The sequence below is a fragment of the Antechinus flavipes genome, chromosome 3, assembly GCF_016432865.1.
Source record: "Antechinus flavipes isolate AdamAnt ecotype Samford, QLD, Australia chromosome 3, AdamAnt_v2, whole genome shotgun sequence".
Taxonomy (NCBI): domain Eukaryota; kingdom Metazoa; phylum Chordata; class Mammalia; order Dasyuromorphia; family Dasyuridae; genus Antechinus; species Antechinus flavipes.
The window spans coordinates 23,457,134-23,601,312 of NC_067400.1; the positions used below are offsets into that span (position 1 = coordinate 23,457,134).

The 144,179-nt window shown below is 33.3% G+C and overlaps 1 protein-coding gene across 1 annotated transcript; it reads right to left on the reverse strand.

The window, feature by feature from the left end:
- Nucleotides 1-18,228: 18,228 nt before the first annotated feature.
- On the reverse strand, nt 18,229-108,857 carry BCHE (butyrylcholinesterase). Its single transcript, XM_051983123.1, has 4 exons — nt 108,753-108,857; nt 100,247-101,771; nt 33,018-33,184; nt 18,229-22,002 (listed from the first exon to the last, which is right to left on the reverse strand). Exons 2-4 carry the CDS (start codon nt 101,761-101,763, stop codon nt 21,878-21,880), a joined length of 1,809 nt encoding a protein of 602 aa, XP_051839083.1. The 5' UTR covers nt 101,764-101,771; nt 108,753-108,857; the 3' UTR covers nt 18,229-21,877.
- Between the last annotated feature and the right edge of the window lie 35,322 nt (nt 108,858-144,179).

Consider the following 144,179-nt stretch of genomic DNA (forward strand, 5'->3'; position numbering starts at 1 on the left):
TGCCAAATTAGCTCCTTGTCTTTCAAATCAAATGTATACTGATTTTAACAGTGCCTGAAATTACCATTTCATTAACATACAGGCTTCCTGTGTAGTTTTATTTATCATTCCTTTTAGTAACAAAAGTCAGGCCCTCTCTAAGACTTCATAAACAATCTAGGAGAGAGTTCTAATCAATGAAAAAGTCACAATAAGTGACAAGAATTCTCTCAAGATAGCTGAGCTGGTCTTCCCACAAAATAAAAGCTGTCCAGTCTACTTGGAACTTCTCATCCTGATCAAAACTCATAAGGACTTCTCAATTCCTAGCATAGCAAATAAGAAATCAGGGTCATTTCTGTGCAATGGTGATGTATGAAATGTGCAACTTAATGGGGGATGGCCTCCCCATTATTTCACAGTCTTGCAAAATTCTTTGGAAAACTCTACAGACATCTATCCCTTCCATTACTTTTACCTGAATGGGAAGACAAGTAAATCTCATGTTAACTTTGCAGTAGACTCATGGATAGTGCATTTCTCCTTTCAACCTATTTTATGTGAGTCAACTGACATGTGGCCAGTACCAACATTACAGATGGATTGTTGTGGCAAACATACAACTGCACCATTAGACAATACAGGTGCTTGGGTTGTCATTTGCTTGCCAACCAGCAGTGTACTGGATGTTGGAAAAGCCCCTGTCATTACAAAGGGAGGCAGAGGGAGCGTGTGCCTACTCACTCAGCTGGCATTAATCTGACTCCATAATTAGTCTCAAGCTTGGACCAAATCCACTGCCATAATTTCTTTCTGAGACTGAATTGCTTTCAGATTCCTGACCAGTCCCTTCAAATTAGGGGGAAAGATTTTGAGCTGGGATTATCAGGGGGCTTTGATATGGAAATGATATATTTGCTTTCTTCTAAGAGGATGCTACCAAATAAAGATTGCAGCCAAGATGATGAACATTCCCCTTCTCAAAAAAAAAAAAAAAAAAAAAAAAAAAGGAAAATGAGACCTGATATAAGCTGAAGCAAACTCAAGTAAGTGCTTTAGGTTCATTATTTCTGTAATTGTAGTGGATTTTTTTTATTGTGTTTTCTGTTCTTCCAGATTGAAGATGGGATGACTGAGACTTATTTAAAACAACACTAACACTTTATTGATTCTTTTTATATCATTTACATTTCTCAGTTTAATCCCCACCCATTGACTATGGTAAAAAACCATTTTAAATCCTGACTTTTCTACTTAGTACCTTTATAATCTTGATCAAGTCATTTGACATCTGTTCTTCAGCTTCCTCGGCTGTAAAATGAGGGTATTTGAACTTAATAAGCTCCACCATCCCTTCCATGCTCAAATTAATTACCCTGTGGATTTTATCTAAAATGACTTATTTTTATTTTTTTCATTTATTCAAAATGAAATTTATATTTCATTTATTCATTAGCTGCATGTTGTTTCCTCCCAGCATAAAATATCATACTCCTGAATGACAGAGTCTGTTTTATTTCTAGTTTTGCATCCCCTGTACCTAGAATAATGTCTACATTGGGGGAGAGGAACTGCTCTTATGAGTTCAAAAGGGTAACATCAGTGAGATACCTCCCTTTGCCAATGCATAACAGAACCTACTCTGTACCTCATAATCTTCAAGAGTTTCCAGAGGACACTAAGAAGTGATAACTTTCATTATAATTTTCCAAATAACTTCCCAAATCTGTGTTTTCTTTGACTTGAGATCTGTTCTACAACCACTTCATCCCACTACCTTTCGCCTAGATATAGTTATCACTAAACTATATATATATATATGTATGTATATATATATTTTTTCTGAATGGTTAAATGAATAAACAAATCTTCACTCAAATTAAGCAAAACTGGTGGATACATCAAAAAAATATTGAGGGTATATCTAGTAGTCTGCAATGGTTGTTCTGTACTTCTCCACTAAGAAAGAAGTGGTTTTCACTATCAGTTTTCTGGAACTAACACGGTCCCAATTTGAATCATAGGCATTTTAAAAAATATTACATTATATATAATTGCAATAACTCTTGTATTTGTGGTTTTCCTGGTTCTGCTTTCACTCTATATCTGCAGGTTTTCCAAATTTTCTTGGAATTTGTCATATTGATGATAATTTATAGTACATTATAAACTTTTTCAGCCATTCCATACTAGTGTGTAACAAGTGTACTTCCAATATCTTACTATTGTTGAAGTTGATTGTTATTTGAATAGAATAACAGAGGAAGAAGGTTTTTATATTTTGCTTTTTTGCTTGATTATTTACCTCTCATTCTACCTCATTCGTTTCATAAGATAAAGAAAGTTAATCCTTTGGTTTGAAACTTGTGATCACTGTTTTTAGAACTGGAATTACCTTGAAAATGTTTCATCCTTGACTCTCTCAAGGTAAATTTCATGCCCTTAAAATGTTTAGAGGCATAATGACACTACTCTAGAGTGATTTTGAACATTTGCTGGGTAGTTTTGGGAGGGTAACTTACATTTTTAGGCCTTCTGCTAAGAGGGATGAAATGTGTCTTGGCCATGTAAGACTTTGTCCAATCTGTTTTGTGGAAATCTTCAGATTTTACAGAGAGATGTGCTAACACTAGGACTTTGCTATCTTCCTCTATACTCCTCCTTGGTACCCCAAAAAGGAATAAGGAGTAGCTTAGAAAATATGTACATCTACAACCTTTCTTGGTACATGGTTTTTGCACACAATAGTCATTTAAGAAAAGCTTGTTGTTTGGTTGAGTGTGTAGCTAGGACTCCTGAAAATAATGAATTATATAAATTATATCCTGAAAATTGTGAATTATATGAATTCATACACACATATATTTATTTAGTTAGTTATTTATAAAGAGAGAGATATGGACACAAAGTATATCTATCTTTCTATCTGAGAGTATACATTCACACAATGATTAACCATGATGCCAAATTATTGAGGATAAATAATGCTATCCATTTCCCATACACATTCACTGTGCTGCTATCTTCACTCCTTATACAACTGTGACCATCCTGGGTTGAGCAAAGTTGTCAACGAATTGACCAATTTGTTGTCTCTCAGCTCTCAACTGAATCTCTGTCCCCATCTCTCCCGAATCAAAATAGAACACTCAATATAGATTCTAGCTATCAATGTGCACTTCATTGCTTACTTTCCCCAGGGCATTTTGTAAAACTCAGGAACCAATGTAGTCTCAAACAACCTTCTTCTAGCATGAATAGTAAATGATAGCAGCCTCCTTCCAATTTTCTATAATGACTAAAACTATTAATAGTAGCAGTAGTAGTAGTCAATAGTAGTAATAGCAATAGCAGCAGCAGCCACAAGAGTCAATAGTAAATAAAATTGGATGAAGTACTTATTATTTTTCTTCTGTTTACTACTGAGGTTGTACCAAGGAAGCTGTCTGTGATAGATCCAATGTTTTCCTGATGTAATTCAGTCCCAGCTTCCTCGATGCTTTTTTTGTCTAGAGACTACATGTGATTGATATCTCTCAGACTTGATGTATACCTAAGACTATAAGATTGACCATCCTCTTATGATTTAGTGACTAAACTGTGACGATCATGTTAGCACCCTGGATACCTTAGAATCAGCTGGAGTCAAAATAAGCAAAAGTCCTCTGTCTTAATTCTTGGTCTTTAGAGGTAGGATTGAATTGGATGGAAGCAGAATCTCCACAACCTTCCTTCTTCCTCGACTACCACCAAAGTGACCCTGGCTAGTCTTACTCCACCCCCTAGTCCCTCCTACAATTCTCTGAATATACCAATTATCGAGCCAGCACAGGATAATGGGAAGGGCCATTTTCCAAGTATATGCTTATAAAGTAGTGTCCAATCAGTAATTAGCCTTAAGTTCTGGATTGTCCGGACCTCAGAGCATAAACTCAAGTGTTTCAGCCCCTCTACACCAAACACTTTTCAAGATGGAGATGAGAGGTGAGAATTCTAGAGGAGATAATTGCTCCTGATTGTATCACTGTTGGATATTCTTGCTATGTTAAGACAAAGTCAAATGCTTTTGTTAAATGTTCAGTTATTTCCAGTGCCTCATTTCACCTCAACATTAAATCCAAAGTAAAAGAGTGGTAGTGTTATTATACTTTCAATGAGCATTCAGAGGATGAGCCCATATCTTACTATTTTTATCCAATTTGCAAAGTGAGTAATTGCATCTACTTGTGCTATTGTCTGTAAAACTTTAAATAGGCAGAAGTGTTCCACCTACAATTTCATTGGTATAACAAGTTGTCACATGGTGGGGGGACCCAAACTACCAATGAATTACAGAGTCTCTCTATAATTTATTGTCTGTGAGAGCATTAATTTGCATGTCTCTACCATCATCCATATTGTAACCCAACCAAGCCTTCCCATTCAGTGCAACTTTCATCCATAGCTCCCCATAAAATCATTGCAAATAGGCAGGTCAATACGACAAAGACTTTTTAAAAATTCTTACCATGTTTTCTGGATACCAATGATACCAATGTCCATATTCATATAATGCTTATTCTTGCCACTGATAACTCCTAATTTCTATTCATATAGTACTCTGATTATAACTTTCCATCTCTTCTTTTCCATGATTTCTACCCTGAAATCTATCACAGCCTGCCCATAATCATTTCTTCTTTACCTGATGGCTGATTCTTAACTTTGTGTTTTCAAAGAGTATAGAGTTCCAGGAAAACTACACAACATCTTTGGAAGAACATTGGTGTGAAAAAAGGATCTTAGTTTCTGAGAGAACTATGTAACTTTATGTGTTAATTTTTTAATTTGTGACAGTATGATTTTCTGAAGATAATATGAAAACTTTTATTATGAAAATGCCTTGAATGAAGAATAAGATGAAAATACTTTTAGAAGCTCAAACCCTTTATTTTACAGATAAGTAAATCAAAGCCCACAGACCTCTAGTAGTTTTCCAGGTAAGAATTTAGAGTAATTGGATTTGAATTCACCTCTTTTGATTGTAAAGACAATAATATGTTATAGACTTCTAAATTATGATATGGTAGAAATATTATTATCTACCATATCATAATTTAGAAGTCTATAATACTCAATGTAAGTGTTGTAACATTCACCATCTATTCTTTTTTTGTCACTTTTTATTTTTAAAAATACAGGCAATGATAGTTTTCAACATTCATTCTTGCAAAACCTTGTGTTCCACAATTTTCTGCCTCCTTTTCCCCTCCCCTAGATCACCAATAATTAAATATCAGTTAAACATGTGCAAGTCTTCTGAACATATTTCCACATTTATCATGCTGCACAAAAAAAATATAAGATCAAAAAGGAAAAAAAAATAAAAGAGAAAGAAACAAGCAAACAACAATAAAAAGGTGAAAATGCCATGTTGTGATCCATATTCAATTCCCACAGTCTTCTTTCTGGGTGCAAATAGCTCTTTTCATCACATCTATTGGAATTGGCCAGAGTCCCCTAAATGCTGAAAAGAGCCAAGTCCATCATAGTTAATCATTGCATAATTTTGTGGCTGTGTACAATGTTCTCTTGATTCTACTCACTTCTTTAGCATCACTTTGTGTAAGTCTCTCCAGCCCTTTCTGATATCATCCTGCTGATCATTTCTTATAGGACAATAATATTTCCTTACACTCATGTACTATATAACTTATTCAGCCATTCTCTAACTGATGGGCATCAACTCAGTTTCTACTTCCTTTTAACTACAAAAAGGATTGTTACCAACATTTTTTTTTTTTACACATGTGGGTCCCTTTCCCTTTTTTATGATCTCTTGGGTTTATGAATCCAGTAGAGATACTGCTAGATCAAAGTGTATGCACAGTTTGATAGCCCTTTGGGCATAGTTCCAAATTGTTCTCCAGAATTCACTATCTATTCTTAAAGCTTGATGTTTCCTATTGTCTTCCTTACTTTTGTATCTAGAGTCTCCAAACAAAAGCTTATTTTTTGTTATATTTTTGTTTTATTTTTTTGCCCCCCTCTCTTCCCCAGTCCAAATGTCCTGGGCCTAAGCCATAGAAATTTAGTTCTGGAAAGGATCTTCTCAGGGACCAAATAATTAGTCAGAAATAATATGTAACCTAACTGACTCCTCCTCCATAGCAAACAATGAAGGTAGGATTCCATGACAAGCCCAGTCTAATTTCATTTATTTTATGTTACTTGCTCAAGGACATAAGGGATCTCGAAGCTAGTTATGTAACATTTTCTAAATTCTCTAAGGTCCTCTTTCATTTCACTAGGTTAGTAATATCATAAAAAGTTCTTGAGATCATCAAGTACTCTCCAGGGTATTCTCACTTCTTATTAAATGACTCAGTCAAAGACAGTAATTGTACATTTCTTAAATCACATACTATGCATTTTTATGAGGACATTGAATTTAAATTCCTCCCAAAAGAATAGATATCAATGAAATACTATCAACAGCATATATGAGAAGAGAAGGGGAAAAAACCAACAACTGTTGGTCTTTTAAAAATTTATCCTATTTCTCAAAGCTCATTTAGTTTTGATAGTGATGATATTAATTGATCATAACAATCTAAGATGGCATATTAAATTATAAATCTTGGTGAATAAATCGAAATGCTTGGTGAATGTTATCAAGTCTTGATTGCTTATATCATTTTATGTGTGTACTCATGCACATGTGTGTAAACAAGTTTGTAATCTCTTCCAAATTGTGCTGATAATCTCTTCCAAATTGTGCTGATGCTTTGGATTGATACCATTCACCAATATGGAAATAATTTGTCTGATGGAGTTAAATATACATCTTCGCCCAAATTTTCTTTTTTATATGCATTATTTGGGGTGTAGGATTCCTCAGGGAAGACTATTACCCTTGGTGTTAGGATTGCGATGCACTCTTAGGGTTGCTTTTCACTTTTAGTATTCACCAAGTTCATCCAACTCTCATCCGTAGCTTCAAAAAGCTGTACCATGAATATGGCTACACCATGGAACAACATCCAGGATAAACAAGCTTAAGAGCAACTAAGGCGGCATGTTTCAAATCCATTGGTGAGTTAAGAGGGTTTCCAAAATTTTGAAGACTTCCCCAGGGTCGAATGGATTGATGAGAACATTATATTCCAAAAGCAATGAAAGCAACTAAAGAAGATGCTGTGGAGAGCTTAGAGCTTGGTTAGACAATGAAGATACCAATGTCATCCCGTGAGTCCCAAACCATGGCCAGTCATCTTGAGACTGGACTCTGATGTCTTTGGAAGAAAGAATGACAGTTTCTGCAACTCTGCCTCATTTGAATACAATTTATGGGCCTATGGAGCAATATATGAACTATAATCTATCTCTATCTATCTATCTATCTATCTATCTAACTATACATGTGGGTCTGAAATCAAAGGACCTGCCTTCAGATTCCAGCTATGTCCTTGGGAAAATAATCTAATTTATGTGGATGTTTATTTGCTCATCTTTAAAATAAAAGTTGAGTGGATAAGAAGCATTCAAACCATTTTAGATCTATGATCCTATGATTTAGTGGTTGGTTCCTGCAAATACCATGGGATTCTAATGGTTGTACCCAGCTGTTTGGATACTAGGCACACTGAAAAGAAGGACATAGGAAAAGACAATCATGAAATTTTAAACCATAATTCCATGTGTTCAGGAAGTTTTTCTAAGACTTTCATTGGTCATTATTTATAATCTCCTGTACTCTATACTACCAAAGTGAACAGATTTCAAAGATCTCAGTACTATTTATGCCATTATATTCTCTACCAAGAATCATTCAACTATTAATTTTCATTTGCCCATTATGGAATAAATTCCCTTTTGTGGATCAACAACAGGAAAATTGTGTTAATAGGTAAAGGAGAATAAAGGTTAAGAAGTAATCATTAGCACCAAGTAACTGGATGCTTTTCCTTAGTACTTCATAGTTGAGCCTCCTCCCAGTAGGTACATGAGATTTTTCCATAGGGGAGTGGGGTGTTAAAGAGTGAGATGGATCTGAAACTGAAGGAGATGAGTAGTGGGAAAAAGTCCTAAACTTGGAATCATAAAAACTCAAATGCCAATCTATTGTTGAACCATTATTCATGTATGAATGTGGGTGAGTGATGTAAACTTTATCAGCCTCGATTTCTTCACCTGCAAAATGGGGATTGAAATGAGATACTCCATGCATCATTTTAGAAATCTTATCATTTTATAATAATGTGAACTAATAATAATTAATAATGAAACATTATATTTATTTTATTCCATTCATTTGACCATTAATAAAAACACAAGGTTAATAATTTGGGAATAATTTTGTCTGTCTTGCACAAGTGAAAAGAGAAGTTCAAAGATCTTAATCTATTTCCACTATCATAGATACTATTCTTATTTTTTATACTAATAATATTCAAGGTAATCTTTGAATCTAGGATCCCCTGACTATGAGAATGATATACATGTCGTAAACTATATTTATTATCAAGGGGATTTAGTAGGTAGCCAGAACCAAGATATAGAACTTCTCTCTAAGTATGAGTCAGTATGGAAGGCAACCAAAAGTAATGAAACAATATTATTAGGAACTTTGCCTTTTTTTTCCTGTACAATTTATATTTTCACTCTTTTCCTTATCTCTCCTACCTGTTGAATTCTATATCTCACATCTAATGCAATATATTCAAACAAGCCTTTATTGAGGTCTTACTAAATGCAGATGACTACACTAAGTGTTATGTCTGTAAAAATAGCAAGAAGATTAATTAGTCCCAGTCATAAAGAAAGTATCACCCACAGTCAGAGGAAGGGGCAATACAAAAGATATAAATAGTCTGTTTTGAGAACAAAAATGATACAACTAGAAACATGGTGGTTGGGCCAGGGAGGAAGCTTGCAGAAAGAGATGACAAAGGAACTGATAACAGCAAATAGGTTATAGTGAAAGTGAAATAGAAGGCCTGAAACATCTCTAGTTGCCTCTTTTCCCTTGGCTTGCCAAGTCTGGACTTTAAGTATTCCCTAGGGCCTGTTTCTAATATAATACCTTCAAGTGTTTTAAGAGCTTGGGGTATTATCTTTCCAAGGGTTATTTGCATTTTAATAGGACATTATGAGAATTTTCAAGTATTAAAAAAAGGAAAGTTAAAAGAGGATGAGACATAGCAAAAAAAAAAATAGTTTGGAACTTGGCAGTTGGCTGGTCACCTTTCCAATTTTACCATGGAATTGGATATTAGAGAGGCATAGTGACATGATGGAAAACTATTTGATGACAAGTTATAAGTTTATTGATGTAGCTTGGCCTTCACATTCAAATAATCTGCTGTCAATATCTACCTGTATGCCATGCTAGCTGCTACAAAATTTAAGCCAGTCACTTAGACTCTCAAGGCCCAGTTCTCAAATTTTCAGTTACAAATGAATTACAAATTTTCATCACTGGAAGGCATTTCCACACTAGGAGTTCATTTGAATCATAAAATTTCTAGTGCAGAAGCACTCATTCTCCTAAAAAAAAAAAAAAAAAAAGGGCACATTTATTTTTCAAATACATTTCTATTATTAATTTTTATATCACCAACATTATCCAACGAAACCCTCCTCTCATTCTCCAGTGAGATGTTTCTTAGAATAATGAATTTTAAAAAGAGGCAGGGAACATAAAAGCAATTAGCAAAGTTAACTAAAACTAAAATTTAAAACTTCATATGTACCATTTTACATTCATCTCTTCTTGTCTCCACAGAAATTTGGGTATTTTCTAAAAAGTTTTTGATAGTAAACTTGGTCATTTCCAAAATTATGTTTTGTTGTTTTGTTCTTTCCATTTATATTGATGTAATCATTTTGTATATTAGTCATTGTGTATGTTATGTTCCTTTGTAGGTGATAACATATTTATATCAATTCACCTGTCTTTCCATGTTTCTCTATATTCATTTATAGTCATCATTTCTTTACAAAACAAAAATATTCTTTTACATTCACATATTGCAGTTTGTTAATCCATTCCTTAATTAATGAACATTTACATTGTTTCCAATACATTGTTACTAAAAAAAATGAGGTGATATGAATATATTGATATATATGGGGATTTTATTTTTCTTACTAAGCTCTCAGGATTATATACCTAGTCAAGAGCTGTACCAAGTCAAAGAATATGGATTCTGTATACTTTCAAAATGATTTTTATAATGTTTGGAATAACTCATAGTTCCAAGAACAATGAATTAGTCTGCCCTTCTTTCTAACTTCCAATATTGACTATTCTCATCTTTCATTATCTTCAGTAAATTTTCTTAAAGTAATGTGAAACCTTGGGGTTATTTTGATTTGAATTTATCTTGTTTTCAGTGATTTGGGGGCATTTTTCATATAGTTGTTAATAATGTGAAATTCTTTTATGAAATATTTATTTATATTTATATATTTATTTACATTTCTATCTTTTGTTAGGGGTGAAATTTAGTCACTGTTTTTGATAAATCATCTATATATTTTTTTAGTATCAGATATTTATTGAGAGATTTAATAGAAATATTTCCTTGACCCTTTTAAAACACTGTCCAGTGACTTTTAAAGCTAAATCATATGCTATCACACAGTTGTCTACCTGCCCCCATCTCCTTCTTCTGAAGTTTATTTTTTTTTAAGATCTTAAACTATAAGCAAGAAGAACTAGTGGTCTATTAGGACACTAACTTTTCCTTTGCAAATGGCTTCAAAGAGTGAACTCCAAGGGATGTTATTAACAATTTAGTATTTCCAGTTCATGTGAAAATGTTAATTCTACTTACCAAAGAGAATATTATAGACTTGCTTGGTTTAAAATGCAAATATCACAGCCTCTAATTCATTTGAGTTTTGCATGCACCTATTACTTTACAGAAAAAAGTTAAATTCAGGTTTTGGTAAGTTCTGCATTTTCTTAAGTTATTTAAATTGAATGCATGTAATTTTCTTACTCTGACTTACTCCACTTCTGCCGACTAGCAAACTGAGGAAAGGGGACAAAAGGAGCCAAAATAACAGAAAAAAAACAAAAAACAAACAAACAAACAAACAAAAAAAAACAGAAGATACAAAGATGCAGCTAAGTAATAATGATTTTCAAAGCCATGTGATTATTTTCCTCTGAGGACATATTATTTTAATAATAATTATTGTGCAAAATAATACTTATTATAAATTATTATAATGATATTATCAGTTTTTTTCCTATTCCAAACTAGAGGGAGGATTGTCACATGTTCCACTCACCCATTGAGAGAATGGATCAAAGGCCTGATATCTTTCTTTGCTCTCTTCCCCTTCACTGGAGGTAAGCTTAGGAAGGGATGAAGGCTTTGTAATTAATGTTTATATTGGATTGAATACACTCATTATGCTTAGAAATTAGGGGTTGGGAATTTGGGGAAGCCCACACCAGTTGGACTAACTCATATGTGGAATATGGACATTTATATTGGAACCTTCTTAAGAAGAAAATTAAAAACTTTTTGGTTGTTTTCTATTGTTTGGCACAGGCTAGGCTCTGGAAGATGAAATTTTAGTTTAGAAGCTTCTCTTTGTTGTTGGACTACAAAAATAAAGCTGAAAGATGATTCTCAGATTTTTTTAGATTCCTTTTTCATTGGTTTCCTATTCAGTGTACATAATTCCATAGAGAAAAGTGTAGCCTTGGAGGAGGAGAAGTCTGTATCTGAACAATATTTACCAACAGGAGCTGTTAGTGGATAAATTAAGACAGTATATTGAAAGCTGCATGATCTTTCCTATGTGACCTGAGAGGACAGATCTTGAGAAAGCATTTCCTTAATCTATGTGGTAGTAGTAGACTAGCACTGATAAATTTTCCCAGAAGCACATGGCAAAAAAGACATGTGCATATTCCCTTATCCCAAGATTGGAGATCTTGGATAACATTCCTGAATCTTAATCTTTAGTTTAAAGCATTTAAGTTGAAATTATAGGCCCTTATTTGAATACAAGTTCTGCTAGTTATTTACTATGTGACTCTTTATGAATCATTTAAAATCTCTGAGTATGTTTCTTTCTCTTTCAAATGAGAGGGTTATAGTAGACTAGACCTTGCTTCCAGCTCTAATGCTAGAATCGTGTGACTATATGATACTCTGTGTGGGACATGGGTAAGGAAGGATATCTGTCTCCTGAGTAGAATCTGATCTTTTAAACAAAGAAAGGTCATTTTCTGGCTCATGCTTTGGGGGTTGTCTCTTTTGTCCAATTTGAATATTACAGGTTTTAGAGTTTAAGCATTAGAACTTGCAAATAGTTGAGAGGAATCCTTGTAAGTCTTATAGAAAGAAGCTCTAGAAAGAACATTATTGTTGAGAGTGTAAAGAGTAGGTTTGTTTTTGGAAAACCAGAGTTTTGCAACTTGCCACTCCTCCCCTCAAATATCAACCAGGTGACTGGGAAGTTCAAGGAAGACTAGCATCTTTGGTGTGAGGCTTTTGCCAAGGCTTTTGCAGAGCTGCTCATCTGAACAATTGTTCCAATGGGCATGAAGGTGGCTGAAGTACTATGGAGAACATAGAGTTCGGTTAGACATCAAAAACTCCAAAGTTTTTGCACAGAATCACTGCGTCACAGGCTATTGTCTGGATACTTTTTTTCAATGAACTTTGAGTCTGGAAGAGAGAGTGAAGCTGATGACAATGGGCAGCCTCAGTCAAATCCTATTCACACAGGAGTGATATAATTGGTACTCTGAAATGAAGGATTAATAACAATTAGAGTGACTTATTTGAATAACATTGATTTGCATTAAAGAGAGCTGCCTATTTATTAATCTTTATAATGTGGTTGTCTCGCTGATGGAGTCCATGAGCTATAAGAAGTGTCTCAAGGGATTGCTGAGAGCCACCTTGAGAAAGGGGTTAGAGAGTTGGTAACACAACCAGGAATATCTGAACAGAAGTCAAACCTCACACATTATTTATTTTACCACCCTGGGCATTTTATTTAACTACTCAGTTTTCTGAACAATAAATAGCAGAGAAGATTCAGACCTGCATTAGTAAAGGAAATTGCCTCAAATGAGTTTTCTATACAAAGGAAATAACAAGTGTGTTACCCATTTCTCTGTATTCTTCATAGGATTTTATGGGCTCTTGTGAATCCCTTCAACTTGCAAATGAAGTTTATTCTATCCAATGTGCATATTACTTTGAGTATCTGTTCAGGAGCCAGTGCCATCTTTTGCATGTCTTTCAAAATGTAGTCACAAGTTAACTAAAGTCTCCATTATACAATATGCTCTCCTATTTCATCTATGACCTCTTTTAAAGGATATCCAAAATACTAGAGCACAATGTTTTAAAGCAATGCATCATGTAAACAGTGTTACCATGAAAAATTAAAATTTTGTTTCTGCAAAGGGAAAATACCACTGAGCCTATTTTCCAAAGATTAAGAAAAAGTGAGGGATCAAAAATGCAACATCTGAGTTAAAGGCAGTCATTAAAATTAGCTTGTGCCTAGAGCCTAAAATATATTAGGAAGGATTTCTCTCTTGCACACAAATAACTATTCAAAAATCCCTTTAGCTTTAGTTCTCTTTCCCTTGACAGTCTAATGAAGGGGGTATCATTTTTTTCTGAGAGAACACTCCTCCAGGCAGATGTTTGTATTCCCTTGAAATGATGCTCAGGAGATTGGTAGGAAAATGTTAGGAAACCAGAGTTGGCCAGAAGTATTTCAGTGGATACCTTAAAATATTTGTAGGCCAAGGACTTTGTCTATAAGTCCCTGGCTGTCATATAGTTAGTTTAAAATTCTCTGTGTCTTATCCCTTATCTTTCTGTCTCTGTCTCTGTATCTCTCTATCTTTGTCTCCTTTTTATCTATCTCTCCCCCTTCTTTATGTCTATCAGTCTGTTTCTGTTTCTCTCTTTTCCTTTCTTTGCCCCTGTTTCTATTTTCATTTCTCTCTCTCTCGGTCTCCCTGTCTATCTCTGTCTCTGTCTCTCTTCCTCTCCCTCTACCAATATGGGTCTCCAAAATAAATACTGTTTTTGTCACATCATGTCCATATGATTTCATAATATGTAAGCCTTTCAACATAACTTTTCAAGTTTTCAAAAAGTTTTCTTTCATTTCTGTGGATTCGTGATTTAGACATAAATGGTGATACCATAAGCATATTAGAAGAACAAAGGATAAGCTACTTCTCAGATCTGTGAAGAAAGAAAGAACTTGTGGCCAAAGAAGAACTAGAGTTCATTATGAAATGAAAAAAAAAAGATAATTTTGATCATATTAAGTTTAAAAGTGTTTTATAAACAAAACCAATGCAGACAAGATTAGAAGGGAAGCCATAAATTGGGGAAATTATTTTACAATTAAGGGTTCTGATAAAGGCCTCATTTCTAAAATATATGGAGAACTGACTCAAAAAAATATAAGAATACAAGGCATTTTCTAATTGATAAATGATCAAAAAATGAAGGTCTTTCAGATGAAGAAATTAAAACTAGTCATTTGAAAAAATCCTCTGAATCACTATTGATCAGAGAAATGCAAATTAAGACAAATCTGAGGTATTACTATACACCTCTCAGATTGGCTAAAATGACAGGAAAAGATAAGGATGAATGTTGGAGGGGATGTGAGAAAACCAGAAAATAATGGAGTTGTAAACTCATCCAACTATTCTGGAGAAGACTATGGAACTATGTCCAAAGGGCTTTCAAAGTGTGCACACTTTTGATCCAGCAATGTCTCTGCTGAACCTGTAACCCAAAGAGATCATAAAAAAGGGAAAAGTTCCTACATGCCAAAAATGTTTGTAGCAGTTGCGTGTGTGTGTGTGTGTGTGTGTGTGTGTGTGTGTGTGTGTGTGTTAGTGGCAAGGAACTGGAAACTGAGTGGATGCCCATGACTTGGAGAATGGCTGAATAAGTTATGGTATATGAATGTTATGAAATATTATTGTTCTATAAGAAATGATCAGCAGAATGATTTCAGAAAGACCTGGTAAGACTTACATGAACTGATGCTAAGTGAAGTGAGTAGAACTAAGAGAACAGTGTACACAGCAATAACAAGATTATATGATGATTGATTCTGATAGACATGGCTCTTTTCAACAGCAAATTGATTCAGGCTAGTTCCAGTGGTCTTGTGATGGAGAAAGCCATCTGCACCTAAAGGGGGGTGGTGTGTGTATGTGAGTGTAGATCATAACATAGGATTTTTACTTTTTTATTGTTTGCTTGAATTTTGTTTTTATTTCTCATTTCCCCTTTTTGTTCTGATATAAAAGAACTGCACATATTTGAAATATATTGGATTACTTGCCTTGTAGGGGAGAGGGTAGGAAGACGGGAGGGAGAAAAAGAATTGGAACACAAGGTTTTGCAAGGGTGAAGACTGAAAACTATCTGTACGTTTGTTTTTGGGAGGAAAAAAAAAAGCTTTATTAAAAAGATAAATAAAATGACCTTAGCATGAAAAAAAAATAATTTCCGAATCAGTCAAAAGAAAACAAACAACAAAAATCAAGTAAAAGAGAACCAAAGACTGACTTCAGGAAAACAAACAAACAAACAAACAAACAACAAAAACAACTAAGGTAATAGAGATTGACTGAAGCAGAAACACTAGTACACTAGTGCTAAGTCTTTTAAAATGAATGAATCCTCAGTTCTTACATAGTTACTGTTATAATCATTAAGTCATTAATCTGAACAAGAGCTAGTGGAGCTGGCAGGAATGATTACTTTCCCTTTTTGAGTAATGAGATAATCAACCATTGTGCAATTAGTATTCATGCTAAAAGTTAGAATCCCCCGTCAGAATTGTTTGCAAATTTTAACTAAGTAATTTACTTCTCTACTTCTAATTGTGAATGAGACTTGAGGGGGTTATTTCTTTGTTTACTATTTTATGCTTTGGTATTGACCTGTAAATTCTTAGTAGCAAGGATCATCTTAGTAAAAGTAAAATAAAAATAAATCCCTGAACTAAAGCAAATAAGCAAGTCCTGTGTAATTTATAGGTTTTAAGATTCTCCTAGAAGCCCAGAGGGATCAATTGACAATCTCGGTGAAAAACAGGCAGCAAATGTCAGAATCAGAAGTTAAATCCAGATCTTTGAAACTCAAAACCACCTCAATGCCTTAATCTGCCCTACAGATTTCCAGAGAAGCCATCTACATGCTTCTCTGAATTTAGCAGGCAATGACATTAAATAGCAACTCCTTTAAAGTTACTTCAATAATAAGACATTTATGATTCTCTATCCTTTGTTGTTTGTGCACTCTACTTATTAAAATTGTCTTAAGATAAGTGTCATGGATTGAGAACATTGATTTAGAGCTTTTAGGAATCCTCCATTCTACGTCTAGATAAGGAAAGGGGAACTGAAAGATTAGGTGATTGCTCTTGGTCATAGAGATAATGACAGAGGAAACATTCAATTCCATTTTTTTCCTCATAAATATCTTAAATTCAACATGTCCAAAACTGAATTCAGTATTTTCCCTTCAAACTGTTTGCTCTTCCCAACATTTTATTGCTATTGAGGGAACCATCATCAATAAAGTGACATCTCTAAAGTGTGTCTCCTTCACTCTTCTGATCCTGGTGCAAACATCATCAGTTTATGCCTAAATTTTTGCAAAAGTTTTCTGGTTTGTTTGTCACATGGTTTTACTCTTTCCTCTTCCGTATAATTGAAAACCTGTATTTGGCATTAAACACTCTTCATAACCTTCCTCTCACTTTTCTAGTCTATTTTTATACCTTATATGTTTTCACTTAATCACATATTCTGTGATCCAGTGATACTAGCTGCTTTGTTACCAACTCAAAACATTCCATTTTTCCAATCCATACATTTTCATTTACCATCCTTTATTCACAGAAAGCTCTCCCTTTCCTTCTCTGCCTCCTGCCTTCCTCCCTTCAATTCCTAGCTAAAATTCTCCCTTTTAAAGGAAGCCTTTATTGTTGTCTCTTCATTCTTCCATTTATTATTTCCATCTTCATTCTGTCTCTAACTTGATAGTATTTAGTTATTTGCATATATTTCCCCCATTAGACTGCTTTTTACACACACCTTTAATTATTTCATAAATTCTTTGTATTTACTTTTTGTGTATACATGTTCCTTTTGTATCCCATAGTAGTTGTTATGGGCCAGAACTCTGAAACAAGGATTCTTAGAAGGTGTTAAGTCAGTGCAATTGAGAAAGACAATGCTTTTCTAGTTCACCATGGTGATTAATAGTTCTCTAATTCTGTACATGTCCTTAGGACTTAATATAGTTCCACAAGATTAATACCCATGATAATGGCGTATGGAAGAGATTCATTCCATCTTCAGTCAGGCTCTTGGTGGCTCTCCTGGGGGACCAGGCTCAGAGATAGAGCCAGAGAAGACAAGAGGTCTGGAGGCTAAAGCACAAACCTGGGAACTCAGAGACAGATTCATTCATTCCATCTTCATCAGCATCTTGGTGGCTGGCCTGGCCTCCTGTACTTCTCCATTGAAACCAAGACTCTGGAAGGCCTCTAAAAAAGCTGGCCCAGGCCCCAAGCAAGGGAATTGTGAAGATTTGGTGATTGTGAAGGAGATAATAAAGGATTTGGACTTTAATATCTGGCTATTCTTGTGGTGATTCTAACTGAAGGGAAGGCTGCTCCAAGACCTCCATAAAACCAACAAAGAACACTACAAGTAGTATCAAATCTTTTTAGGGCAAATCCTTGTTTTGTATTAATCTTTGTATGTTAATGACTAGCAGGCCATGTGATACATATCAGTAGCCTAATATATTTTTCATCAAAGTGTATTTATTGAATTGTCATATGGAGAAACCACAAAGTTTCATAGGATCACAGCTTTAAATCTGGAAGATTCCTAAAATGACATCTTCAAAGCTGACTTAATTGAAACCACAGCAATGTCTTGGTCAAGGTGACATGGCCATTTAGCTTTGAAGAGGGATTGTGAATTCAGTTTCTCTTACTCTAGTATGGCTGTGTCTACCATTCATTAAATTGAGATTGTTTTATCTACCCAATTTCCATAGACCTTTTGAATCCTGAATATATTTATCTATATATGAATTAATCTTCTAGAAATTATTTGTATTTTATTGATATTTGGGAAAATCCTTGTCCTTGAGTTTGATTCTACCACTTAAATAGCTGTAGCATTCTCAGTTTCTAGTCCATTAGACAACAAAAGCAGAGTTTCTTAATATGCATTGTAAGAACAAAGTTTATTCACTACCACCAGTGCCATTCAAAAATTCCTTGTTGAAGAGAATTAGCACCATGGGAGATATAAACTCAATCTCTTTAATTATGATTTCAATGGCATGTAAAGGAAAAAAGACAAGGATGAGAAAAGAATAATAATTATAATGATGACCTTTATATACTGCTTTAAATTTTTCAAAAAGGTTTTATATACATCATTGTATTTAAAACACACAATACTAATTCTGTGGAGTTGGTAAATGTTTTATAGATAAAGAAAGAGTTTTGGTAACTTGCCTATGATCAACAACATATTAGATAGTGGTTTTAGATCAAAACCTCTGACTTTATAGTAAGTTCAGCAAAGATAGTATAAAATAGGGAAGATTCTTGGGTGCTCTCTACTCTCTCCATCCCAATCACTCTGGAATAGTCAGGAGGAATTTTCTTATAGGGAATCTCAAATTGCTTAGGGAATCTCAGATATGATGCAAAGAGGACCTTGACATCTTCTTGCCTATTTATTTGAACCATTAATGAAGGCTTATAATAATATGGTCTCCCTGAATCATATGGTCTCTTCCTCACAGGCGCATCATAGATGTTCTCTCCAAAATAACATCAATATGAAGATAGATAATACATAACTGGAAGAAAGTTGGGAAGTAACTGCAACTTTCTGATTATCCAACCTATAATGATAAAAAGAAGCTGGAAAATGTTCATGATCTTCCTTCTTTTGAACTTTTAGGCATTTTAATCTTAACCAGTGGACAGTGGGTTTAATCCCTTTTAGGTTGTCTTACTCATTGGTAACTGAATGGTGGGATTTAGGTCAGATTTTAGAAATTGTAATTTATGAATCATGGCTAAGTGTGATTATTAGACAAATGATTAGACTTTCAAGAAAAGAAGAGATTCTTGTTGAAAAAATAATAGTTGCAAGTGTTACCTTTTCTATTAATTACTTTTTTGAACCTGCAATGTTGTCTTTGATTTCCTCTATATGTATATAAATTAGCTAGACTTGGTGATTCCTAAGATCTCTTTAAGTTTTTAATATTCTATGATCTTGTTGAGAAAACTGCATGAATTTGTATGTTTGTGTGTCTCCATATGTGCACACATATACCTATGTACACACATATTTACATATGTATGTATATATTTGTTTATATGCATGTGTACATCTTTAATATATAAATATATTTTTAAATATAAAGTAATCCTCTTCATGTAAGGCTGACTAGAGTTGAAAATTTTCCTTTTCTCAATGCAAATGACCAATTTTTAAGAAAATCATTTTTAAAAATTTCCTACAACTTGGAGGGTACACTACTTTCATAGGTCATAGAGTTTATGTCATACATGGTACTTGAACCCCAGTCCTGATTCTGAAATCTATTAATTCCACCATAGTGCCTTTTCCCTTGAACAGTTAATATTTGTGTTCTTTGTTCAATTTCTTAATGAGAAAAATAAGAAACAGAAAATTTTCTTTTTAATATATAACAGGTGCTCTCTAGTTCTAAAATTCTGAGTGATTTTAAAATGCAGTCATATAGATGTAGTCACTAGAGTTTCTATATATAGTTTTTAAACTATTTCAATCTTGTTTGAAAAGCTTGTTCTTTTTGAGAATAAGGAAGGAAATGTGTATTGCTAAAAATTATTGCTAATCAAAATGATTTTTTTAAAGAAAATGCTTTCAATGGGAACAAGATATAGGCACAATTGCCTATAGATAATGCATATTTGTAGGGATATAACTTTCTTTTCATGAGGTTTTGTCCTGCTTTATCAGTAATAACCTGTATCTTCTTAAATTCTCAACTTAATTATTATCTATGAGAGAAGTAAATTGATTCTACTTTGACTTATTTTATGCAGAAATCATCATTTCTTGACTGAAATCTTAATATTTCCTATTGTAAAAGGATTTTTACTTTAGTATTTCAAATAATTCCATAGCTTCTTTCTCTCTGACAGCTAAATATTACTCTGTTATTTGCATTAGTTTACAAATTTCTTCCACATTGTGTATGTGTTTATATGTATATGTTCATATGTATAGCATGTATGTAGAGGGATAATATTAATGCAGAATTGTACATATGTTTATATATGTGTGCATATATATGTTGTGTATGTGGGTACAACTTGTATGGGGAGGGAGGGTACTAATGGAAAAGTTATACATCTGTGTATTTATGTATTTTCATGCGTGCACGCACGCGTGTGTGTGTTTGGGTGAATCCAATCAATCTGCAAAAACACATTAAGTGTTTCTTAGAAGTAGACACTGCTAAGCTCTGGGAATAAACACATAAAAGTGAAACAGTTCCTATTTGCAAAGAAATTTCATTCTAGTAATTGGAAAACCCACACATTGTACTGCATTCCACCAGATATTCAAAGATCTGGAGGATGACCTCTGGCATATTGGAGAGGGAGTTCAGTTATAGAAAAAAAAAAGGCAAGAATCAAGAATTACAAAGGTTCAGAAGGTGTGTGTGGTTTGTTGATGTCATTGTTTTAACAATCCACATTGATGAGATTGCAAATCCATCAAAATATGAAGTAAATATAGAAAGCTCAAATTTTAATAACTTATTAAAAGCAATAAGCATTATTGTTGATATGGGGATTGTGTGTTCCATTCTCTTAAAGACAGTAGAAATTTTGGGAGGAAGGTTTTTTTTTTTGATTGGTTAACATTAAATAAATGACCATATAAATTAATCAGGTCAAGGCATAAGGCTATTATAAAAAGAATGGTACATTTGGATCACAGCTTTGCTACTTTAAAATTCCTGAGAACTTGGATAAATATGCTCATCTTTCTGGATTTCTGTTTCACCCAACTGGTTTTCAGTTCAGCATCTATAAAATGAAGCATTATCCTAAATGATCTTTAAGGTCCCCTACATCTTTTATCCCTTCAAAAACAGATACTTGAAAGATAAGACATAACATTTATAGAGCTAATAAAAAGTTGGTCATGATTGTATATGCCTAGAGTCTTTGCTGTTGGGGAAGCAGAGGTTATTAGATGGAGTTCTGTGGTTTAAATATGATTGAAAATCCACTGTAAATCTATCATCAATATAATGAGCCCATGAGTTTTAGGGAGGGAAACTGGCTGCCTAAGGAGGAATAAAGTTACGCAGATCAAAAGGAGACCTAGTAACTGTTTCTGTTTCACTCAGTAGTAGGACCAAAACTTAGAGAACTACTTCTGCAACCTAGGCAAGAAACAGACAAAAATAAAATAAAATAATTAAAATAAAATTGGTGCTTTTTAGCATGATGGAGAATTTGTCAAAAGAATACAAAGATGTTTAAAAAAAAAAGCTTAAAAGGCTTCTGGGTAAAGAAATTTTATCCACCTAAAGGTTGAAATTTGCCTGTAAATTCATAGTGAAGCTTTAATGTTTATGTTTTAGTTTGGCTTGTCTAATGGTTTGTTTCCTGAAACGAAAGGCAAAATACAAAGGAAAAATGGGAAGAATCAATACAGTCCTCTTAGCATTTGGGTTTAGCTATAGAAAAGTTTCCATTTGAGGCTCACAAGTGAGCTACCAGCCCATTTGCCTTGATCCACAGGAAAAGGAACATTCCAAAAGGCCAGGCCAATTAATTAGAGACCTGCACACCTCTCTCTCTTCCTTGTGTAATCATTAAATTGATTTCTCCAGTCCATCATATAACTGTTCCAGCGACGGAATCCTGCTTTCCATTCATGCTCAACTTCATCAATATTTCCTGTAAAACATGAAATGGGTTGGATTAATGTACATTTGAATTGATAGCTACATTAATTGAAAAATAATTTTGATTACAAATGCTTTTTTCTTGAAGTACAAAGCATGGCAGGTTTTTGTTTTGTTTATTTAGGGTGATTTTTTCTCCTTCCTTTTAAGTTGTCAGTAATTCAACTTTTAAGATCTACATTTTTGCCTTGGAGCTTTTTTCAAAGAAAAAAATAATCTTCAATAAGACAAGTTTTACCTTTTAAAAATTTAAAGGAAATATAAAAGGTTTATATTTATGTTTTAAAAATTGAAGTGTTTAAAAATCAGTTGTTTGTTAAAAAAAATATTATTCCCTCTCCGAATCCCCACTTTTCCATTATATTTAGATGCTTTAAGAGAAAAATACATAAATATAACAATTTTATTGTGGGATGTATATAATTACATTCCTATATGACCAATGGACAGATAAAGTTAAAAAGAAAGCAATATTTTCAAGGATACCCACTTTTCTTATTGGGAGTGCATATTTATATGCCCAAATCCTGAAATTTAATTAAAATAATAATATTTAAGCATTTTAAAACCTCCACAGAGATTTCCAGTTAATTGGCGCGCGCACACACACACACACACACACACACACACATACACACACAGATACATATCAAATTGTCTTTTATATTCCTTCAGTTCCTTCATCAAACATTTAATATCATCTATCTCGATGACATTCTACGTTCAATTCTTTTCTGCTTCAAAAGATTTTAAATTCATAAAACAAAGCTGTGGCTCTGTTTAATGTACCAATGAAGTAACATTTATTTAACACCTATAATGTATGGTATTCATGGTTTTATACACATAAGTGATTTTATATATTAAACCTCATTATTAGAAATCTGGAACAATTTATATTTATTGAAGACAATTTCTGGAACTCTGTGAATGTATATATGCATTCATGTATATGTATGTATACACATATACCACAAACTTACACATAAGTATGTATATATAGATATGAGACAATCTCTGCTTTTATACAGGAGGTCTTTTCTTCCCACATCTATTTTTTTTTTTTTTGCTGTGTCCATCCATCATTCTATTTGTGTACATATATATCTGTCTATCTATCTCTCTGTCTCTCTATGACAAAAATCCTTTTTGAAACTGGTGAAGCTTATTTACCACTTCTCATAAATGACAAAATAAAATTTGAAGTAATGTAAAGGATATGAATTATATTGTAATATAGTTACCCTAATATTACAATTTACAGACAAGTGAAGAACTCTTGCTTTAGTCTAATCCTTCCTTTTAAAGATTAGGAAATTCATATTAGTGAAGTTCATTGGTTTGGCCAAATGGGATAGAAAGTATTGAAGTCCAAGGCCTCAGATTTAGCTTCTAGTTTGTTATTTTTTTCTTCTAGGAGGCACTGTAATATTTAATTTCTTTCCTTCAGACAAAGAAATATAGATAGATAGATAGATAGATAGTTCTTACCAAAGATTAGTTAGAGCATCATGTTGATTCTTAAGACAAATTTCAATTCAAAAATCATTTTTAACTCCTATTAAACAGCACAGGTCCTTTATTTTATGCTAGTAATATACAGTGTAGGGAACTCAGAAGCAACAACAAACTCTCAAAAAAACCAAAAACACAAAACACCTTATATAGGAAATAGCTCAAAGGAAAACTAAGGTTTCTGAGCTATATGAATGCATGAAGAGGTGAGTTTATGGAAAATTATTAGGGCAGGAAATGCAATATCACATATAGAAAATGTCAGATGGGCCAGTTATGCTACTGTGGAGTATATTAGGAAAAGTAAGATGGAATCGATCTAGGAAGCTAGGCTTCAGAGAGATAATGAATGTTGATAAACACCAAGAAGTCTGGGATTTAATTCTACAGTGAACCACGGAGCTTCAGAAAGAAGAGAATGACATTGTTTATCCTATGCCTTAAGAATATGAATTAGGCACATATTTTCAGGGGAGATTGAAGAGATGAAACTTAGATGAAGGGAAACCAATTAATAGGCAAGCATAATGGTCCAGATAAGAGATGCTGTGTTTCTTAAACTCCCCACTAAAATCCTATCTCATAGAATTCTTTGCCAAGTCCCCCTTATTTTTCCTTCTTTCTTTAAAAATAAGTTCTATTTATCTGGTATATAGGTCATTTTTACATCTTTTCTTTTTGTTTTGTCCCATGTGATGACAGCATCTTGAGAATAGGGACTATAACTTTTATCTTTTTTGTGTGTATACACACACACACACACACACACACACACATGCACATAACTTGTAATGTGTATATGTACATATTTATAACTCAGTATATATATATATATATATATATGCATATGACTTGTAATATATATGTATATTCACTTGCAAATATATATATTCCTGCAAAATGAATAAACATCTGGCTTACTATTTCACTCTATCTCAGTTATGAATCTCAAGTTTCAAATGTCCTTTAAGTAAAGCTTGTAATTAAATATGTATATACACTTGCAATTCATGTTTGTATTGTAGATCTATGCACACATACATGCATGTTTATGGACATCTGTTCTTTTTGTTTCTGTTTGTCCTTCATTTACAGAAAGGACCATGACATCAGGGAGGTGCTTTAAATGAGGGAGGGCTGTGCAAGATCACTCGCCTCACTTTCTCCTCCTGAGTTGTTTGGATTCAGTGGCCAGATATACATCACGAAGACTGGGCATGGCTCTGGAGGTAGTGGGAGATCTTGACCTTTTAAGTTAAGGTTTTTAGTAGGTCTCAGTTTACTTAAGTATATAGGAGGTAGTGTGGTATATTAGTACCATTAGGACTTAGGATTTAAGTCCTATCTCAGACGCATCTTGATTGTGTGTTCTTGGGTGAGTTATGTAAACTTGGTAATGTATTCAACTTTCTGAGTCTGCAAGTTAATAGGATGATTCTAGACTCTATTGATAGAAGAACTTTTCTTTTCTAGGAATACCAATGGAATCAGAGGTCTAGTACTCATTTATCTATGTATATATGTATCTATGTATGTAGCTATCTGTACTCAAGATGCTCAAGATGTGGATACTAAGGTTTCATTTTTTAAACATTTAGCTAGAAATCTCTACATAAGAGAGAAAGACAGAGACACAGAGGCACAGAGACCTACACAAAGAAAAAGAACAATATACTTAAGCAGGAAACCAAAGTATTAACATTTCAAATAAATACTAGATCATCAAGCACCTACTTAAAATGTGATTGGGAATGAATGAATGAATGCATGGATTAAAATACTTTTTAAAAATCCTCAGGGTATAAGCATTGGAGATATAAATTCCACAATATCCAAAATGAGGCACTTATTATCTTCAAGTAGATTACATTCTAATGGAGGGAAATGACACATTAATAAGAGTAAAGATGGGAATGTTGGTCTGAGGAGTAACACTGATGGTGAAAAATTAAATTATTGTTTAAAGAGGATAAATATTATAAATAAAGATAATTCTGACTTACATTCCTGGTATATTCTTCATAAAGTAATTGATGGTCAGTTATATATAGATGTATCTCTATGACTAGAGCATTTATCTCTCTGAATCTATATCCTAAGCCCTACTCATCCCTTCCAATGAAAGTAAATTCCTTTTGGACCAATATTGTTTTTAGAGGATAGGGAAAAATAATATGATTAACAGTTATTCCATAGTAACTTCTATGTGCCAGGCAATGTCCTGAATTATTTTCCAAAATTATCTGATTTTATCCTTACAATAATTTTTGGAGATAGGCTTTTGTCATCCCATTTTAACAGTTGAAGAAATTGAGATAATGAATTGCTGAAGACTATACAGCTAGTGTTTGAGGTAACATTTGAACTCAGGTTTCCTGACTCCAGACCAACAGCTTGATTCGCTGTACCACCTAGCTGCCTCTAAGTTTGTCTTTGTATCTCAAGCCCTGAGCACGATGCTTTGCTTATGATAAATTCTTAATAATTGCTGATTTGATTATATAGAATGAAATGAAAATGCTTGTGAAAATTTTGGACAATTCTGAATGTTTTCAAAGACCTCCCCCATCAAATTATGGGAAAAGAATAGAATTACTAAATAGAGAAATCTTCCTATTGCATTTGCATGGTCCTGAGATGAGTAGTGGAGAATTTTCTTCAAATAATATTCTTTGGAAAATCTTTTCCATGAATCAGAAATGTCAGAGAGATTATTAGTTTAACTATAATCCAATTATACTTAAATTAGAGTATATTGTTTTGAAGCTGGTATAGTTTAAATGATAAATCACTTTTATATTTAATAAGTATTTATTTTTGCTGAATTTAAAACAAGTATTCAATGTTATTTGAACTGCATAGAAATATTGAAGGGTTGTTATATGACAAACTTTCAAAAGAAGAAATTAGTCTGTACTTTATTAGATAGTTTATTCTTTTAAAGTGGTCAGAAAAATGCATATATTCCTCCAAAATGAATAAACATCTGGCTTACTGTTCCACTTTGACTATCTCACTTGTGAATCTCAAGTTTCAAATGTCCTTTAAGTAAAGCCCGAAATTAAAGCCTTGAAGAGAATAAAATCATTTGCCTCTTTGTCAATGAGAGACAATTTGAGGATCTGGACCATGACTAGTATTATTTAGAGAGAAGGCACCTGGTTATGAATTCCTTTCCTTGACTTGATTATAGTTTAACAATCACAGTTGCTAATGCAATGATGCCTGATTAGCAGTTCAGGCAAGTGTTACATTTCCTCCTGGATGGCTCATATTCAGATGTTTATGAGCTCTAGTGCTTTGAAAGTAGTCATGCCCAAATGTTTTATAAACCCGAGTTCTTCCTTTATCTATAAACCTCCATCAAGAAGCCATTGATCTGTATAATGAATTATGAAGCACTGAAATGCCAGCCAATAAAGAAAGCAAAGGAAGAAAACATACAAGAGGACAATCAGAACTTTCTAAGTTGCAATAAATGAATAGAGACAGAAGGGACTAAGTATTTAAGACTGAATTTATACACTTATATATACATATATATAATGTTATGTTATATTATATCAAAAACAGATACAAGGTATTGTGGAATAGTGAATAAAGAACCAGAAAGACCCAGATTCTAGTCCTACTTCTGAAAGTATAGATGCAAATATGTAATGTATGGTACATGCAAATATACATGGCACCATGCATGTAATCCATATATGCACGACACATGTATGTATCCCATAGATGTATGTCGCTGTGCCATGCCACACATGTATAACACATGCATTTTACAAGTATGTCATGTGTATGTATCTATCAATCAATTCATCTCTCTATCTCTACTATGTTAACCTGAATAAGTTACTTAAATTTTAGGTATTATAAAGCAAAATTCTTAGTTCATATATTGTAGAAAGAGTGACAATCTGCTTTGGAAGAGGAAATTTTGTTTTGTTTTTATTTTTGTCTGATAACACAGAGAAGTACCTCTTAAAATATAGAAGAGGTGTCAAGAAAGTTCAGAAATGTCCTTAATGCTCACAAACTAGATTAAAAAATGAAAATGGGAAATATCTAACAAAATTTAAATAATAAAATCCAATACAACATATAGTTTTCTGAGCTGTTGTGGGGTGGATAGATCATTATCTCAGTTTAGTAGATCTGTTTGTATTTGTGTTTGACAGCATTAATCTATACATAGGGAAAAAGGTATTTAATCTTTTCTTTAGAAGCAGTTTTGAGCAAAGGGTAGAAAAAGTATTTGGTCTTTGCAGACTTTAGGTGGATGGCACAAAAAGAAAGAAAGGAAGGAAGGAAGGAAGGAAGAAAGGAAGAAAGGAAGAAAGGAAGAAAGGAAGAAAGGAAGAAAATCTAAGCTTTACTTGTTTCATAATTTTATCTTGGTCTTTCTGAGATCATTGCAATGGGTTCCCCTTGGATCTTTTCTATTTTTGAGAAGATTTGAGGATAAGGATGGGAAAGAGATAACTGAAATATTTAGAAATGGTTGATTTAATGTCCTTATTTAACTGTTAATGTTAAAAATGTTAACCCACTGGGGATATTTCCCCCATATAGGTATTAGAAGAGATTATGATTTAATCCAATTTACTTAGAAATGTGAATCTCTAGAAGTATTTTTTTTTCCTTTCAAAGACCTCAATAACATACTTGAATAAAATAAAGGAGTACTACTCCAGGCTATTAATTAAACCCTTTGGGGCAAGAGATATCACATGAGTACTGCATATGGGTAACTTATTTTGCATTGGCAAGAATGCAATCAGAGCACAACCTGTGCTGGTCACTGGAACAATTTTGTCAGCATACAGAGTAGGAGGGATTGAAATCATCAAATGAGAGAAGTTTAAAACAATATTGGAAAGATTCACCTTTTTTGAGCTTTCCTCAACCTCCATGATCTGGTCCTATTTACTTATCTTGGTTGCAGTCCTGCCAAGGTCCTCATTTTCTAAGTAAATTAGTTTCAGCACCTAACTCATATGAGTGTAGTAAAGATTCAATGAGATGAGATGAGATGAGATAATATTTGTAAAACACTTTATTCCATACCACTCCTTCCTTTATTATATGTAAAGACATCTGGAGAAATTAAAATTCCAGTTATTTCTCTGATCTTTCTCTTCTGGCCTCTAATAAATATTAAGGTATCAGCTGCTGTGTGCCTTTGGGTTTTCACCATTCCATTGTCTATTATGCACAAAATCTCCATAGAAAAAGCTCCCTAAATATCACTGCTAATTTCTGAATTGGCAAATCCAAGTGTCTTTTCTCAGGCTTCACCTTCACAGCTCTAATAATTCTCTGTTTTTATCTTTAATCTAAATCTCTGCTCACCTCCTCCTTTTCCCTATCTATTTCTTTTGATCTTTACGATATTAGGTTCAAAACTCGTATTCTTGGATGAAGTACTTGACTAGAGACATAGAGCTCCAATCATGGAGACATGGGTTGAAATTTTATCTTCTAAAGTTACTTAGCGGCAAGATTCTAGGAAAGTCACAAAACCATCCTTAACTTCAATTTCTTTATGTGTATGATGCTGATATTTTCTGTGGGATCATGACACTGTGGCACCTGACTCATAGGAGTATAATAAAAATAAGACTAAATTGAAATAACATCTACAAAGCATTTTCCTAGCCATAAAGTTCTATATAAAATACTAGATATATTTGATGATGCTTGCCCACTACCAGGATAGATATCTATTTCTCTATGGAAGAAGATAATAGACATGTAATGAGTACTGCATATCCACTAGCCAGTTGTTCAAATATAAAAGCAAAGGGCAGAAATCAGTTATGAACTGTAGGAAGGAGAGGAAAATAATACATGAGACTACTGGGAGTTTTTCTAAAGGATTCAGATTTATATGTTTGGAATCAGTTTCTCATATTGTGAATCAAGTTCTGTTACTGGAACTTAACCAGTAATCAGGAGTTTGGCAATAAGGACTTGGTAGATCATGATTTTTTAAAATGATTCTGCCAATAAATATGATTGCATCATATAACAAAAAATAATAGAACAATAAATGTGTTAATTTTATTTATTGGGGGATATTTCAACTACTTACAAAAATTATAAACACTTACAGCAGGCAATTTCCACATAATAGTGATTTAATTAATTTTATTTCATTAACATCTCCTTTGAAAATAACACTTCAAAAATTTTGAATGGGTTTGTGAAAATATATATGGAAGTTGATTTAAGAGAAGTTTAAATAACATGAATTTACCTAGTTAAAGCAAATTCTGTCATCCCTTGAAAGTTGCATACATACTATCAAATTTTAAATTGCAGAAATATCTAAGCTGAATGAACAAATCACTTCCTGACTCTAAAGTTTCTTAAACATTGAAAGGAGATTCTATTTCCGAATAGATTGGATAGTTGAGAAAGTTGAGATACATATTACCTTTTAACATTTGGCTTGTAGATCATCTTTCCTTCCTTTGACAGATGTGAATCTCAAAGTATCAGTGTCTATTTACAGCTGACTTAATTATCCAACAGTAGATTTATTTGTTTTTTAGGCTATTGCTGGTGAATGCAAGCTTCTGACTTGCTATTTTACTATGATCAGTCAAACCAGCAACATCTGATTTGAGATGGGGATATTTAGGGCAAACAGATGTCAAATTAGTATTGGTCATTGTATTTATTGCAATCCTTTTCTGGTCCTACTGAATGATCATAGATAAAGATATGGAAAAGACCTGAAATGTCATAGAGTTCAACCCCCTCACCCTATAGGCTCTTAAGAGAACTAAAATTAACTGACCAAGATCAAACATAATAGATATTGAATTCAAGACCCTCTGATTTTCAAGCCCACACTTCTAATCAAACCATCATTAATATAATTAATATGTAAGAGCAATTGATGTCAGGTAGCACAGGACTAGACAGAGTGTTTAAGAGTGAAGTAAGGGATAAGTGCAGAGATAGCAGAAGTCTTGAAGTCATCAGAAAACTTTGAAATTATCTATTTTAGATCAATCATTTTCCTAAAATCTCTCATTTCCTTCCAACTAGAAGTAATAAAAATTTAGAGTTGAAAGGAAAAAAAGTCCATCAAATTCACAAAAACCTTTTACAAAATTCCTAACTGGTCATAGAAGCTCAGGATCACAGGGTTGAAAGGCAGCTCAGAGGCTAAACTGACCTGAAAAAAAACTCTGTGTTTTACATGTAACACATATGCATACAAATATGTTATTAAAATGTTATATTCTTGAAGAAGAGACAGTAACCTACTTATTTATCTATTGTAAATCTGTTGCTTACTCTTCACTATTTGTAACATTTACAGATAAAGGTTAAGATGAAAAATATGGTTCAAATATCTGTATCTCAGATTCTTTTCATAAATTCTGAAGGCATGGCACACATTTGTACTTTTACTTTTTAACCTTTACTACTTTTGTCAAAACTAAGGGATAGAGCTCTTGATAGACTAATATTCTTCTAAATTAGTTGAATTACATTATTTTCCATTTTCTAGTCATACAAAATGAATTGAGAATAATCAGTTTTCATTACATAAAGAAAGGCATGCCTTTACTAAGCATTCATAAAAGATCATTATATATTTAAGAAATGGGAATTTCCTTACTTTATAATTAATTACCTGCTATTATTTGCATTTATTATTTTTGTATTTATTCTGTTTAAACACATACATGTACTGCTCCTTTAGGTTTTCTGCTCCTACTGGATTATAAACTCCTCAGGATTAAAGATTTTTGTTTATTTATTGTATTTGTATTCCCAATCATTAGTACAATGTCTGGAACACTGTAGGTATTTGATAAACTATTTTTTTTATTGATTGATATATGTCTATCTCTATATCTGTCTGGATCTATCATCTATCCATCACTATCTCTCACGTATCTATCTTGTATCTTTGTAATATAAGGGTTGATTCAGTACAAGTGGTTGGTTAGTGATGCAATAAATGTCTGTACATCTCTTGGCAGGTTCAGTGCCTTTCCTCATTGTCATTCACGCCCAGAGGACACACCAGGCAGGCCTGTTCTGCCAAGAGATGCGGCAGCCCGTCTATTGATATCTATTATGTCACAGAACATTTGGTAACATTCAGTACACTTGTATATCAGAGACATTGCCCCACCAGATGGAGTATACAAATATAATTTTCATGAGTAATGCATGATGATTAAAAAGCATATTAAGCAATAGCATGTTATTCTGAAATGTCCACATTTTGCCTGAAACTGACCCAAATTTATTTTTTTTTAATAACCTGCCACATTTGTGAAATCATCCACATAGGCCATGACAATAGATCGTGAGATAAAAAGGATGATGAAGCCAAAGGTTGAAATTGAGGGAGAACATTATTGCAGGAAGAAAACAGATTTCAGAAATATTTTTTATTTCGTGGGAATATTGATGAGAGAAGGTACAAACAGCTGGGTGATTTTAAATCAGATGGTAATATTGATAGAAAACTTAAAATTGTCAAAGAGCAATAAAGCAAAATTTTATTAATTTGATAAAGAGAATAGGGAACTTTTTTTTTTATTAATCATGGACGTGTGCCTTAAAATAACAACAATAAAATCTAACCATCCAACCAACAAAAATGTTATTGTATTAAGCACCATGGCATTGATTTAGTTAATTAAACACCAGATAATTCATATGATAGAATAGAAGTCCTCTACTAATATCTACCTCTAAACTCTCCTTATATCATGAGGTGCTACTCTGCTTCCAAAAACTTTGCCAATAAAGATTAGATATCAATATATCCATGGAATAGGCATGCCATAAAAGAGTCAACCATATAAAATTGGAATTAAATTGAGATTCCATGAGTCTTATCCTCTCATTTTTTTACAAGTATGGTTAACTGATTTGTTCAAGGGTACTTGAGAAGATCCTACAAACTTAAAAGTTTTGAGAACAGGCCTGGTACTATAAAGGATATTTTTTTGCTTTAGAACTAGACTAGGAAGTTGTAGAAAATTCAAAACCAGCTTAGCAGCAATGTGATACATTTCTTTGGACATAGAAACTTTTAAAGACTCATGGAAGGATCAGTACTAGTAGAAGGAAAGCCAACATTAGGAAAGAGATATATATTTGAAGTATTTCTATATATGTTGAAATATTTTATGTATCTATAACAGAAGCTAAATCTGCTTATTCATTTTTATCTTGGGATCAGGGTTTCAGGAAGGGTATATATCAATTCTCAGTAGATTTTTATGGAAGCTGGGTTTGTAAATTGCTGGAAGAACAACGTACTGTGCAATAGGAGAGTCATTAAAATCAACTTTGAAAATATAGTTATGAAATATATAGTAGAATTGAATACTACATAACCCATTGGTTGTTTTAGCAATATATTTCATGAATTGAAAGTAAAATAGTCTGTTAGTAGCAAGAACTTGAATTTAATCTTACAGTTATTAATGACTAAGCATGATTTCTCACCTGACATTTCCAAAACTTTGGGGAAAAATGTTTTCCAGAATCGGCATTGCTGGGCACGCAATTTTGCGTGTATTTTTGGTGATTCAGTGTTCAAGGTAATATATTTTTGTTCTGTGGCATCAAAGATTGGCCATCTACTTCCATTGTTCTGAGTCCCATTTGGATTTCTAAATAATAAAAGAAAGACAGTTGTTTTTAATAAAAGCATACTCTTAACAAAAGAACAAAAGTATTTCTATATTATATTAGAAAAAAAGTTTGAAGGGGGAAATATATTTCTTTAATTCTTTTGTCTACGTTACTCAAAAATAATTTCACAGATGACTTTATTCAATGAAAGTGGTGGATTATCTATGGCACATTAGTAATGCATTCTTAGCTGTCATTAAAGTTGATACAAAATGTCAAATAAAACATCAAGAAGTGTGTAAATATTTGTTTTATTTCTTTTCATCTGCATTTCAGTCATATGCTCTATTTATTACCTATCATCTATCTAACCTCATTTATTCATATAAAATGTTTGATTATCCCTCTCTATCCAATCTTTTATCTCTCCCCCTCCTTTTCCTCTCCATGCAACCTTTTATGTCTCCTCCTCCTCTTCCTCTTCCATCTTTCTTCTTCTTGTACCTCTATATGTGTATTTCACTTAATCAAAACTATTCAGCATCACCTCTCTACCCACACATTATTATCCATTAGCGCAATATTAATTTACCTTGACAATTTGACTTGGACCTTACTTTATAGCTTCATTTCTACTACTTTACAACATTCATTCTGTGTGGCCATTGACTATTCCATGAAGCTTTTCTGTCCTTTTGCTGCTTTTTCTTGCTTCTAGGCCCTTATACAAGATATTTTCCATGCTAAAAAATGAGTTTCTGATTTATTTCAACATTCATCCTTGATTCTTGAAATCCTTCCCTTCTGAAAGGCTCAGATCAACTACTACCTATTCATAAATCTTTTCTTAATTATTTCTCTTACTTCCACCACCTAGTTTCCTACTAAACACTTCATAACATAAATATACATATATTTGAAAATATGAAAATACTTTTAAAAATCAAACCAATAGATGATAGATTTTCTGAGAGGTAAGGGGATTTATTCAGGATCAGATAGTGCGTATCAGAGGTGAGACTTAAATCCAGATCTTTCTGATTTTATGGGGTCAGCACTTAATCTCCTTATAATCTGCTCCCCTTATAATCTGCTCACTGTAGGTCACAGTAAAGTTTAGGTAACCATAGATATGTCATGTGTGTTCTTCACATTATGCATAGAAAATGTGTTTATTTTATTTTATTATTATTTTTTTAATTAGAGCTTTTTATTTACAAAATATGCATGGGTAATTTTTCAGCATTGACCCTTGTAAAACCTGTTCCAACTTTTCCCCTTCTTCCCCCCCACCCTCTCCCTCAGATGGCAGGTAGACCAATACATGTTAAAAATGTTAAAGTATATGTTAAATACAATATATGTATACATATTCATAGTTATTTTGCTGCACAAGAAGAATCGGACTTTGAAATAAAGTGAAATTAACCTGAGAAGGAAATAAAAAATGCAAGTGAATAAAAACAGAGGGATTGGAAATGCTATGTAGTGGTTCACACTCATTTCCCAGAGTTCTTTCACTGGGTGTAGTTGGTTCTATTCATCAATGAATGAAGGAACTGATTTGGTTCATCTCATTGTTGAAGAAAGCATGTCCATCAGAATTGATCATCATATAGTACTGTTATTGAAGTATATAATGATCTACTGGTCCTGCTCATTTAACTCAGCATCAGTTCATGTAACTCTCTCTAGGCCTTTCTGAAATCTTCCTGCTGGTCTTTTCTTACAGAACAATAATATTCCATAACATTCACATACCATAATTTATTCAGCCATTCTCCAATTGATGGCGTCCATTCAATTTCCAGTTTCTAGCCACTACAAAAAGGGCTGCCAGAAACATTTTTGCACATACAGGTCCCTTTCCCTTCTTTAAGATCTCTGGGGTATAAGCCCAGTAGTAACACTGCTGGATCAAAGGATATGCACAGTTTGAAAACTTTTTGAGCATAGCTCCAAATTTATCTCCAGAATGGCTGGATGTGTTCACAATTCTACCAACAATGTATCAATGTCCCAGTTTTTCCACACCCATTCCAACATTCAGCATTATCTTTTCCTGTCATCCTAGCCAATCTGAGAGGTGAGTAGTGGTATCTCAGAGTTGTCTTGATTTACATTTCTCTGATTATAATGACTTGGAACATTTTTTCATATGGCTAGAAATAGTTTCAATTTCTTCATCTGAAAATTGTCTGTTCATATCCTTTGTCCATTTATCAATTGGAGAATGGTTGATTTCTTATAAATTAGAGTCAGTTCTCTATATATTTTGGAAATGAGGCAAAAGCATGCTTTTTATTATATATATATATTTATTATATATGCATATATTAAGAGCTTGCTATGTTCTAGCTTCTGAACTAGTTGGTAGAGAAAAAATATATATTTTTGTCTTCATTTGAATTGCAGTCTTGATAGGTAGATAGAATGATTTACAATATAAAATAATGTGTGTTAGAAGCCAAATAATTTGGATACTCTCTCTATATATATATAATATTTGAAGAGGGCTTGGGTGAAGTAGACTGTAATTCCTTGAGGATAGAGGTTAGTTTTGATTTTGCCAGTATTTAGAGTACTTTGTGATTTGTAGGCATCTAATAAATCTATACCAATTCCATATAGAAAGGAATGCATTTGTTTTATTTGCATATTGAATTAAATTTTAAAAAATCTGACAACAGTTAGAAAGATAGATCACCCAACTATGTCAATGTTGTACCAAAGACCAAAACAACAAAAGGTACTAAGTACCCATATTACCTAAATAAAAGTTATACTAGAGAAGATGCATATATCAGCCAAAAATTAACAAATACCCACTGTTATAGTATATATTATGATAAACACAGATTTCTGGTAAAAAGTAGTTTGACAAAATAAAGACATTGTTAAATTTGGATTCAGAGACAACTAAATTCAGGTTTTGTTTGATATGATGAGATCCTGGGCAAGTCTCTGAATATAAGTTCTCTGAATTTCTGTTCTCTTATTTACAAAAGAGTAAACAATAATAATGCCTCCTTCAAAGGCTTGTCATTAGAATCAAATATGATGTATAAAGCATTATCCAAATAGATGTATACACACTATATATATATATATATATATATATGTATGTATAGAAAAAGAGAGAGAGAGAGAGAGAGAGAGAGAGAGAGAGAGAGAGAGAATGTGTATGTATTTATTTTTGAGCTCTTTTACTATTAGCTATACAGTATCCTTTGCCCTAAATGAGCTTTGCTTCAGAGTTCTTCTTTATGACATTATCCCATCCCTCTCCATCATTTATATTCTTCTAGTGGATTATACACTTATAGAGCAAAGCTGATATATAGGAATATTTATACTATTTTAGAGTGAAGGGCAATTATGAGGTATCTGCTAAGAGTATTTCAGCAAAGAAGAAAATGGAATGAAGAAAACAATAAATTCAAATATTTGGCTCTGGAAGGGATTTAGATATCAATTAGTTGATATCTCAACTAATATCCTCAAGGTTGATGAGGAAGGGTTTAAGTGATTTGTTTTTATGATCACAGAGGTAATATATGTCAGGTCTGGGATTTGAGCCCAGATTTTTTGATTCCACTACTCCTTGGACCACACTAGCCAGTAACTCTCGTCTGACTGTCTCAATACAGAATTTTGTTACCATCCATGAAGATCAGTCAATTTGAGTTTTCACATAATACTCAGTGACCTCATACTTGAAGTGAGGAGATTCAACAGAGAAATAGTCCCTTGAAGGTTTGATTGACTTCTCATTGAGATTAGCTGATTTAGTAGGTATTAATCACTATTCTAAATACAGCATTTCTCAAAAAAAAAAAATACAGCATTTCTAGGAAAGACAGTTTTATTCCAAGAGAGTAACCCCAGGCTCCAGAATATGTTCTGATTACTAGATGAGGTCAGAAGGAAAATTCTTCCTACCTGTCACAGATAACAAAGGTGACCAGGTGAATTATTTCTTCTTGTGTTTTCCTTTTGAAAGACTGAAACCACCAAGTGGGGCTACTGGAAGCTGAGTATTAAGCTGGAAGAACCATGGACTAGATTCACTACAACAATTCTAATGTTCTTAAATTGCCTACTTTCATCCTAATTCACCTCTAATTAACTTATGGCACTACTTTTCCATAGTATTCATTTGTGGTTCCTGATAATGGTAACTTAAAGCAGAGTTGACTTGTGCTTCAGTTCAAGATCAAAGAGCTAATGGTCCTGTCAGTATTCATTTCACAAAGATTGGACTATAAAATAACTCATGGCATTCCAAATTGTGGTCCTAAGATAAGAGAATGCCTCTGCTATACATGCAAATATAGTTTTAAAATAAAAAAAGTGGGCATTGAAAATACAATTAGAGCAATTGAGCATCTTGATTTATTATTTAGAGAAGCCTCCACTGATGAATAGCACACCCAGAAAAAAAATACTTATCAGCATCAATTAAAATGTATTGTTTAATTTAGCCCCTAGACAGGTAATCCTAAGAGCCTGCTTGTATTCTTAAATTTTAATTGATAAATATATCAACATTTGTTGATATAGTTTATTTTCCTGAATCATTTACTGTTCTTGTTACATGAGGAGACTTCAGAAGAATAATTTTTGAAATAGTCTGTTTTGACCACTGAGTTCGATTTTCAACTCCATGGGATTCTAAAAAACCTAGAAGTAGGACATTCAAATGTTTTTTTTTAAAACAGTCCTGAAATCATTTAAGTTACAGACAATCTAAAGGTAATATCACCAAGATATCTGTGTTTTAGAAAATCACTCACTCATAGCAGTTTTGCCATCACACATTTTTGTAAAATGAAGAATTTTTTTTTCTTATATTGAAAGTGAGAATCATCATGACGGTTAAAAAATAGGGGCTTTCTATTTAAACATCAGATCTGGGTTGTTGTCAGAGATTGGGAATACGGTCACCAAATTTTGATTCTGACACAAAAGTTCCTAGCATTGAGTACTGGAATTATAATCTTTCTTAGAGGATCACATGATTTCTTGGCCAGGCTTAAAACATTTAATTTGCCTCAATATGACAGAGAAAGGATGTAGGCAAGTTTGAAGCCACAATCAGGCTAAAATCATTTCATGTTAATTGATTTTACTTGTTTGAATTTTAGTTCTTTATTATGTAATATAGAATAATTCCACTTACATTCTTTAATTTTGTTTGATTTCTATAAAATTTAAACTGGGCAATGGAGTGCTGCATGCTAAGCTTTAGTGTCCTTTCTTAATAAATCAAGTCAATTCATTATTTTTTAAGCACCTACTATGTGTACTCACTGTGTTTAGTACTAAGGATGCAAACAAAGGGAAATTTATATAGAAAAATAATAACTGTAATACACAAACACACATGTGAACACAAACACATATATAATTTTTGTTGTAATCATGCTGTACCATATTGTTATTGTAAAGTAGAAGTCTTTATTTTTTTTAAGTGGAGTAAAACCTATCATTCAAGACAAAAGACAATGGTGAAGTTCATACTTCCAAATAGTCATTTCCCAGTTTTTGTTAGAAAGTTGGTTCTCTCTGTGTAAAAATATTTGTATCAGCCCTTTTTCTAGTGGCAAATATCTGAAAACTGAGTGGATGCTCACCAGTTGGAGAATGGCTGAATTAGTGATGGTGTATGAATGTTATGGAATATTATTGTTGTATAGAAACAATCAGCAGGATGATTTTAGAAAAGCTTGGAGAGACTTAAATGAATTGTTGGTAAGTGAAGTGAGCAGAACTAAGAGAACATTATACACAGCAACAAGATTATTTAATGATCAACTGTGATTAATATGGCTTTTTTCAACAATGCAGTGATTCAGGCTAACTCCAATAGACTTGTGATGGAGAAAGCCATCTTCATCCAGAAAGAAGACTTTGAGAACTAAATATGGATCACAACATACTGTTTTATATTTTTTTTTGTTGTTTGCTTGCTTTCGGTTTTCTTTCTCATTTTCTTTTCTTTTTATCTGATTTTTCTTGTGAAATATTGTAGAATCATGGAGATTTATGCAAAAATTACACATGTTTAATATATATATATAGGATTACTTTCTGTTTAAGGGGGGGTGGGAGGAAAGGAGGAGGAAAATTTATAACAAGATTTTGAAAGGGTGACTGTGCATATATTTTAAAAATAAAAAAGTTTAAAAAAAGTTCTGAGTGCTGGGACTCTCATCAGAAAATGTTTTTACCTTAATTTTGTTAAACGTGCCATTGAGAATTTTTAATATGTTTCTTGTCAAAAACTTCTCCATTTTAATAACAATTTTTTACAGTTAAATGCTAAGGAATATTATGACTTTTCTAATGGAGGACTCATTTTCTCTGACAAAAAAATAAACGTGATATGCATATATGTTATATGTGTATATAATAGGCATACATATATAATATACATTTAGAGAGAGGATAATTAACACATGCACACATAATACAAAGGAAGTATGGCATAATAGATAGAGACCTGGCCTTGGAATGAGGAAAACTTGATTTCATTACTATTTCTGATATATTTTAGCTCTGGGAAAGACACCATCTCAATGACAGAGGCAGATAGAAATCTTCAGTGTTTAAGGAAATTTTGTCATTGGTAGTCTTCCACTAATGGTATTACAAATCTAGAAAAATACATACATTTGTGTTAGTTTGTATTAGCTCCCAAGGATTTGATCATTATGTATCTACAGATGTCTCCAGAGACTACATTTTAGCTACCTCTTCTTTCTTAGCTACAGTTCTACAACATCAATTACTTGCAAAAATAAGGGAGGCTTTTTGATAATCTAGAATTCATGTCCAAAATGTAACTATTTACTTTCTTATCAGTAACCATTCTTCATCTGAGTTTCTCTATATCAGTCTCCCTGACATCTAAGATCACAATATCCTAATCATCTTGGACCCTTCACACTTTTTCACATTTCTTCACTTTTGCATCCCATATTAAATCTATTGCCAAATTCTGCCAATTGTAATTCTGTAGCAATATATATATATATGTATGTATGTATAAATGTGCATACATGTGTGTGTGTGTGTGCATCAACATTTCTTTCCTTTACTGTTGCTACTACTCAAGTACAATGACTCATAATCTCATGCCTGGACTACTGGACTTTCTGGTTGGACTTGCCAATCATGACTCTCCTTACTCCAAAATATCTTCTCTTTGTCAAATCTGTCTTCCTAAATGTGGATTCATCAATTCACTTCCCATTCCACTCAGTGAACTCAAGTTCCTCCTTATTACTTTTAGGGTCAAAGCTAAAATCTCTATCTTCTTAAAGCCTTCAATAAATGCCATCCCATTTCTCATCATCTTAAAACTTATTCTCCTCTTAGTACTTTATGATACAGTGACATCAATCTCTTTGTTATTCCTCGTGCAAGATACTGCTTCTTTTGAATCCATGCCTTTTCACTGACTGTCCCTTAAATCTGAAATAGGCATCTCTTTGCTCATCTCTGCCTCCTGGCTTCCCCAGGTTTCTACAAGTCTCAGATAAATTTTGCATTTCCTATTCTTCAATACTAGTTCCTTCCTTCTGATATTACCTCCAATTTTCCTTATATGTAATTTTTGCATGCTGTTTCCCTCCATAATATGAGCTCCTGGGAGTAGCTTGTTTCTTTTCTATTTTTTTTTTGTAATCTAGCATTTAATACAATTTCCAGCACATAGTATGTGCTTCATAAATACTCTTGGATTGATTCACTAATTTCAAATTCCCAGAGCAACTCTCTTTTGAGTCAATGATACATTCTTCCTAGAGAAACATAGCACTCTGATATTGACTCTGGTTTTATTTGCAAGTCACTGTCTAAAGTTTGATTGATTACTTTTTTGAAACTTCTCATACTGAAATTTAACTTTTTTTTTTCACTAACTTCTAAGGTGAATCTTCAGAGATGTATGAAATGATTTTTTTCTTTTCTGAAATAATTGAATATATGGCTATCCCCAACTCCCTTTTCCCATCTCTTTTTATGAGACATAAATATCCATGTGACTCATATACTCAAGATCTTGAATGTTTGTACTCCCCAAATCATTGAGATCCAATATTATTTACATCAGGCTTTCATTTATCTCAGAAGAGCAATCCTTTTAATCTCACTGTAAAAGTGCCATGCTAGATGGATATTTTTCAATATTACACTTATTTCAAATCACTTCAATGTATGTTATATCTTACAAGGTTTTACTGCATTAGAACAGAGGGAATTAATATTTGGGTTTATTTCCCTATCTTCCTTTTAAGATGTAAAACACAGCATGCAAGTCTTTTGTTGCCAAAGTTTCAGAAGTCAGAATATATGAGCTACTTACATAAAGTGAGTTGTAAGAGAATATGAGTAAGCATTTATATAGTACCTTCAATGTGCCAAGCAGTTTTCTAAGCATTTTTATGCATATGTGTCTCTCTTTCTACACACACACACACACACACACACACACATACACACACACACATGCATCTACACACGCATATGTGTGTGTGTAAAATTTAATTCACATAGCAATCTAATGAGTTAGGTGTTATTATCTTCATTTTACAATTTAGGAAACTGAGTCAGACAGAGGTTAACTGAATTGCCTTTGGTTACACACTTACTCCAGTCAAGTTCTATCTACTATTCTATCAGTTGGCTCTATATTTGAAGAAATTATATTAGTTCTTTGAGGATTTTGTCTAAAGCTCTTAAGTGGTAATTGAGACAAACCACAAAGCCACTGATAGTTGATGCATTATCCTAAATTTCATTTCTTGCAGTCTAAAATAGTTTGACTACCAAGTCTGTCACTTGCTCCCTATGTCTCCTTGGAAAATTCCCCTTACATACTCATTTGTAAAATGAAGCAGTTCAATTTGATAGTCTCTTAGTTCTCTCATGACTCTTAATCTATAGTTGTCTATTTCCATGAACTATAGCACAATCCTATACCCAGTTCAAAAATGTAGATTCCCTAAGGGGAGAGGTTATTTCATTTTATATTTTATATTTATATTTTATATATTGCTATCTTTTAATACAATAAAGTAGAACTTTATCAAATCTGTTGAATTGGTTTTCATTTTAACTCTGTCTTCAATTTAGTCTTTAGGAAAGTATCTATGAAAAGAACTTTGGCTTTAATAGAAAGATAAAAAGTAAGTGATTGAGGAATGCAGGAAAAAAATGATTAACATGATTCTACAAAGATTCTTGTCTTATAAGTTACTTTATAGCAATTTTGATATGATTTGATGCAAAACATAACATCAGATGTTCACCTGTGTGCCTTGATCTTCTATTGGCATTTATACCATTTGGAGAAAGGAAGGAGAACTAGTGCAGAAGGATAAAAAAAGACAGGAGGGAAGTAGTAGTAAAAATTATTTTTATATATTATTTAATTCAATGTTTTTAGTTAACTAACATTTTTTCTAGATAATAACCCAATATCACTGATGACCAGAAGCTGTAAGATTGCATTGGCAGCACCATCTTATTACTAAAAAATATACTGGAGATAATTTTATTGGATTAAGAAAGAAATATTATGTAAGCCAGGTTCTTATTGGAGTAAGGAACAAGTTTTCATGATTTCATATTTCCTAACATTGAGGATGGGTGGAAAAATTCCTGATATTGTAGGAAATAAATTTCATCCAAAATTGAATTTCAAATCATACTGAATGGAGACGAGGACCTATAAATGCATTAGGTAAGAGGATACAAACTTTGAATTCAAAAGAACAGAAAATGTTCTTTCTTCTGACCTTCATTTGAATAAAACTATATTGGGACATCAATGTCTAAATCATAGCAGAAGAGTAAAACAATGAAATAGAATAGCTTTGCTCAATAATAAGATTATACTTTAGCTAAATACTTACAAAGAGATGGGTCATATTTGGGTCAGATTTCTCTGCCGTATCAAAAAATACTGGAAACCATATTTAAAGTATGCATGAAGACTATGGAGCAACATTATATGTTGAAATCAGAAATGGCCATTTATGAAATGTTATAATTAGAGAAATACATAGTTGATTGAAGGCACAATATAAATATTTCCAATTCCCATAATGTTACCTGAAACATGTAAAGCAGTATATGTACTCACAGAAGGAGGCATTTGAGAAAGGGAATGATAATATTATAAAATATATAGTGAGAATATATATTTTCAAGCTTAAACTTTCAATGTATTTTCTGCTCTTTTAGATTCCTTCCTGGATGAAAGCTCAACATGTTTCTTAAATATTTATTAAGCAGACAATGAATTCAAGGCATTTTACTAAGCACAGGAAAATCTAAAACAAACATACAGATCTGTAATCTCATGAATGTGTTCGCTTCTTGCAATAATGTCGATTGTTTCTCATCCAAGACTGTCCACCTTATTTAACTCTAATCCATGTCTTCCTCCAAGTTCATTACAAAATATCAGCTCATTATATTAGTGTCACTAGTCTGACTATAAAGTGGAAGCTGAGTCATGAATCACTTTTCCATTAATAATGAATCTTTTCTGGCTTGTTAAAATATAATCAATTCAAATGTGTGTATATGTGTGTCTTTTTGTATATGTTGCTATTTGGTGCTCATTGCATCCAGAATTTTATTTATTCTTTTCTCAATGAAAAGTCTTCCTAATGCATAGACTTGAAGATTCTTTGGAGTCTTTGTACAATTTCATTATTGATTCTTACTGTCTGAAATCATTTCATTGTAATATTTTTTCAAAGCATTTTTGGTGTTTTTGTTGTTGTTGTTGTTGTTGAGGCAATTGGGGTTAAGTGATTTGCCCAGGGTCACTCACGTAGGAGGTGTTATGTGTCTGAGGCCAAATTTAAACTCAGTTCTTCTGAGTCTATGGCTGACGCTCTATCCACTGTGCAGTCTAGCTTTTCCTTTCAAAGATTTTTGTAACCACCAATGAAACCTTCAATATACCTGAAACTTGTTTCTTCTCATTGAAAATCTGATGTTGATTTGTGGTGCTTTTTTTGAATAATAGAGCTGATAATGGATATCCTTGCTCTATACTTGATTTATTGGAAAGGAATAGTTTACTTAAATTCATATGATGATGACTTTTGAGTTTTAATATATTATCATGCTAATGAAAGATCCACATAGTCACAATTTCCTAGGGTTTTAACAGAGATTTATTTTATCAAATGATTTTTTACTATGCCTTTTTGTTATTCCTAGTAATGATTAATTATATATAAAATATGCTTATATGTACACATTACACAATACATATGTAAGTATTTTTTTTAACATTAAACCAACTTTGTAATGCTGGTATAAAGTAATAAACATTCACAAGTACCTACTATATGCCATTGTACTAAGTGCTTTTGACATTATCTCATTTGACATATAACCCTGTAATACAGAATTGTTATGTCCCATTATATAGTTAAAGATTATAATAATAGTCAAAGGCTGATTCATCTATATCACTGATAGAGTCAATGTCTAAGGCTCAATTTGAATTAACGTCTTTCTGGCTTCAAGCCCAGGCTCTGTCCATGGTTCTAGCTAGCTTCCTCTAACTAAGACAATCATATCATTGTGAAATAGTGTAATAGCTGTTTTTCTAATAGTTTATTATAAATGTGTGCAACACTATTTATTAGAGAAATTGAATTATACTTTTCTTTCCCTCTTTGAGATGTTTCTCCTTTAGATAAAAATATTATATCTTTATCATAGAAATGATTGGGCACCATCTAATATTTTCCTATTTTGATAAAAACTTTATACAATATGGAAATGAATTGTTGTGTGAAAATTTGTTATAATTCAATTGCAAATCTATCTGATCTCATGGCTTTATTCTTTGGGAATTAATGCCTAGCATATTCATTTTCTTTCTTTTCCCCTTGAGGCTGGCATTTTAAATTTGTTATTTATAGTTCCATTAATCTTGATGTTTAGAATTTATTAGTATCCATTTAATTTAAATCCATTGAACTATATTAGCTATCAAATAGCATGTTATTTTCTCTCAGTTTTCATATGCTTTTTACATCTTTGTAGCAGTTGAAAATTCTGACCAGCTATTTTGCCTGGATCTTCTCTTTTCTTTGTTAGTCTTCTCTCTTGGTTCCCAAAGCTTGTTGTCCATGCTTGAATCTCCTTTACAGGCTCATAATAATTATTCCCTCCAAATGTTAGTGCTCTGATTGTGTGTGTGTGTGTGTGTGTGTGTGCATGTGTCTTTCTGTCTCTGTCTCTTCGTCTGTCTCTATGTATCTCTCTGTCTTTCCTCTCTCTCTCTTTCTCTCTCTGTCTCCCTCTGTGGCCTTCTGTTTCCAGATGTCAATCTATCTCCTTCCCCTATACATACAAACATACACATATTCTTTTGTTAACTCCTTCAATTTAAATGGGCTTATTACTATTTCTCTATAAGTTTTGCAGATCTATATTTTCAACCTTAGTCTCTTTTAGTCTCCACATTTTACCAAGCATTAGACACATCCAAGTGAATGTCCTGTGTATACAACTCACAATCAACACATGAGTAAATAAATTTATTTTTTCTTCCCAAACTCCTTTCCTTTCTGAACTTTTCTATTACTGTTAATGTACCACAATTGTAAAGTTTCAAACTTGGGATCATGCTCACCCTCTAACTTTTACTTACTATGGATATTTAATCATTTGGTAAATATTGGTATTTCTACCTTAATAACAGCTTTTGCTTTGATCCCTTTTTATCTACTTACCCAGAAACAATTTCAGTTCAGAAGTCTATTATCTCTTAATGGGACAACTGAAGTAGGTTTCTAATTAATCTCCATACCTCAAATGTTTTCCCATTCCAGTCATCTTCTATATAGCTGCCAAAGTGATTTTCTCAAAATGTAGATTGTTCTTCTATACAACACATCCCAATGTTTCGCTATCATCTCATGTATAAAAAAAGAAACAAACCAAATCAAAAGAAAATAAAACATTTTGTCCTGTAAGGATATTTACACTTCCCCATTCCACCTTTCCAGCTTTATTGCACATTACTCCTTCATTTACTTTACGATGCAGCCAAATTGACATCTTAATGTTCCTCTGCAATTTCTGTCTCTCTTTATATCATTACATTGGGTATCCCAAATGCCTAGAAAAAACTCCTGTCTTAAATTATTTTGTTTTTAAATTTCTTTTGAGGTTCAATTCAAATTCTACCTTCTAAATGATGTCTTTTCTAATTTTTATCATTAAACACTAATGCTTTTCCTCCATCCAAAATATCTTTCTATCTATGTTCATGTATAGATCACATTTACATGTACATTTCTCTTTTCCTAATTAAATTATACTGATATTCAACTCAATAATTGTTTCTTCCTTTTCTTTTCTGTTCTTTGTTTTTGAATCTCTAACATATAACAGGGTGCCTACATGATAAGTGGTTTTCCTAATAGCAAGAATATCAACATTGTTATGATTCACTGTTTCTATTTGTATGACTACTCACTGTTTTTTCAACAGTTCAAGAACCAACAACTAAATTAATGTTTTCTTATCTAAACTTTTTTTTCCCGGATATCAGAATTATTTTTTTGGCTTTCTGTTTAAATCTAAGGGTGTCTTCTTGGAATAGTGTTTTAAATCTATAAAATATATGAAATTACAAAGAAAATATCATTATAAAACATATTTTTTAAAGTGATAGGTTCCCAAAAAAATTATCCAGGGAGAAATTTGTCTATCCCAGATAAAACCAGTGGCAGATGTTCTCAAAACTATGTAAATCTTTGAAAATTTATTTTCAACCACTCTGATACCATCACAAGAAAAGCTGAATGAAATCACAATAAGAATTAAAAAAAAAAACATTTTGTATTTCATTTTGTTTCATGAATTGCTACAGATAAAAGATGTTCAGAAATGAATCATTCCCAATTTTGCTAGACACTTTCTTAGAAAACCAACAGAATGTGTGCTTGGGTCAATACTAGAATCATTTCCAAAATATTAATATTTTTAAGAATTTGCCCTCTTAAAAATAATTTTAATATCTCATGAGAAACCCCATTCCAACATGAGGAAGCATTGTAAAATATTATGATTGATACAGTTTTTTTTAAAAAAATATGCCTTCCCAATAACATTATATTGATTTTTCATCAAAAAATTATTTTCTTTCTTAACAAGACACAATTCATTTTTTTAAAGAATGATAAAAGATTCATTAGCATTTGAGTTTACTGTTTTTTCTTCAAGAAATTCTATTAGATATCTCAGCAGAAGAGTAGGATTTAACCACAAAAGCAGATTATTTTTCTGTGAGCAATTGCAATTTCCTAATTAGATTAACCCAGGATACCATCTCTTGTTTATCAGGCTAAAAGGGTTGAGAGACACCAGACAAAGGTTCTTGTACATGTAAGATAAACTAAAACATGTTATCTTTTTGCATTAAATGGCACTGCTGATGCCCCCCCTCCACCTCTTTCTCTTTTTGAATGAAAGGGAGACCTAAATTAATTGGAGAGTAAAAGTGTAGCACCTAGCATTTTTATTATATTCACAAAGTACTGAATTGGGTAAGACACTAAATCACTTCAGCATATGGCATGAAATATTTTGGTGTTTTTGCATTAGTCAGGCACACACATCCAGATGTCTCTCATAATTTCTAAAGGCCACGATGCATTATGTGTATACCTATTTTAATTTTTCTAGTCACAGCACAGTAACTGCCAGCAATTGGATACAAGTATGTGATTTCCAGAGGGCCTCCCAACCCACATTGAATAGAAAAATATAAATGAAATTCTGCCCCAATGGCACTGGGGCAATTATTGTAATAAATGGCAGATTTGCCATTAACTATTGATTAGGGAAAGATTCCGCAAACCAAAACTGTTGGGCTTCTTTCCAACTTCTTCCAAATTCTAGTAGCTTTTCATTTTTTTTTTCTTGTAAACCTCTCTAGTGCCATAAGGTTGATGGCAGAAAGCCCTAAGCTTCAGGAATGAGATGACTCAGTGCCAAGGAAAACAGTCCTGGAAACTCTTATGGCAGCAAACAAAATGACTAAAATAGATTTTTTTAGTGTACACTTCGAAATGCAGGAGGAATTAGGAAAATAAATTCAAAGACAGAATATAAAATGATTCAAAGAATTGTCTGGGTATCTAAAGGATACATGTAAACATCTCATTTGTTTATATTTCTTTGCTACCACAGAGAGAATGAACTGAATGATATAAAAATGTATTGACTTTCTTAGTTCTATCTTCAACCTTTGGTTCTGTGGATTGTAATCTATCATAGCAGCTTAAGTCAAATTTCTAACATATACTGACAGTGAGGTTGCCTTACTCTCACCCTATATCCTAGGAGTGTAGATATTTAAGTAGTTCTGAGAGATATTTAAACAGCTCATATTCTTCATGCCACAGAAGTATCCCAGAAATGTATTTTACTGCCTCAGCAGATAATGGGTAATCCCACATTAGAGCTTTGACTTTCATTTGGAATGTTGGAAAGGGAATTCTTGATATGTATAGGTTAGCCTATAGGAACTCGCTTTGTCATTGAAGGTTGATGCTGAACATAAAATTCAAAAGAATTGCTTAGAATTCTGAAAAAAAAACTCATCTATGAAGACTGTGTGTATCAACACTTGGAAAGATGAGGGAGGGGGATACAATCAGGGCTTTCTTGGTCTTGAGGCTGGTTTTCTATATAATCACGGTGCCTCTTCTGTAGATGCTTAATAAATGCTTATTGAGTTTCACTGAAAGTGATATCAGAGAGTATGGTATGTGAAAAAAAATTATTCTATTAGCTGCAAAATTTAGGGTTAGAGACCAAATATTAGCTTTTCATAGCAATCCACTATTGGTGGATCCTTCATAAATCTATCCAAATTATCCTTATACTTTATTTTTCACCTTATAATATTTTGTAAAAATGGAACAAATAATATTCTATAGATTGTTCATTGTATTAATTTGATGATTATTACCAAATCCATATTTATCCTCAAAATATATATTTTTTAAATAGGGGGAGGGAAGTTCTTAGTTTTAATTCCATTTTAGGATATATGGCAACTATGTTGACCCTCTGAAGACCTTCCATTTCAATAGCATCTCTGGTTAAGTTTCTATATTGAAAAAATGCTGATGTTTTCAGGAAAAAATATCTCCATCCTTTCAATCAGTTGAATTAATCCTTCTCTGAGTCTTTTCTCTTTGTGCTATATATTTCATATATCATTTAAATTATTAAAATAGAACAAGTATATATAAGAATAAGATGTATATGCTTCCTATTTAATTTGTTATACATTTATGACAATGCCCATCAATATGTTGGCTACATTTGGTCATTATCCTTAGAGAATAGTCTACAAAATGTCACATACATTTTAAGAAGAAAAGCTCTAAATATCCTAGTCATTCAAAAATTGCTATTTACTTTTTTTTTAAGTAGCAGTAAAATTCTGGAATACTCAAAAGGAAGCTTTCTACTGTTTTTGGATAAAATCTTATTAACTTTTATCATCTCGACAGAAATCCAAGAAGACCCAACTGACTGAAGTCGATAGTACTCACAGAAATCAAACCCAGCCGAGGTAATTCCTCCAAGATTATTTTTTGTTGACAACACTGAAGTTTGTCGCATGCAAATGAGAGGCTAATTATAATGAAGTATACTATTAGGTTCTACTTCATGCATTTAATACCATGCTTACCAAAGTGAAACTCACAGATAATGTGATTGAGTGCAGAGAAAGGATGTGTATATTTATAGTTAGTTTCTCTTTATCAAAATATGTTGTTCCTGTGGTTCATGATATTAAATTTGAGAAGGAAAAAAAAAACTGGACTTTTAGAGAAATTTGTGAAGTAAACTATAGTTTTATATATCTATATATATCTATCTATATATGTGTGTGTGCATATTTATATACATATATATGTATATACAATTATAACATAATTCTAATTATGATTTTCTATTTAAATTTTGTTGATATAATATGTAGCCCAACAATCCCTCCTGAAAATAGAGTGAAGGAAAAATTATCAATCTATGGACATCAGCATCTACAAAAGTGAAAATTCAGCTTCCTCAAAGGCATGGGGTAAGTAATTAGATATGTTTATATATCATTTTATATACCAGCTTTCTTGTCTTTGGTACATAAAGGATTGTTCAAAATAAATGTTGAGTGCCACTTTCCTTCAGAAATAACTATTTTATTAGTAATTAAACCTTCCAAGGAAATTATTTATGAAAAGAAGAAAGGATTTCAAGCAATTCCAGAATGTTACAATGATAAAGGATTAGTCTAACCCAAACTCAAGAGAATTTTCTCTTTCTCTACCACACACCATCCAATTGAATTCCATAGCTTTGGTCTGAGCGTCCCTGATGCAGGGGGGGAAGGGTAGAGAAAATCTAGTATATTCTCAGATAGATTATTTTAATTGTGAACATTGCTCATAAATAAATAAATTTTTAATTACATGAAACTGAATTTGCCTCTTTGGACATCTTCCTTTGGTTTTTGTTCTGATCTCTCAAGTTAAAAAGAACATACCCAAACATTTCTAAGTGACTTGCCTTTCAAATACTTCAAGCCTGCTATCTTGTCCTTAACTAGATTTTGTCTTATCTGTTAAATGTCGTTTGTGTTTTTTAATTTAGCTCCATTAGAATACAAAATCTTTCAGTACATGACTTATTTCTGATTTTGATTTTTCTTCTACTGTTTGCCACATGTATGATGTGACATGACATGTCACCCCAGCACCTTTCTGACTGACCTTTGATCATCTTCCTGCTAATCAATTTCTTTTTCATAATGAGGTACCTAGAGTTAAAAATAATAATGCACAAATACACATACGTGTGTACATCCACATGTACGCATGCAAGTATGTGGTATCTGACAATCATACTTCAACTACTGTGTATCAGGAACTGTGCTAAGTGTTTTATATTATTATTTCATTTCATTCTCAATCTCAATCTTGGAAAGTAAATGCTATTATTCTTCCTACTTTATTGATAAGAAAACTGAGGAAATCCAAGATTAAGCAACTTGTTCAGGGTGACACATTTATAAGTATATGCAGTGCATACATATATGTAAATGCCCAGACTCATATGTGCATGCAATGTATGCAAGATATGCATGTGCATATAAAATAATTTATAGACATATATACACATATATATTTGTGTTTATATGTAGATAGATGTAGATGATAAAGATATTTTTATAGATTCACTTTTATTTCTTCTATAGCCTATCACAGGATTTGGAATCTAATAAGCATATTAAGCATCACTTCATTAAAGTCACTGATTTAAAAAATAACAAAAATATCAGCATTAAAAATAAGTCAAGCACAGATCCCTAGAACATTCCATCAGACCATTTCATTTTAGGTAATATACATTTATTATAATATTGATCTTTTGATTCTATTCATTCTAATAGCTCAAATGATTGATTCTATCCCTTAGCACAATATCTTTTCTACACTAGACTAATAATCTTTTGTTGGTGTGCTTGTTTGTTTGTTTTGGAAATGCAATTATTTTGATATTTTCAATTTGTCATAGAGCTTGTCATTATGGCTTATTTTATTAGATGTTCACTAAATTAGAGTTTGTAGTACCATAGGACAAGAAAATAAATTTTATATGAATGACAACAAAATCCCTTTGCAAATCCTTATTATGAGCCTTAACTATTAGCATAATCACTACCATCACCAGTACTACTACCTATAACAACAACTACTACTCCTATTCCTCCACCTCCTCCTCTTATCACTACTGCTTTTGCTACCACTACCACTTCTTCCATCATCATCATCCTCATCCTCATCTTTAGTAGCAGCAGGTCACTGAACTACAACTAGAAAAGAGCCTGGAGTAGATCTTTGAATCCCTTAAGTGGATTTGTCAATCACAAAAATAAAGGTTAAAAGTGGGTGTTTTTCTCACCTTCCCTGACATCTTTCAAAAATACAATAATGTATTTTTTTTCTTTTTTACTTTGCTATTTTCAGAATCGTAATGTGGCAAATAATTTTATGTTATGGAAATATCAGGAAAGTTTTATGACAAAGGATTTTTTTGTCTCTTCATACTTCGAACTGAGGCTTTTGTTGCTTGTGCAATATCTGAATTGTTAGACATTTATAATTCTGTAACATGTTAATTTTTTTGTAGTCAAATGTATATCATCCTAATTTATATATAAATATCAGAACTTCCTGTAAATGAATTAATTGGAAAGCAAGTTGTGAAAGAAAAACTAGGTGAGAAAGTAAGCCACCCATTCTCATGAAACTTCATGCAGCGTCCTTCTCATCCCAGAGTTAACTATTAAACCAAAAATCAAAATCTTAGTTCTTAACCCAGTGCAATTTGATAAGAAGTGTATATTTTATGTAAAAAAATCACATTTGAATTTTAACTTTGATAAGTAAAAGTTAAACATGTGAAATTGATAAATCCCCTAATATATTTAAGTGATAATGCTCAAAACCTTACTGAACTACCCACCCCACTTAATATGAGGACTTAAAAAACAAAAACAAAAAAAAAACTAATCCTTTGACTTCTTTTCTATTTTTCTTGTTTTTTTCAAATATACTGAAAACGAACCAATAGTGGCTTAAGCTATATTTTAAAACCAGCACTAGTAAAGGAATGTGTTTGTATACAAGAAAAATAAGGTTCAAAAATAGTTCTGATGTTAACTGTGTGACCACGTAAAATTCATTTTACCTCTTTCAGGCTATTTTCTTCACCAATATGACTGATAAAATGAGGATAATGATACCTGTAGAAGTCTTTTTTTGATGATCAAATTATACATGTCCATACTCACATGTATATCTACATACAACATGTATGTTTACATATATACAATAAATATATGCATGTACACAGTATATACAAGCAAACCTATATGTCCTTGTGTGTACATGTTTCATATGTGTTTGTATATACCTACAAATACCTATTGTGTATATGTATAGGTTTGTACATACCTATACATATATATATATATATATGTATATCTTTGCATAATCTAAAGTTTTAGAAGACTATTATGATTATTACCAACCAATCATGTAGTTTATACAATTTGTTAAAATGACCTGAATCAAAGCAGATGGTTGATGAAATGTGATAAAGCCTTGGGTCACCATGAAAGTGTTTTCATGTTAAAAAAAACAAACTATTTTTAAATAATAACTGTGAGCATATACATTATTTATGGAACACGTTACATACATTATTCCAGGAGGCTGTGTGTGGAGCAGTGGGTTTATAGTTAAGGACACCTCATTCCTATTTCATTTACTACCTGTGTCACTTAGCAAGTCACATAACCTTTTTAAGACTCAGTTTCCCCTATATAAAATATAGATGTTTATTATCCTATGATTATTATGAAGATCAAATAAAAACATATTTCTTTGCCAACCATTAAATAATATATAAATGCTGGCTATTATTGTTTGTTATATGCTAAATATTTTATGTAAAGGAGTGATAGAAGATGGTAAAGAATTCAAAATAGAAGTAGAGGCACACCAATATTCATCTACTTGAGTTTTAGAAATACTAGCCAAACACATTTTTGCAATAGCTTCTAAAAAAAAAGAGAAATTAACAATTTCAGACTAAATTAACTTCCAATGAATTGATGGATGGAAGGAAATTTGGTAAGCAAAAGTGAAAATTCCTTGAAGGAAATGTTCTATGACTTTTCATCTCTCTTTCTCCCTCTTTTGCTTTCTCTCCCTTCTTCTTCTCTGTCTCTGTCTCTATTTGTCTCTGAGTGTGTGTCTGTCTCCCTATCTTTATCTCTCTGTTTCTGTCTGTCTCTCTCTGTCTCTCTGTCTCACATCATAGAATTGGGAGAGGCATATTTTCTTTGTTTTTTCCTCAAGAAGTCCTCATAAATGGGACTTTTGCTTTGCCTCGGTCACTGTGTTCTCTGTCCCTTGTGAGAATTGGAAAGATGATAATGAGACTTTTTCATCTGCTGCAAGGGGAAGAAAAATAAGCGGAAAAATGTATGAGAATACTTTCCTCTTGGGACCATCCTTTATTCCTTACCAGCCTCTTTCCACCATTCAAAACTCTGTATGTGGTTAAGACATTTTTTGGGATCATATATTTGGATTTACTTATTATTTTCTGAGCTTTAGGGGAACTAGGAAATGAGCATCAACAATATCTACTTGGTTTATTCTGAGTTCCTAGCTAGAGGAAATTTCTCTAGTTAACAAAACAAATCCAGCTGCAAGAATGCATTTCTTTACATTAGTTAGCTACTCTACCATTTTATTCCCTTCTCACAGAAAACAACACACACACACACACACACACACACACACACACACACATGATAAAATGAGTAAACACACTAATTTAAAAAACCTGATTTCTTTTAAAAAGATTGGCAAAAATGACAACAAAACAAGTGTATTTTTATAATAAATAAGGATGGCAAGTAAGTCCAAGAGAAGAGAACAACAGCAAGGTAGCAAAAATACATTGTCGTCGTCTAACAAACAGGGATAGCTATGTCTCTTCACAGGGCATTTCCTGCAACGGCTGTGGCAGCAGTGAGGCATGGATGAATGCAATCAGCCCTCCCCATTTCTCTCTGTCATGTGTTATAGATGCTAAAGATTAGACTTCCTCTGGTTGCCCAGGTGATAGAAGTCACTTATGCTTCAAGATGTTGGCAGAAGAAAGTATGACTCCTCAGAGAGGAAACCTCTTCTCTTGCCCTTTCTTAATCATTCCCTCTTTTTTTTCTCTCAGGAGAGGGGAAGCTGAGCTCATGGTCTAAGGTTCAATTAGTTAAAATTTGTTGTATCTCTATTATAAAAGCTAAAGCCAATATAAAGGTTGGAAAATGGTAATCAAAATTGAGAGGAAGTCATAATAATGAACAAAATGCAGAAAATAATGGTCAACAAACTCATGTAATTTAGTGGTTAGAATAAACCCTAGAAAAATTTATATCTTAATATTCTCAGTTTCACACACGCACACACACATACACACACACACACACATTCAGACCTTACATTAAGTGGAAAGCGATAAGAACAGTGGGAAGAAATAATGAACATTTGATGCTGATAAGTAAATATTTACCTACTCTGAGTTTTACCTTGTGAATTTTCTCTAATTCACACATTTTTTATGTGTGTTCTTTTATTCGACCATTTTTCTCAGCTCTTCTAAGCAAAGGAAATAAGTAGCCCTTCAGGGATCAAAGTTACACAGTGTTAGGTATTTATAGCACCTGATTTTAGGGAATTGTGTGGAGTGTAAGGAAAGTAATTAGTTTAGGATTTACATTCACACTTTGCTATTTTTCCATTTAGTTGAATTCCATCAGATGCTATCTTTGACAAAAAGATTCATAGTTATCTAAAACAACTGTAACTGTGCATATACTGCCTGCAAATGAATGTGTCTCATTGAGAAATCACTTCTATGAGTAAATACTCAATATATTTGTATATCTTTAAAATAAATGTCAATAACTTTGGCTAGGGGGCATCATCAAAGTATGAAATGGGATCTGTCTTTTTAAATCCTTCTTAACACACAATAAGAACTTAAAAAATACTTATTTACTGACTCTTAAAATGAAGTTTTTCTCAAATTCCATTTTTTGTAATTATTGTATTTCAGTTCTGAAAAAAATTCAGAGGCTTTCAGATATATTCCTGTTTGAACAAGAACACATGCCAGTAGTGCAGCATTTTCTGTATCTTATATAAATAAGAAGACTGATAAACTTCCAGCTCCAAATCTATAATCTAAAGGTGCATTTAAGCCTCATGTAACTAAATGAAACAAATGTAACAGAAAACAAACAAATAAATAAATAAATAATGTAACAGAAAACATTATTATCTCTGTTTTACAAATTAAACAAGTAATAAAGTGATTTGCTTATTATGGCATTCAGCAAGTACCAAAGGTAGGATTGGAAGTCATTTCTTCTTGATTTCAATTTTAACATTCTACTGGTACATGATACATGAGACCTTCCTCATCCATATGAACATTGATGACTTTTCACTCTCTAAAATTCTTGTGCTATTTCATACCTTGCCTGCTTATTAGGATTTATTTAATGCTGTTTCACATTGTTGGTTACCTTAAGGTTATAAATGTCCCAACAAAATGATCACATTCTTGATGGAAGGAATTAAGCCTTTGAATCTCCAATGCCAGTCTTTGTCCTCTTTGACCTGGAATAGGGACTAGATATGTAATTTCATAGGTTTAGGGATGGATGAAGAAAATATTTCAATGAATGCAGTTATCTGAACTTATCTTCTTATATTGCTATGTTGAACACCAAGAGGTTAAATAGCTTGATTGCCATCAGACAATTTTTATGTAGTTGAGGTAAGAAGGAACCCCATTCTTCCTGGTCATGAGGGAAGCAATCTAGCCATTATCTCATCTTGCCATTTTTTACATTATAATACTGTAGCTATAATATTCTTTCTAATCGTAAAGGGCTGAAACTCTTGAGTTGGTGCACTGAGGTTGGACAACAGAGCACTTAAGGTTAATTACTGATTGGATAATACTCTATTAGCATATGCTTTGAAAATGGCTATTCCCACTGTTCTGTGCTGGCTCGATAATTGGTGTATACAGAGAATTGTAGGAGGGACTAGGAGGTGGAGTAAGACTAGCTAGAGTCACTTTTTGGGCAGGAGACAAAGAGGAGAGGTCATGAAGATCCTGCTTTCATCCAATTCACTTCTACCCCTAAAGACCAAGAATAAAGACCAAGGACTTTTGCTTATCCTGACTCAGGCTGATTCTAAGGTATCCAGGGTGCTAACTCAGTCTTCACATCTAATCATTTTCAATTATACCCTTAATATCTCCAGTTCCCTCTAATGACTACTTTATGGAATGATCTTGCATCCTTTCCCATGATCTGCCTTAGTCATTAAAATTTTAACATATTGAAATCATAGTGTATTTATTTTGCATATACTGATATTTTACTTGTCTTTGAACATGTTGTTTTCCTCTAGTAGTATATGAGCTCCTAGAGTATGGCTTCTTAAATTTTTCCACTTGAAACTGCTTTTCACCTTGAAACATTTGTATATAATATATATAATATATATAGATAGATATATAGATATATAAAATAAGTATACAAATCAAACATTTACTGATAATAAATCATAATTTTGAGATTCCCAAATTATGTTACCCAGTATGAGGTCACAAACCACAGTTTAAAATGCTTTGTCCAAGAGGAAAGGGGCTATTTTGTTTGTGTCTTCATATCTCAGCAATTACCACTAAACCTGGTCCTTGATAGGCAGAGAGAGAGATAAAGGACTGGCAAATTGTAGGAAATGACATATAGTGATATATATCTGTAGGGTGTCAACAGAGCTCTGGTCCCCACATCCTCATGGTGAATCAGGCCCATCATTACTTTTTCAGAATCTGTTTTAAAACTCCATTAGACAATCTATTTGTGTTTGTCATTTTAAAATGTCATCTTCTTGAGATGACACAAACTAAAGAGGACTTTCCATAAACATTAATATCATTGTATTGGAGAGATTAACATGATCATTGAATCAGAAACTCAAATAATGAGGTAATTGATTGTGTTTATCTCAAGATAATTGCAGTTCATTCTCATTTATGTATGAAGACAAGTTGAAAGAATGGATGATTCATAATTTTCCTCTGTTTAATTTGTACCCTTTTCATGCCCTAATTGATTATGAAAGCATATGATCATTAAGAAGGGCAATAAAACAAAAAGCCCAAAACTTTTGACTGAAATTATGGAATCAGTTATAGACTATCAAGCAAAATTCTAGAGACAAAAGGTAGTAGAAAACAAAATATCTATTCCTTTAAAACATTCTTTCCCTATTGTATTTCCATCATATATCATGGAGAATTGATGAGGGAATTGTCTAAACTCAATTAGACGAGTGTCCCAATCGAGCTGGTGAAGTCCCATTTTAGTCTCGTATAACTAAGGATAAAAGTAAGGATCCTCAGCTTGAAGAAACATTGAGTACCACTCCCCATGGAGATGTCTGCCCACTCTGGTAAGGGGAGTTTCCTTGAAGACGTTGATGGCTTAAGACTTGGGGATGAGATCATGTGAAAGGACTCAAGATCACAAAAAACAGCCCTCTCTCTGTGGTCTTTACAAGTATGTCATTACTCCAGTATGCCTCTGGTTCTTTCTCTTTGTTTAAAGGATGGATCAGTTTACAGATGAGCAAATTTGTTTTTAAAAGTAGGATGGAAAAGTAAATTTAGACTCATTAATAGTTATCTCCCCTAAGAGACAGTTGATGTTCTTTATGCTTAGGTTAAAAACATGTGGCTCACTCAAATGTTCTGGACAAAAGACTAATACATATGCAATGTTTAAGCAACCCAAAATGCATATGTGTATGATTGTGGAGTTCAGTCTCTAGTGAGAAAAAGATATTTCCTTATGCTGTTCTTGCCTTGTAAAGTCTCTTCAAGATTAAGAGTTCTCAAGACTGACTTCAAAAAGAGAGAGAATATGAGTTCTGCTACAGTGAATTCTTGAAAAAAAAAAAAAAGGGAATCAAGCAGATAATTCTTGCACATTTCCCTTCATGGAGAACAATGAGAAGACTAGAATGCTTATCGGAAGGACCTTGTTTAGCCCTCAAAGAAAGTTTACATTCAATCATAAGTCTAAACCATCTAAGTAAGACAGAAAATAGAATGTTTTAATTGAAGCTAAAAAGACATGAGTTCAATATAGCCTCAGATATATAGCTGAGCAACTCTGTATATGTTATGATACATCCTTCAGCCTTAGTTTCCTCACGGGGAAAATAGAGAAAATAATTACCTTTCTCATGAGATTGTTGTGAGGATCAAATGAAATCAGAGTGCTTTGCAAAACATAAAGCACTATATTAATGCTATCTTCCTCTTCCTCCTTTCTTCCTCACTATGCAGAGGTTGATAGAAAAAGTTTAAAGAACAGTGTATCAAGAATCATAGGGAAGAAAGTCAGACCAGCACTTCAAAGCTCATAAGCCAAATCAGTTCTCTTTTGAAAGTAGCTGGTAGGCAAATTGAGTGTTTTATTGAGTCATGGGACCCCTTTAACACAACTTGAGCTATCTGGATATAATATATATATATATATGAATGAAATACAAAGTGTTTCTGGAGCAAATCTCAGTGAATGCAACGAACCAGTAAGAATATTACTCTCTTGGAATAATCTATGTCAATATTAATCCCAATCTATGTCAATATTAATCTGAGTGAGCCCTAAATTTAGGGATACTCTATATCATGGATTGCAGACTTAGAGTGAGAGGAATTAGCAAGCTTAATTTAAATCTCTTTTCTTTGAGTGAAATTATTGTGGAGCTATAAATTATGCATTATTTGCAAATTAAAATTCTTAAAAAGGGGTCTATTTTACTCTCTTGCTCAAAAAGTTCTAGTGATTACTTAAAATATATATGGGAATTTCCCCCTCCCAAGATTACTTTCCAAGTCCAACTCACATTGGTGGTCCCGATCCCCAGTATGCATGCACACACACATACACACACACATACACACACACACACACACACACACAAGCACATTTATTAGTCATTTCAAAAATCATGTTTGCATTTAAATTTTTTCTGGCTGAGATAGTGGTTTGCTATTTCATTCTCCAGCTCATTTTCCAGATGAGGAAACTGAGGCAATATAATTACACAAAGTCACACAGCTAATACATGTCCAAGAATGGATTTGAACTCAGGAAGAAAAATTTTCCTTACTAAATATCCAGTACTGTATCCATTGCATACACCCACACACACCTATATAAGCTTCTTTAAACAAATCCTAGTCTTTTAATTATATAATTTCATCCAGTTTCAATTATTTACTCCATGATTGACAAGCTTATTGTTATCCAGTTTATGCTTTTTATTGAAAGATTCAATAGAGAAAGCAAGCAATTGTTCACATCCATTTTATGCCTTTGGTTTAGCATGTAATTCAATCAAACACCTACTCTCTCCTAATAAAGATGAGCGTGCATTACACTCTATACATTATACTATATATTTGTAAAGTATATAGTTAATTAGATTAATTGGAGATATTATATATTTATGCAAATATATATGTAGGTATGTTTGTCATCCCATATATATACACACATGTATACATTCAAACATTTATCATTTAAATTTCTTCAAAAAAATAGATCCACTTAACTTTTCTAGATTGTACTTTGTTCCTCTTCAATCATTCCAAGTTTTTCATTCAAATCATTCAAAGTTTTATTTTCTGTCACGTCACATTTTTGTTCATGCCTTTGTCTTGACAGTTTGCCATGACTCGATTTCTCTCTTCAAACAATTTGACTTAGAAAAGTCAAATTCCATCAAAGCAAATATTTATTATTATTATTATCTCTTTTATAGGAAGTTAGTGCTTCAGTGGATAGAGCACCACATTGGTAGTTATGAAATCTGAGTTCAAATCTGACTTCAGACACTTACTAACTGTGCAATCCTAGCAAGTCATTTAACCCTGTTCGCCTTCCTCATCTGTAAATTGAACTGGAGAAGCAAAAAGGAACTGACAAATTACTTTTGCCATGAAAACCCCAAAAGGAGCTCCAAACAGTCAAGGCATGATTGAAAAAATGACTGAACAACAATAATTTATCCTATACAAATCACTTGACTGTCATAGTTGAAATAATACTGGATTTGGAGTCATAGTTACTGCATTTAAATCTTGCTTCTATAAGTTGCTCTATGAACTTCTTAGAGTCTTAGTTTCTTAAGATGGAAAATGCATGTGTTGAACTAAACCCTGTTAGACATAATATATGATCCGATGTTCTTTGCAGACGTTCTGATGCTTGTGCCTTACTCTCATGACCAAAATCTTCTTTACTTTATTTTTAATTTTATATCTGCTTTTTTTCCTTCAATGGAATCTAAGATCCATGAGAATAGACATCATTCTTGTGTTTTTTTTTTATTTCTAGTCACAGATCAATGTCTGACATAGTGGAATTTAATAAATCCTTGTTTTATAATTGGACAAATACTACAGTATTGTATTTTAAAAATAATCTAATGAATTTTATACTGTATTCAAGTGCCTCTCATTGTAAGGGAAGTGAATAGGAATGAAAAAGAGAGATCAGTAACTGCTAAAAACTTCTACCCTAAAATACTAAGCAAATATTTTTGTTTCCCATGGATCTGCAGCTATTATTCTCAATAAAGTTCAAGTACTTTGGCTCTGCCAACTTAAATATATTCTCAGTTTTCTACTAAGGTAAAAGCATTGGTATATAGGAAACTGGGTCAAAATTTAACTTAACCAGAGCACAGAAGAGTGTTTGAATACATTTAGAAGATGGGTTTTGATTTACTTATGAAAAGTATCAGGTGCTCAAAGTTTGAGAGAGTCGTTCCAGTGAATGTACTTTGGATGCTAGTTGAAAGTGAAATGAGACATTTTTTCTCATGAACTTTTGTCCAAAGTGAAACAACATTATCATTAGTAAGCTATTATAATTCCCTTGCATCTGGGATTAATTGACATCATCCACAACCACTGAAGGTTGAATGTCATTGTGCATCGGCAAGGACTACTGAAAACTTAGGCTTAGAGGTTGAGAATATGACAAATTTTGATGACAAAAGGGATCTTGTTTCTATTTCTCAAAATTAGCAAATCAATTCTTCAACTTTGTATTTGACTAGCAATAAAATTTAAATGAATTTTTGTGTTTTTTTTTTTTTGAATGGTAATTTTAAAACAACATAGACTTCTCAGGAAACAAAATGTACATTTTGCTCTGAAATTTGGTTGCCTTTAGGAAATTTTGTTGCCTTTATTTGTTGCAATGATCTGTCTCTTTTTAAGCCTTGTATTCAATCTCAATATATATATTTTAAAATATTCTATTAAGATTTTACTGTATTTTTCCTAACATATGAGAAAAATGATCATGAGCCACATCTGGACAAATGAAGAATACATTTCCAAAATGTCATTCAAATGTGCGATCAAACATAGACTGTGGAAGGATAATCTGTGCCACTTTAAATGACTATGTAAAAATACTTTAAAGATTAGTAAAGAAAACAAATTATGAATTTTTTCTGGCTAGCAAAAAGAAACACATACATAATAAATAAAAGTCTTCCTAAATTAATCTGACCTTGTATAAGGGAAGCTGGTAACTTGGTTTAGGTCAAGAATTAAGGACAGATTGGGGCAGCTAATTGGTTCAGTAGGTAGAGCCCTGAAGTCAGAAGGACCTAAGTTCAGATCTGGCCTCAGACACCTAACAGTTCCTAGCTGTGTAACCCTGGGCAAGTCACTTAACCCCAATTGCTTCAAAAAAAAAAAAAAAGAATTAAGGACAGATATTGCCAGGTTGCTCTTTAATGTGGAATCGAGAGACTGAGTTACTAGCTCAAGAGAATAGAGTTTCTATTTTTCTGAGGCATTATGTGACCAACATGTTTCCAAGATTATTATTCTGTGTACTGTCTTTCAGAATAGAAAATTATATTTCACAAATTGTAAGTGTCCAGAGTTGGCAAAAGGAAGAGCCCCTTCAATAATCAATTTACATGGGTTTAGACAATTCAATTTATGCCTCCACAGAAGATAATACTTTTGTGGTCTTCTGCTTTTTCTACAATGAAAAATCATTGTCACTTTTTTCTCCCTATGACATTAAGCCAATATAAACAATCATGCATTGGATGCCAATACAAGAAGAGTAGCTGAACCAAATCTCTGTGCATGTTCCATTTTCAGCCACTATGACAGCTTGTCAGTTTGTGAGCCAGGACCTCAAACATGTGCCAAGTGTGTCTTTCCAGATACCAGGCTCTTATGTAATGTACTGATACTAAGTTTAAAAAACCTGCTATATACTCATCCTTATTTAACATTATAACAACTATGAGTGAGTGCTGACACTTGTCTTTGTAACGATCACTAAAATGGTAAAATGCCACTATATAGAGACATGTCGTACAGCTAGGTGGCACAGTGTGGGGTGCAGTAGATAGAGCTCCAGGTCTGAAATCATGAAGTCTCCTCTTCCTGAGTTCAAATCTTGCCGCGGATACTTGCTAGCTGTGTGACCCTGGGCAAGTCACTTAACTCTATTTGCTTCAGTTTCCAAATCTATAAAAATGAACTGGAGAAGGCTCCTTTGTAGATAATACCCCAACTAGGGTCATGAAGAATTGGACAGGATTGAAATGACTGAACAACAACAACATAGAGACATATAATTAAAAGAGCTTGGAGATATAGATAGAAACAGAGAAAGATATATAGATATATTGCTATGTATCTATATAACTATATATACAGATGTATACCTTTGCATACATATATGTATGTATATATATGTACACACATAAAGAACTACAATATATACAGAACACTATCCTAAGCACTGAAGACACTATCTTAAAAGCCAATCCATCTCCTCAAAGAGATCACCTTCTAACTGTAATGACAATACATGAGATGTTCCATCTCAGACTGGCAATTCAGAATACTGAATCCAAGATGCTTAGGCCTAGTAGTGCCCCCAAACCATCAGCCTTATTTTCATTCCAGATATCACAGTCATCTCTGAAGGTAGAAATAATTTTGGTGAAGTGCCCCGTCTTTGTCATCCCTGCAAACATTCACCATCTGCCACCAAAAGACCCAGGAGCTCAAGCAATGGTAGTTCCCACCACATGACAAGTGAGACTATCAGGGGCTGATTGCCATCTGTGGGAGCTGGGAAGTGGGTGATCAACATGATGACAAAGGTTTTTTTTTTTTTTCCCCTGGATATACTGCCTGTTTCTCTCTCAAGGTGCCTTACTGTTTGAACAAGGATAGCTTACTTGATTAAAAGGAGTTGATGGGGATAAGTAGACCATTCTTCACATGAGTTGTTTCCCAGGTTAATGACTTGAAAATGGGAATAATGGTATAGATAGTAATTTTAGGGCATCTCACTATTCCCTTTGGGGTTTTAGAAATTAGCTGCCAATTTGATGAAACAAATAAGCAGTTGCTGCTGTTTTAGTTGTGAGGAAGGTTGACTCTTTCTACAGAGCGATTGCTTCCTTCAATGATGGCTGTCGGTTCTGGCTGGAAGCAGGGACAATGTTCTGTCTCTTTGTGTGTCTCTTGCACTCTCTTTGTGGCTCTATCTCTCTCTTTCTCACCCACACAGAAACACATACAAAGATTTGGTCATGTTTCTCCCTTTTGTCATTCAAAATACTTTATAACATAGCTCCTACCTTTTCAGTATTTTTACATCTAACTCCCCAACATACTCTTAAAACACTGATACTGGTTTCCTTGCTATATCTTATAAACAAGAGACATTCCGCCTGTTGCTCTGTTCTGACCACTGATTACCCTGAATTTCTTAATGTTCCTCTTGAAATCCTGCCTTCTACAGGAAGCCTTCGCTACTTCCTCTTATTTCTAGTGTTCTCCCTCTTTCAGATATTTGCTATTTACCCTGAATATAGCATGCTTTGTCTGTTTACATGTAGTCTTTCTCATTACACTGAAAGGTCCTTGAGGGCATGTTGTCTTTTGCCTCTTTTTGTATCCCTAGAGATTATCACAATATCTGGAACATAGTACAAATAAATGTTTATTTATATGTTTAATGAAATGAATTAAAAAGATAACAAGTACATATTAAATATTATATATATTCATATATATACATATGTGTATATATCTATGTAAATTAATGGATGAGATACTTAAACTCACACCTCTGACTTTGTTCAGATCCGTGTTTTCATTTTTATAGGAAATTCTAATAAGGAAACTTCTATCATTGCTAATAATGATCATTTCTAAAAATAACAGAGACCTGCCCGCAGTCACACAACCAGAATCAGAGTGAGCGGTTTAATCTCAGATCATTCTGACTTGAAGATCAACTGCTTATCTACTCTGCTATATTGACTTCCAATTTAATTCTGATTATATGCATACATATATATGCATATGACAATGATTTTATGCATATAGCCATATATGCATTCATGTACACAGACCTAAATATCTATACACCTATACACACATGAGTGTATATTTATATGTACACATATTATATGCATATATGTACATATACATATATATATATACATAGACACAATTGTATATATGTAAATGGACATAAATTCATTTTTGAAGGAGTGTGCATACCATTGCCCAATTGTGATATAAGTATAGTTTAATGTCATCTTGGGCAATATTAAACTTTATTCTCCGTGAGTTTTAAAATTCTACCCAGAATCCTCCTATTTTAAATCTCTAATATGATAACTAGACAACCACAAAATTGCAATATGTCTTGAATTCATAATATAGTCCAGGTATTGTTTGTCATGTAAGAAAAAGTAACAAGTAAGAAAACATTATGATTTATTTACTGATTGCAAAGGAGCCAGAAAAACCATGAGAGATCTGCCCACAGTTATTCATTAAAGATACATGATCACAATCTAAAACTATTCTTTTATGGTAGGGTATGTTTAATGTCTCTTGATCTTCCCCCATCTGACCTATCATCTATGGAGAAAGTAATATTGAAAAGAAAACAACTGTTCTTTTGCATTCAAAATCTGATATTTCATATATACTTAGCAGTTACAAGACAAGATTTCCACATTCTAAAGAGAGGTGTTTCTTTTTTAATATTCGATAGTTTTTAAAGTTTGAAAATATCTTTCTTGTTTCAATTATTTGTTGTGATTGTTCACTTCATGGTCTCTACTTGGTCTCAAAATGGGCAATGAGACAATATTTAGAATAGAGTCTAGATTTGATCTAACAACAGAGTTGATTGCTTAGAGTGAACATCATGTATTTTGAGATTTCTTGAACTTTGCTTATTATTTCTATAAGGGGGAAAAGGATCTAGCTTAGTATTGCTTACAAATTCTGAATCCAAAGTGTTAATACTTTTCAGGAAAGAATGTACTTTTTGTGAATCACAGTTCTTGTTTGCTTGCTTTTCTTTGTTTTGTTTTTCACTCTGCATGATTTTATGGGTTACAAAACAATGGGGAAATACATGAATCATGAAATAAAGAGGTAAGTCATCAATGGATTAGTGGAGAGATGTAAAGTAGACATAAGTGGGTTGTAGCATATTACTAGGAAAAAAATTACAGAGAACAATCATGAAAGACACCATTTAGCCTCAGTCCATGGGCTTTGTGGGACTTGCTAGGCACCAAGGAGCAGATTATGGTCTCCCAGACCACCTAGTGCTTTGGAACCTGGTCTTTCTGGGGGAGCTACTTGCATCACCCCCATTGCCTGGGGATACGCAGACTACTAGGAGATTTAGACAGAGGCACAGCACAGAGCAGCATTAAAGTTCCTGATGACTCAAGGCCTACACTTGTTCACCTCTTGGGATCTATCAGCTCAAAATAGTTCAATCCCATTGCTGAAAAATTGACAGAGCTGATGATGGTCACTGATTTTGAGGAAGAAAAGAAGTCTCCATTTGATCCCAGTAAGACACTTTACACATAGGAGGACCTGTCCCCAGAAGAAAAGCCATCCATAGGAGCCTGATCACAACCCCTACTCCTGGAGATGACTAGGAAGAGCAAAGATGGTTTTCTTGGGTTTTCTCAACTTTCCCTTTATGGTCTTGGAGAATGGAGGATGGACCCCCACCTCACAGCTCATGGATTGACCTGCTCACAGTTCAAGCAGCCACCAGTGTTCATGAATCCAAGCTCTTTGTGTCTAGACACAGATTTCTGAATGTGGACATGAAGTGGTTCTAAGAACATTGCAAACTGACATGCAAGTCAGCCTTGGTTATCTCTCTAAGATGAAGCTCAAATCCCAGAGTCTCTCAATACCATCCAAGATGAGAATGATAATGTGATTGATAGTTGCTTGCCTTCCATGGAGTCCATCTAGTTTCTTTTTGTGGTTATTGTGGGGCAGTGGGATCTCAGATGCTTCCTAGCAGCTGGAGGTTGCCTTATACACGTTTAAAAAGGTCTCTTTGGGAGAAAATCCTAGAAAATTTGTCTATCCTTACTTTCCTCATTAGCAGCTGGTACCTCATGAAGGTGTTGGAGCTTTAAAATAACCAATAAAATGAATTGCACAAGGAGATGCCCAAATTGCATCTGGAGAAGTACAGCTTCCTTGAGGAAATAATAATCTATTTACCCAATGAAACTGTGGTTCATGATATTAACAACACTTACTTCCTGGGTATCACTTCCATAAAGCCAGACGATATTGAGATGATATCTTCAGCTTCTTATCTACCTTTGAAGATCCAACCACAACAACACATGCACAATTTCTCAAGGGAGGACTTCACTGAGCCCAACCCTTCCTTTAGTCAGAGATGTCTAATTGAAGGGGGGGGAGGGAGGGCACAGAGCTGAATATATTTTGTTATTCCAAGCTGGCTTCTTTCAGTCCCCAATTGTGACTGAAATTTCCCCATAGGCTACAAGAATAGATTTGATCCTAAATCCAGAATGAGCCTTCACACATTTCAGTGAGCTATAGAACTGTCTCCACAAAATGAAGCTACTGGCTCTGGGCTCTTTGGAAAACCCAGTGATGCTGTAAGGTTTCCTCTGGTGCAGATTCCATTTCTTCACAGTTTCCTCCAGCTACACTTGTTTTGAATCCTAAGTGTTAATTTAGAGAAAAATATAGATCAATAGCGGAGCCAAAATGGTGGAGTGAAGCCAGGATGTTCCTCAAGTTTGCTTAGTTTCCTTCGAAAACCACATGAAACCAAGCCTCTGAACAGAATCTGATGGAATGAAACTATTCTTAGCTCAAGACAGATTGAAAAAACTTCAAGAAAGAACAATCTTGCTGGGTGAAAGGGGTATTCAGTCCAGCTCAGGCAGAGGCTAGAAAAACCCATTATAGGGTTTTAGTCTCATTAGATCAGAACCTGAGATCCTTGGTCCTGGCTCAATAGTGAAGCAAATCAGTAGAGTAGCTCAGCTCAGAAGCCAAACTCTTAGAAATCAGGTGTTTACCTGGAAAGAGCAGATAAAGATACTCCTGAAAATACAAGGGAACCCTGTGCTCAAAGCCAAAGCTCAGAACTGCACAGTGCTCTCTTTACCTCTGGGCTCAAACATAAAAGTAAAAAAGAGGAAATACTAAAAGAAAAGGGAAAAACATGAGCAAGAAACAGAAAAGAATATTAGCCATAAAAAGCTACTATCATGACAGAGAAGCCCAAACCACTAACTCAGATTAGGACAAAATGTCCAAAGAGGAAATTTCAAAGAGTGATATGAATTGGTATCAAGCCCAAAGAGACTTCTTAGAAGTACTTTTAAAAGGCTACTATTTCTACTACTTTACTAAATCTTTTAGAAGACAAAAATGAGAAAGGAAACAAGAGGTATGCAAGAGAATCAACATTTTAGAAAAAGAAGGCAATTCCTTAAAAAATACAATTGGCCATTTTTTAAAAAAATGCCCTGAAAAAAAAATACATTCAAAAATAGAATTAAACAAATGAAAAAAAGAGATGCAAAAGCTATCTGAAGAAAATCACACATTTAAAACTAGAACAGAGCAAATGTAAGCTAATGACTCTATAAAACATCAAGAATCAGTCAGGCAAACTAAAAAGAAAGAAAAAAATGAAAAAAATGTAAATTACTTCATTGGAAAATATTGACCTGGAAAACAGATCCAGAAGAAACAATGTTAAAAAAATATTGGTCTATCTGAAGTCCACGACCAGAAAAAAACAGCCTGAATAACATTCTCCAAGAGATCACCAAGCTCACTAGACACAAAGAGGGGAACAATCATTGAAGAAATCCATCAATAACCTCTGGAAAGAGATCCCACAAAGAAAACATGAAGAAATATTGTTATAAAACTCTAGAAATACAATCTCAAGAGAAAAAAAAATACTGCAAACTGCCAGATAAAAACAATTCAAATATCAAAGAGCAAGAGTCAGGATTATCCAGGATCTGGCAGCTTCCACAGTAAAGTATTGGAGGGCCTGGAATACCATATTCCATAAGCAAAGGTTCTGTGATTACAACCAAGAATTAACTTCCCAGTGAGACTGAGCATTATATATATATATATATATAACTCTTGAGAACTCTGTTACTGGGGCAGACAGAGGGGGACATCACATGATCAGAAGATGTAGTTGCAAATAGCCTCTGCCATGATGATATCAAAGAAAAGGACATTAAGGAGTGGAAAAAGGACCATATCTGGGAGAAAAGGAAAGGGGATGTATAATGGGACAAATTAGATCATATGAAGAGGCACAAAAGATGTATTACAATCCAGAGAAAGAAAGGAAGGGGATGAATAATGTCTGAAGCTTGATCTCTTCAGTTTGAGCTAAAATATGGAATAATTTAACCATACAATTGTGTACAGAAACTTATCTAATTTTATAAAGAAGGAGGAGAAAGAGCAAAGAAAAGATAGAGATTGGATAGAAGGGAGGGCAGAAACATGAGCGACAAAGGTAAGAGAAGTGGGAGGAGTGATAGAAAATAAGGTAGTGAGTGGAGTAAATTAAAAAAAAAAGTTCTAAGGACAGGGGAAGAACAAAGTATAGTGGATGGAGGGAAATGCAGAACTGGTAATCATAACTTTGAATATAAATGAAATGAACTCTCTCATAAAATGGAAGCAAATAGCAGTACAGATTAATAAAAAACAGAATCCTGCAATATGTTGTTTACAAAAAACATATTTGACACACAGAGAGAGATACAGAGAAAAGGTAAAAGGCTGGATCAAAATTAATTATATTTCAGTTGAAGTAAAAAAAAAAAGCAGGGGTAGCAATTCTGATCTCAGATAAAATAAAAGTAAAAATAGATCTAATTAAAAGAGTTAAAGAAGAAAATTACATCTTGACAAAGGGCATCATAAACAATGAAGTAATAATGATGTTTTAAATGTGTATATACCAAATGATAGATGACCCAAATTCCTAGAGAAGATATTAAGCCACTTACAGGAAAAAAATAAATGGCAAAACTATTCTAGATGGGGACTCAACCTTCCCTCTCAAAATCAGACTAATTTAAACACAAAATGAACATCAGAAAGTAGAGAAGTTATTAGGAGCCTCAAAAACTTGAATATGATAGAATTCTGGAGAAAACTGAATAGAGACTGAAAGGAATACACCTTTTGCTGTGCAATACATGTAGCTACACAAAAATTGACAATGAATTGGGGCATAAAAACCTCACAGTTAAATAAAGAAAAGCAGAAATAATAAATTCTTCCTTTTTAAACTACCATGCAATAACAATTACATTCAGTAAAGGTCCAGGGAAAGATAAAGTAAAAACCAATTGGAGATTAAATAATTTAATTCTAAAAAATGAATGAGTCAAACTACAAATCACAAAACAATCCATAATTTCATTGAAGAGACAATAATGAATCAACATACCAAAATCTATAGGATACAGCCAAAGTAGTTTTTAGTGGAAATTTTATATTTCTAAAAAGTTTCATTAATGTAAAGGGAAAGAGGAGATGAATGAAATGGGCATGCAACTAAAAAGCTAGATAAAGAACTATTTAAAATCCTCCAAATAAATACCAAATTAGAAATTGAAACTCAAAGGAGAGATGAATAAAATTGAAATTAGATAAGTATCGACATTATTAATAAAACTGAGTCAGTTTTATGAAAAAAAAACTCAACAAATGAGAGAAAAAAAAACACTTTTTATTATTTGATCACAAAAAGGAAAGAAACAAACCAAATAGCCAGCATCAAAAATTTAAAAAAGGTGAACTTACCACCAATGAAAAAGAAACTAAAATAATAATCAGGAACTATTTTCCTCCAACTGTATGGCTGCAAATCTAACAATGTAAATGAAATGAAGGAATATTTTCAAAAATATTAATTTCTCAGCTTAATAGAAAAGGAAATAAATTACTTAACTAGTCTCATTTTAAAAAAACAAATAAACAAGTCATTAACGAACTCTACAAGAAAAAATCTACAGGCCAGATGGATTTACAAGTGAGTTCTTTTAAAGAACAATTAATTCCAATAATATGTAAACTATTTGGAAAAACAGGCCAAGAAGGAGTCCTGCCAAATTCCTTCTATGACACAAATATGGTACTGATATCTAAACCAGGAAGAGCTGAAACAAAGCACATTACAGAATAAATGACCTAATGAATGTGGATGCAAACATTTTAAATAAAATATTAATAGAGACTACAGCAACTTATTAGCAGGAAAATACAATATAACCAAATGGGATTTATACCAGGAATGCAAATCTGGTTCAATATCAGGAAAGCTATTATCATAATTCACCATATCAATAACAGAACCAATAGAAATCCTATAATAATCTTAATAGATGCAGAAAAAGAAAAAGCTTTTGATAAAATTTAGCATCCATTTCTTTTAAAAAAAATTCTAGAGAGCATAGGGATAAAGGGAACTTTCCTTAAAACAATAAACAGTATCTATCTACAACCAATAGCAAGCATTATTTGTAATGGGGAGAAGTTGGATGCATTCCCATCAAGATCAGAGGTGAAACAAATATGTCCATTATCACCACTATTATTTGACATTGTACTAGAAATGTTGGCTTTAGCAATAAGAAAAGAAAAAGAAATTAGAATAGGCAATGAGGAAATAAAATTATCACTCTTTGCAGATATAATGATAGAATCTTAGAATCTTAGAAAATCATCCATAAACCTACTGAAAACAATTCACAGCTTTATCAAAGTTGCAGCATATAAAATAAGCACAAATCATCAGCATTTCTATTTCAATACCCATCAGGAGGAGATAGAAAGAGAAATTTCATTTAAAATAACTATAGGTAAAATAAATTATTTGAGTTTCTACCTGGCAATACAAACTCAGGACCTATATAAGCACAATTACAAAACACTTCTCACACAAATAAAATCAGATCTAGATTGCTCATGGGTAGCTAGAGCTAACATAATAAAAATGACAATTCTGCCTAAATTGAATTAGTTACTTGGTGCCAACCAATTAGTCTGCAAAAAAATATATTTCATAAAACTAGAAAAAATAACAGACTTCATCTGGAAGATGAAACTGTCAATAATATAAGGGAATTAATGAAAAAATACAAAGAATGGTAGCTTTAGCAGTAAAAGATCTAAAACTGTATTACAAAGCAGCAGTCATCAAAACCATGTGGTACTGGCTACAAAATAGTGGATCACTGGAATAGATTAGATACACATGACACAATAATTTAGGTCTATAGTAATCTAGTATTTGATAAATCTTCAAACTCTAGCTTCTGGGATAAAAACTAAATCTTTGATCAAAAAAAAGTTACTGGAAAACCTGAAAAATAATATGTCAGAAACTTGGCGTAGACTTACATCTTACACCCTATAACAAAATAATGTGAAAATGAATATATAATATAGACATAAAAGGTGATATCATCAGCAAATTAGGAGAACAAGGAATACTTTATCAGATTTTTGAAGAAGGGAGGAATTTATGAGTAAAGAAGAACTAGAGAACATAATGAAAAGCAAAATGGACAGCTCTGATTATACTAAATTAAAAAAGGTTTTTGCAAAAACACTTAATAGAAGCAAAATTAAAAAGGAAAGTAAAAAGGTGGGAAAAAAATTTAAAGCAGCATTCCTGATAAAGGTTTTATTTCTAAATATATAAAGAACTTTGTCTAATTTGTAGCAATGCAAATTCATTCCCCAATTGATAAATGGTTAAAGGATATGAACAGATAATTTTCAGATGATGAAATTAAAGCTCCCTATAATCATATGAAAAAATGCTTTAAATCACTATTGATTAGAGAAATTAAAATTAAAACAATTCTGAGGTGCCACCTCACACTTTTCAGTTTGGTTAAGGTGACAGGAAAAGACAATGATAAATGTTAGAGGGGATATGGGAAAATTGGGACACTAATGCATTGTTGGTGGAGTTGGGAAATGATCCACCCATTTTAGAGAAGAATGTGGAACTATGGCCAAAGGCCTATAAAACTCTGCATATTTTGTGACCCAGCATCAACACTATATTTGGTCTATCTACCATGAAGGAGGGAAAAGGACCCAGATGGGCAAAATTTTCTGTAGTAGCTCTTTTTATCTTGGCAAAAAATTGGAAAATGAGTAGATGCCAATCAATTGGGAAATGGCTGAACAAGTTGTGGTAGATGAAAGTAATGAAATATTATTGTTCTATAACAATGGTAAACAAGTTGATTATAGAAAAGCATGAAAAGATTTACATGAGAAGATACTGAGAGAAACAAGCAGATCCAGGAATACATTCTATACAATAACAGCAAGAATGTGTGATGACTAACTATGAAAGACTTGGTTCTTCTGAGTGGTTAAGTGATTCAAAGCAATCGCAAAAGACTTTGGATAGAAAATGCCATTTATATCCAGAAAAAGAACTATGGAGATTTAATGTAAATCAACATATGTCTTATTCAGTTATTTTTTCTGTTTTTTTTCCCCTCTCCTATATTTTTCCCCTTTTGTTCTGATTTCTCTCTCCCAAAACCATTCTTAAGGCAATGATGAATTTTATATATATTGATATTTATAAATAAATAAATTGAAACAACAACAAAAAAAAAAGAAATAGGATTAACTCCCTAAATTTTGGGGAAAGACCTACTCTGGTGGCCCTGTCACTTAAGGACTTGGCAGTTCTGGGATCTTTTATTTTGTTCTCCATTAGGACTGCCCTGTTGCCTCTAGTTTTTCAAAAGCAATCAAGGTATTAAGGCAAAAATTAATCTGCTCATTTGCAGTGAGTGGCATTGGGGAAAAATAGCAGGACCCACTTGCCATAATCCAGGTCAGGCTACTATCCTTAAGATGGTATTCAAGGCCATGGTGCTGGAATACCTATTTATATATGTATAAAGGTATTTTTTCCTATTTGTACTTTATATTTCACAGTTTGTAGATATTTTTTATAACTCCACTGGGGAGGAAAAGGGACTTTGACTGCTCTTTATGATGATAGAATCCTAAATCACAGATGAGTCAAGCTTGATACGTTCTTTAAAGTAACTGGAAGAGGAAAAAACTTCCCTTTTTCTTTCCTTCACATTTTAAAATATTCCATTGGGAAAACAGATGATCCAATATCGCTCATTGATTCCCTATCTTCCTTCCACACTTTTACCCTCAGGATCCCCTATCCAGATGAGGGCATATCTCTAGTTCTTGGGGTCTACAGGTAGTCTTAACTAGGTTTGTGACTTCCCCATGACAAGGATGACAGCTGACTAGTCCCTTAAAGCACAAAAATCAATACCTGTTTTGGACTCATGGGCCTAAGTCTATCAAATTTTCCTCAGACGCTAGGGATCAGGAAGGGGTTAGTACAATATCAGATGCCAAGTTATATTTTTGAGCATGATGGAAACCCATGACATCTGGGTCAGCTCATCTAATTATCCATAGCATTGGACAATATTAATATAACCACCACTCTTATTCTATTCTCCAGCCAGGTCTGCAACTCAATAACAACTAAGAGGCCAGACTATTTGTAGACAAAAATGTTTAATCCCTTCCCATAGTCTGTTTTCTTGGGAAAAAATGAGACAGAACAGCTCAGTTCTGATTCTTGCTTTTCAGTTCTGAGGGATGACATTATGGTGTCTATATTGTTTTTTAGAACATAGAATAGGTGATAATTGATCAGAAAGATAGGAAAGAGAAACAAAGTGCTTCCCCCAGCTTTCCTTGAGTCATGGCTCAGTGCAGTGTCTCAAGGTGTCCAATGTAAATGCTAAACGTATATATATATATATATATATATGTGTGTGTGTGTGTGTGTGTGTGTGTGTGTGTGTGTGTGTGTGTGTGTATGTATATGTATATATAGTATTAACTCTGTGTCAGTACCATATTGAGTGATGGAAGTAATTAAAAACTGACCATAATTCAAATGTCAATGAGTTGAAGTATTAGCCCATGTGATAAAGTGCTCCATTTGATTGATTACTGGCCTACAGAGTATTTTTACTTCTTTTTAGCGAGAGCCTTAATTCTGAATCAGTACTGTGGGTAAGCTTCCATCTTGTCTTCCCCTTTTGCCTTTTCTCTCTGAAGTAAATCAGTGTCATCCTTATATGTTGTAATAAAATCATGGATCAGTATGCTATTCATCAGATGCTGAGGCAGTTTCCTGCCTCCTGCAATTGATAAAAAGAAAAAAAAAAAGGTCAGAAGGAACAGGCTATTTTGCATCTCATCATGGAAGACCAAATGACAGCATAGCTTTGAGGAGAAATGCAAAGAGCATCTCTCTTGAAAAGGAAGGATTTTCAATGAAAAACAAACTGACAAAGAAGCAACTTGTTTATAATACCAAAACAGTTATTCCTATCCCATTTCATCTATCATTTTAAACTGTAATCTTGACCAAGTCATTTGGACCTCTGTTTTGTAATCAATTAAATGAAGGCCTTTCATAAGCTCAAAAAATCCTTCAAAATTCTCTAATTAGATCTCTTCATCTTACAAATGAGGAAAAGGCAGATAGTAACAAAGGCAAGAAGAACAGAAATTGTACATAAGTCTTTTGGCTGCCAACTTGTATTATGTGAATGACATCAGATTTTCTCCAGTTGTGACTACATTCTAATGGATAGGCATGGTAGGTTGTTCTGCTGTTTATTTAGGAAGGAGATAAAACAACTTAAGAGGCATCTGTGGAAGGCATTGTAGTGAAGAGGAATGGGCTAATTAGTAGGCCTCTTCCCTTGTGGACATTCACAGTCAGAATCTGACTTCCACAGAATTCTAGATTTGAAATTTTTCACAGGCCAACTAATTTACCCCCTACCTAACCAACAATGTGCTCTACAAAACACCTAAAGTGTGCTCATATGACCTTTAATAGTATAACTCAAAGAAGGGGGAGCCTAACAACTAGATTTGGGAAAGTTCTCATTGCTGACAAATTGTTCCATCACTCAGGTTGGGATCTGTCTCTACAGCTTTTGCTCTCTGGAGCCAGCTAGAACAAAATGTGGTTTCCTGGAACCTTAAAACTTGAATTGACAAAAGCTGCTGAATCTTTTCTTACTATTTACTTCTTTTTCTTGGATTTCAATTCTCTAATTGGACATTTTTTTTTGTCCCAGCCTTTCTGGTTCAGTTATACTTTTCCTTGGCAGATTCAAAAGAAGAAAAATCGCGTTAATATCTTCCTTTGAACACAATATAGTGATTAGAGGTCAGTAAAAATAATGCTTAAACTGTCTCTGATAATGGTCAGCTGTATGACTATGGGTGAGTTAATTAAGCTCTCTGAGTCTTACATTTCTTATATAGAAATAGAAATAGAAAATAGAAATTTCTTATATAGGAAACAGGAAATCTCATCACAGGACAGTTAGGCGGCTCAAATGAGTTGATGTGTGGAAACTGTGTATATAAATGTTATTACAATCAGTTGTCTTCCCCTCAAAATTTAATAGTGGGCCCTTTCTTTGACTCTTCTCATTTTTGTACTCGGGCACTCTGGATGTTCTTACAAAATCATGTCACACGTGTGCATTTTCCTTCTGCTATCTGATCATTTTCCATATCCTGTTAAGATCTACTTTCTATACCTCTTTTGACACAACTTTTTCATTTTTCTCCTCATCAACATTTCTTCACTTTGTATTTTCATAATTACAAATTCCTTTGAATCCTCCAAAAAAAGGAAAAAAAGGAATGGAAGAAAAGAAAGATATTGTTCCCAAAACCAAAGTTGTGAAAGGAAGCAGGTTAGTCAGATAAGGAAGACATCCAGTGTGATCCATTGATACCCACACAATATACAAAGATAATAGAAGCTTAGATGTGAAACTGGAAGATACTTGCAAACTCATTTAGTCCAACTCCATTTATCCTTTTCTTTTTTACAAATAACAAATCTGGCTCATTCGGAGTAACTTTCTCAAGGTTTCACAACTAGTTAGTGGCCAAAGCAGGATTTCAAAGAAGGTCTCAGAATAGTGGATTTCCAGCAGAGCAATTACAAGAGGATATAGACATGAATCATACTGGATGAAAAGATGTAAACAGATTGTGATGTGGAAGGAATGCCTTCATTAGTGAGGTCAAAGATCCCTTTGTATAGCAAAGCATCTTATTTTTTTTAATTGATCGATGTACATGCATTCTACTTAGAAGCACAGGTGAAAGATCCAATTATTATGTGATGGCAGTGATGTGGGCATCCCCTTTAGTGATGTAGAAATGGATAATAACCCTTCCATTCCTCTCTGTCCCATTTGGGGACAAAGCATATCAGTGAAGCCTCCGGGATACAAAAAAGTTAAATAACCTGTGTTAAATATCTTAAGAAGTTTTAACTATTTAACATGTGAAGTAATTACTATTCCATATCATGGAGATTTTTCCTTGATTCCTCTTACTGTCTCAAATCTAATAATCAGCCCACGAAAACAATAAAACAAAAACACCAAAATGAAACAAAACATTTCAAAACTACTCTAAATGGCATAGTGAAAACAGGGTCAGAACATAACTCTTATCAAACTTTCCATTAGAATGGGTTCAAATTCCAGAGTGACTGGGCCCTACTGGCTTGATTCTTGGCATTGTCCTCATTCTTTTACCACTAATATTATAAGTAAACCATGATTAGAACCATTATTATATTCTTCCATGAAAGATATAGCCAATGCACTTCAAAATCCTAAATAGGAGCATGAGGAAATTAGAGAGGATAAGACTAGAGCTGAAGCAGAATGGAGCATTGTTGTTAGAAGATGCTCCCTGACGAAGAAATTTAATTTTCTAGTGCTATTTGGCACGTTCTCTCTATCTTTGATACTTAGATAGTTGTTCAGAGCACAAGGATGCTTGTCCAGGGTCTTTCAGCACAGATTTAGGGTTAGAAGTTCTTTTTTGTGTTTAGGGTCACATAGCTAGTATCAGAGGTAAGATCTGTTCTTCAGTTTCTCAAACAATATCAATAGTATCAAATCAGATTTTTTTGAGGTTCTAATACACCCCATATACTCATCTAGTGTACCTAATACACTTCATACACTGCTGAGGATACAAAGAAAAGAATGAAAGAAACATAACTTTTCGTTAAACAGCCATCATGTTCCCATTATAGTACAGACATTGCTATGAAGAAAGAAATGAAGTGGTGTTAATGGCAGTATTTCAGTGTCCTGAAAAGACCAAGAACCATTTTATACATTTATACTTTATACATTTCCATTGTAATAAACAGCATCCTAAACCAAAATATCAGCTTAGTTCATAGCTTATTTTATGACCTTGAAGTTATTGACATTTTCATAATCCTTGTCTTGCTCTGCTGATTAGTGAATGGTGGTTCTAGGTACCGAGAGGCTTTATTTCTAAATAACCTCTATCAAAAGGGATGATAGAATCACAAAATCCTAACATCAGAGTCAGACAAAGAAGTGGCCATAAAAGTCATCTGATCCAAACCATTCAGTTTTCCAACTGAGCAAACTGCGGGCTAAAAAGGCTGTAACTTGTCAAACAGTTACAACAGATTAAAACAGGAATTGGGCTTTTTTCCTTTGATTCTAGATCCAGGAAATTTGGGATTCTGAGCTCAATTAGGAGAGACAGTATAATTTTAAAACATCATGTTCAGTTATAATAAAAAGAAATTTCTGATGGCAAAAAACAAAATAAAAACATATTTATTTGAGTATTTATGCAAATATAACTTTATTATAGGTATGATTACTTTAAAAATAAAATCCCTTGTGCTGTTGTCTTTAATTTCATAGCAAGTCCAGATTTCAGAATGTAAATTTTCTGAAATATTCCACTCTCAGAGGTTTCCTTTAAAAGGAAACTAAACTCTCAATTCATAAACAAAGAATGTTTGCCAAAGAAGGAGGAAGCCTCTGGCACATTAAAAAACTGTATTGAGGTTGCCAGTATTTGAATCTGGGAAAGTCCCTTTGAATACTTCAGGGAATTGACACTGTGCCTACTACTTTTAAAATGATTTTTCAACATCCACTACATATATTTTCAGGGCGACCTTCTCCTTTCAATAATTTTGAACCTCAAACATTACATTGTTAGTTCCTTGCAAGGGCCAATGAAAACATTTAATAAATGCTAATTGATTGATAACAAGGCACAGATTGGTAGAAGCTTTGAGTCATATGAAAAAGTATAAAATATTATCTAAGGACTCAAGGATCATATCTCTCAGGAAAACAAAATCAAAGAATAATGGGTGGAGGGTGGTAATTATCCATAATCCTTTATCAGACATAAGAGATGAAGCCAGGGAGCTACTAAAAACCTCTAGAAAATTAAAGAAAACTAGGTCACTGAAAATATGATGAAAGGCGATGGGCATTTTCAGACTGGAATTTGGAAAAATGATCTTTTTTTGTTTGATAGAATAAATCTGAAAAGATGCTTATGCTAAAATAAGGTGTTTTTTAGAATATTTTTATCATGGTCATTCTGAACAAATTCATTTCCCCAGAATATTTAACAGAAAGTGTAAAAAGTTTTCAGTACCTACTCAAAAGACAGTACACAGAAGTTTTTGTTATAGTTAAACACCATAAGAGGAAAGATAAAATTTTCAAGGAATACTCTAAGAACAGATATCAAATACTACAGAAGCTGATTAAGAGAACTATCAAAGATATATGCCAAAGGATTAAAAGATCACACATTATAGGTTACATACATTATTATAATATATAAACTATATTATCATATAATATATATGATATTATAATATGCATATATGTGTGTATATGTGTGTACATAGTATAAACTTTTACAGTGGAAAATAGAAATATTAAGTTATCTAATCAAAAATAACACCCAAGTATATGCCTCTGTGTACATGTGTGTATGTATGTATACATATATAATGTAAATATGTCTTTATATACACACATATATGAAAAATTTGTTAAATTCTAAATTACTTTAATCAGAAATTTGAAGTAAAAGGTTATTGTACTAAAGATATTCAAGGGATAAAACAATGATTAAATTACGCATTGATCCACAAATTTCCAAAAATAATTGAGAAGTAAAGAAATCAGAGATGAGAGCAAACCAAGAAGGACAATCCCAATCTTGTCCTTTGACACTTGCATTGCTTATCTATCCACATAACATGATATAAGGATCTTGACTCTGCAGTCAGAGGATCTAGACTCAAATCTCACCTCTTCTATATATTACTTTTGTGCAAATCATTAGACCTATTTAAGTATTTTTTTCATCTTTAAAATAATGGAATTAAAATAAATGGTCATTGAGGACCTTTCCAGCACTGTTAAGAAGTGATCCTAAACACTTATAGTCAGGAAAATCAGAAAAATAATAATATTTGAACTTTGTGTAAGTGAATAATCAATAGGTTCCATATTGTATAAAAAGAAGAAACTCCCTATCACTCACAAAAGGAATTGTATTTCAACTATTCTAAAAACGGTTCTGCTTATTTGTTCATTGTTTTAGATTCATAGACTCCTAGGAAAGGAGGACATAGCATGACATCTAGTTAAATTCCTTAACTTTGCACATTGGTAAAATAAAGTCCAGGGTTAACCAGATAATAGAGTGAATAGTGTGTGGAAACTGGAATTAGAAAGACTCTTCTTCCTGAGTTCAAATCTGGCCTCAGACACAAACTTTGTAATTCTGAACATCATTTAACCTCAGTTAATCATTTGCCTCAGTTTCCTCCTCTATAAAATGAGCCACATTTTTTTCACATAAAATGATGAACCATTATAGTATTTTTGTCAAGAAAACACCAAATGTAGACATGAAGACTCAGATGTGACTGAAATGATTGAATAACAATCCAAAATAAAGCCTTTAGTGGGGAAGTGAATGTGCTAAAAATGTCTCAAAATGACTTGAGATAGAAACTTGAACACCTGATTCAAAGTCAAGATCACAGACTACTATATTTCACAGATAAAATCAATCTGTCAAAAGCCAATCAATCAACATGCATTTATTTAGAACTTACTCTGTAATATTATGCACTTCGGATATAAAATCAAAACTGAACAGGTGTTTTCTTGTAAGGACTCCATATTTTATCAGAGATGACAATGTAGATAGAGTAAAGTGACAGAGATAGAGAGCGAGATGAAGAGAGGAGAAGGAAGCAGAAAAAAGAGAACAAAAAGATAGAGAGGGACAGGAGAGAGGAAATAAAGAAGAAGAAACAGAGAAAAGAGAAAGAAAAAAATTCAGAGAAACAGAGAGAAAAATAGAAGACAGAGGCTGAGATTAGAGACAAAGATAAACAAACACAGACTGCAACTTTCTTAATCCAACTATCTCATATCTTCCTAACTTTATTTCTTATTGTATTGTATTGTATAATAAGCTTCAGTTAAATAAGGCTAATTCAGTTTCTTCTCTTTTATAATGGCAGTGTGTACAAGAGTTACACACACACACACACACACACACACACACACACACACTGGACTTTGTTTTCTATACCTTGATTCATTATTTTTGCCCAACACATATTTACCTCTAATCTTGGAGCAAATATAATTACAGATATAAATCTTTGCTAACTAGGTATATAAATAAAAGTTTAAACTCTAAAAATAATTGAATTGTCCAGGATAGGGAATCTATTATCCTTTACCAAATGGATGTATTTGTTTATGGATAAACTCATAAGGCTTGTCTCTCTACAATGAATCTGCAAAAAGATTGTGCAAGTTGATTGCCTCTATCATGATAAAGTAGAAGGATTGGTCAAAGGTAGTAGTATTCAGGGGAGGGAAGACACTTTTCTGAACTTTCTATTTGATAAAATTTGAAAGTTTTTTTTTTTTTTTGGCTGAGGCAGTTGGGATTAAATGGTTTGCTCAGGGTTACAAAGCTAGGAAGTGTTAAATGTCTTAAGTCTGATTTGAAATCAGGTCCTTCTGATTTCAGGGCTGTTGCTCTATCTACTAAGCCTCCCGGAATGCTTTCTTTTTTTTAAAGTAGTAATGTCCTGAGTAGATATGACTTCATAATAATCCTTAATTGATAAATTTGAGCAAGTAAGCTTTCTTTCAAGCTTGAAAATGTAATTATCCATATAATTAGATTAAATATACTTTGATTCTCAAATCCATTATGGAGGAGATATGGCATTTTGATTATAGAATATTTTTATTGGCATATGTGGACCATAGACTCAGAATTTGAAGAATTCTGAAATATTACCTAACCCAGTAATTAATTCATGAAATGTAAATTCAGAAAGGAGAAGGAAGTTCTAAGGTCACTCAATTAGGAGTTTTAAGAAGTGCATGTTCTAATGCCATATTTCATTCCCTGGCTTAGTCCCTATTATGGTTCTTGCAGTATTGATTCCAATATGAACAGTTTCTGTTTTAGGTTTAAAATTATTTTTAGGTAAGGGATAGACTGAAAGAGTTTATGGGATGAGTATAAAGAAATAACAATAGAAGTAATACAATGTCAGTCCACAGAATAAAGGAATATATTGTGAAAGAGTTGAACAGGGAGGTCCCCCAAAGATCTTTAAATAAATACTAAATCATATGAATATATTTCCTCTGTGCTATCCTGGTGTGCTCCTCAACTGTGAAGGCCATATTTTATTTCTTCCTGTTTTATGGTAATGAACATTAGAATTTAAAGTGAAATGTGTACTGAGCTATTTTATTTTCCTCAAGAGAATCAGTATCACTTAGTAGAAAGAGTATAGCATAGTTGAGATCAATAAGGCTGGATTCTTCACATCAGAATTGCCATAGCTAAATCACTTAACCTCCCAACCTCAGTTTACTTGTCTATAAAATGGAGGGAATACATCTCACAGCTACTTAAAGATATTGTTGTGATGTTCAAATAACATGGTATATATGTAAGTAGCTAGGTAGATATGAGAGAAATAACAGGAGAAAAGAAGAAAGAGAAAGAAATTAAGAGAGAAAGTAAGGAAGGAAGAAGAAAGGGAAGGAAGAAAGGAAAGAAGAAAAGAAGGAAGAAAGGAAGGGAGGGAGGGAAAAAGGGAGGAAGGAAGGAAGGAAAAAAGAAAGGAAGGAAGGGAGAGAGGAAGAGAGGAAGGAAGGGAGGGAGGCAGAAAGTAGATAGTAAGAAAAGAAGGTAGAAGGGAAGATAAGAAGGAAGAAAGAAAGGAAAGCAGGGAAGGAAGGAAGGAAAGAAGTAAGGAAGGGAAAGAGGGAGGAAGGGAGCAAGAGAAGAAGAGAGAAAGAGAGAAAGAAAGGGAGAAAGAAAAGGAGGGAGGGAGGGAGGAGAAGAGGAAGGAACAAAGGGAGGGAAGGAAAGAAGGAGGGAGAGCAGGAGGAAGGAAAGAAAAGAGAAAGAGAAGAAGGAAGGAATGAAGGGAAAAAATAGAGGGGGAAATGCTAGGGAGAGAGGAAGAAAAAAATACATATATATAGTTTTACCAAATCTTTGCATATATATTTTATATCATTTTGTAAACTTTAAGTATTTGGCCACCTTGGCCAAGTTCATTGAACTGTTTCAGGTTTCACATTCCTCATCTGTTAAGAGACAGGTCTGAACTTGATAATCTCCAAGGACTTGTCTGGCTCTGAATTTGTGATCAACATAAGAAAACAATTGCTTCGAAAAAAAAAAGAAAAAAGAAAAATTTGGTTCTGATCATTCTTCCTTGTTTTCATTTTGTGGGCTCTGATTTTCTCATCTCTTTCTATTGTGATCCAAGAAGAAAAACAGCATTTCTCAGCACCATTAAATGTCATTATATAGAAATTTTTTTCGATGTTTACTCCTCTAAAAGAGATAGCCTAGTTATTTTGTGTCAGTCCTAAATTATCCTCTGATGTTATTTTAATTTTAATCCCAATATTTCTAACAGATCCCACTGTGTTCCTTTTCTTTTTGTCTTTTTCATGTTAAATTCTGAAAAAAAAATACTGATTTCATCATGGTCACTTAATGATTACCAAAGGGTATTTTTCCATGCTTGACCCTCATCCAAAGAATTCAAATTTTCCAGTTAAATAAATAATCACGAGACATAGAATCAGAGAGTAAGAGCTTTTCCCCCCTTTACTATGGAAAGTACTTGAAATATTATCTGACAGATAATCTAATTATAGTCCTGATAATAATTAGACTGGATGGCAAGTTGACAATCTTTTACAAACTCTAACTTGCCCATAGACTTCTCCTTTTCTAATTTTAGCTTGACTGTACTTTCCTCTTTGTAGCTTCTGCACATATGATTTCAAGTATTCTAAAATTACCAACATGGAAGTCAATCTATTTCATAAGTATCAAGTTTAAATATTGACATGTAAACAATGCATAAAAATATCATGTCCTTATAAACTGGTGCTATCCTTGGGGAGGTACCTTATTGTAGCTGAAGTCACCTTATGGAAAGGTCCCATTAAATGGAAGGACCCAATGATTCAGTATTTATAAATGTGCTAGTCCCTGGGAAAATTCAGAAGTGAAACACTCCATCTTCAAGGAGCTTGCATTCTAAAGGAAGATATGGTACCTATAGGGAAATGGGAACCAGAGAATTTAGTTTTGATCTAAGGAGTCTTAACATGGTAAATAGAACTATAAATCAATTTTTATACTACAAGAGCAAGAGGTAGAAAGAAGAGAGTTAATTATGTATTAAAACATAAAATGACAATATGTTTAATTAGGCCAGAGTTCCTGGGTAGATTGATAGATGTCCCATGTGAGCAGGGGCTACTAAGACATAAAGGGTTAGGTGAATTTTATACTCAATTATGATTGTATCATAGCAGTTCAGTCCCAGAAGCTGAGTTAGTTTAATCATCCCTAGAAATCCCTAAAAAAAGATTTCTAAAACAGTCTATTTCATAGGAAAAAAATGTTAAAGAAAATAGACAAGATGGTGGACTAAGTAGACTTTTTAATAATGTAGTAATGAAGGTACACTAAAGTGATGATAACAATGGGAAAGAGAAGAAAGTTTGACAGGTAGAACCAACAATTTGTTAGTGAGTGAAATATGAAGATGTATTAAGAGCAAAAGGGCAAGATTCTGATTTAAAAGGATCTCAATTTTAGAGTGGCAATGAAACTTTGAAATCATCTAGGCCAATCCTTATTTTACATATGCAAAATTAAGAGATATTGTGACTACTCTATGGACAAATATAAAGTAATACGGATTCTCTGATTTAACTGAGCAATAAAGAATAATAATTAAAACAAACAAACAAAACAAAAAACAGGGAAAGGAGGAAACTATGTCAATAGTGGTACTAATGACAGAAATAGCTAAATAGAAAATGTGGAAATATGGCTTGTTATAGAAAGAAAAGAAGTCATTCTTTGGAAATATTGAGATGAAGATATTGGTGGACCTTATAGATAGAAAAGTTTCAGAGATAATTGGAGATGTCACTGTTCAGCACAGGAAAAGTGTTCAGAACTCAAAATCTAGACTCTTGAATACAGGGTCTGGATTTATTTTTTTGCAACATGGAACTCATAGCTAATCTGGAGAAGTTTAGGAACCTCTTCTCGGAAAAAAAAAAAAGAATTTTAAATGCATAAAATAAAACATATAGGATTGTAAAGGAAAACAATTACTTCCAGTTGAAAAGTCCTGATATAGATCAATGGGAAAATACCATTTTAAACTAAAGGGTTAAATAAATTTTGTAAGAGAAGGTGGGCATACAGAGCAAAGAAGGGCAGAGTCATGGACAACACCCTTTGTAAAAAATTAGAAAGTAGAGTCACTTGATTAAAAGCCTGGGAGAGAAATTGAAGCAGAGCTAATAAAGATTAGAGCGTCAGAAGTAAGTAGAGAAGAAAGTACTGAGATGAAGGAGCCGTTCTAGTGTCAAATGCTGCAGATAAGATACTTCTATAGATTAACAATTATTTTACTCAGTAGCAATTATATCCAGACTTTTGAATAGACAAAATGAAATTAATATCCTTGTCATCAGAGCAAAAGGCATAGAATATAAAGAAACTAATTGAACCCTGATGTCTAGAAAAAAAAAAAAAACACCAAGAAGCATAAAGATTTAAGGTAGCCAAAAGGGAGATGAGTAAATAAGAAGACTGTGGATCGTCTAGAACAAGTAAACATATGGAAGATACACATTTTTGAGCAATGCCAATATGAGAATTTCTTTTTCTAAATGTACACATAGGTAACAAATGTTTTGTTTATTTTGTTTTATTTTCCCCTCTCTACTGCAAGATGGGTGAGAATGGATGAGAAGAAGACAAAATAAATGTAAATAAAATGTAATTTGATTTTTTTAAACCAGAGCAATAGTCGTCGTCGTCGTCTTCTTCTTCTTCTTCTTCTTCTTCTTCTTCTTCTTCTTCTTCTTCTTCTTCTTCTTTTTCTTCTTCTTCTTCTTCTTCTTCCTTCTTCTTCTTCCTCTTCCTCTTCCTCTTCTTCTTCTTCTTCTTCTTTGATTGAATTGGGATTCATTCCTATGTATGGCTTGGACTTAGAGCTCCCAAAGTTCCTTCCACATCAGAAATTTGGTGATATTGAGAAAAAGGCCAGTATATTTGACAATTGGAAAGCCATTCATGAACTTTAAGACAACAGTTTTAACAGAATAGTGGGAGAGAAGTGAGGGTTCAATAATCTCTACCATCTCATTGATAGCAGTTTTGGGTATCATAAGTCTAAGGTGAAAAGTAAGAATGAAAACTGGATCTTGGATTGATGAGTATATAGGAATATCTTAGAGAAGGAAAACAATAAACAAACAAAAACTCCTTTGACAAAGACAGGTTGTGTGGCCTTTTCTGTTACTTATCTTCTTACAGATGACCTACAATAACGAGAGTTTCAAGGATTTGCCAAAGATCACAAAATCTGTTTGGATAAGAGGCAAAAATTACATCTAGGTTTCCTGGGTTCTAAGGCTTATTATCTAGCCACTGTACATACTACCTCTAAGATCAATGGCTACTTAATGATTTTCCTAAAGTCTCTCATCTTTTAATATAAGATTAGATGGTGAGAAATGAGAGGCATTCCTTTTAATGTATTTTGAGAAGGAAAGAGTATGGCATAACCAGCATAGGAATTGAAATCAAGAAAAATTATGTGACATTGGGACCATCAATTCATGTCCTTGCATTTCAGAATTTTAATCTGTTGCACAAAACAGTTGGGTTATAAGATCACTGTAGTTCTTCTCTATTCTAACTGTACATTTTTTTTTAAATTTTTATTTAATAATTACTTTATATTGACAGAATCCATGCCAGGGCAATTTTTTTTACATTATCCCTTGCACTCGTTTCTGTTCCAATTTTTTCCCCCTCCCTCCCTCCACCCCCTCCCCTAGATGGCAAGCAGTCCTTTATATGTTGGATATGTTGCAGTATATCCTAGATACAATATATGTTTGCAGAACCGAACAGTTCTCTTGTTGCATAGGGAGAATTGGATTCAGAAGGTATAAATAACCCGGGAAGAAAAACAAAAATGCAGATAGTTCACATTCGTTTCCCAGTGTTCTTTCTTTGGGTGTAGCTGCTTTTGTCCGTCATTTATCAATTGAAACTCCATCATTTATCAATTGAAACTCCTAACTGTACATCTTTTGAAAGAAGAATCGTTTTTCTTAAATTCAGTGATATATGGGAGTCAGCATAACATATTGAGAAGAAAGCTGGCTTGCAAATGGAAAAGACCTAAGTCTAATTATCAACTATGATACATGCTAACTGTTTGACCCTGGGCAAGTCCCTTATCATCTCAGGTTTTAATTGCTTTGAAAGACCTGAATTGGTACAGAAAGTTTCTTCAATCAGAAATTTTGTATGCCAGTGGAATTCAAGGTCAAGGTTCTATGCCTAAATTCAATTATAACTTGAGTCACAATATTTTAGGCATTGTACAATTAAAAGAAGAAAGAACTTCTACACTAAAGACAGCATAAAACTTTTCAAAATATTGCAGTTGTTAGGAAACCATCTTAGTGCTAAGTTCCAGTGACATTTTCCCCCTTTTCTGCTACTTAAGAAAACTATTTGATTTAAATTATTTTTGACAGACTTCTTTAAAAAGAAAAGAAAAGAAAAGATGATGAATGAATATTTTCTGATTTCAGGGGCTTAATAATATACATAAAATCAGGGGATGAATTTTCAGGGGGTGGAAAACAGGCCTGACTGCTTAAATATTTTTTATTTCAATATATTATATACATATATATATATATATATATATATATATATATATATATATATATACATATATATATGTATATGTTTATCAACATTTTTGGTATATTTATTTAAACACCAAGTCTATTATTTTTATTGCAAAATTTTGGGAAATAAAAATGTTGCTCTTGTGACTCATAATAGTTGTCATAAAAATTCAAGGCATTGCTAACTCTTTGGAAAAGTTCTAAGGACTTTATATCCAGATTTTTCAAGGTTATAAACTATTACCTGAAAAGAAGGTCAGACCTTTAGAAATTAGTATTCCATATTTCTGGTGCTTGGAAATAATATAGTGAATGGATATGATCATTTTATATGTGGCATAGATTTTTAAAGTTCCCATCTGACTCTGCCTCAGAGATACCTGGAGAGGGAAGCTATGGCTGTGGAGTGTCTGGACTAATCAAATATGAACGAAAATAAATCCTTTTCAACAGCCCCAATAAATAGTCTTCTAGCCTTTGTCTGATGATCTCCAAGGAAAGGAAAGTCACTTTCCCCCAAGGCAGTACATTCCACTTTGGGATAAATTGTTAAGAAGTTATGGGTTACATCATTGAAAAATGTGCCTGTTTATAACTTCTATTCATTGTTTGTAGAGCTCTCTCCTGAAGTCAAGCACAATTGGTCAGCTCCCCCTTTCCCATAATGCCTAATTGTCCTTCTCAGATCATTCTCCCACTCATCAATGTCTGTTCTTATAAGGCAAGCAAAATGCAAAATGCAGGGTAGAATAGGGATGATCATAGTCTCATTCCTGGCTAATAATAACCGGTTCCCATCTTCTTTTGCAGGAGATAAATGCTCATATTGAGTTTGTTGTGTCTGAAATTCCTAGATTGTTTCTCAGACAAGTTACTAAGTCCTATACTGGTGGAGCTGATGTTTTACACCAAAATATAGGACTTTACATTTAACCTGTTTGTATTTTATCTTACACAATTTGGCCTAATGTTATCAACTATTAAAAAAAAATGGAGAATCCTGGCTTTGTTTTCTAATATTTAGCTTGCATGAGAAATAATAGCTTATGTTATTTATCTCAGCAGATAAATAAATGACAATTGTGTTAATTTTATGATATAGATGACAATTGAAAATGTGAGAAGTTCAATCGCATTTATTTTTTCACTTTATTGATCTTTGTCCATCTTGATACAATTCTTCCTTAAATTCAAGAAATATAAAGGAAAAAGCATATACCCCTCCCCATCTTTTCATACACACACACACACACACACACACACACTCAGAAAAGATGAATTTTAATCTGAATTTATGCAATTAATACCTGTAAGGCCCTAGGTAAGTCACTTAACCTTGATTTGTTTATTCAGCTGATTCAACTCTAAAATAAGGATAATAAGAGCACTTATATTGCAGGATTGTTATGAGAATCAAATATTTATATCACCTTTATCTTCAGATATATCTCCCCAACTCTCATACCCAGAAACCCATCCTCTTATAAGGAATTAACAAATAAATATATAATGAATAATGTGTGTGTGTATGTGTGTGTGTGTGTGTGTGTGTGTATAAGTGTGTATCTATATATAGGTGTGTGTGTGTGTGTGTATATATATATATATATATATAGAGAGAGAGAGAGAGAGAGAGTAAATATTTATTTATTTATGTGTATATATACATTTGTGAAAATATTTGTAGCATTTATAGTAGGCACTATGTAAACATTTATTTCTTTCCCCTTTCCTCCTACGTTACAACTGAGTTTCTTTTCATCATTTAATAGCCAATGAAATATCATATTCTTCATGAAGCCTGAATCAGCCCATAACCCTCTAGGGAAAAGCCTATTTACAGACATGCAAGGAAGAGCTAAACATCATCCTACATCATTATGTCCACTACTTACCACTATTCACGAGGCAGCAGGGTGTAGTAGAAAGAAGGCAAGGTCTGCTGCAAGGCAGTTCTGCCAGTCACTCCCTGTGTGTGACCGAGGTCTTTAGAACTGAACTCTCTTATGTTCACTTTCATCACCTTTACTGCAAATAAGCTTTAATGTGAATAGAAAAAAATAGAAAAATAGAACAAAACAAAACAAAACAAAACCTGACTTCCATAATGAATGCAGAATGCTGATATTTATCAGGATTGGTTCAAGAGACATGAAAATGTATCAGGGGTTAGAGGGGCATAGTTATGGAACTTACCTCTACTTCACTTTTAGGAAATACAGTGTTTTGTTTTACTTCAGTGTTTGATTTCCCTCCCCCATGTATGTGTATATGTATATATATATGTACATACAAATATGTATAAATATATGTATGCATATACACACACACGTATCTATATACCTGCCTTATCTACATATATATACTATAATGCATATATACTCCCTATATATATATATAATATTATATATATAATACACACATATATATGTACATTATTCACATATATTTATTTGTTAATTTCTTATGGGAGGATACGTTTCTGGGTATGAGAGTTGAGGGGGATATATCTGAAGATACAGATGATATAAAATTCAAGGACTAGACTACAGAGATTTCAGGTTTCTTTTCATATTTAAATCCATTATTGTTGTTGTTCATTTCAGTCATGTCTGACTCTGTGACCTCCTTTGGAGTTTTCTTGATAAAGATATTAGAATAGTTTGGCATTTCTTTCTTCTGTTATTTGATATATAAGGAAATTACGGCAAATGGGATCAAGTGACAGGCCTAGGTTTCCATGGCTAAGGGCTGAAGACAGATTTGAACTCAGGTATTCCTGATTCCAGCCCTGGAGCTTTATCCAGTACTCCAGTCATGATTATCAGCTTTCCTTTAATATGCTCCTTAGTCAAAGAAATTTGAGCCACTCCCTATGTCTACTCAGCAGGCTTTTGAGTGTTAGATCTTTCTTAAGCTTCGCCTCTATAAATTACTATGGCTAATGTTGCTCAAATATCTTGGAACATGAGAATGTCATATCACGGGTATAACATCGGTAGGCCCAAGGCTTGGCTATTAAGATATTAGCCATGTATTGCAATGCTGATAAGAAGAGTTTAGGTTAATGAAGCAGTGTAATGAGATATCTGCAATCAAATCCTTCCTCAGACACATGGGAGTGTTTGTTAATCGGCAAAAATGACAAGGTCTTTGAGTTAGGGAAGGAGACTAACAATTGCACCAACCTCACAGATTTCTTCTGAAACTTAAATAAGATGATAAAAATAAAATGCTTTGAGATTCTTCGAGTACTATTTCAATGTCAATTGTTGTTGTGAGTAATAGATATTGGGATAAAAAAGACTAAGTTTTGTTAATTAATACAAGGATAGTGTAAGACCCTGATTTCAGGAAAAAGGTACCTGAGCAAAGCCGTTCAGGCTCTGGGGACGTTTAAGTACAGTGAACTACAGTAACTCTAGACTAAATAATAAAGTTTTAAGAGATAGGGTAAAACAGTTCTGCTCTCTGAAAGCCAGCAGCTCTCAGCAGGTAGATGCATTAACAGTTGTGGTATCTCAGAAGATAGGCTCAACAGAATAGAGGAAAGGACTATAGTGGGAATGGGGGAGGGAGGTAAAAATCCCAGCTCTGTCTGTTAAAATTAGTATAATTATAAGCAAGTCACTTCCCCACAAGCCAGCTCATCATCTATAAAATGCAAGATTTGTGTTCAATGAACTTAGCCTTTCAAACTCTAGATCTATGTTGGTATGGACAGAAGTAGGGTTAAGTGAACATCAAAGGGATGGTAACAAAGGGGAAAGGATGGAGTTGGGCAATTGAAATTGATTATAATTTGCAATCCATCACCAAAAAAATTTAATCAGCAGATCCTTTTGTAGTTATTAGTAGACATCCCTGAAGGATGGAGTTTGAGCTCATCAAGATATCATACATTCTATCAATTCTGTCAAGAATATGGTCAACTCTATTTATGTTTTTCAATTTTATGGCCCTCACAGTCTTCTGATCATGATTACTGCTCCATGAAAATAAATTATTATATGTTACGTTACACAACCTTTTTTGAAATATGACATAGTTATGTACATGTATTCTAATAATTCAAAAGATCCACAATTTCATCAGTATGAATATGAACAATCAGCTCCCAAGCATGGTAGAAAGAATAGAGGCTAAAGACCCCAAATTCTTTTCATTGATTATTACTCTGGGACAATCATTGAACCATTCTGGGTCCTAGTTTCTTCACACGTAAACAGAGAGGAGTAAATAGTAGTTCACTGAGTGTGACATTTCATCTTCCATCTCTACTCATTTACAAAGATCTTATTACTTCAGCTAAATTTCCAGTGATATCTGCCTTTGAAAGCCTTCTTCCCAAACTCATGTCTACAGAACAGTTTTGTTCAGAAGCTCTCCCTGATTCCTATATTTATATCTGTTCTCTCCTATTTCAAATTTTCCTTGGGTAATTTTGCCAGAATTTTAATTTTTCTCTCCTACATCGTACATTCTATTTTAATTATTTGTATGTATCATCTGCCTGCTTCTCCGGAATGCAAATTTCTTGAAGGTGATAAGGAGTTAAAGATATAGATTTGTTACATCTAACGTATAGATATATCTATAGATACATCTTTTTTTCTGCACATACAAAAACACACACAAATGTTTGTTGATACACACACCTATATATTCATACATTTGTATACATGCATATTAAAAGTGTGTGTATATATGTGCCTTACACATAATAGGTGATTTTTAAATAAGATTTTAAGGTTAACAAAATATAATCGGCAATCTTATTTTATATGGACAACAACCTTGTATATTAATATTATTATTCATATTTTGCAGATAGAAAAAAAATGTAGATAGATGTGAAATCTAAGGAAGAGTTATTTAATAGTACCAATGGACTTTGTCAGGGCTCATGCTCTTATTTCATTCTCTGTATAACCTCAGGCTTAAGAAAAAAATGTTGATAAACTGGGGAGTATCTAAAGGAAGGTAAGCAGTCTGGTGAAGTGTCTTAAGTCCCACTATATAAATGCTAGTTTAATTTTGGTGAAGAGAAGACTTAGGGGAGGAGATGTGGGCATCAGGACTGCCTCCATATTTGAAGGCCCCTCTTTGTTGGCAGAGAACAAAACTAGGAGAAATGGGTAAAAGTTACAAAGAGGCTAATTTAGTATTGATGTCAAAAAATGTTCTACCAGTTGGCATTCTCTTAAAGTGGAATACTTTGGTTAGAAAGTGCAAGCTCTTCTCCCTCAGTCACCTTCAAGCAGAGGGTAGATAACCAATTGGCACAAATTTATAGGAATTCTTTTTGGGTACACTGAACTTGATGAAGGCTAAGGTCTTTTGTGCCTCTCAAAAACTGACTCTGTGACAGTGCTTGACATATAATTTATTTATTTTCTTATTTTGGATTCAATTATGTTTAAATTTGACTGAATAGATTGGAATGATAGATAAGGTCATTTCTAGTTGTAAAAGCTATACTGCTATAAAAAAGTGGGGGCAGAGAGAGAGAGAGAAAAAGAGAGAGAGAGAGAGAGAGAGAGAGAGAGAGAGAGAGAGAAAGAGAGAGAGAGAGAGAGTGAGTGTGTTACTGGAAGAGATAATAATCATGCGATTCTCATTCTCTTATGTAGGTAATAAATCTGGCTGAAACATAGACTTTGCAGTGAACCTTGGAAGCTTTGTACAGAAATTTCCATTTAACATTTTCCAAAAATGACTTCTCTGCTAAGGGAAAGTATCTTAAAAAGCTTAGAAGGCTTCTTGGACATGGACCCAGTTCTAACAAAAGCAACGCTCCGTGTAAATGAATAAGAAACACAAAGATTAAGATTCCCCTAAAAATACATGAAATTTAAATCTTAAAGAGAACAAAAATCCAAGTAAAAATGTTGCTCTCAGCAATGTGTTTGAAAATTTTGGATTTTTTCCTAAATAAAGATGACTAGCAATTTTTTTTTACTTTTTTTCTTACTATTTGCTGACTGTGAGGTCATTTCAGATTTTAGCATGGTAGTTAGTGCTATCGAAACTCACTTATCTGGAAAAGGTTCATTATTCTGTCTTGGCTTAAAATCCTTTGCCACATCATAAGAAACTGTGAGCCATAATGCATAGAGAGGTGAGTGCAAAATTGGAAAGTGCTGGTTTAGATCTCATCTTGGTACGTCTCATTCACCTCTGCAAAAATCAACTAAACTCAGTACTCTAGCCAGTGGTCCTCAAAGTGTAGTCCAATTGGGGTCTCTGAAACCCTTTCAGAGGGTCTACAAATTCAACATTATTTTTTATTTCTAATATAGTAAATAGCTATAAATATAACCTGTGTGAACAAAAACTCTTTGAACGGATCCTTGATGTTTTTGAACCACATAAAAATACTGAGAACAAAAGTTTGAGAACCACTGCATCTAGACCATTCTCTAAGAACATAAATTGCCCTCTTCTCTCCCCACCAAAAAGGAAAACTTAAGGCTCTATCCATAATCCTTAAAGGATTTAAAGAATTATTATAATTAATATAGAATTTTATCAGTTCTTCTTGATTTTTTTTTTGAGAGGCAATTTCGATTAAGTGATTTTCTCGGGCTCATATAGCTAGTTTGTGATAATTGTCTGAAGTCAAATTTGAACTCAAGTTCTCCTGACTTCAGGACTAGTGCCCTATGCACTATATCATCTAGCTGCCCCTAGAATTTTATCAAAACTACTTATTGTCTATTTTGCATATTAAACATTTTGGTGAAAAATCTATCAGAACAATTAATTGTGTTTCGTTTTAATACTTTAAAAACTTGTCTCAATAGAAAATACAGCAGATTGGGAATCGGACAACAAGGGTCCATATCTGAGTTTGTCACTATGCATCATTTAATCTCCATGACTCTCACTTTCTGAATAGGTAGAACAGGGATAATAATCCCTCTCTGTCTCCAGGAATTGGTGTGAACATCAAATGAAAATACAAGTGAAAATGAATCAAGACAACATATTAGTAATTTGGTAGAGATGATTAAGCTTAGGATTTCAAATGAGAGGGCCCAAGTTTCACCTTTCTCATTTGTAAAATAAAGGCAATATTTCTTTTTCTGAAGCACTGGGATGATATGAGAAGAGTGCTATATAAAATACTATGTAAATATAAATTATTGTTATCATCATTTTGCTACTTAATTCCTTTGTAAGCAACAAAGAGACATCAATATTATGTACAGTTTAATTAATTCACATTGAACAAGTACTGGTCCCTAGTCAGTGGAGATATAAATTATTATTATTAATTGATTGGATTTATTGCTTTATATTTAGTGTCTTGAAATATGAATCATGTTTCCCAACATGGTTGGAAAGCACATTAAGTATAACTTTAAATAATAAGGAACAATAGACTACAAAAGTAAACCATGTAACAGGACAATCTAGTGTATCAGCAGACATCTTGGAGAACAAGCTCACTTTCAGACAGTATTTTTTTCAGTCTGACAAGAAAGGGGGAAGAACCAAACCTTCTAGACCACATAGTCCCTTCTAGTCTCTTCTGAACATACCTCTATCTTCAGGTGAAGAGAAAACACTTGCTGCCTCTGGGCAGTACTTTAGTCTCTATTTCCCTTCACTTTTCTTATATGAGTCAGAGGTTGGAGATATCAGCCACACCTAAGAACAAAGATCTTCAGAATCCTTGGGGCCCTCAAAACTGTCTCTGCCATAAAACATAGCTATAAATATGATTACAGGAATACAATTTATTTATGTAAAGGGGCAGAAATAAAAGTCCCTAAGGATGGAAAGGATGATATTTAGAGGAAGTGATAAGATTTTCAATAAAATACTAGATAAATTAATAAAGCTCATAAGTTTAGGTAAGAAATTCTCTCCTTAACATATTGGAAAAAATCTGAAATTTCTGCCCCAACCAAGAAACAGAATTTCTTATCCAGGTTCTTTCAGAATTATAAAAGCAAAACCCTTCCCCCTACCCAGTTCTTCCTCCAGACCTGCAATAAAATACATGAAAGGAAAGGCAAGCCTATGGCATAGGTTAATTTTGTTTTGGGGAAAAGCAAGATCAGAATAATGGAACCAATTAAAATATAACAGAAGATGCCTCAAGAGACAACATTTTACTAATCTCTAGATGTGGGGTGAGCATCTAAATAGAAGCCTTTTGGAAGCTTCTTCAGATGTTCCAGAGAAATTGAATTACTTGTTAAGAAAAGAAATAGGGAGAATCCCATAAACTTGTAGGTTTAATTTAAAACTCAGATGACCATTGTGATTTTGTTTATTTTCTTGGCTTGCCAACCTTCTCAACACTCTCCAGTTTTATTTCCAGCTTTGGAGTCATGAAAAACACAGCAATCTATGCTGATGATGCTTAGCACACTCATTTAGGACACACTCATTTAGGATGTCCCCAAAGGGTTATATATTCCTTCCATCTAAAATAATAATAATAATAATGAAGAAGAAGAAGAAGAAGGAGAAAGAAGAAGGAGAAAGAAGGAGAAGAAGACAAAAGGAGAAGAAAGAAGAAGGAGGAAGAGGAAGATGAAGACAAGGAAGAGGAGGAGGAGGAGGAGACAGGGACGACAAAGAAGAAGAAGAAAGAAGGAGGAAGAGGAGGATGAAAACGAGAACAAGGAGAAGGAGGAGAGGAAGGAAGAGGAGAAGAAGGAGACAAAGAAGATGAAAGCAAAGAAGAAGAAATAATAAAAATAATAATGAGGATCTGGAATGTTATCCCTGCTTATGAGAGAGATAGAATATGTTCCAAATTGATGTAATAGTGAAAGGGAAAAAATAAGACAAGGGGATACTTTAAAAGGCCACTTGTAGGTATAAGATAATCAAAAAGGCACCAATGTTGCAAATCAGAAACTGACATTCAGTTAGGTCCATACTTCAGTCCAAAGAACAATGGGAAAGGCTATCAACAGGTATACATCTTACTAATTTTATTCAATGATATTAAGTATGATTTAATCAAAAGACTGTAAAATCATACATAGTTTAAAATAAAAAAAATCAATTGAAAAATTTTTTGGGAAAAAAAATGAAACAATTCTCTGAGAAATGCAATTAGTGTTTAGCACCAGAGCAATCTGCAATAATTATTCAGCATCAAGTCAATACTACCAGAAATCTTTGAAAGGGGGATTTTAAGAAGCCCACACACTGAGTGCCCCCTATCCTATATAAAATGTGCAAGGAAAAGATTGAAACTGAAACTGTGTGACATATCACTAAAAGTTCATACATTTAGCACCTTCGAGAAACCCAGCATGACATTATATTTCATAATCAAACCAAAGAAAAGCTCTATAATTAAATAAAAAAGAAAAAGAGAATTCAGTAAGTAAATTCTCCTAGAGTCAAGTTGTTACAGGGAGAATGTGAACATCCCTAAATAGAAAAAAAAATCAGATGACATACTGATTTATTTTATCTATCTATCAACATTTATAACTATATATCTAGATAGAAATAAGATAGATGGATGGATACATGAATGGATAAATAAGATAGACATGATAAAGAGAGAGATGAGAAACAGTTTCTTCTCATTGCCCAAAATAATACTAGAGTTTTACTAATGATGCTGTCAGTGAGCCCAGTGAAAATAAGTTGATATCCCAACATTTTTATACGTTTCATAATGTGGTTATAGTATCCACCTGTACAATAGTCAAGTCAGAACATTGCATAAATAATAATAGAACAGCAGAATAGTGATTTTTTGAGAGCTGTTTCTATCAGAATACAGTAAGAATATGAGAAAAGTTAGATGAATGACTGTAGCAATAATTTGATGCTATCTGATTAGCTAATTAATAGATTTTATATAAACATGTAAGTGTGTCTGTGTGTATAAACATATACAGATCAACAGGGACAAATGGATAGACAAAGACAAAGACTATATTAATAGAATGATAATAGTTAAAAATAGTGCCAATGACAAATACAGACACAGCATTTATTGAATCAAAAGGAACAGTTCCCATAATAAAATCTATGGAAGTAATAAGGTGGGAGATATCAGTGTAAATACATAATGTTATGTTTGAATCCCACTCCCCTCTTTTTTCTGACTCCAAGTCTAGTCTTCTATCCACTGTTTCACACATATTCCAGGTCCCTTACAACTCTTAGACTATCGCTGTCTGATTTTTCTCTTATTTTCATGGTACCTGTGACTTTGATATATGGTGCCATGATGCCATATATATTGTAAAAGCTAAATATTTAATTATGTTCCTTTGCAGTTACTTAGACTAACACCTATAATGGTGAAATAGCTTCCTGAGTGGAATCCCTTTTTCCATATCATGCTATCTTTCTACCACATTATAAAGCCTCTCTTTGCATGGGGAAGGAACACAAAACAAAGAAAGGAAGTAGTAATATTCTTGGAAGAGAGTGAGAAAAATGGTGTTCCTCTTGAGTAACAATGAAATATAAGTTTATATACAAGTTTTGAGGATAGTTTGTGGATAACCTTGGATTCCAGGCTGTGGAATTTAATAGGCATAAAGGAATAAAAACATTACCCTTTAGAATCTGGTCAATGGTTAAAGGTGACATGTTTTCCAAAGATATGAAAGAAAAGCAATAAAACAGTATCACAGAATCTTAAAGACATATGGGACTTTAGACTCCTTCTAGTCCAAACCATGTCCAAGTAAGTATCCCTTAAATGTCTAAAAGTTCTTTGTGGTCTTAATGTAGGATCCTATGACCTACATCTTCAATGATTGTTCATTCAGGCTTTGTTTGAAGAATTTATGACTTTCTATATAGGAAGTATTTTATTGGCAAGAGGTGTTTCGTGATATGAAGTCAAATTTGCAATTTCTAATCATGCTTCTTATTCTGTCATCTCGGACTGATCAAAATAAATCTGACCATTCTTCTCCAATATAGTCTTCAAAATATTTAAGATATATATTAGTCTCCTTCTCCCTACTCTACACATTTTCTTTTATAAGATAAACATCTCTAGATTTGTCAATTGATACTTATATGGGAAAGAATTGTTTTCTCTTCATTATCTATGTCATTTTCCACCTGACACTTTCCAGGTTATATATGCATGTCCTTTCTAAAATTTGACACTGAGGCTGGAACATAGTTCTCCAGACTGATCTGAATATCATTTCCTTCATTTTAGACTCTTCACCTCTCTTACTTAAACCTAAACATCTTTAGCTTTTTTTGAACTCTATAATTAATCTTGATTCAAATAATAATTTGAAATCTATAATTAATAATTGAAATAATTCAATTAATCTTGAGTTTTCCTCTTTCTGCACATTTCTAATTTCTCTACCTAATTCTTTCATAAATCTGTGTCAAGATGAAAATCACATCTATTTCATATATAGATCCACATAACCACTGGTTAATGCAAATTTCCAAATATCCAAAAGAACCTATTTCAATTTGTGGCTATGAAGTGTCAATAACGCAATCCATGTGATCTAAAGATTAAGATAATAAAGTTTACCCTTACTGTTTTCACTACTTGATATGCCCCCAAACGAACCCATGGCTATTTTTTGGAGGAAGAGGAGAAGGAGGAGGAGGAAGAGGAAGAGGAGGAAGAGAAGGAGGCGAAGAAGAGACAGAGGGAAAGAAACTTAAGAAACTTACCCATATTTTGCAAAACTAGCCCAGTTCTTCATAATGGAGCGGCTCAGAATTTCCTCTGCTTTGGTGTAATTAACTCTTCTTTCCAGAGGTAAGCCAAAAACAAATTCAATTTCATAACCATGCATGACTCCCATCCATTCAGGCCAAGCAGTTTTGGATGATCGATGTTCAAAGTAGTAGAAAAATGTATTATCCCCTAGTTCAGAGAACTTTTTGGTAAACTCCAAAGCAGGACATATAAAATTATAATCTCCAACGACATCATCCATTACATCACGAAAATTTTCAGGATACTCTTCATCTGACCAGCCAGTGTAGTGAAATTGTATGGCTTCCACTCCAAGTTCATTCACTCCTGGGAAAAACTCTTTTATCCCTTCTTGGAATTGCTTTTGACTTATCATACTGTTGTTATCTTTGCTGAAACCTGGAGCTCCATAGACCAAAAAATATGTCCCTTCATCTTTGTTAACTCCCACTAATAACTGTGTTTGTTTAAAATGACCCCTCTGGATTAGGTTGTCTGGCATGTCTGTGAGAAAGTCACCATCCACAGTTGGACAAAAATTGCTTTTTAAGAGAGAGCCTGAAGAGAGACTGGGATTTACATGCCCCAGTATTTCCTGAGGATTTTTATTCCGAAGACATTTAATGATCTCAGTCTCATTTCCTCTAAAACAACTGAGAGATTTTGCTAAATCTAACGTTTGGTTTCTGGCTTCTAAAGGAGGCGTTATTGCCCATGGGGCATTAGCAGATCCGCTTTGGAGAATGGCTCTTGTAAACAATGGGTGACTTTTAGGAGAAAGAAGATGAAAACTGACTGAAGCAGCCCCTGCGCTCTCTCCAAACAGAGTTACACTTCTAGAATTCCCACCAAAAATTGCAATATTTTCTTGGACCCACTGAAGAGCTAATTGTTGATCAAATAATCCCATGTTTCCGGGAGCCTCTGGATTCCCTGGCAAAGCCAAAAATCCAAGAGCACCCAACCTATAGTTCATTGAAACCACAATTACTCTTTCAACACGAGCCAGAAACTTGCCATCATAAACATGTAAGGATGATGTTCCAGACTGAAAACCACCCCCATAGATCCAGACCATGACTGTAGCATTTTTTGGTTTGGGAGTTGGGACCCAAACATTAAGATATAAACAGTCTTCACTAAGTTCAGTGTTTGGATTCCACATCTCAGATCCTGGAAATCCAGGGAAACTATCATCAATGTTTTGATAGCAAGAATTGGAATATTTGGTGGCATTCCAAACATGAGACCACTTGCTCCGTAGACGTGGCTTTCGGAATCGAAGTTGACCAATGGGAGGCTCTCCATAGGGAATCCCAAGAAATGCCGTCACCGTGCCCCCAAGAACTGGGAGTTGTACTCCTTTGATTTTTCCTTGCTTGGTTGTAACAATGAGGTCTTCTTCAGTCTCACACTTCCTGATGAGTGTGCAGAGTAGAAGAAAACAAACAAAAAATAGGATGGGGACACTGGGTCCAGTGCTGTTCATCTTGATGTCTGAAATGCAATAAATAAAACACTTAATCAGGATGCATTTCATACTCCCATTTATTTACACTAAGAAAAATTTAAATATTGCTGTTTGTTAGTTGTTCAGATATAAACTAGATGCTTGTGAGCCGACTAAAATTCTATTCAGTAAATTAATTAGGTAGCAAGAAAAATATTCCTCTGTATTGCATTAAAATCTCTGAATAATTACAGTTGACCAAAAGGAGAATGGGCTGACTAGGAACTGAGTCGAAAATAAAACTATACATTATTATAGATTTAGAAGTGCAATTAGAGGTTTAATGGCCTCTTATTACAGAGGAAATAATGGTGTATGTATGGGGCAGACTGTATTTATCTATAGCTTTAAATTTGGAATTTCTAATCAATTTTGTTTTGCAGTAGTAGAAAATTATAAACACAAGTATTTATACATTTGTGTATGTGCATGTGTTTTAAATTGACAGGTTATTGAAGAAAGGAGAGGCCTTTTATTCCCTCTACCCTTTTCTGGAAATATCCCTACCCAAAATAATGTATAAATCCTGAGGGAAATAGGTTGGGAATTTAGCAAAGGGGATTCTGGGAATGCAATGGAATAAACTTTTTTCCTTTTTGAAACTTGGACTATGCTATAGCTAACTGTATAGGACCAGAAAAAGACAACATTACGAAATGATGATGAAGAGTTGGAAGACTAGGACGAAGAGGGCAAGGAGGAGAAGGATGAACCTGTCATTTAAATAGTACCTTATAACATTTTAAGATTCATAAAGAAATAAATAATTGAGATAGATTAATAATCTAAATAGCATTGGGATTTTTATGGAAAAGCAATACAAAAGAAGTACATCTGTGGATTTTTTCCAGTACCAGGGCCCAAAGAGGGGAGTTTTGTAGGGGTTAGTTGAATTCCATGGAGGCACAAAGATACTTTTTCCATGGTTCCCAATTTTCTTGTTCCCAATTTTCACACAAACATATGAAGGCTAGAAACATAATTCAATCAGAAGTTATTTTCAAGGATCATTTGAAAGTCAGAATGTCCTGATGAATTGGTCTTTTGTATAAAGATCAAAGGGGAAGCTAGATGGTTCAGTGGATGGAGCACTTGCCTTAGAATCAAGAGGACTCATCTTCCTGAATTTAAATCTGGCCTCAGACACTTCCTAGCTTGGTGACTGAGCAAATTTGCCTTGTTTGCCTTGGGTTCTTAACTCTAAAATGAGCTAGAGAAAAAAAATGGCAAACCACCCCAATACCCTTGCCAAGAAAACTCCAAAAAGATATCACAAAGAATCAGACACCAAAAGATCAATAGAGCATTTATAAATGGAGGAAAAGTCTTTGCTAAAAATGTTTAGAAAAGTTTGATTATTCACTCCAAAAAAAAATTAATAATAACAATTGAGGCTATAAAACCTCAACTGTAAAAGTTACAAATAAGACAAAAGCAAATATCATCTGCTTCAATACACATACTTTAAATCATATTCCCTTCGATTCTCAAGGGGAAGAGCAACAAAATTAGCCATTTATAAATTGTATAAATATCTTAGAGAGATCTAACATGATAAAGTAGATAAAGTTCCAGAATTTCAGTGAGGAAATCTTGGGTTCAAGACTGAATTTAGAACACAATAACTATATGGCCAAGATCAAATCACTTAAATTCCCCAGTTTACGTTCTAAAAGTTAAAATAAAGGGGACCTGCTTTGGATTAAGAGAACAAATAAAAATTATCACACCAAAATAGATTAGGACTGAAGAATAGGGGAAAAAAAGCCATTTCTTTCTCACTAATACTTAAGGAAATTAAATAAATTCCAATTTAGTAATAATTCCTGACTTATTCTAATAGTAATAATTCCAACAGTAATAATTACTGACAAATATCAGCAATGTAAACAGTAACCTAATTTACTACAAAATAAACTGATGAAAACTTTTTTTTTAATTAAAATTTCAGTTCTAGAAATATGTATCAAGTGACTGGGCCTAGATTTAGAAATCTAGGGACATTCTACGTCCCTCCTCCTCACCATAAAAAGTAAAAATGGTGTGTGCTTATGTATATATATATATATATATATATAATAAGGTACACTAGTTTCATTTTATTTTTAATATACTTAAAATTTGTAGTTCAACTATATTTTTATGGAATATATATTCTATATATATTTCCCTCCTCCTCTTCAGATACTCATCCTTGGACAAAATGATCATTTAATAATTTAATTGATAAAATTATATGTGCTCTAAAAGGTGACAGTTAATATTACTGGGATGTCTAGCATCACACCCAGGCAGACATTCTTTGCATATATTGTGTCTGATTGAGACAGTGAGCTGTTAGAGATTAAGGCCTCAGGCAATGTCTTCATTGCTATGATTTTGTGAAATAAGACCTGTTTAACTCAATAGCATGATTCTTTTCCGTTATTTAGGAGAAGGGGTAACTGGGGGTGAGAGCTAGTGGGAGGGATGAATAATAGAGGTCCATAACCTCAAGACAACCATTTATATGGACTAGTATAAATTTTACTAATCAATTTTTTTTTCTTTTGGGGTGCTGGTACTGGGGGTGGGGAGAAGCATTAAATTCTGTTATATCATAAAAATCTATATGTGATACTGCTTAGAACTATAGAAGCCATGGTCCCATTCCTTTATTTTCTTGATGAAAAATATTAAGGCTCCACAAATTAAGTGATTTGCCCAACACTGCACAGATAGTTGTTTTAAATGATGCCTTATATACATGAATTTTTTTGAGGCTCTTTGTCTTTGGAAAACCCATTTCAAAAGCATCAATTTATTTCGTAACTAGTAAGACAACATTTTCATATGCTTTTTAAAAGTTACATCTTAAATTTTTTTGATGTAACTTGCTGATATATTCAATACTATATTCATTTCTGCCTGTATTTCCTAACATTCAATTATGTGAGATAATGTATCTGCAAGCAATTGCAAAGATTTGCATCTCATTTTTCCTAGTTTTTAATTTCTCCCCATTTTTTTCAGTGTGCTACATTATCTGGAATCATATGCCAGTAAATTATTTCTATACACATGCACTAAGCTTTTGCCTTTTTGGACTACATAACATGTCTATGACCTTTAACCTCATAAGTAATATTGCTCTTAGTCTACATTCAAATACCAATGATATATTTGCTCATTACTAGTTCAGCAAATAGTTTACTCTCTGTCATGCTGCCCACTGAGAAGAGAAGACCCAGTGATTGTACTAAATGTATTTACAGAACTATAATACGAAGAGAAGGATTGATGCTTCATTGCAAAGCAGGGAAATTTAAAGAGTGCCTCCCACATCAGATGAGAAGTGATTCCTTCTCTGTCTAACTTATCACCCCAATATCCCCATCCCATCCTAGAGATCTTTTCTTTCCCTCAAAGATCCCTCCCTTGAGTACAAGAGCTTCTGTCTAATGGTGCTTTGTAAAAGCAGAGCTATCTATCTATTTATTTATTTTTTAATTTTTATTTTTTAATTAAATAACTTTTTATTGACAGAACCTATGCCAGGGTAATTTTTTACATTATCCCTTGCACTCTCTTCTGTTCCGATTTTTCCCCTCCCTCCCTCCACCTCCTCCCCCAGATGGCAAGCAATCCTATACATGTTAAATAGGTTACAGTATATCCTAGATACAATAAAGCAGAGCTATTGTGGGGTCTTGCTTCCATATTTCTCTGGGCTACTTCAAACTCTGAGACTCTTCATGATCTGGCTGATTTAGATAATTTGCACAGCTTTCTTCTACTGCTGTCTTGCTGTATGTGAGCTTTGATGCCCCAACTTTGCTAACATACAGAAATACACATCCACACGTGTCCAGGTGCAGAATTTGTTAGCTACAAGTTATGATCATATAACGAATATACATATACAAGAGTACTTTAGATTTCAGGCTTTGATTTTAATTAAAACATTTATGTTGCCCTGACAATGTCAAATAAAAGCTATGGAGTTATTTGAAGAATAAATCTTAAAGACACAATAATTATGATATTTTAGACCTTATTCTAAAAAAAAAATTATTGGTAGCTTTGCTACTTAGGACAATTTATCCAGGAAAAAAAAAATATTCAAAGAACATGAGATAACAGCCATTTTAATTGACTAAAATGATTAATAAATGAACAACTCAGAATTCAAGTGATCTGAAAATATTCAACCATCCAAGCCAGCTCCATTTCCCTATTGAGATTTGGGTTTAGACAGTGTATACTCACTTTAAATAAACTATTCTTTTGGAAAGAGAAGCATTTCTGTCCTAAGAAGGAGAGAGGCTGAGACTCTTGGCAAGTACAGCTGCAAGTATAAACTCAGCCAATTCAGCTTGTTTATTTTATTGTCACAGATATGAGAAAAAGGGAAGAAAAAGAGGGAAGTAAGAGGCATAGCAAAATTGAAAGAAAGCAGAGGAAAGGGAAAGGAAGGGGCAGGGAGAAATGGACAATATTCTCTTTCTAGCAAAGGCTTTGAGAGATTAAAAAAATAAACTGTGAAATTTGGAAATATTAAAAAGCAACTTAATTTACAAGAAAGGAAACTGGTAATAGAAAATCTCCTTACTAAAAGTTTTCCTCAGAATCTAATCTGGCAATAAGCATCAAGCATTCTAGTTTAGATTTTGGGGGAAATAATTTTGTATAATTCATCACGAAAATGTGCTTAATAAATGTAGCCAGGACAGTATCATATGTACAATGCACATAAACACATTTGTGCTACATATACACTTACATGTGCATGCATGTATGCGAATTTGTGTATACATGTATTATACTGTATACATGCTCATGTCTTTGCATGAATATATATATATATATATATTTAAATATTTATTCATCTATTTTCCTGTCCACCTTCATCTATATAGAAAGCTGCTTCTTAGTATAAAGAAAAAAGGAGGGAGGGGTTTTTTTTTTTTAATAGCATCCTACACAGCCTCTTCCTAAGGACTTTTAGTCATGGACAATAGAGAAGGAGCTGTTCTCTTTTGCAGTTGCAGTAATATCATTATGATCCAAGGCAACCAGAAGAAAACAGCCATCAAAGGAAGAGAGAAACAAAGAAGCTCAGAGGTCTTCAAATTCTACCCTGTTATCCAGTAAATGAAGAAACAAGTCCTAGTTTAGGAAGTATAAGAGACAGGATTTGAATATAGACCTAATCTCTAAAACTTCATCTTGTATATCAGTGCTCTTTCTGCTATCTCTGACTATCTGTGTGATTGGTCCTGAAATGGGAAATCTTACAGACATAGAAGGGCTCAAATCTCAGTCTCTGAAACTATATGTGGGCACATTATGCAACCTCTCTGAGTCTCAAAATTCTTATCTTCAGAGAGAGTTAGGTGGTGTGGCGGTTAGAGCATTGGTCTTGAAATCAGGAGGACTTGAGTTTAAAATATGATTCAGTATGATCCTGTGAGGTCACTTGACCTCCCTAATCCTGTTTCCTCTTGTCAAATGGAGGAAATAATCATACTTATTATATAAGGTTTCTCTGTGAGGATCAAATAAGATTTTAGGGAGTTTTGCAAAATTAAAAGCACTATGAAGATCCAAATTGTTATTATTACCAGCACAGTATACAGTAGGCATTTACTAAATGCTTATTGAATTGGAAATGATATTTAACCCAAATAAGAATTTTTGAAACTTTTTAAAGCATGTCAAATTGGGCAAATTGGATCAGGTCTTAGGTGGGTTAGTGGGAGAGATTGTTCTGATTCTGAAATAAAGAACTGGTCCTTAGTTTTCTTATATGCAAATAAAATGCCGACTCAACTTTAGGAGCAGTTCATCGTTGGTATGAATAAATGTTCCTTTTCTGAAGGGAGGTTAAGCTTGAAATCTTTAAGACAAAGAATATCTCTAATATAAAAAGGCTTTTGTTACATTTGCTTTTTAGTGACTAACCAACTCATCAAAGATAAACAATAGTATTGAAGTATATTTCAAAGTAAGAAGTGAAGTATTTTTTTTTAAAATTAGTGGTTCCTGAATTTGTTTGTGGCTTATTCGATAATAGATAAGATACTTCTTTCTATGCAGAAATGCTCTTGCTATAAGATCCAAGGCAATAATGCAGGTTCAGAGAACTTTTTGACTCTTTAGGACATTTGTTACAGTCTTTCCTCATTGGTCACTCAGAAATACAATATTGTTTCCTAAAATCACGTTGACAGTCTTGTACTTATCTTTGTATTTCATAATCGTTTGTACATGTGTCAGGTAGAGTTCAAACTCAACCCAAAGGGGTTTATCAAGGTAATAGCTAGCATTGCCAAAAGTGAAAGCCATAGATTTCTGTTCAAGGAAGGGAATCAATAAAACCTTAGCACTGTTATAGAAACAATCATCCATTAAGTGTAAATTCAGCCAATTCTCCCATTTCATTCAAACTTCAGATTTGCTCATTTCCAAGAAGAAAAGTCATATGACTCAAAAATCCTTAAGATTCACTAGAGTAAATATGGCTTAATTTCAAAATATTAAAGTGAAGTCAATAGGTAACTATTTAACTTTATTTTTTTTTAAGTAAATACAAACACAAGTCAACGACCAGCATTGATAAACTTTACAAAGTCACCACTTTGGAAGTGACTTTGTAATCAGCAATGAATTTAGAATATAAACCTGTCACACTCAAAGTGTAATATAAAAAGGGATGAACAGTATATAGAAGCAAAAATTATTTTTTCAAGTACGAAAAAAGTTTGCACGAACATTTCTCCCACCACACCCCCCAGTGCAGACAAACTTATGTAGATGGAAATCCTTGAATGATAACAAAGGTTCATCCACACTCCTTCCAGCCCCACTTGTTCCCCAGCATCACAATAACATACAAGGCAAAATATAGCAGTAGGTCTTAATCCCCAGATAAATAGCTTCCTTGCCACTTCCCTGCAGCCCTATTCGCCACATGCAGAATGACTTACCCTGCTCCCCAGCCACAAAGATGATAAAGTTTGTAAGGACTCGGGATCACTTACTATTTCAGTGAAATGCAGCTTGCAGCTGCTGCTCCTAGCTTGGGAATTGGACAGCCCCTAATCAACTGTTACTGACACAAAGCTCGCGAGACTTGGCAGCAGCAACCTGATCTGGAGGCAGTCCGTCCTTAGTTTCTGACATCTGTTCCAAGGCTAATGGTATGGTGGGAGCAATGATTCAGTTACAAGAGCTTTACAGGGTTCCTGTGGGCCTATCTGAAAGGGAAAATACAAAGACTTCTTAGAAAAAAGCCACAATTTGGCTACAATGGAAGTCTTTCATGAAGCTAAGAAATTATTTTTTAACCCCTTAATATCTGGGGTAAAATTGTTTCACTATTTCTGTCCTGGGTTTAAAACATTATAGGATGTTCCAAGGGAACACAGATATTTCCTGTCTGTGAAATTTCAATTCCTCCCTGCCCCTTATGCAACTGAAGTCCTTGAAATCCAGAATGGTGAAAATGTAACCAGGAGAGGCCAGATGCCCTCAGTAGTCACTGCCAGGCAGCTCCCATTCCCACCAATTATAAAGGTTTCCATATTAGCCACATGGTGATAAGTAGCCCTTTGGAAATAACAAAATATTTTATCATTATTCCAATTTGTCAGCCCTCCTAAACAAACAGAGTATTCATAAATACCACATATTTGGACTGTGTAGACAGCCAGACTGGATGTATTCCCTCAGCTGCTTGGTTGATTAAACAGCTCCTACCTTCCATCTCTGAACCTGGCTCTATATTGAAACCTTATGGTCTATAAGTATGAGGAATTCTCATCACAGAGGGAGATACGAGACTTATTTGTGATTTGTATTTGGAGTGTTTTCTGGGAGCAATGGAAGGGTGAGTTATTTGGACAAAGTATGTGTCAAAAGCAAAATTGGAGCCTGGTCTTTGTGTGGTCTTATAAAATATGCCAAATTTCATCAGAGAGAGACAGACAAATGGACAGACAGAAACAGAGAGACACAAAGATAAAGATAGAAGCAGAGACAGAATAGATAAAAGGACATATAGAGATAATTATTACTAAGGTTTTTGGGTGTGTGTGCATGTATGTTTGTGTGTATGCGTGTGTCTGTGCCCAATAATTGCACTTTGGAGATTATACCTAGACAGAATTATCTTAATAAGAGGGAAAAACACCATTGAAAAACAAAGAAAAATCAGTCATTAATTATTACGGTAGAATTAATTTAAACTGCACACACACACACACACACACACACACACACACACACACACACAAGTAAAGGTGACCTAAATGTTTAACAATTGGGGAATGATTAAAGAAATCATGATACATCAATGGCAAGGGTGACTCTAAGGCAATTAAGACTGACAAGAGCAATAAGTCAAATTGAAAAACTAGAACCAGTAAAGGGAATACAGACTCTTGCTAGACTGCATCTAAACCTTAAAAAAAAAAAAAAAAAAAAGGCAATGGATGAGAAGGAAATATTTCAAAATTGTGTTTAAGGCATAAAAATAGACTGAAGAACATTCAGCAAAAGTACATGACTCAAGGTATGGGAGAGAGATGCCCTGGAGGGCTTCCTGGGGACTCTGGTCAGACATCCTGGAGTCTGTAGGCAATGCTGTGGGCAATTTTGTATGCCACCTTTTAGGAAGGATATTATTGATAAATTGAAGGTCGTATAGATGAGGATGAAAAAAGTGAGAATGGTCCAAAGATCATGGTATTAATGACATTATCTGGTCAGGTTAGTGGAGAAGAAAAGATAAAGGAAGAGTTTGAGAAACTGTATTATAAAAATGATGAGCTGATGGATTTTGCAAAAATATAGAAAGACTTAGGTCTCTGAGGGATGATGCTATCCACTTCCAGAGAAAGGACTCATAATTAGAATTATGTACAGTATGGTTTTACATAAATGTATCTATGTATGTATATGTGTATATAGATATGAAAATAGTGTATAAATCTGTATTTAATTGGATTCTTCTCTAAAGCAAAGGAATGAGGAAGAAAAAAAATTAAAAGTACAGAGCAGGGAACAACAACAACAACAAAAAACTAGAAAGAAGCCCAGAAAAGCTGGGTAACTTTGAAAACAATGTATAATATTTATGACATATCTTAAATAAAGTAAAAAGTCAAAATATACACTTATGATTTTACATTGAATCCATTTTTATGCTGTACCACATGCATAGATATGTTTTTTTCTTCATATATATATATATATATATATATATGTAAATGAATAAAATATTTTTAAAAATATGAAAAGTTTTCACATAACACAAGGAGAAATCTTGTTCTTCTTGGTCCCAGAAGACAGAATAAGTCCAATAATAATTTTCTTTATGAATAAATGCTTCTAAGATTGATGTGCTTCCTTGAAAGTCCTCAATGAATTATTACAAGGAAAAAATGGATGAACAGTTAATGTGAACTTTTAATAAGAAATACAGCTCAAAATGAATTGAGGTGTCCAGAAAGGATTTTTCGAAATTCAAGGGTCAGATATATGTGCTTGTGTGTGCATGTGTGTGTGTGCATGTATGTGCGTGTGTGTGTGTATGTAACTGACTTTTATATGTGGTAACCAAAATACAGGACATTGATACTTGGCTAAACATTGCAATTTGTAGGTTCTTCCTCCGTCCTGTCTATCCAATCCAAATTGGGATTTGGCCAGCCATAACGACAAGTTGGCCATTCTATGACTTATATTTCTGTCTAACCAGTAACTCCAAAAAAAATAGCATGACACGTGGCCCCTCCACCCCAGTAAAACTATCTGAGCAAAAGGACTGAACCCAATTAAGGATAATTGATAAGCATCAAGCTATTGCGGAGTTAAGGAGGGGTGTTTAACCCCAGCATATAAAGAGTTCTCCTGCTAAAATGGGTGGATGAGAATAATGTTCCCACAGTCATGAAGGTGATTCAAGCAGGGCTGTGAAGTGCTTAGAGCTTGGTTAGACATCAAAGATGCCAAAATCATTCACTCCATCTCAATTCATTGCCAGTGTTCCTGACTTGTCTTGCCACTACACTTCCCTCACTTTTGAAGATAGAGACTGATGACTTTATGCAACTCTCCCTTAAATCCAATTTTTGCGTGAGTCAAAAGAAATTACCCATACCGTTTTATCATCTTACATTTTACTATTTCATTACCTTATCATTCTATACTTACTTCAAAATCCTATGGTTACAAGCAACTGACAAAGTAACATGTGGCTACACTGGGGAGCGGGAGTCGCAAATGTACACACAGGTGGCCCAGACCATAGAGCCATCTTCTCACAAGACAGTGCGATTCAGAAGCCTTACCAGGGATCTGAGCAGCCTTTTTAAGGTCTGAATTCTTACCTTCTGGCATGAGGTCTAGCAAAGGTACTCTAAGCTAATCCTGGTCTGCTTACTATGGCAGGTAGGGATCCTACTCTGTGATTGAAAAGCAAAATTGGACAAAAACTTTTGGGAAAGATGAATCCACTCACCATTGTCATGTGGACTGCGTACATGCTGATGGACAACATGGAATCAAGCAGACCTGGAAAAAAACTTGCTGCAAGAGAATTCACCAAGCATTATATCCAAATATCAGTCTTGCATAAAACAAGGCTGACATAGGAAGGCCAACTTATTAAGTGGCAGCTGGATACATATATTTCTGGAAAGGCCTCATTGACAGGCACAGGATTTTACAATCAAATCTAATCTAGTCAATACATTGTATGCCTCCCCAAAAAGAATGAATGGCAGGTTTATGTCCTATGATTGCCATTTGCAAGAAAGTGCCACGCTATCATCATTAGGGTGTATGCTCCCATCATGGTGAATCCTCATTTGGTCAAGGAAAATTTTTATGAAAACCTGGAGACCATCATTATGTACTGATAATGTACTGAAAAAGGATAAGTTTATTTGTATAGATTATTTTAATGCCAGAATAGGCATAGACAATCAGACATGGGAACACTAGATTCAGAAACAGCAACAGAAATGGTCACTTACTGCTTAAAAGTTGTGCGTCTCATAGCCTTTTCTTCACAAATGCTGTCATGTATTTATTTAAACCCAATAAAACTTTGTGGATACATCCTCACAGTAAGCACTGGCAATTGATAAACTATAATTTTAAGGAGAAGAAACCGAGTGATAAAGGGGATATATGGTGCAATGTTGAACAGAGTATATACATATCCTTTCCAAGTTAAACATTTGCATTCAACAAAGCCACAGCCGCAAAGCAAGGCAAGTACCAGAAGACCTAAGGTCAACAGACTTGAGTGCTTCTCTATGTGTGAACGGTTTGTTGCTGAGTTGGAGCGGGAATTGAGCCAATACATGATTGGCAGTAGAGGTGCAGAAAAGAAGTGGGTAGGTTTCCGAGATTTGGTGTACAACTTGCTTTTTTTCATCTGGACTAGAATACTTTCAAACATCAGAATTGGTTTGACAAAAGTGATGGAGAAATTCAGAACCTGGAAAACAAACAAAAAAAGAGAACTTCACAACATTTATCAGCAAGATATTTTGTCTGTCACTAAGAAAGAAGCATTTAATTCTGTCAAAAGCAAAGTGCTCATGAAACTTCGAGAAAAGCAGGACTCTTAGCTCAGTAGTGAAGCAAAAGAATGTGTCACAATGCTAATAACTTTTGTGATATCCTGAAAATTATTTTGGAATCAAAGTCCTAATGTATATTTGAACTACTCAGTACTGACACATCCATACTAATTGGTGATGATGGCATGATTATGGAGACATGGACTAAATGTTGTTCTCCACGGACTGTTATCAATCAATGCTAAAACCATTGACCATATTGTAATGACCTCGTATTTAAAATCAGCCGGAGTCAGGAATTCAGGTTAAGGGGAAAATCTTCAATATTTATTGAAGTGAAGAGGTGAATAAAGATTGCGATAGTAATATGGGCAAGAAAGATTGCTATAGCACTATGGGCAGTTGTGACAGGAAGCCAGCTAACAGAGAGAGACGCGAGCTGAGCCAACCGCGGCAATGGCAATCCCAAAAGTCTCTCCTCCCCTTCCTTTTCCACTCCCCTGCCCCCACCCACCAAAATCGTCATTTCCTATACAACACATCAGGACTTGCACAAAGAGTGGGCGGGGGCCATTCTTTCTCCAAGCTTATATATTAATAGAGTATGGTCCACTTACTATTTAGCCTCACGTACTTGGGACCTCAGTGCATCAACTCGAGCCTCAGCCCATTACACCATATAATCTCGGTTTGAAGTCAATCCCTCTTTTAGCCAAACTCCCAACTGAACAAGAGGTTTTGAATGTCATTAGATTCTTCTCTGGTAACAAAGTGAATGGTGCTGATTCTATTCCAGCTAAGATTACAAGGTTGGAGAGCAACTATTACAAAAGTTGACTGAAATCTTCCACATTGTATGGCAAGAGGAAGTTATTCCTTGGAATTTAATTGTCCCCATCATCCATCTGTAAAAGGAAAAAAAAATAGATTGCCCTATTCCAATCACTGCATCTTAAACATCCCTGGCAAGATTTTTGCCAGACTGGTCCTCTGAAAGATAATCTTCTACCCAAGACCCAGTATGTCTTCAAAAAGGTGAAAGACCATTCAACATGGCGTTTGTTGTCTGCAACTTCAGAAAATGCCAACAGAACACATATCTGCATACAATGTTAATCAAGCTGATCAAAGATTTTGATATTGTCAGTCATGAGGGCTTGTGGAAAATAATGTCAAAATTTGGTTGTTTGAACAAGTTCATCAGTATTACATTTCAGTTTCATGACAGCATACTTGCATTCAATCCACTCACCAATGCAATAAAGCAAAACTGCTTCCTTGCAGCGTTTTTTAGTTTTCACTGATTTCAGCTCCCTTCAGTGAGAACAAAATGGCATCAAAGCTATCTACCGCACTAATGGCAAATTATTTAAATTGAAAAGGCTACATAAGCCAAGGTTAGCACACATTTTTTTATTGCAAATGACTGTGCACTCAGTGCAGCATCTCAGGCAGAGGTGTGCCCAAGTATGGATTAATTCTTTGTTGCTTGTGCTTATTTGGACCTAACAATTACCACCAAGAAAAAAAAACAAACAAACAAACAGGTTTTCAGCACATACATGGAACTACTGGGTATAGCAAATCAAGAAATTTGAATACTATGGGTAAGTCTACATAATGTACACATTTCCCAAGCTATCTTTGTATTTGAAGGCTCCAAGGGGAAGTATGGGAGAGAAAAGGTATCACGCTACTTATCAGACAGATCTACAAAGCTGTTCTGTGGACCTCATTTTTATATGGCAACGAAACCTGGACACTCTACCAGTACCAGTCCAGGAATTGAATCCATTCCACAAGAATTGTTTTAGGAAGAATCTAAAGATTGCTTGGCAAAACAATGTACTGGGTGCTGAGGTCATTTCTTGAGCTAAACTGCCAAGAGTTCAAATTCTAACTCAAACTCTAAGACTCTGATAGGCTGGCCAAGTTATTCAAAATTTACAAAAAGTTCATTTGACTAAAAGATATTTTATGGAGTATTCACATAAGGCAAATTCTCACATGGAGGGCAGTAGAAGCGATACAAGGATACTCTCAAGTTGTCTCTGAAGAACTTTAGAATTTATTGTAGCACACAGGAGACACCGGCACAGGACCATCCATCATGGACTGCTCACCCCAAAGAATGCCCTGTGCTTTATTCACAGAGTACAATTGCAGCAGCTCACAGAAATGTTAGACTGCAAATTTAGAGAAATCTCTACTCTACATGCTAATATGAACTATTTGTGCCTGATCTGTGGTAGAACCTTCTGAGCTTACACTGATCTGATCAGCCATAGTCAGACACATGGTACTTTTACCTGGTCATAGTGATATTATTTTGGTTCTGTCCGAAATCCAAAAAACAATCATCTATAAGTATGTATCACTGTGTCTATATATAGGGGTACACATGGCTAAAAAGGCTAATTTGCAAGTTCCTTCCCCATTCTGCTTAGCCATTTGGGCATCCACAGTGACTACTTGACAATCTTGTGGCCTGTGTTTCTATCAGGTACTTTTTTCTTTGGTCTAAAAGTTATCTATTATTGTTCCTTAAGTATTCAGTTTCCATCTGAACTTACTGACAAACCATCCAGGATTAACATGAGCTGACTTCTACATTAAGAAACTGATATCATCCATAAGTCTGTGGTTTTACAGTTGCTGCTTTAAAGATACCAAAGGGATTTTATGGGGGGAATGCTCAGAGAACTAGTACAATGTAATCTTTAAAAAAAAAAATTCCCTGTCTAAAGGAACAATACTAATCCTTTGGAAATTATAGACCAGGGAGAATCCTCTTTAAGTACTAGAATGATTTGAAATTTTAATCCATAATAGACTGAAATTTAGCCAAACATTAATTTTATCTGTTACAGTAACATATTCAGATGAATAATTATCAATCAAGTTATGCTTCAATTTGATCCAGGGACTTGTATAGTACCTGGCACACTGCAAGCACTTAATAAATCACAGAATTTAGAATAGAAAGTTAGATTTAGAGTAGACAGGACTTTAAAAATCATGTATTCCAATACCCATCCACAATTGAAAAGAAGAGATATTAAGTAAGTTGCCCCTGGTATGACTACATTTGACTACCTAACACTGAGTTTTGAACTTTGGTCTTGTTTATTGAATGAGTGATCTTTCTCCTTCCTAAACGGTATTTTTAAATGATATTTCCCTAGAGGCCGTTGACAATATTTACTTTGATTTGTTTTTTTTTTTTTTTTGCATTGGCTTAGAACCTTTACTTTACTACATTTCTTCATTGTCCAGATTCATGAGTCAAACTGTGTTACAGTCATACTTCTGATTGTGAAAAATTACCTTAAAAGGGAAAGAGGAATAAATATTTACTTAGTACCTACTAGGTACTGGAAGTTCTAAGTAAGGACAGGGCACCGAGCCAACCAATTTAAAAAAATATTATCTCAGTTTTTCTGCACAATAACCCTGCCTAATAAGTGCTATTAATATCCCTATTTTTTTCGTTGGAGAAACTGAGCAAAAAAGAGGTTAAATGATTTGATCAGAATGATAAACCTTAAAAGTACCTGAAGCCAGTTTTGAACATCCTGAATTTTGGTCTCCTGATTCCAAGTCAACTTTCTACCTACAGTGATGACAATGATGAGATTGATAATGATGAAGATGATGATATCAGCGACATGTAGATGGAAAATGCCAGAAAGGAAAATAATGCAGATGGCAATGCAGAAATATATTTGATATTTTCTTGCTAGCTTCCTAAAGTTTATAACTGTTAAACATTTTAATGGAATTGACCACTTTATATAATTATTTATCAATTTCTGTTTGTATAATTGAATGCTTTCTTTTGGCAGGGGAATTAGAATAAAATAATTGTAAAGTTCTTTACTTATAGTCTATTCCAATGATGTTTTTCTTAAACTAGCATAGTTCATAGTGTTCTAAAAATAGAAACCTCACATTTACATCTTCTGAAACCTCACATTTAAATGAAAGTAAAGATTAGACTGAAGATTTTTTTTGTTTTCTTTTTGTTTTTCACTGTTTCGTTATCTGGCTGGAAATAAAAATTTATATATATATATATTATATATATATATATATATATATATATAAAACATTACATAAAAATTATATATATATACATATATATTATAACAATAGCTTGCATTTTATAGACTTGTATTAGATCTTATCTTGCCTCTAACAAAATGTTCTTCACAAACACTAATCCTCAAAAAAAATCAGCTATATCTGTCTACTTCAGTAGGGAAAGACTTTCCAACTCACTTATGGGTTTGAGACCCTCTATTACCCTCAATATGATTTAGCCTATCTACTAAAATGGTTTTCTGGGGTGTGGACACAATCCACACTACAACTTCTTCAGATGAGACTTGGGTGGTCAGGGAATATCAAATTGAAAAGCAACCCTGGAAAAGGCTTAGCAGCCCTCATACCAAAGGTACTAATTTTCCCTGAGGACTTCTCTACCCAAATTACTTCTCTATTACTTTATTAGAATTTCTGAGAGCAACACCATCTTTCCTGTCATGGAGGCTGACAGCTAAGGCATCATACTTCAATTTATTTATTTATGGACATCTTTTTCTTTTCTCTTTCTGTTTTTGTCTCTGTGTTTCCATGTTTGTCTGTCTGACTGTCTGTTTCTCTGTCTCTGTCTCCCAAGCTAAGTCCTGTCAATTCTACTTTCACAACATCTCTAGTACATGCCCTCTATCCTTTCTCTCATACTTTTTGCTACCCTCTTTTAAACCTTTATCACCATCATCTTATTCCTTTTTTTCCCCTGAGGCAATTGGGGTTAAGTGACTTGCCCAGGGTCACACAGCTAAGAAGTGTTAATTGTCTGAGGTCAAATTTGAATTCAGATCCTCCTGACTTCAGGGCTGATGCTTTATCTACTGCACCACAAGCCTGCCCCCATCACCTTATTTCTTGACAACTTCAATAGCCTCTCTAGCCATTCACCTTGCCTTAAGTCCTTCTCTGCTTTAATCCATCTTGTCTTTAGCTGCTAGCATTCACTAATCTCTACTGACTCCTTATTATCCTGAAAATTAAGTCTCTGTTCAGCTTTTAAAACTTCATAAATTGGATTTGTCTTTTTACATGTTATTCCTCTGTGTGTTTTGGCCTCCATTCTACTACTTATACAAGACTGTCTACCATTTGAATCTCTACATTTTTAATGCCTATTCCCCGTGTCTGCAGTTATTTCTGTCCCTATTTCCAATTATTGGCTGTCTTCAAGTCTCAACTAAAATCCACTTTGTCCAAAAAGCCTTTCCCTCCTTTCCTTTGAGATTATCTCTCATTTTCTGCAATATTTTCTCCTTTTATATAATTGTTTTCCTGTCTTCCTTCCCACAGAAGATTGTGAGCTCCTTGAAAGCAGGGATTGTTTTTGCTTTTTAAACTGTTGTCAGAGTATGTCACAATGTCTTTCATATAATACACACTAAATAAATCTTGTTAACTTTACTTGTAATAGATTTATTCTATTGCAAAATGTTACCAAAAAAAAAAAATCAGTTTTTAAATTATTAGCTAAATGTTAGCTTCCATTCTTGGTATTTTTCTGAGATGGATTATAGATTTTGTTCTAGTAGCAATCTCAGAGTTGATCTAGTTCAATTTTACCATCTTACAATTCATAAAACCGAGGTTTGGCTATATGAAATAACCTTTACAAAATCACTAACAAATATCAGAAGAAGAATTAAAACCCTTACTCTAAATTCCCTATTTTTGAGTATCTTTGGATATTTCTATTGATAGTAAGTGAGTTCAAGTGATGTAATAAGAAACCACTGAGAAATTTAAGTTCTTTGCCCTGGAGATAAAAGGATTTGGGGAGGTATTTTTCCTAAATATTTGAAATATGTCACATGAGAGAGGAATTAGATTTTTACTATCAAATAAAGAGCATAATTTTTGTTTTTCTTCCCGGGTTATTTATACCTTCTGAATCCAATTCTCCCTGTGCAACAAGAAAACTGTTTAGTTCTGCACACATATATTGTATCTAGGATATACTGTAACCTATTTAACATGTAAAGGACTGCTTGCCATCTCAGGGAAGGGGTAGAGGGAAGGAGGGGAAAAATCGGAACAGAAGTGAATGCAAGGAATAATGTTGTGAAAAATTACCTTGGCATGGGTTCTGTCAATAAAAAGTTATTAAAAATAAATAAATAAATAAATAGCATAGAATTAGGACTCCTGTGCAAATTATGAGGAATACATTTTGGTTCCATGTAATTATGTAGTTTATTTTAAAGTTTTAAATACTCATTAGGTGATGAGCTCCTTCAAACTAGAGGAATTCAAGTAGAGGGTGGAGGACCATCTGTCTGAAAGATTGTAGAAAGGCTTTTGTAAAAGAAGCCTTTTTATTTGCCTTGGTAGGAGAATTAGTATGATTAAATGTCTTCTATGTTTCTTTCAGTTCTATGATGCCTTAATGAGATGATTTATTCTATATTTAAATAAAGAATAAAGACAATGATGTCTTGAAGATTTAGGCAAGGAAGTCATTCTATCATGATACTCCCTTGAATTAATGATTTCAGTATGGCTGCTCCTTTTATCATTTCAAATTATAATCTAATTTTTGAATTTCTTGTAATTTTTTCTCATCTATGCATCTTAAGAATTCTATCCAAAAGACTAGAACCTTTTAGATTTTTGACTATCCCATTGGGATCAGTACAATATCTGGAATCTTCCTATCAATGAGATAAAGACTAGTTCTCCACCCTCCAAAAAAAAAAAAGTTTATGTAATTATATGACTGAAATGTCTCTGTTATGCTGTAAGAAAAGAAGCATCAGTGAAGGAGAAAGGCAAAAACACTCTATTGATTACCTAGATAAATAAGATGGCTTTCTTTGAATGGGAAAAAAGTTACAAAGTGTATTATAAAACTCATTTAGATTGGTACATTTTTATACCACCTTAGGCTGGTATAAAATTTTCAAATATAGCTCATACCATTTTTTCTGCTCAGGAGGTCATCTCTTGAGGAAAAAAAAGTTAAAAAAGAAAGAAAAATGTGTTTATCAAAACCAACCAATATACCCATAACATATTACCCATCTCTTTACTATTACTTCTGCAAAGAATAAAAGAGGTGCATTTTACTAACTCATATCTGAGGTAATGATAGCTCATGGAGCTATAGAGCCTTCAGGTTTGTTAAAAACCCACTTTTATGATAAATGCCTATATTTCATATTCTAATTTTGTTTAATTATTTCTTCAGTCCATATATAGATATGATTTTCCTTTCAAAGGTACAGTGTTTCAGGCATACAACATGGATTTTGCTAAACAGTGTATTTAAAGGACAGAAGAGTCCAGTAGAAATGCTGGATCAAACCCAAACCCAACTTTTTATAGTCTGGGTATGATTTAGCAAGATATTTCTTTTCTCTATTACATTACTTAATTTCTCCATCTCTAAAATCAAGGAATTATATTAGTTCATCCCAAAGCTATACCTTCACCTTTAAATGTATTACCTTTTTAATTTTAACAGCAATATTTTGTAATTATTAAAGAAAGAAATTACATGAGGAATGACATTATAAGTAATGATATATCTCAATAGTTATGTCTCTGGTATGAGTAAATCTCAACAAATTTTGAAAATGCTCTCTAAGGACTTCTTTAAAATAGTCCTTAATTTGGACTTTGTTATCAATTATTTTTGCTCCTCAATTCACCAATATCAAGTAGTCTTTTGTGACTTAAGTTTTATATTCTTTTCAGGAATCTGAAAATTTTTGGAAAAAGAACAAGCCCCAAATGACATATATTATTATGTTTTTTTTGTTTTTTTGGGGGGGTGGATATTAACATTTAATTCTGTAAGGGAAAGACTTGATTTGCTTTTCTAGCATCTTAATAGAATTTCCTTATTCTTATCAAATATAAATTAATGTTGATATCTGGTTTTGGTGGTTTTCCATATTCAAGAAGGTTTTTCCACTTCAAATCTGCTATAATTTTTAAAAATACTGCTATAATAAAGCAATCACCAAGACAATTCCAATAGATATGGGATAGAAAATGTTACCTGCATACAAAAAGTATTATGGAGATTGAATATAGATCAAAACATACTATTTTCACCTTTTAAATTTTGTTTTCTTTTTTCTCATGTTTTTCCTTTTTGTTCTGATTTTTTTTACAGCTTGATCAATATGGAAATATGTTTTAAATGATTGTAAAATGTAACTTATGTGAAATTGCTGGCTGCCTTGGTAAGGGAGAGGTAATGTAGGGATGGAAAAAAAAAATTTGGAACTCAAAAGTTTTGCAAAAACTGAATGTTGAAAACAATCTTTATGTGTATTGGAAAGGCAAAATAGTATTGAAATTTGAAAAATAAAATTCAAATAAAATTTTAAAATACTATATGCTACATAAAATTAATATATTTGAGTCACAAAACCTTAGAATTAGAAGGGATTCCAAAAGCCATGTTATTCAACTTTTCCCTAGGATATATTCTACATTTTTACATTAAATTAAATTTTGCAAATCTGAAATCTGTCAGCAAAATAAAAATTATCATTTATTTCCATTATGATATTTTACTCATTTCATTGAAATTTAAGTGGATACTGATAGACTTTCTAATTGATGCTCTGATAGGAACAACTGTGTCATTCACTGTTTAAAGCCTCTAGTATCTCTTCACAACGTCTGTGAATTTTCTCCATGCTTATTTCTTCCATAGGTTCTAGTTACTGAAATAAAAGGAAACACTTCCAATTTGGGGTGGGAAAATGGTCTTGATCTTTGGAGCCCTCGTGTGGTGAGCTGTATTTTTTGAACTATGCAAACAAGTTTAGATGACTTGGGTTTTGGTAAGGGTAGAGGATGGTGTATGAAATGGTTCAAAATGTATGGAAAATATCAATTGTCTTGATTTAAAAAATAACAGATAAACAAACTGATACATGGTACTGTGGCTGGTCTGGGAGGGAATATGGGAGGATATCTTATCTCATTTTGGTTTAAGTGACAAAATCACTTATTTTTTGGGATGGGATCCAGTTATCTCCTCAGTGAAATGAGAGCTTTGTACTCAAGAACATCTAAGGCTTTTTCTTGCTTTAAATCTAACATCCAAGGCTTCTTGTTTTAAATTATAATCCTATGATTCGCTATGACCTAGAGTATGTTTTTTCATAAAGTAATCTATTCTAATAATGATTTTTTAAAAAAAAAATGTATAATGAATACCACGAGTTAGAGATTATTGAGGTTTCTTTTCTTAAAAGAACAAAGAATGAGAAAGTGATCTCAAGGCAGTGTCTAGTTTCAAATGTAACAAGCACAACTTGCAAGACCTTAAGCAAATTAATACCTCTGAGACTCATGTTTTCCATTTAGAAAATGAAACTTGGATTTGTTCTAGGTACTTTTCAGAATTATCATAAAATTGCATGAGAAATTTCATATTCACACAGGATAAGCCTGGGAAGAACTGCTGATATGCTCTGGCTAGTACCAAGCCCATGGAGAATACATGACACAGGTCCCTTGAGAGCCGTTCCTTAGGGGATACGGCAGCTGAGCTGTTTCCCTCTCCAATCCCAGTATTACATATACCTTAACATTAAAAAATGCACAATTTTGGATTTTAGAGCAATCCCCTCATTGCTCCTTTGTTCCCCATGATGGAGGCTGTGGTATTGGTGATGGGGCTAAGGGAAAGGTAGCTGAGGCAAGAGATTTGGTCCCTGAGCAAAAAGAGTCTTGCATGGAAAAAAGTAAACAAGACAAACATGGTGCTGATATTCTTTCTCTTTTTAATGTGTTATAGGAATCAGATAACATGTCTTTTTATCTTTCTACTCATACTGCCAGGTCAGGTATGAGCAGCCAGCACAGTTACCAGGATTGTGAGAAGCTCCTCTCCTGCAAAGGAGCAAAGAAAGACATAACTATCTTCTGAATTCTACACACCCACATACTTCCAAGTGAGGTACATGGCAGAGTTTCAATTAATGCTTCTTGAAATGAAAAATGCATATATCTTGTCAGTTTTGGCAGCATGAGGTACTTGAATATTTGTTAATTATTTGCAAAATTTGTCAATTCCAACTTTAACATTTACTGCCTTGCATTATAACTCTGAAATGTCTCAGGTAATATTCCTCTTTTTAGAATAGGTCACAATCGTGATGAAGAATTCTTGCCTCCAGAATTCAACATTTCCCATTTTCTTGACACCTATCAAATAGGCCCAGAAACAAAACTTTCAAACATGTGAGACAAGAAATCAAGGTGGCTCATGGTATGACTTAGGGAACATTTCAGTTTCAGGATCTAGTTGAAGAGCTAGATTGCTGCCATCCAAGAGGAATGTGTTTTCATGACTTCCTTTTCAGCCCTATTCATTTCTTTGTTGAATTTCTCACTGATCTTGGTCTATCAATTATAGTATTTCTATCATGAATCTCAGGTCTCTCCCTTTTAAATGACACTATTAACTTCAGACTTTGAACATTCGGTTTTCCACAAAATTTAAAATAATTCCCCTGACCTTCGTATCATATCTTAGCGTTGACAAAAAATTTACTTGTTCCCCCCAACATTCCTATCTGCCTCTCAACAATACCCCCACAAACCATAGCCCAGTACATTGGATGAGGTCTCTAATTAGTTAATCAGGCAGGTCAGCATGCATTACATGCCTACTGTGTACCACATATGAGAGACACGAAAGGAAAAAAAAAACAAACAAAAGCAAAAACCTGCTCACTTCTTAAAGAAGAAAATAACATATTAACAATTATGTACAAATGTGTCTATATCAGTATCCATATTTATGCCTGCATATGTATATATAGATAGATGTGTTTATACATGCATATATGTGTATATATTATTTATGTTTATATATACATATATGCATATACACAAAATATATATGTAAGATAAATTGAAGATAACTCAGAAGAAAGGCAACATTACTCAGGGGAGTGGGAAAAGTTTCTGTGTAGAAGATGCAACTATCTGAGACTTGAAAGAAAAACAGAAAAAAACCCTCCTAATCATTAAATAGTAATTATTTTTTTTCATCCTTAGTCAAGTGGCATTTATTAAAGCCTCTGTGCCAGGAACTATTTTAAGGCTTGGGTATACAAGTAAAAGGAATAAAATCCTTATAACTTAATCTTAGTGAATAAACATTCTAATGGGAGAAATATAAATTAATAAAAATATTAATAATAATACCTATGCCAATAATTGTCATTTACTTATTATTTTATAATTTCAGGTTTTATAAACTGCATCACATGTTATCTCATTAGATATTGGATCATTAGACAATAATCATGAAAGGTAGATTATATCATTTTCCTTATTTTACACATGAGACTAAAGGTAAGAGAGGTTAAGTGACTTAAGTATTTTTACAAAGCTAGTAACTGTCTGAAGCTCCATTTAAATTTAGATTTTCTTGACCTAAGTCCAACATTCTATCCATTATACCATGTACCCATCTACTATACCAGTTAGCTAGCTAATTAATTATACATAAATAAAAGATAGAGAAATAGATATATATGTATGTGTGTACACACATATGCATATCTCTATATGTGTATACACAAACATACACATGTAAAATCACATAAATGTAAATTTGTTCAATACCTATAACACTAATGGGAAGGTACCTGATGTGAGGGAGATCAGGTAAGGGTTTATGAAGAAGATATTGTTTGTTATATATCTTAAAGGAAGAGAAGGACTTTTAAAAGCAGAGATAAGGAGAGATTGCATTCCCAATATGGCAGAAGCATCCCTGCAAAATCGCAGTGATGAAAAGTGGATCTTCTCCAGCAAAGAGCAGAGAGAATTACAGTTTGACTGGACTGAAGAGTTTTAGAGACAAGATAACATCCAAATAAAAAGTATGTCCAGATAAAGTTGTAACAGACATTAAAAATGAGACAGAATATCCTGTGTTTTATTCTAAAGCTAATAGGAAGCTAATAAAGTTGATTGAGTAGAGGAATCACACGATCTGATTTACACTTAAATAAAATTACTTTGGCAGAAGTTTTTAAAATGTATTAGAGTGGTGAGAATCTTAAGACAAGTAAATCAAAAAGAGGCTACTGTTCTAATATATGGAAATAATGATAAGCACTGAATCCAGAAAATAGTTCTATTAGTGGGAGAAAGGAATTAGAAGTGAAAGATACTGTGATGATAAAAACAAAAACATTTGACAGCTGGTTAGATATTGTAAGGAGAGTGAAGAGTTAAGGATAATACTTTGTTTATGAACCTAATCAATTGGAAGCATGATATTTGCCTTTAACAAAAATAGTATTACTTAGAATATGGGAGGATTTGAGGTGAATGCTAATGTGGTTAGATTTAGACTTGTCAAGAATGAAATGTCTCTTTTGGCTGGAAATTTCTAATAAATTGGTGTGGTGGGAGTTCAGGGGAGTTGTGGATTAGAGATTACTAAAGCAACTAATAAGATTATGGAAAAATGTATAGATATATAGATTTATATAGCTCAAAAATAGAAAGTGGATTATTATTTCAAGATTTTTGTTTTTGTTAGAGAAAAAGGGAAAAGAGGGAACTCATGTTTAATTTTCTCTAATTTAATTTGACTAAAAAGTCAAAGACAAATTTCCCAGTTGAGAGGTGGGGCAAAGTAGAAAATGATATTTGAAATGGCCAACACCCCATTCCACTTGATGGCCTTGCCTCTAATTTTTAATGAATAAGCCCTCTGGTCATTTTCATCCTATCTTTCTAACTGTTCCTCATATTCTTCTTTCCCCCTAAACATGAGCATACTTCATTTTAAAGTTACTGCTTTCTTAAACATTAGTATTTTTGTTCTCTAATCATCCTCTCTTGGAGATTTTATTTATTTGTGTTTTTTATTATCACCCTTATACATATGACATGAGGAATTAACAAGTCTTATAACCTTCTCTTTGTCCTGATTCCTCTCAACTCATCTGATGCACTTAACCCTTGTTGACCAAACTGTTCTTCTAAATATTCTCTGTTATTTAGAATTGAATAATACTCCTTTTTAATAACTTCATACTGTAAATATTTTTTCTTATTACCAGATGCTAAAGCATATATGATATTCAAGGAAGACTAGTACCTCTAGTGGGAGGGTTTGCTGAGTCCTTTTCAGGGCTATTCATCACTTCATTGTCCACCTTGACCCAATTCTCACTTGTGGCTCAAAGAAGTGATAACATCACCATGGACCACTAGAACCTTCCCAGCAAACAGGGCAAATCAGGTGGAGTGTACCTGACAGGTCTTGAATCCATCCATCAGTTAGGAGGATGTTTACCTCAATCATGAAAAGACTTCCTCTGTTGAAATGAGTAAATGATAAAAATTTATTCCAATGGCTGTGAGAGCAGTTAAAGTAAGTGATATGGACGGCTTCACCAGACCTCAGATGCTAAGGTTATCTCCTACAGCTTGGACCATCACCAGTCATCTCAATCATTTTCTTGCCATTAGATTTTGACGAATCTGGAAGAAATGATGTGGCTGATGACTTTGCATATCTCTGCCTCACATAAATCCAATTCATGGGCAAGTCAAAATATTATCCTTGATGTCACTATTCCTCTTCAAAAGTGGATGAACATCAACAATATCTACTATTCTATTTGTTTCTGGAATCCTGAAGATTGAGCTCCTTTCTCCAATATACTACTCTGTGACACTAGTTATCTCTCTATAGAAGTTTAATGCTTATTTGAATAATTTCATTTCACAAGTAATTATTATGTACATACTAGATAAACAAAGACAAAATGAAAAGAATAATAATAGTTCTTATCTAAAAATTTATTTGGGGATATATAAGGAAACTGTAAAGCAAGTAGTAGTTGGAGAAGAAGGGAATATTGATAGTAGTTATTATTATTAAATACTACTATTAATAATAAGAATATTGTCTATTTTTAAAAGTAGTTTCAAGATTTGGAAAAGTGTACTGGTACTTTTGATCTTCAAAATTACACTTTGCTATAAGGTACATTTTTGTATTCATTTTACAGATGGATAACTGAGATTGAAAGAAGTCAGGTGAATTGCACAGGGTCATAGAACTAGTAAAATATCCATTGGCAGGATTCCAACTCAGCTCTTCATGACTCCTGATTTCATGATCTATATAATATAATATTGAGCAGTGTCCAAATTCGATTGAAATAAACTGAATGATTAAATACTTTAGAATTATTTCTATATTGTTTCAAATATGATGTATAATAGATTTTTATTTAATATAATCATTATATTTTTCCAAGCACACGTTCTCTCCCTGATAAAATATGAGCTCCTTGAAGGCAAGAAACTATTTAATTTTTGTCATTGTTTCCTCAATAACTTTCACATAAAAGATAAGTAATAGATGTTTTTCATTGACCTAAAATAGGGGTTCCATTTTTTTTTTCTTTTGTAATCCTAGTGATCCTAAGGACTTCTCAGAATAATGTTTTTTCAAATAGTTATTTAAAATAGTTTTAAAAATAAAAATGAAAAAAGTTTCATTTTAAAAAAGAAATCAATTTTATTGAAATAAAGCTAGAAAAATTTCCAATTTATTTCACAAACTACAGAGTATCTATTTATGAAGAGATTAAGAATCCTTAATCTACAGTTATTCAGTCAGGAATACTGTTAAGATAATTATAAATGTATCATGTCATTTTATATGATTGGATTGTTTTCATAATTGTAGTTTTATTTAATATTTATGTGAAAAATATAATGCTGTACTTCCTACATTATTGATTCAGTAATTTTCTCTAACTGGGTAGGAAAATTGAAAAAGAAATATTAGAACTGCCTTCAGGCTGAGCTGAGTTCAAAACATTGCTCAAACCTTACCTACCTATATAAACCTGGGCAAGTCACTTGACAGTCTCAGTTTCCTTATCTCAAAAATCAGCATAATAACAATACCTTGATAACTGTGGTAAATATAGAATCAAATGAAATAATATATGTAAGCAAGTTCATAATCATAAAGTGCTGTATAAATGCGTGATTTTTTTACATGTGTAAGAAATCAGAAAAATAGCATCTCAATAATATGAGGTTTAAAAAAAAACTTTGCAAAAGTATGAAAAAATATTTTTTCCAATATTGAAAGTTTGACACAACTTGGGAGGGGTCTGGGGTAACAGAACTCTGGCTGAGGAACAAAGATGACTGCATTAAATGCTAGGAAATTATATATGTTGGGCTCCTCTTCTTGCCTCTTGCCTCCACCCAAAACACCTGTCTTCTCAGTGAAAGTGATCAACGTTATCATTTCTTCTTCTTTCTACTCACCCTAGCCATGCCTGTGTCTTTAGTGTATTTATAATTTTTTCTTTCATTTGAAAAAGATGAGGATGTACCTGTAATAAAGCCAGTTGTTTTTAACAAAACTGGGAGGAATTGAATATAGATATAAAATATGTTGGTCATCTTTCATGATTCTTCTAGAAAAGTCATTCCTTACAAAGTGTATTCAATGACTTCTCTAATATCTTTAGGAAGACTCACTCAATGTCCCAGGTTACAATGATGATAGGAGCCAATTTCCCAGGTTTCTTACTAGTCTAGTTGATTTTCATTATTGCTTTGCCATGGGCACCTTTGTAAATTTTTTTTTTCCCTAGAGGACACATTTAATTCTATCTCCTCTTCAGCAAACTTTATAAAGCACAGCACTCTAAGGAAAAAAAAAATGTCAAAATACCTACATACTTTGTTATTAATATTAAAAAAGGTTTTCTTTGTAATATAATGAAATTGTCACCTCAATTAGCCTGAACACCTTTTATACATTGGATGGCTTTTGGACATGAAAAACATTGTAAATTTTCTCATTTTGCATGTTTCTTCATATCACAGACTTTTACCTAGAATAAATAAATGAATAAAATTATAATTTTAAAAATTGTTTACTGAGTGCAAATCACTTGAAAAGAGATAAGCAAGAGAGTCTTTGCTCTCAATATGTGCATATTCTAATGGAACAGATAGTATATGTAGGAGATTTTGGCATGAAGTCACATGGAAAAGTATTAGAGTATAGAAACAAAATAAATGACAAAAGCTTTTCCTTAATGAAATTTATGTTTTCCTTGCTCTTTGCTCTTGAAAAGGATCAACATGACATCACTATGTTAGAGTCAAGTTACAATGTGTCTGACTGTGGCTCATCAGATCAATATAAACTAACAATGCTTTTCTATAAATCAGATAAAAATAGTCTGTATGAGTATGTGGAGTAAATTCTATAAATGTATGCAACTTGCATTTCTTTTGAGTTACTTCATTTCTGCTCTCCTCACACACCATTGCATCTTCTTTGATGCAGGGATGTCATGTTAGACAGCTCTTGACTAGCATCTCCCATGTCACACAATCAATTTTAAAGTATAGAGAGACCTTGAGAGTCTGACCACCACGTGCCTACTTGCCTCATGTAAATCCTCCAAAAAATACAATTTTAGGAAAGCATAAATTTGGCATTTGAACAATGTGGCCAGACCATTAGAGTTTCACTCTCTACGGTAGTGTTTGAATGCTTGGCAGTTTACTTTGCAAAAGGACTTCAGCGTCTGATATCTTATCCTGCCAAGTGATCTTCAGAATCTTTGTAAGACAATTATAATTGAAGTAAATCAGTTTCCTGGCATGGCACTGGTATACTTTCAAGGTTTCACTCTCCAGGCATTGAACAATGAGATCAGCACACTGCCTCTGTAGAGCTTGAGCTTGGTAGTCAATCTAATTTTTCTCTCTGACGTTTTCCTTTGGAGCTTCCCAAATATTGAAGTAACTCTGGCAACATGTGTGTCAACTACATTATAAATATATGCATCCTTGGAAAGTATACTGGCAAGTTAAGTCAACTTATGCCTAGTATTCAAAACCTCCATTTGCTGTAACCAGTGATTCCACATAGAGCTAATGTGGTATTGACTAGTGGAGCACCTGTGTTTGAGTAAAGAGTTAGGTCAGAACTAGATAAGCAGTATAGAATTGATCTCTACTCGTCTTCTGTGGTTACAAGTGTACAATTATCTCCCAACAACAACAAAAATGTGCCAACTCTTTCTTCCACTTGAGTCTTTATTTCTATTGATAAAATATCAGTTTCTGATGTTGAAGCAGTGATAGTGTCAAGGTTGAAAGACATGGATTTTTTTTTCTGGTTCTTTAGTAACAGTGGCTGTTAAATCTGCAAAAAACTGTATCCAGACTATATCTCCATAGTCATCCCTTCTCAAAATGATAGCTGAGTGGACTAGGAATAACACCATTCTAAAGGCTCTTGAGTTCAAAGTATTAGGGTTTCTCCATCAGTATTGGAGAGGAGATGATGCTTGTGATCACTGACTTACTTGTACATGATACCTCCTATCTTTCCCTTAGAATGCTTTTTTGTTCTAAATAAGCTTTGTTTGCCTATTATGTGTATGGTTGCTGGTTGGTAGTTACTGAGAAGTTTTTTACAAATATACATACAAATATACATACAAATATAATGATTACAGAGAAAAATTATGTTGAAATACAATTAGGAAAGTGGTTTTTTTTAATCACAAATTCTAGATTAAGATCTAACACTGTCATTTTAAAGTTGAGAAAACTGAGGATCATGGAGGTTGTAACCTATGATCAAACACCTAGTAAATATCAGAAGCAATATACCTGTCTGCAAGGACAGCATTGGAATTACTTACCAAAGTGCTATTATTTCTGCTAAAATTTTACAACATAGTAAATTTGAGTATTATCATAAGGCTGACCCTTTCCAGTAATTTAAGTCCAGATAAGAATTTGGATTGTTGTTGACATTGACTATCACATTTTGCCATTTAATATTAATATGACCTGGGGAAATAATATACTCTTTCTACTATAGTGTACTCACTATATGGAAAATAAAGGGGTCTAGGAGAAGATTGTTATGAGTTCAAATGTTGGAATTCTTGTTCTTCTCAAAACACAGCCGGTTTAGCTTAGGGCCCTCCGAATATCTCCAAATCCAAAGGTTCTGTCCGTTAGCCTCTGCCTCTGCTTTCTTCTGCCTTCAACCAGCACAGAGATGGAATAAATCTCTTGTTTCCTTCTCTTGGGGCTCGGCTAGCTTTCTGGTGAGTCTTTCAGACCAGCTTGGTCTCAGTGGGGGGCGTTCAGGAACCCAGCCACTTACCACAGTGGTGTGAGATGAAGATGAATCTGGTTGTCCACTGAACTCTCACTTGTAGCTTTATCCTCTGAAAGCTCTTCGTCTGCCACTAGCCAGCCAAGTGGAAAAAATGTATTCTGGAATGGCTGTCTCGCCTTATATGTGAATCTTCTGAGAGAATGGGATTATGGGTTTTCTCCCATAGTGCTCTCTGGCCCAAAGAGCTTTAAGGGAGGTGTGAACTCCCTTGAAGTTAGAAAGTTTACTTTGTGAAGCTGGCATACTTGTGAACTCCAATGAGTAAAGGTGTGAACACAAGCCTTGTATTAATTAGTTCTACTTAGTACCTTGTTTCAGGTTCTGGCCAAAATCTTCTTGTAAGATTAGATCAACTCTAATTAGTTAGCAGTTAGTAAGGATTCCAACAGAAGATAATGCATAAGATCCCTTTAAACTTTTTATCATCATATTAGCATTTAGGAGATATTATTTTCAACAGCTGAAAATATTAAAAATAGCAAGTATAATTAGGAAAGTCATTGACCTTAAATTCAGTGGCACACCTGGATATGATATTGACATAAAAATAACTTTACCTTAAAATATTTTTGTTTTTTTATTTTTTTCCTTCACAAAAGGAACTGATATTCTCTAACTAAATGCAAGTGTTGTGTGATCATGACCATTTCGTTACTAGCATCTGTGAAAATTTCCCAGACTTGTACCATGGCTCCTCCATATTGAACAATTCATCACACTGCCATCTGTTTGAAAAGTGCATTTGCCAACATGGGTGGATTATCAGGAAAATAAATTTGTTTATATCATTATGCAAATTATTTGATGCTGTTGAAGATATATGCATGTGTATTCTGCATAGACCATTAAATTTTAAAGCTAGAATCACACTACAAAGATTGGATGGACATTGAAAATAAATAAAATATGAACTAAGGCAATTGTTTGCAATTGAGGTGGTACCCAAACAACCAGCTGATTTGCTTAATTCAGTCCAAAAATTTGCGATGATGTTGATGAAATGGGTAAAAGTGGATAACTAAAATGTATATAGCATAATGGGTACAACAAATACTGTATTGTTTGACTGAATTCTCCCATTTAAACTAGTTTTATTTATGTTATAAAAATTAACCTTAATTTATTATTTACATAGAATAACTCTGATTCCAGTGTTTCCGACTTATTATTACATGGGATAATTGCTTTGCCCATATTTCAACAACTGAATTTCAGGCAGAGACAGGTTAAGAGACAGGGATGTTAGTCCCTGACAGTCACATAATAGATAAGTAACAAGAGTGGGAATGAAACACAGATCACATGGATTCTGAATTACTTTTTCATATTCAATCGAGAAAAGAGCTATTCAAAATTATGAAACCACAGAATAGAAGGGTTAATAGAGGACCTGAGAATTCATCTAGCCCACTCATATTTTACTTTTCATATGCTGATTCCATGGCCAAGAGAAATAAAATTACTTGCCCATGGTCATAGAGATACATGTTGTTAAGGTCTGCATCTCATTTTTTAAAATTTAAATTTGTTTCATAAATTACTGTAGTCCTGTCATATTTTTAATAAGTATAAACTATATAAAATATAATCTGTGACTTAAAAGGCACAACTATTTTTAAATTTAAAGATATATCAGCATACATTTTATATTACTTGTCTGCACTCATGCATCCCAATAAAATATTATTCTGATGTCTCAAAATGTTTTGGAAGTGATCTTAATTTATTAAAGATAATAGAAATAAAGCATAAATTTTAAGACTATTAACTATGGTAGCAAAAGCTTCAGGTAACATCTTTAGGATAAACTGAGTCTGTTCTCTGATGACTTGTCCATAATAAGTTTGCCTCTGCCAGTCTAACAAAAACAATAACAAAATCTAAAAACACAAGATCTCAAAGCAATTTTCTTTTACTTGAAAACAGAAAAAAAGAATGGGAAAAAAAGGACATAAGAATTAAAAATTAGAAAGGTTTTATATCATTTGCAAACATTAACTTATCTATTGGAAGGCTAAATCCATGTTTCTTCCTCAATATCTCTCTCCCTCTCTTTCTGTGTATGTCTCTCTCTCTCCATATCTCTTTGTCTCTTTGTCTCTGTCTCTCTGTCACTGTCTCTCTGTGTGTCTCTGTCTCTGTCTCTGTCTTTCTCTCTCTTTGTTTAATTTAGGTTCCTTTGGCAGTTCTGTAAAGCCTATGAACTCCTCCCCAGAATAATATTTTTAATGCAAAAAACAAAATTGATGGGGTGACAAAGAAAACAAAATACACTGAAAGAAAGTATATGCTTCCATGTAGCTCCAGGAAAAGAGACAACCTCCAGGATTCAGAAACTACATCACAAACCTGGCCAGGATGAATGCAGAAACATTCACCAATATTAGTACATACCAAACACCCCACTAGAACCTTGCTTTAGTACCAATTAAACTGTCACTATGGCCTCCAGTAGTGTCAGTTACCCCACATCTTTGTACAGCATCAGACATGGGATTAGCCAAATGAAGAAAGAGATACAAAAATCCACTGAAGAAAATTCCTTAAGAGTAAAATTGGTCAAATCAAAAAGAAAGAAAAAAAGCTAATTGAGGGAAACAACTTCTTTAAAGTCACAATTGGACCAGTGGAAGCTAAGACTCTAGGACACATTAATAATATAATAAATCTAACATTTAAAGTTGCCAAAGATATATCCTGGATTATGGAGTCTAGACTCTCCAGCCTCTCTCCTCCTTGTCCTGCAACCAAGTGACCCTGACCTCTCTCCCTCAGCCCTTCAATCCTTGCCTATGATTACCTCACTATCACACATTCAGCAAGCACCAGTGGTGAAGAGAACCATCACATTACCATATCATCTAAGTATATGCTTATAGAATCATTATCTCATATGGAATAAGTAATTAGCCTTAAGTGCTCTGCTGTCTGATTCAAGTACACCTTTTCAGAGTTTCAGCCCTTTACAAGACAACATCAGAATCATTGGACTACCTGCAAGCCATTAATAAAAGGAGGGCCAGGATAGAATTTTTCAAGAAATTATCAAGGAAAATAACCCTGTGTCCTGGAATCAGAGAGCAAAATAGGCATTGAAAGAATGTACTCATCATTTCACGGAAGAAATCTCAAAATAAAACCTTCAAGGAACATTAGAGCCAAATTTCAGAATTATCAGGTCAAGTAAAGAAATATCACAAGTAATCAGAAATAAGCAATTCAAATATTGGGAAGCACAATCAGTATTACAGAAAATGTGGTAGGTGACACTTTTTTTGGTAAATGGGGCTAATGGAATGTGATATTTCTGAATACAAAATAACTATGACTACAATCAATATTACCTTACCTGGAAAATTTAAGTATAATATATCAGGGGAAAAATGGTCATTCAATGAAATAGAAGAATTTCAAGCTTTTACAAGAAGACGACCAAAAATAAACCAAAATTTTGATGTCCCACAGCAAGATCCAAGAGAAGCATAAAAAGATAAAAAAATGTCTTTAATAGAGTGAAACTCTTTATTTCCCTACATAGGAAGATGATGTTTCTAATTCTAAAAAATTATATTGTTAATAGTATAGCTACAAAGAATATACTTAGAGAGAGGGTAGAGATATAAGGTACCTGTTTGAATTGTATTGTATTGAGGGAACAATATAAGCATGAAGGATAAGAAAGAAAAGTACACTGGGGTACAGAAAGAAGAGGTAAATATAAGTGACTTCACATGAAGAGGTGTGAGATGTATTACAGTGAAAAGGAAGATATGAAAGTGTGAAATGGGTATCACATGAATCTTACCCTCATCTGTTTTGGTTCAAAAAAGGGATACTATATGCAATAAATTGAATATAGAAATCTGATTTACCCAACAGGGAAGCAGGAGGGCAGAATATTAAGAAGAGATGCAATAAGAGAGAGCAGTTCAGGGGAGGTGGTAGACAGAAACAAAACACTAATGAAGGGGGAGAGGGTGAAAGGAAAGAGGACAAACAGTAAGAAGAATTGGATGGAGGAAAATGAACAAGTAGTAATTATAATGGTGAATGAGAATGGGATAAACTATCCCATAAAATGAAAATGGATATCAGAGTGGATTAAAAAACAATCCTACAATATGTCTTTAATAAAAAACACCTGAAGAAGAGAGACAAACACAGGGTAGAAGTAAGGAGCTGGAACAGAATCTATTATGCTTTAGCTGATTGAAAAAACAAAATAAAACAAAAACAAATAAAAACCATGCATAGCAATTCTGATCTCAGGCAAAATAAAAGGAAAAACAGATCTAATAAGGAAGGGAACTACATCCTTCTAAAAGAAGCCATAAACAATGAAGCAATATCAATACTCACTGTATGTCAACATATCTTTCAAATTCTTAAAACCAGAAATTAAATGAGTAACAGAAAGAAATATAAAGCAAAAGTATATTAATGGAGAACCTCAACTGCTCCTCTCAGAACTTAGTAGAACCAACAACAACAAAAAAAAAAAAAAAAAAAGAAAAGAAAAGAAAAGAAAAGAAACTAAGGAGATAAATAGAATATTCAAAAAGTGGATTGCAATTTGATCAACTGAAAAGAATAGATATTTGGATAAAATCATGTTATTTATCTATTGAGTGTTGATTTAAGATAGCTGCACAAACAAAACACATACACACAAGACCTCTGTATGCTTGAGTTCAACTATGAATTATTTTGAATTCAATAAAGTGACTAGATTATTTTTTCTCAGCAATTAATAGCTTTGAGTAGATTTTTATTTTTTTAAATCAGCTTATTTATTTCTTATTATGACATTTTGACTTAAATTCTAGAATTATTTGGGATGCAAAGAACAGAATAAGTTTTGAAGACACTAGCAAATGGCAATTTAGAAAATGAACCATAGAAAATAAAAGTGCTTCCTTTAAGGAAATTGTTTATGAAAATCTGACCATATTGGTATTTAACTTTTGATATTATCATATTTTTATGTGAATTTAAAAAGAAACAACATGTTAATTCATATTCCTTGTGGTAAAAGGAGAATATTTATTGAGTGCCTTTAAGTATTATAAGATAGATTTACCACTGCATTGAATACTACTTATTTTTAGTGATGTTTTTAGGTATATTAAATTGTTGTATTATAGATTCAATTTTCTTTGATACTAATCCTGTTATTTTCTTAATCACTTACATAAGTTTTAACACTAGCTAATAAGTTTGGGAAGCAATAGAAGTCTGACTTCTATTGATTCATTGTGGTGAGGAAGTGACCAGAGATTTTAGCTTACATTGTTCCCTTCTTTGTACTTCAACTTCCAGCAAAAATAACTTTTTTTCACCTTTATATTTGATTCCATTTACTTTTTCACACTGTTCCTTATTTTTAAAATCTTTTTCTTTCTACATAGAAAAGGGTAGAGAATGTTAGATTTATTATCTAAAAGATCTGAGGTAAAACACATTTTGGCTCATGTCTCTCTCTGCCTCAGATTCTCATCTCATTAGAGGGATAGAATATATATTACCTATCTCACTTGGTTCTTGGATTAAATAAAATAATCCACATGACAACCTCTTTGTGAAATTAAAAATATTATATCAATGCTACTTATTTTTATTGGTAGCCATTGCTTTGCTATATCCAATGCATTTTCAATTTCTTCTAGGAAGTTTTTTATTTCTTAGGTTAAGTAGAAGACAATAGTAAAGTATAAAGAGAACTGGCTCATTCTTATGCATATTTACTTGAGTGATTCTAGTCATCACTTAAAATCCTAGGATCTTAGTGTACTCATCTGTATAATCAGCACTTCAAAACACATGGTCTCTGAATTAATTTTCTAGCTGTAAATCTCTAATCTTATGTTCTATAATAATTTGAATGACCTTTCCTTCTTTGAATCTCTTAATCACTTGAATAAGTTACATATAGATTTTAATCTATCTATATAACAAGTTAAGCACTTATTATATACTAGCAAAAGAAGATCACCCAAGAATACTCAACCTTAATTTCTGTGAGCAATAGTTGTTCTGCGCTCCAGTGTCTTGAGGGGGCAATAAGATCAATCAATCAACTAAAGGTATAAATTACATGTGAAAACCCCAGGACATAACTATTGAATTAATGGATCAAAGTTGTGAAGTAGGTGAGAATAATTCTGAAACATATCAATTGCATCAACCAATAGATTATATACTTATATTAAAAAGTCCATTTTGGGACAAGATCTAGGATTCCCTAGTGGTATACAGCTATCGAGGATGATGATTACACAACAAATTCAAATCAGAGTATTATTAAATTCCTAGACATCACAGAGTCTGAAGAAAATCAATTTATACTTGTCCAAGGTCACTCAGATGGTAAGTATCAGAGGACAGATCCATGTTCAAATGTCTTCTAAGTTTTTTTTTTTTTGCACCACACTAATATGTTACAATGCAGCCTCCCTCATATTTCTAATTTCATAATGTCAAAGAGAGCTACATATTATCTTGGCAAAAATGTTCTCTTTATATAATTTGTTATATCTGAAATATGTTTTCACTCAGTTGTCCTAATTTTGCTCTTTTACTATTTTTAAAGCTTACAACAAAACTAGATGATTCTTAGTGAATTTTTTTTTTGGCAATTTGCCTACACAATTTCACTCTGTGAAACAAATATGATTTTTACAGCTTTAGAAGTGAAAAAAATGTCAGAAATTAGCCAAGAGACTAGTGTGTTTTCTCCATTTTCATTACAAATTGAGCAAAATTATTTGAGTATCTAAGAGAGAGAAAAATAGCTTTCAGCATGAGATGGAATAGAGTAGGTTTCATAGTGAAGTCAGTAGTTATGAAAAGAGGAGTTTTAATCAATTGTAAATACTGACCTAGAATAGTGATAGGAAAGATATTTATTTAAATATATGAAAGCAATAAATGTCCAGATTATACCCAGCAATGAATATTCTTGTTATTTTGATTCTGAAGAAAAATTCTAATGTTTGCTTAGATTGACAGCTGTCCCCAAATTAGGATGTCATATGTTTTCTGAGTTTCTTATACTGAATGACTCAACTCTGCCAAATGGTTTTGGATGGATCTTGCAAGTGATAAGGATCTTTGCAATTCTCCAAGATATAAAAGAAAGCTCTATTTCTGAAGAATGATTCAGTCATGAGATTTTGAAATTGGTTTTCCCAAAGTCAGCAACAATATATATCTTCCTTTCTTCAAATCACAGAATCTCAGTGTGGAAAAAGATATAGAAAGACATTTAGTATGTCAATCAATAAATAAACAAGCATTTAAGTGCCTACTTCATGCTAACCACTCTGCTAGATATCTGGGATACAAAGACAAACATGAATAAGTCTTTTCACTTCATGAACTTCCAGTGTAGCAAGAGTGATAAAGTGTGTGCATACGCGTGTGGGTATGTGTGTATATAAACCACATATAAATAAATCAAAAATAATTTAGAGAGGGCAATTCAAGTAGGAGAAATATGAAAAGATTTGAGTTAGATTTTAGAATTTGACCTGATCTTTGAAGTATGCTAAGAATTATGTGAGATGAAGGAGGCAGTGGATTCTAGGCATGGGAGACATTCAGTGTGAAGGCATGAAGAGAGAGAAAATATTTTGTATGAGGAATATTAAGAAAGCAAGAAAGGCCAGATCATAGTGTGTTTAAGGGAAATAAGGCTTAACAAAACAGGCCAGGTCATAAATGGTTTTAAATTCAAAAAGAGGAGCTTATACATGGCCCTAGAGATATTATGGAACCACCGGATTTTTATGCATGGGATTGGCTGGAATAGAGCTGGGTTTTCTGAAAATTAATTTGAAAATCAATTTGCCAACTGTCTGGATTATAAACTCAAGTAGAAAAATACTTGATGCAGAACGAACAAATAGGAAGCGGATGCAATCATCCTGAAGAGGAGTGGTAAGAACATAAAGTGATAGTTATGTGAGTAGAAAGAATAGGATATTAAATAAAAGATATTATGGAGGTAGAAACAAAAGCATGTAGTCAGCAATTTGATATTGTGGAGGCCACAGATTCAAATATAATACTGGGATTAAATAACTTGAATGATTATAAGATGATTGTGGCATTGGAGCAGCCAGGGAAATGTGGAAGAGAAAGCTGAGACTTCACAGAATGATATTGAAATATCTAGATCCAAGCTCAATATGTCCAATAGGTAGTTTGAGCTGTGTAATTGGAACTTTGAAGAAATTATATACTTGGATCTATGTAAACCTATGGTCATCTAGACAAGAATGTTAAATAAACTTACGTGAGCTCATAAATTCAAGAAAACCATAGAAAAAGAAAAGTAAATGGTCTGGGACAGGGAGTTTAGATTCATTTCAATCTAGACTATAGCTGAACAAGAGTATTTTTTAATAATTAATCCAGCCAGGAAACATTCAGCCTACACTTGAAGAAAAGAAATACTCACAACTATATAAGGGAGCCAATTTTGTTTAGTTTTAAGTATCAGGATCAACAGGTGTTTTTTTCTTAAAAAAGCAAATAATATCTCAACTGTTCCCATCACTTCCTGACAAATAGAAGAAGAAATGAAAGTAGTGCCAGATTTTGTATTATTGGATTCAAAGTAACTGCAAAAAGTAACAACAACCACAAAATTAAAAGACACTTGCTCCTTGGAATGAAAGCTATGAGAAAATAGACATACTAAGAAGAACTATCACCTTGCTGATAAAAGTCCAGGGAGTCAAAGCTATATATACCTTTTTAATAGCAATGTATAGATGTGAGGGTTGGATGATAAGGAAAGTAGAACACTAAAGAATTGAAGCTTTTGAATTGTGATTGTGAAGAAGACTTTTGAGAGTCTCTTGGGAATCAGGAAAACCAATTCAGTCAATACTTATTGACAATAATTCAGGCTATTCACCCAAAAGTCAAATACTAAAGTTGAAGCTTAAATACTTTGTTCATATAATAAGAAGACAAGACCCACTGGAAAAGACTTGTATGTTAGTAAAGAATGAAGCCAGGAGGAGAAGGGTATGGCAGAGGATGAAATGAATAGTGTCAGGGAAAAATCAAACATAAACTTAGGCTTTGAAAGATGGTGGAAGATAGAAGGAAAGGGTCATGAAAATTTAGATAAACAGAACAACTCAACAAAAATAAAACTATAAGAATGTTTTCCTTATCGCAAACAAATATTCTAGATTTTGAAAATTCCAGCTATTGCTCTTTTTTTAGCTCCTTGTTAGAATAAGCTTAATCCCTCTTTAAAAAAAGAAAGTTTTTAACTCCAATTGCCTCAGCTAAAAAAAGAAAGTTCTTCAAAAACTTAAAATAGGAAATAAGTTATGTCACATTAATTTTCTGAGGCTCTAGATAATTCCCCACGATTGCATGTAGCTGAACTCCAATGTGAAACTAGGTCCTCTTATCTCTAAAGCTACTGCTATATTAATTATACTATCTTATTATTACCTAAACCAAAACCTAAGGAAGACTGATATTATTGTTTTATTTGGCTTATTCTCTATCTCATGCATCAATTAATTAGAAAAATAAATAATATTCACTAGATCCTATAGACATGGCAATGACTAGGAACTCATCATGCTATTTCCTGTAGAAATTAAAAATGAATATTAAGTATAACTCAATCCTGAAACCAACCAACAAGCAAAATTTAAGTGCTTACAAGATGTTGGGAACTAAGTTAAGCTATATTAGGCAAAGACAAAACTAAAAACTAACCCTGCCCTCAGATAGCTTCTATTCTGATCTAAAACCAATGTGTACATTTAGTTACTGGTAGTCAATCACAGCTACACATAAGTAGGTTATAAGATTCAGTTCGGAGAAATAATGTCATCCAGGAATTCTTAAAATTTAGAAAGGTCCCATGTCGTGGACCTATACTCAGACCCTTTTTTGTAGCACTGTGGCTGGGCCATTAATCGGAGTCAGATTGCAGAATAGGGTCAGATGTTGAAAATAAAAATAAAGAAAGCACTCTAGGGTCAATGACATGTTGCCAGGAAAAGGAAGGACATTCAGCAGAGAAATAATTATTTAAAAAAAGAAAGTGGCCCAAAACACTTAAGGTTAGAAGCTGGATTATGGGTTACAGTCAGGGAAGTACATGGGAAGTACAGAAGAGAAATAAATAGAATTGATGATCATAGCATTAAGGAATATAATCTACATTTGCAGCTGGTAAAACCTCAAAGGTGATCTGGTTCAACTTGTTGATTTTGCATATGAGAAAACTGAGGTCACAAGTAATTAAATAATAGCAATCGTGTCAATAGTTAGCACTTGCATAACACATTAAGGTTTTCAAAGTTACTTACATGTGACTAACTCAGTTTATTATTAACACTCATGTGGGAGAGGTTCTCTTATCCACATTTTACAAAAGTAGAAATGGAAGCATAAAGAAGTTAAGGCATTTGCCCAATATCTCTTAGTTTCCTTCTATGTTAGAGAGATGGCATTATGTATTGCTAAAGTTTTCTACCTCTACTCTGCTCCTTGATATGCTCTATCAATCAAATCTTTTTCATGTCTCCTATTTCTAACTTATTTTTCCACAATGAGCTTATAAACAAACTCGGTTATTCACCAATTTTAAACAATTCTTCTTCTTATTCATCTAATTGAAGTGATGTCTTAATAGCTTTTTACTGCCAAACATCTTGAGAAAATGTTTTATTTCATATGCCATTCTGCTACCTTTCAAATAATTTGAAATGTTTTTTATTATGATTTCCTATGTAAAAATGACAATCTCACAAGTTTTTTCTAAATTCCTCATTGCCAAATATATTGGACTTTTTTTAGCTGTCACACACCCTGAATCCTTCATAGCATTCCAGTTTGTTGCTTAATTCATCATTTTTTATCTCTTCTTCCTTAGTTTCCATAACTCCAAGTTCTCCTGCTACTATTGCTAGAAGATTAAAATTATTTTTTCTCATTTCTTTGCTGAATTTTCTTCTCTTATTAGATAAATGAAATGAACATTAACAACAAATGGTATTTATATGATGTAAATTTTATAACATGCTTTTAAATATTATATTTATAGAGGCTTTACCAATTGAATATTAAGAATTTTTCAATCATTTTAAAGTGGGATCCAAGTGAATTGTCCATACTCATAGAATTCGTAAATGTCAGAAGAGAATGTGAGACTCCTTTTTGACTGAGTTCGAAGAGTCTGTGTCACAAAGTTTGTACTTCTTTTTAAATTGCCTCCTTTGATGAGGTTACTTAATTTCTTGATTTTGGCTATCTTTCAATAGATTTTGAATGTCTTCTAATCCTGATCTTTCTGCTGAATGGTCCCAAAGCATTTAACTCGAGAATAGTGTATGAGTTTCAAACATTAAATTAAAATTAAATTTTGTTAAATAAATAGAAATATAAAAATAATGAAGTTCACAGAGAATTTTTATTAGTTCTTTTATTTTTTAATTTTTAAATATAGTAAGTTTATTTTTTTTCATACTCTTTGCTTTTTGAATCATGTTGGGAGAGAAAAATCAGAGAAAAAGGGAAAAACAATGGGTGATTAAAAAAAAAAAAAACAGAAAAAAAGAAGTAAACATAGCATGTATTTCTTTACATTCAGTCTCAGAACTTTTTCTGGATGCAGAAGGCATTTTTTGTCCAGAGTCCATTGGGATTTCTTTGGGTCACTAAACCACTGAAAAGAACCAAATCATTCAGAGCTGATCATCATACCTTCTTGCTGTTATTTTGTACAATGAATTCCTGGTTCTGCTTGTTTCACTCAGCATCAATTCATGTAAATTTTTGCAGGTCTTTCTATAGTCAGCTTGTTTATCATTTTTTATAAAATAATATTCCATTATTTTCATGTACTATAGCTTCTTCAGCCATTACCCAATTTATGGGCATCCATTCCTTTTCCAATTCTTTGCTAACACAAAAAGACCTGATAGAAACATTTTTGTACATATGGATCCTTTTCTTTCCTTTATGACTTCTGTGGGACACAGACCCAGTAATGGCCTTGCTGAATCAAAGGGTAAGCAGAGTTTTATAGCTTTTTGGACATTGTTCCAAATTGCTCTCCAGAATGGTTGGATAATTTCACAACTCCACCAACAATGTATTAACATCCCAGTTTTCCCACATCCCTTCCAAAATATATCATTTTATTTTCCTGTCATCTTAGCCAATCTTATAGGTGTCAAGTGGTACCTTGGAATTGTTTTAATTTGCATTTTTCTAATCAATAGTGATTTGGAACATTTTTTCATCTAAGTATAAGTGGCTTTAATTTCATCATCTGAAAATTGTTCATATTCTTTGACATTTAAATCTGGGAATTATTTGTATTCATATAAATTTGACACAGTTCTTTATATATTTAGAAATGAGACTTTTTATCAGAAATACTGGCTGTAAAGATTTTCTTCTAGCTTTGTATCCCCCTTTTAATATTGTTTCTATTGGTTTTGTTTGTGCAAAACGTTTTTTAACTTAATGTAATCAAAGTTGTCCATTCT

Bases quoted from the DNA above. Each gene is read 5' to 3' on its own strand.
- BCHE (XM_051983123.1), bottom strand. From the start codon at position 101,763: ATGAACAGCACTGGACCCAGTGTCCCCATCCTATTTTTTGTTTGTTTT. The intron at 33,185-100,246 runs GTAAGTTTCTTA...TTTATTATTTAG, and splicing joins GCTAGTTTTGCAAAATATGG to AAATCCAAATGGGACTCAGA. The intron at 22,003-33,017 runs GTGAGAAATCAT...CATGTTTTACAG, and splicing joins CAAAGTTTTGGAAATGTCAG to GAAATATTGATGAAGTTGAG.